Source organism: Meles meles, chromosome 3 (genome assembly GCF_922984935.1).
Source record: "Meles meles chromosome 3, mMelMel3.1 paternal haplotype, whole genome shotgun sequence".
NCBI classification, from domain to species: Eukaryota; Metazoa; Chordata; class Mammalia; order Carnivora; family Mustelidae; genus Meles; species Meles meles.
In genome coordinates this window covers 109292576-109435530 of record NC_060068.1, presented here as the reverse complement: position 1 = coordinate 109435530, position 142955 = coordinate 109292576, and the positions used below count along the sequence as shown (strand labels likewise).

Here is a 142955-nt window from a genome sequence, read left to right as displayed (position 1 = left end):
CTGAATCAGTCACAAGCACGTCAGACTTCCCCTCTCCTGGCAAACCTGCAACTCCATCCCTGTCCCTTAGTGTGAAAACGGCGTCCCCACCCACGGAGATGTGCGTGCATCATCTGGAGCACCTTAGGTGTCTAAGGTGTCCAAGAGCACCTTAGATATCCTGCCTGCTCTCCCTCCCCTCCTTACGTACAGCCTCCAGGTTCTGCTGGGTCTGTTACCTCCTCCACACCCCTCGAGTTGGCCCACCTCTCTGCATACCCATCTCCGCCACGGAAGGTCCTGCTCTCATGTGCCCCCCTCCCAGTCACCTGACGTTCGTGCCTCCAGTGTGGCCCTGCTTTACCTGAGCATCTCTTAGCCTGTTCCTGACACTGATCATGTCACTTGCCTACTTTTCCATCAGGAGCACTTAGCTTGGATCTGGGCCTGCAGCACAATCTTCCAGCTTCCTCTCTCCTTGACTCTACCTCCCCGTTCTTCAGTCAACAGGACAACTTGAGTTCCCTGAACACATGCTTCCTTTTGCTGACCAGCTCCTTCTCACCCTCAGGTCTAAGAGCAGATGTCACTTCCACTGGGCCAGGTGCTTCCTTGGGGCTTCGAAGGCTCCAGCTGCCATTCTCCATGGCACATTGTTGGCTCATGGATCTCCCAACTGTGAGCTTTTTCAGAAAGAGCCCAGATGTCATTCACCAGGCTCTCATTGTCTCCCCAGTGCCAACAGCGCTGGCGGGGTGTGTGTGTGTGTGTGTGTGTGTGTGTGTAACTAATGGGTGATTGATTAATAGGTGCTTGGGTGAATACTGAGGCCCCTCCCATGCGACTATTTGCAGAGGTGCTCTGAGCTCCTCCAAGGCGGAAATCTAGCCCCTTCCATCTCTTTGCAGAGTCCGATAGGTCCAGAGTACTGAAGAGAGGTTTAAGGAAAGCGAATGAGTGTGCACCAAGATGAGGGACCCCTCAACACCCGTTTCTGGGGGTTCTGAGGGTAGCTTAGCGCCCAGCAAAACCTGCCGCGCATGTTTTTTGGCTTCTGTCAATCCAAGTGTTACTCCTTACCTGTCTTTCTGTTAGTGAGCTAGGGTGAGGGCTGTTCCGGAAACACAGAGACAAGTGTGAATGGAGTGCGGAGGGCATCACCAGTGAGTGCCCTGCTCCCCTGGAGTTTTGCAGCCAGAGGTCTGGGAGGGATCTCTGGGCTAGGGCGTTGCAGGCCTGGAAAGAGAGAGGTGTGAGGAGCCGGCCCGCCGCCCCTGCTGCCAGCACCACCCAACCCCGCCCGCTGGAGGGGCCTTGGCCCCTGGGGTGGGCGCCGCGCGGGGAGCGCGGGCGGGCGGGAGCTGCGGGAGCCGCTCGTGGGTGCCGCGCAGCCGGGGGCGGCGGGCGGGAGGCGGGGGCTGCGGGCGCCCGGCTTCCCCGCCCCTCGCGGCCGCTCCCTCCGGCTCGCCGCCTACTTAACCTGGCCCGCGGCAGCGGCGCTCTCACTTCTCGAGGTCCGCGTCCTCTCGCTCGCTCCATGGCGCTCCTCGTGCGGCTGCTGCCCCTCGTCCTGGCGCTGGCCCTGGGCCCCGCCGCCACCCTGGCGGGCCCGGCCAAGTCACCGTACCAGCTGGTGCTGCAGCACAGCCGGCTCCGGGGCCGCCAGCACGGGTAAGCCGGCCGCAGCGCTCGGGGTGGCCGCGGGACGGGCAGGGGGCGCGCGGGACAAAGCGCAAAGGCAAAGCAGGCGGCGCGCCGGCACCCCGAGGGACCGGCCCCGCATGGGGTGTACAGAGCAGGGTGGGGGACCTGGAGGGCATGCCCGCAGGAGAGGCTACTTGTAGAGGAGGGGACGGGCGAGCTGACCAGCAACACTTCCTATCGGGCCAGCCGAGAGGGCTGGAGAGGGCCAGGGCTTTCAGCCTCCTCTTCCCGGGAGGGGGGAGGCCGGGAGTGGGGGGGAGTTGGCAGCTCTGCCCAGAATAAGTGTGGAAAGGTAGCCACAGGGCAGAGAGGAAGCCCACCCAGCCAGGCGCAGATTCCAGTGGGGCCAGGTCCTTGTCCAGAGAGCGTCTCCACACGTGGCACAGGGCCATGCAAGCTGGCAGTGTCCAAAGCCCCGAGGCTCCTGCTCACCTGACCGGGCTCTGCGCCCACCACCAGGCACAGCAGTGGCAGTGTGGCATCTCCTCCCCTCACACACGTGGTACAGACTGGGAAACTGAGTCCGGAGAGGATGCTTCACTTTCCTACAGTCCTGCACTAGACCCTGGAGCCAAGACTGGAATCTGCCTTGAAATAATAGCTGGGATTATAAATGTGGGACATTATCATTGTGGATAGTTCTTTGAGACACCGAGGATGTGTTGGCTTTAGGAGGCAAACCCAGGCAGTGAGTGGGTCTAACCTGGTAAAAGATCCCGGCCCAGACCCAGACAGGGATGGCTAGTATTTCTACATCCCAAACTAAACCATCGTGCCTCACACTTAACCAGGCTTGGCTATAGCTTCTAGGCGACCTGGTTGCATCAACTCTTTTTTCACAATGAGGTAAAACTCTACATGGGTAAAGGACATGGTAGCCCACATGTCCCTGGGCCCCAGTAGGAGCTCAGATGCCATTGGGTCTGGATTTGAACTCAGTAGGGCCCAGACTGCCACGTGACTGGGCAGATAAGTACTCAAGTCAAAACTCACTGTGAAGGGTGACTAGAGTTGACTTCAGAGACCTTACAAAGCTGTGGCTCCCCACCCTGAGGAGGACCCCAGGGTGTGTGCAGGCTGCCCCCTTCAGGGGTAGTCATCCTTGTACCCGGTGCCTGTGAACTTATATATGGGCTTACTTGGCTCATCAGGTCCACAGGGCTGTGGGGAGGGGGATTCCTGCCAAGCGGAATGAAGGCAGGGTGAGCCACAGCCTCGGTGCCCTCCTGGAAAGAGCAGAGCACCAGGGAGTGTCCAGGGGTCTTTAGGGCAAGGGGAGAATCACCTTGGGCTTAGGCTGTGTGTGCAGAAGGGTGAAGGTCAGTTCAGAAAGTTAAGGGGTCTCTGAGGCTTAAAAGTCCAAATGGGTGCCCCTGGCATTCTCACTGTCTATGCCCAGCTCACCTTTGTCCTCCTGCCCTTCTTGCTAAAGTGTTCTGCTTGGGTGCCACAGTGTGCCTGGGAAGTTTCTGTTCCCTCTGTATCTTAGCCACTAAGTTAGGAGAAGGATCCAGATAGCAGATCTTACAGCACTGCCCCCCAGAATGGTGTCTGTGCACACCAGTGTGAAGCTTCCCCAAAGGCACTGGCACCCTTCCACCAAGAATCACTTCTGCAGAAATCCTCCTTCCCTTGGGAACCCAGAAGAGACACTCACCACCTGGAAAATACCGCATTATTTTATTTATTTATTTTTGCAAAACAAGTGCTCCTTCTTATGAATTTTGGATATTAGACCAACTTCCTCTGCACCCCTCCTCCCCATGCCTCTGCAGGCTGATCCTGTTGTTTTGGTTCTTGGGGTGTCACAGGAAAGGCCTGCAGAGATCTGTGATTAGCAGGATGGTTTGAGAAATCACACCTGTACCCCCTCCCCTGTAAAGTGTGGGCCCGTGGGCAGATGAACTGTGACAAAATGGTTGTAAACACGGTTGCATTTACTGTGACCACCATGCCCCCAGAAGTACCATAGGACTGCGCAGCCTTGCACATGGGTGTGGTGCCCTGTGCAAAATGCATGACCTTGTTCAAGCCCCAACCCTCCATTTGCAGTGAGAAGTGGTGAAAAGGGAAGAAAAATCTCTGCTGTTTTAAGGTCGTGCGGTGCTCTCCAAGACCTGGCGCACAGCCAGCAAGTGTGCCTCACCCATGCACGGCGCTCTGTCCCCCCCACCCAGCTCGCTTGCATCTTCACCACTGCATGGGAGACCTGTAGTTTGTGTTCCCATTTTACAGATGGAGAAACTGCAGCTTAGTGGGAGGGAGGGACTTAGTTCCAGTGCAGAGAGCTGTTGGGAGCATAGAGACTGTGACGTGGTCTCCTGACTCCCGGCTGCACCCATGTTGCTATAGAGAGGGACAAAAATACTGACAGAGAAATAAAAATGCGTTCGTACTTCTACCGGCCTCCCAGACTGGGCTGGATTTCCTGGAGCACTTGATTCTCAAATCCAAGTGGAACCGCAGAGCTGTGGTGCTGAAGGCAGAAGGCCCAGAAATGGCGAGGTCACTTCGATGAGACTTCAGCCTTGATTTCCTGTGTACACAGCCCACCCCTCCCACCCTGCTGTGAGAGCGCGACCCCCTTGCCCCCAGCCTCCGCTCCTGTCTCAAAGGGCCGCAGCGGTGGAAACTCACTCCGCAGAGGAATGTTGGAACCACATCCACAAGAGACTCACTGAAGATTCGCCAACCGCCTACGGAAAGTTGCAGGGAATTCATCGACAGTAATTGTTTCCTGCTCGGTCACATAGAAGAGCTTCTGAGATTGTACAGCAATAAACAGTACCTAGGGCTGGAGTGTGGCCAGTGGGGACTCTCCCGGGGTTATGTGGGGACGGCTGTAACCTGTGAATCTCAGGCAGCAGACAGATGAGCAAAGGGGCTTTGGGTAGAATCCTCAGGAGAGACCCAGCTAGGGCTAAGGGGACGTGGGCTTACCTCCCTGCCAGCCTGGGGTTTGCTCTCCACCCTTAACTTCTCCTGTCCTGCCCCCCCCCACACCGACTCACTGCTACGTAGTGGGCCTCCTTGGGCCACTCACCTGTGCCCCTGAGTCACAAACTGGACAAGAGGTGACATCCACATGGGAGAAGAGAGACAGCAGAGAAGCAAAGTGTCAGGGCGCTCTCCTACCCAATAACCCAACTCTGAGTATTTGAGAACTGCCCACGTTCCCGCAGCCAGCAGGCCAGGGATGGCAGGTGCAGCTCTCACTGAAGGAGCCGTGTCTTTCTGGCAGCAAGTGATGGTTACGGAGTGCATTTTTAAAGTAACAGAGGAACCGAGATATAAAAGTCACACCTGAATTTCTCAGGATGCAGAGGTTTTCTGGAAGCCTCTGGCTCTTTGCTTTGCTTTCCTCTGACTTGTGCTTTGGCCAATGAGCCTGACCCGAGGCAGGAAGACAACCCCACCCCCCCACAGATGTCACTACATAGCCACAGCTGACTCCTTTCGCCACGGGCTCCTAATGACGATCCTGCCACCACATGGCCTGAGCATGGTCCAGATCATGACTTGGTCCATAGATTAAAAAACATGAAAACAAACCCTCATGGCTCTGGAAAGGAAGACTTCTCAGCAGAACTGTGGACATTGCCATCGGCTTCTCCAGAGTTCCCATGGACTCCTCTGAGTAGGTGGTCCCAGGAGCAGTATTTTCAACAAGGTCCTTCCAAAGTCTCTCTTCACCCTGACCCAGGGCTAAGCCCCATCTGGGACATAGAAGGAAGAACAAGGCAGGGAACCCTGTTCTTTGGAGGGCAGGGAGCTACATCCTCTCGGATCAGTGGATTCTGTTTGGTACCAAGCATCAAACAAGGGCCATATTCCAGGTCAGATGTGCACAGAAGAGTGTCGCCTGGGGCCCTGGAGGAAGGCTTTCTAGGGACAGCGGACTCGGGATGGGGCCCGAGTATGAATGACGGAGAATCAAGTGGGAGAGCATCTCCTAATGAGGTCCTGACCACAGTCAGCCTGGTTGTGTTCAGAGCCAAGCCTCTGGCCTAGGGACGAAGAGTACGTCTGTGTGGCGCTGCCTGGGAGGTGCCGGGTCCAGACCTTGGCCTCCCCTCATGACAGTGGGGCTGGCCATGTCCCGGGAGGCCAGGTTAGAGCCTGTGGACATTTTGGCTCGGGGTTTGAGGGTACAGCAAAGGCAGGGAGCTTTCTCTCAAAGCTGCTTTGCTTAGCAGACATGCACCTTAGCTTGTTTTCTCCATCTGTAGCATGTGACCTAAACATTTTGAGATGTTTTTATCCATGCATACCAAATACCTGTGTAGAAGAAGGATCCTTATGTGAAACCATGTCAGCGTGTGAGATGCACTTAGACAGTATTTAATATGGTAGGAAACTTGCAGGGGGCTAGAAATTGCTAGAGACGGTGTCTACCCCTGAGCTACCCCCCCAAAACCCTAAAATGACTGTATACCTTCTTCATGTCTAGAACATTCTGATGGCCAGGGAGGGCCCACATTGGGGGCGGGAGGAGGACATGGTGGCGGGGGGGCATGCTGCCCAGTTTGCTAACACTGCTGCTTCCATCTCAGCCCCAACGTGTGTGCTGTGCAGAAGCTCATCGGCACCAACAAGAAGTACTTCACCAACTGCAAGCAGTGGTACCAGAGGAAAATCTGTGGCAAATCCACGTGAGTGTCTGTGGCCGCTCGAGACTATGTGGCCGCGCTGCGAGGAGGGCAGCCAGGGTGGCTCTGGGTCTGCGCTGGCCTTCTGGAAGGTTAGGCCACAGCAGGAGTCATGAGGGTGCCTGTGCAGACGTGTCAGGGAGCTGTGTGCTTGGGAGTGGCCTTTTCAGTAAGCTGGCCGGGGGGGTTGTATTTTTAAGGTTCCTGACAAGACTTGGATACAGTTTTCAGGACCGATGTGGGATTATAAGAAGCGTGAAATATGGGGGGTTGCATGTGTATGAGTGCGTGTGCTTCTCCTTCCTCACTAAGTGGTACCAAGTGAGCAGAGGTGCCCCAGCCTGTATCTCTAGGAAGGGAAGCCCTTTGGCGAACTTACACACCGCTCCCGCCCTGCAGTCATAAGGTAAACACGCCCAAAAGATGGCATACCTAGAAATAGGCATGTTAGGAGATGGCAAAGCCTCGACTCGGCCTCCTGGGTTCCAGGGCTGACTCTGCCCCTTAGCTGGGCAGGTTGCTTCACAGCTGTAGCCTCATGTGCCAGATGGGGATGAGAAAGGACTTCCTTACGGGATCCAAGATCGCCAACGAATCCTGAATGTAATGATGCAGCCATGAGGCTGAAGGAGAGGCCTTGCATGTAGTAAGTGCTTACTTAGTAAGGGCTTCCTGCTGCTCTCGTCGATCTGGGTCCTGCGGACCCAAGGGACAGTGCCTGTGGCATGGGGGCCAGCGTGCCTCCCGCAGGCCTTGCTGGTGCCAGCATCTGGGGAGGTGGCATTCGCCCCAGGGGACCTGCAGCCCAGTAGAAACAGAGTGACGTGCATGTTCAAACAGAATTCCTGGGCGACCTAGTTCTGTTTGGGCACCAAGAACCAACTGATCTCAAAGCTGGCTCTCTGCTGCAGACAGGAAGAGTGCTCTGAGAAACCTCCCGAGCCACTTGGGAGGGCCTGACCTTCCTCCTGTCTGCAGAACAGGAGGGTTAAGAGCCTCCAAGCCACTGTCTTGAACTCCTTCCCATGTTAGGGATTTGAAAATGTATTTGCCTGGGACATGTGTTTTGAGGAGACGTCTCTTCCCACTCCATAACCTGCTGAGGGAAGGGAAAATGCTCTTTCCTTAAAACGGACGTAGAAAATAAATAGTCTGACCCTGATTGTCTTCGGGAATTATGGATCTGGGTACAAATCAAGAGGAACTGGGGATCATGGCAGAGCTGGGGAGAGACCAGCAGCCCCCTGGGAGCTCGTGTAGGGTGGACCGTGACTGCTGGCTCCCACTTGACCATGCCCAACCTCAAAGGTGAGGGCTGAGTGAGCTAAGAGGACACACCTTCTGGGTTCTGGGAATCAACACCCAGCAGTAATTCTTGCTGCCGTGGACAAAAAGAGATTATGCGAATTCTACACCATACATTCTTCTTTGGTGCCCCCAGCTAAACAAACATAAAAAGACTTTAGTGCTGCTTGATTTTTCCCCGTGTGTGTATATCATCTACTCAAACAGTTAACTAATTACTTAATTAAACATAGAGCGAGCCCGCATGTAATTGCTTCTCAGAAAGTGACCAAAGATGTGTACCAAGCAAACAGCTCTTCTCCATCTCAGAGTCCTGGGTTTCAAGAATTGCACATTTTTGGGGTCCTGATTTCCCTGGAAGTGAGACCTGCTTCTGACATCAAGCTGGCCCTGGGGTGGCATTGGCTATGGCATTTTGGGTGGCCTTGTGTGGAAGCATTTGCCTGCCCTGTTAACAGTAGCTTGCTAACGTTCCTCGGCACTTCTCTGGCTGACACCGCTGTTGGTGACGAGCCATTTTGGCTTCTTGGCTCTTGGCACCTACACCCTTCTCCACCTGTGTGCCAGGAGGGGGCACATCCTATATATACATGCCCAGCTGTATTGACCCATTCTTCCCTCTGGGCAGGCTTGGCTTTGAGGGAGTGCTGCTGTCTCACCAGTGAGCGCAGGGGGAGTCTGGGAGAGAAAGTGAAGAGGCGGGTGGGCAGTGGGTGGGAAAGAGTGGTAGAGTGGGGTCAGGTAGCTCCCAGAGCCCAGGCAAGGCCTCTGAGCTGGTCTGACAAAGCCACAAGGGCTTGGTGTGCACCTTCAACTCGTCCATGTGGCCATTGCTTTGGGCGACTTCCAAAAGAGGAAATGAGGCTAGGAAAGCATGAGTTGATAGAAAACTTCATGATCCAGGACAAGAGGGTCCCTTCCTGGAACATCACATGCAATGTCGGGAAGGTGGAGCTCACTTGGAAGGGGGCCAGAGGACTCAGGGAGGGAAAGGGGAACTCATCCTCATTGTTGGAGAGCTGGGATGGAACAGCCTTGCACTTCACTTATGGACGGGGCCTGAGGCCCGTGAGCAAGCTGCCATCTGTCCCCCAGAGATTCAGTGCCACAGGTGGTCAGGAAGGGAGTCGGGGGAGGGCTGGAGTTGACATCACCCTCGTGAGAATGGGTCCCAAGGTGCATTTATTGGGGTGAAGGGGTAAAAACCAGACTGGGAAGCGGGGAGCATAGTTGTGGTTGGAGCAAATAGGATCGTCTCTGCATGGGGTCCACTGGGCAGTGAGAATTTTCTCAGGAGGACTCTAGGGAAGAGGCTGGAGCAGAGGTGTGTGTTGGGGTACAAAGAAGCAAAGTGTCCCAGGGCGGGAGGCAGCACAGATTGCCTAAGGGCCCAGGTCTGGAAGAAGAATTTAAATTTGAAAGCAGACAAGTGGCACCAAGCCCACAGCCATGGGGGGAAGACTTTGCAGTGTCCAGTCCCACAGAAAATCCGGGGGCCTGGAGCTATTTCTCTGCTTTGGTGAGGCCCTGGATTCCCAACTCCATGGAGGAAGGGAGGGGACTGGCCACAGGACACTAGGTTGTCCTCTGACAGTGGCTTTTCTACATTTCCAAAGCAAGAAGAACCTGAGTCTTTGGTGCTCCTTGTCAAGCCTGCCATATGGATTTTATTACAGGAAGCGGTTACCAGCGGGCCCCTATTTAGCGACTCGAGTGAATTTTATTAGTTGGAAATTCACATCGGCTTTTCTTCCAGATCCCAAAGAGCTCCAGAGTGATACAATGGCTAATCAAGCAAAGAGGGCCTGGCCGGAGCCAGCGTCCCACTCTGTGATTCCAGGCCCCAGTCTGATCCATAACCATAAAAACTTTCTGTGCAGCAGCTTGAGCTGAGGTGCAGGAAACTGTGGTCAGGAAGCCTTGCTGCCTCCCGACAGGCCTCCTTTGTGTGAGCCCCACGAGAGGGAGGCCTGCTTCACAGCCAAGTTGGGTTGGAGTTGACATCACAGGGAGGTAATAGTCATAGCTGGGGCTCAGACATCATACACGTGGCAGAGGCACAGCCAGCAGCGGAGCGAGCAGGTAGGGGCGGTAGCTGTCCATTCCAGAAGTCTCGAAGTGATTTCATGAGCAGCAACACATTCATGAGCTCAGTAGCCATTCTGCGAAGCCAAGATGAGCTGGCAGGAGGACACACCCCTTCCTCGAGGAACCAGCCTTGCTCTGCCCAAGGGCTGCGATATTCATACTTCTCCAGCTCCATGTTAAAGCTTAGAGATTCAGCTTCTGGCAGAGGCCACTGGGGTATGGCTGAGCTTGTCCCTCAACTAGCCAAGCCCTTACCAGAGGGTCTCATGCTGGCAGGGCACCCAGGGACATCTGTTCTGAAGCAGAAGAAGAGCCCTCCTTTTCCTCCCTGTCCTGTCCCCCACAGCCTTGGTCCCACGAGCATGGTGAGAAGCCAGCCGGGGATGCCAGGCTCTCCCCACACCTGGAGCAGCACTTCCTTCCTTGTTTCCTATTCCTTATGCAGCTATCTGGGACCCCATGGATAATGTGCTTCAGAATAACAGATTCGACACCCACCTAACACCACCTTAGTGGCACAGGATTGCCTGAAGGTTCTGTCCCACTCTGTAACTTCCAAGGTGCCATCTTAGCTTACATTCCTTCTGGTGTTTCCGTGCATCCATGCAGCATCTGGGGTCCTGCCCTGGGGTAGGCAGAATGACAACTCCCTGAGATGACCACATCTCATCCCTGAACCTGGAACTAGGAAAATGAGCCTTTGCTGATATGATTAGGTTAAAGGTCTTGGAGGGGAAGATTATCCTGGGTTATCTGGTATGTGGTCCTAAGGGTCCTATAAGAGGGAGGCGGGTAGGTCAGAGTCAGAGAAGGAGATAAAGTTAGAGTAATATGACTGCAGGCCAGGAGGTGCATGCAGCCTCCAGAAACTGGAAAAGACCAGGAACACATTCTCCCCTAGAGCCTCTAAAAGGAATACAGCCTTTCATTTCAACCTCATTAAAGCTGCTTTGTAAGGTGATTTGTAATCTGGAATTGTAAGATGATAAATTTGTGTTGTTTTAAGCCACTAAATCTGGGATTATTTGTTACTGCAGCAGTGGGAAACCAATGTAGGCCCTGTCTGTTGCGTTCTGTAGGTTGCATTTTATGGGGAATTCGTTTATCACACTGTGACCTTGATCAGTGGTTTCATGCAAGATGTTGCTTTCAGTGAAGTTATTAATCTAAATACAGTTTTCAAATTTATACCTGCAGTGGTTTTTTTTCAAAGCTCAAGAACTGAGCCCATAGTAAATATCAAGAATCTGTGAAGTACTTTTCATATGTGAACCCACTGAATTCCCATAGTCACCCTATGAGAGCGGTATTATTATTAGCCCATTTTACAGATGGGGAGACTGAGGCTCAAAAAGCCTAAGGAGTGTGCTCAAAGTCATCTGCTGGGAAGTGGGGCAGGCCTGGCTACTCTGCCAGGCCTACTCTCCCTAATGTCTCCAGGGAAAGTAAACCCAGCAGCTGTTGTTAGTCTCATGGGAAGATCCACAAGCAAGCAGCCCTGTAGGGCCTGAGTGACCTGCCCCACATCGCTCTCTACAGCCCTAAAATCTCTGCCTGAAGGTCCCAGAGACAAGGTCTCCTGAGGGGCAACAGAGGTCCTTTAGCTCAGACTCACCAGCCACCTTCTGGTTGCTCACCCCCAGTCTGGTGATCGCTGTGCTCCCCGCTACAAGGGGACTCCTGGTCAGGTAAAAGGGCATGGGAACTCAAGAGACACAGTCAGTGTCCAGGAGGCCCCACAATGCGTGCACCCACTCCATACACACAGATTGTCACCAAACATGTAAGTACATTTTTTAAAGTCTCTGTCTTCTCGTGAACCAGGCTGGACCCTGGTTAATGATGGGACCTTTGGTGCTGGCCATGAGGTCAAAACGAGCACCCCCCCTTTTTAAAAAAAGATTTTATTCATTTATTTGAAAGAGAGAGAGTGAGAGAGATAGAGCACAAGAGGGGGTAGTCAGAGGGAGAAGCAGACTCCTGGCTGAACAGGGAGCCTGATGTGGGGCTTGATCCTGGGACTTTGGGATCATGACCTAAGCAGAAGGCAGACGCTTAACCAACTGAACCATCCAGGTACCCAACTGAGCCCTTTCTCATCAGAGAGGTCAAGATTTTGGATTTTCTGCTAGAGGCTCAAAAAAGCTCAGCTTAGTTTCCAAGGCCAAGAGAGCAGAAAAGGAACCAGTCCAGGCCGGCAGTCCATGGGGGATGGCTTCGTGTCTAGACGATATGGGGCTGTGTTTGCTCTGCGATTCTGCTTGGAAATCATGACACGCTGAGTGGTTTACCTTCTGTCGCGGGAAACTGGCGCTCAGACTGCATTCCTCGCTCCACCTACTTCCAGAGTCTGGTTCGTCCCTAGACATTTACAGCCATGACAACCGGCTGGAACTGTGAAGTGCGGTTGGAGAGAGTGATTGTTTTAATTTATTATATTAACTTCTTGGAAAATCATTTTGAGGAAAGAACTAGCAATGCTTCTGTCTGTATCTGATCATGAGTAACACTCTGGAGGCCATTGGCAGAGAGCCTCCCAGCCACCCCTATCTTTAGACTCTGGATCGACACTGTCTCTCCTTCCTCATTTCAAGGCCCTTCTAGATTGGTCACCTTCCCTCACCTTCTTCCTCAAATGGTTCTTCTGATCAGGGAAACCAGAACAAGAATAGTCATGTCTCATTGTCCTAGAGATAGTCTTTTTCTGAGGTTTTTTTACTTCCTGGACTGTGTTAGGTCAAGGAGAAGCCCAGAGGCTCTCATGAGAGCAGCTTTCTCTGATGGGATGCGATTCAGAGAGCAATAGATCGGTCCTCTCTGCACGGGGAGGCCAAGGAACTGGGGAAACAGAGATGGAGGCTCCTGTGGTTTCCATCCTTCCTGCCTTCATCCTAGAGAGGAGGTATGAGACCCATCACGCTGTGATGGCCCCCAGCCCCACCTCTTCACAGCACCCATGTCTTCCTCGGGGCCAAAGCTCAAGGGGAATGGCACACTGGGCTGTGAGCAGGCACGGCTCATCCAGAAAGGTTTGGTCAAGCTCTTCTCAATGGACTTGTCTTCTCAGTCTGTAATTTCCAGTTGCCTCCGCCTCTCTGCCAAGCAGACCGGTTCTGAGCAGGCCTGGTTTTATGGGGACAGTAAGGAAACCGCTGGCCAAGGAAGCATCTCAGCCCAGAAGGCTACCAGGCTGGGGGTGAGAGGCATGGCTGATGTCCTCGCACCTGGGGAGTGCCAAGGATGCCAGACTGTGGCAGGAGGAGGGCAGAAGAGAGAGAGAGGCAAGTGGGGTGGGAAGATGAGGAGAAAGCTTCCTGGCAGAGCCACACTTGGTTAACCAGGGAAAAGCCCTTGGCTGGCGGACTGACCTCTGTGCGCAGCCCTGTGCCACCCACCTCTAGCTGCTGTGGGACAGGGGTGCAAAGCCCACATGGAAAGGGGGCTGACGAGGTGGGGGGCTCTGTCCACAACGAAGAGAGCACCTGTGTCCTCTCTGTGTCAGATTACTCTGCTTGCCCCCAGTCTGTATGCTGCCAAGAGCCATGGAAAAGGGATGAGACCTGACAAAATTGGGGGGGGGGCGCTCCTAAGTCTGCCCATACTCAGCTGTGATCTTAAGAAACCCTTCTGGCCCTGAGAGCCCTTGCAGTTTTCTAACTCCATCCTAAGCATCTTTCTTCACACTGAGACTTGTCTGCTTGTATCTGTTCCTCCTCCCAGCCCTTCAACCCCTCTTCTCCCCGCCACGACCCGTTACCCCCACCCCACGCACAGACACATGCAGCCACAGGAACTACGAAGTTCACGCTCGGTGAGTTGGCTTTCTCGGTCCTCAGTGAAGTTCTGGTGAGGCCGCCTGAGCTGTGGAGCTCTCTTCAGGTTGTTTTGTTTTGTTTTGTTTTGATTTGAGATGGAACTCAAAAGCTGACACCCTGGAAGAAGAAATGTTGGCGAGCCCAGCTGGGAGTTCCAAGGCATAGAGTATGCAGCACCCCTGTGCAGGGGGGACCCCTGAGATGAGGAGAGCTTTGAGGAGAAGACCCATCCTCCACCTGTGCTTCTCCAGTTCCGTGAAGTGTCACCCAGGCACTTTTAGAAAGATGCTAAGCTTTGGCAGCCTTGACCTTAATCCCACCTCTGCAACCCCAGCCCCAGAGCCCTGGTAGTTATCAGAGAAGCCCTGGGATCCCACGCATCAGTGTCCACTGGATCTATGGGCCTGAGGCTTGGAGCTCTCCCTAGGATTAGCTGGGAGAAGCCAGCAGACACTGAACTTTGAAAGACAGCTTCTCTGCCCCCTAGAAACAAGCCCAGTAACTAGAATCATGAGCGTGAGTTTGGAACGAACCTTGGAGATGACCTAGTTTAACCTCACCCCATTTCATAGATAAGGCAACTGAGACCCTGAGAGAAAAGTGGACCTTTGAGGTCACTCTACTAGTTACCAATGGTCACAAGTCGAGTTCCCTCATTCTCATTCTGTTTCCATGACACTATGCTGCCTTTGAAGGTTGCCTGTCGGTCAAACCTGACTTTCATGGCAGAAGATGACTTTAGTCTCCAAAAATAAAATTGTGGGTCAGTCAAGGCAAGTCCTGAGTCTATTTAGCCCTTATAAGTCGAGGCCTTATGGGTATGGAGATGAAAAGCTAGAAAGGACCAGGATGGGGGAAGGCTGGAGAAAAGGAGGATGAGGTGGGCGGAGGGAAGGAAGGAGCAGGGCAAAGAGGGAGGCGCATGACTTGTCACTCCGCAGCCGTTTCCTGGGGGACCCATTTCTGGCAAAATGCTTCCTATAGCTCCCCAGCAGCCTGAGAATCCTCGCCAGTCAGTGTCTGAAACCCCCCTGGATAACAGATGAAGTCGGTTTTGTCTTCTCATGACTCACCAGGGCTCCCCTGAGATGATTCCAAGTCATTTAATAAGAGCAGAATGTCCTGGGTGCGTTGAGAGCACCCTGCCGGGTCCCAAAGCCCTGTTTCTTCCCCCTCTGCCTGCCTGTCTTCCGGTGAGGTCATTAAACATCCTGGGAGAGCCCTGTGGTGGGCAGTTCTGTGGGCAAACCTGCTGCAGTTCAAGCCCGAGTTGTCTCCTGTCCCAAAGGGTGAATCCCTGTACAGGAAGGGAAGGGACAGGACGTGGCCACTTGCTCCTGGTTCCCAGGCTGTCAAAGAAGGCTCTGTTCACCCTGCCTGGGCGGGGCTAGCCTTACTCAGAACCCGGGGAGTTGATAAGAAGCAAGTCTTTCTTAGCTGTAAGCTTTTCCAACACTTAACTTCCTTGCCATACAATTTGAAATTCAGGCTTTTGGGCTTCCAGAATAGTGGGTTCACTGAAGCTGTGTGTTTCAGACCTCCAGAGGATGGCAGATGTTCCCTAATGAGCTGGCCTGAGTTGGGAGAAGAGAACGTTTTAAGTTTTTCCACCAAATGATTTCAAAGTTTAACACTGTAGAGTGCCAGTCTCATTTTCATCCAGATACCAAAGAATTAAGCAAACGGGTAGTCGCGGTTGCTTCCTGGGAGGATGATGGATGGGATGGTTGAGGGACGCGAGGTTTAATGGGGCACACTTTGCTATGTCATCCTTTGTACATTTTCAATTTGAAGCCGTGTCATTGTCGTTACTAAGATTCTGTTTTCAATTTAAAGAGTGAAAGAAAAAAAAAAACACCCCAAAGGAGCTTTGGCTTAATTTTAGTATCTGTGCTGCCGAAGCGAGCATGCTCTGTCTTAATTTTAAAAGTTTTAAGGTTTGGTTGTGAAGACAGGAAAACTTGATGATGATCTCTATGCTGTCCTTCTTCGTTATTAAATCAGAAGGCTAGATGAGCACGAGAGATTTAGTCCAATGACCGTGGCGGGATACACACATAGGTTTTACAGAGGGGGCACACAGGGACGACACAGGGCTGGCAGCAGAGGCCCCAGTTGGTTAGTGGAAGCGTCAGCCAGAGCAGGCCCAGGGAACCACCCCCCTTTCTCCCTGCTGTCTCTCAAGAACACCAACCATGGGGGTCACCATGAGTGATGCTGGAGACAAATTCCTGGTGGGTGTGTTTTCTAATCCCCCTATGGAACGTGCTGCCGCAGTCCCAGCGGGATTGCTATACGGGTGGCAACCTTGGGAACATTCTGCAAAGCTGAGGAGGAGTGACAAGCTCCTTGCTCCTAAACACCACGATGCACTAATACAGCTGATTGAATGGTCTCCTCCGAGAGCAGGGTGTTTTACCATCCTTTCCCTTCCTCTGTCTATGGAGGCACCTCTTCCCCAGGACAGCGAGGAGGAGGGAAGCCCTGTGTCGCCCTCACGTGTGTTGTCTGTCTCACTGCAGAGTCATCAGCTATGAGTGCTGTCCCGGATACGAGAAGGTGCCAGGAGAGAAGGGCTGTCCCGCAGGTGAGTAAACCAGGCCTGCAGCATTGGTGCTGGGAGGGGGAGGAGGCAGGGAGGAAGGAGCCCCCACGTAGCAGGCAGCAGAGTCCATCCACAGTGGGGTACAGGGTGACAGGGCTGCAGGGACACCCTCCCCGCATGCTCTCTCTCCAGGCGTCACACCAGAGCCAGAGGATGGAAGCTGGGAGCGGGAGCTTCCTGCACTGCTCCTTTCCGTGCAAGCTGACCTTCTTACGTGGCTGGTGCAGCAGACTCCAATTTCAACCTGCCCGTGCTTGCCTCCCAGGCCTGGGCTGCTGGCCTTGCTGTCTTGGGCTGGGAGGGCTTCTAACCACACCCAGCATTTCTGATCCGTGGCTGGAGTGCTGGGCTGGGGCACCGAGGCACCCCCTCCTCCCTCCGTTGGAACTTGAGCCTTTGGAGTCCATTGGGAGGAGGGTGGCCAACCAGGCAGGCTTTCCCAGAACCAGCACAGGGAACCACGCCGGGCCAGAGGAGCCGAAGACTGCAGCACCTAAGAATTTTATCAGAGGGTTTCCTTCAAGCGTACCCCCCCAGGGACTATGCGGAGGGGGAGTTTAAACTTTGAAATTTGGTAATTATGCCTTGAGAATGTGGGACGGACTTGAAAGGACAGTTTGGTTGGTGCCAATGTCATAAGGGGGTGGGGGGCTTAGGTGGAAGGGAATTATGTGGGAATTATGCGGCTGGGAGAGGAGAATGGCCTGTGGGAGGGGAAGGCCTTCTATGCTTAGGGCCACTTTTGGGTTTTTAGGAAATAACATTTTATTGCTTGGAACTAGACAAAGAACCTGGAAGATTTGTAATGTTCTTTCATTCCAGTAGAGGCCATTAGGAAACCAGTTTCAACTAGATAAATCGGAAAGCCCAGTTTGTAACTAGAATATCTATTTTGGGTGTATATTCCTGCTGTTATTATGTAAACGTCTACGAACGGGGCGCCTGGGTGGCTCAGTTGGTTAAGCAGCTGACTCTTGATTTCAGCTCAGGTCATGATCTCTGGGTCCTTGAGAGCAAGCATGGGGCTCTGAGCTCAGTGGGGAGTCTGACTGGGATCCTCTGTCCCTCTGCCCCTCCCCCGACTTGTGCTCTCTCTTTCAAATCTTTATATGTCTGTGAACAGAAGCTTCATTTTCCTGAGGCTAAAATGATGAAAAATGACCAATTAGTAGAGTCTCAGCAGGGAGGCATTTGACCCCCGAAGTTGCTTTAAGGAGTATGTGACAAGGGTGCCTGGGTGGCTCAGTTGGTTGGGCGTCTGCCTTTGGCTCAGGTCATGGACTCGGGGTCCTGGGATCAAGCCCCACATCCGGCTCCCTGCTTGGCGAGGAGCCTCTTTCTCCCCCTCCCTCTGCTGCTCCTCCTGTTTATGTTTCCCTGTCAAATAAATAAATAAAATCTTAAAAAAAAAACAAAAGCAGCTTGTCACTCATAAAGTGACAGGCTTTCAGCTGGCTTTCAGAAAGCCATCCTTGGGCTTTCCCACACACCTGTCCTGCAGGTCCCGTGTGCTCTGCACACCAGGGAAGGTGTGGTCTGGTTGGGGCGGGCTCCACAGGTCCGTCCCACCTCTGTCCTCTGCCCCTGCAGCCCTACCTCTCTCAAACCTTTACGAGACCCTGGGCGTCGTTGGATCCACCACGACTCAGCTGTACACGGACCGCACGGAGAAGTTGAGGCCCGAGATGGAAGGGCCCGGCAGCTTCACCATCTTTGCCCCCAGCAACGAGGCCTGGGCTTCCTTGCCAGCTGTGAGATGACCACCTTACTTCCCAGAGGGGTGGCTGGTGGGCGGAAGCGAGACACTCTACAGCGATTTCCCACTGTTGCACAAAGCTTCTTCCTTGAGCCCTCAGATGAAGTCAGGGAACTTGAGTTAAACTATATCTCACTAGATGACTTTCTGTGCCCACCCATCCTACTGTCTAGATGTTGTGTTCACTGAGGAGGGGCCCTTGGTTTCCACAGCACCTTTCCCAGGGTAGCAGGAAGCCACCTGTGCCCCTGTGGTCGGCCGCCCCCTAACTGCCGCTCTGGCTTCCTTCCAGGAAGTGCTGGACTCCCTGGTGAGCAACGTCAACATCGAGCTGCTCAATGCCCTTCGCTACCACATGGTCAACAGACGGGTCCTGACGGATGAGCTGAAACACGGCATGGCCCTCACCTCCATGTACCAGAATTCGGGCATCCAGATCCACCATTATCCCAACGGGGTAGGGAGTCCCCAGGGACCCAGCCTTGCCCTGTATCCACCCTGAGCCCAGGCCCGGTCTGCACATGGGGCTGGCTCTGGGGTTTCATTCTGGGGGTGAGGTAGGCTGGAGGTCATCCCCGCCTCCTGCACCTGCTTCTTCCCGGGCCCTCCGGTTCCACAGCTGTGGAACCCACATGCTGCCCTGTTTTCCCCTGCTGAGGCTTCGGGCCCACACCTCTGGTCAGTGAACTGCTCATCCTCATTTCTTCTCTGCACAGATCGTGACCGTGAACTGTGCTCGGCTGCTGAAAGCCGACCACCACGCCACCAACGGTGTGGTGCACCTCATCGACAAGGTCATCTCCACTGTCACCAACAACATCCAGCAGATCATCGAGATCGAAGACACCTTTGAGACCCTTCGGGTGAGGGACTGCCGTGGGAGAGGACCCGGCCTGGGGACATAGGACCTCTCAAAAGGGCCTTCTTCTGCAGGAGAAGCAGAGTGTGTCTCTTCATGGGCATTTAGGAGAAGTACAGCCTGTTCTTCTAAGAGCCCATGAACACAGAGGGTCCACTCATTACTGAGCTTGACCACGAGGAAGCATCTTAATCCACTGCTGGGAAACTCCCTCTGCCCGTCCTCTCCTCTGTAAGGCTGTCCTTTCCTGACTCCCCTGAAAAGTCCCGTAGTCTGTAGCACCGCAGGTCCCTTTGGGCCCTCGGCTGCCTGGGCCTGTACCTCTGGGCTCCAGCGGTGAGAGGGCCCTCCCCCACTCCCCAGGGGCACTTTCCATATATGCAGGACAAGAATAGTGCCAGGCTTCATGACCTTCTGGACCGCGTGTCTCCAGGGGACCAGGGGACCCCTGCCCCAGCCACCCCCAGGTTTCCTTGGATCCCAGACCAGCAGAGAGGTCACGGGAGTCTGAGTTTGACCTCTGGCCTGGCTTCTGCCTGCTCTGCAGCCACAGAACACCGTTCCTTTGGCCTTGCCCAGCAGGCGTTTCTCTGCGGGCTGGAGCGGCAAGCCGGCATTTCTCTTGGCAGTGGCTGCTCAGAGGAAGTGAACACAGGCTGCCCCGTCAGGGTTTTTGCCCTGATTCAGGGAGAACTTCCTGACCACAAAGGATACCAAAGGGGGGTTGCGGAGGCTCCTCCCCTGGAGATCTCCAACACACAGAGACAAACACCCTGGGGCTGGCCCAGCAGGGATGTGGCCTCAGGAAGTGGCTCTGCAGGGAACCCTGCTCTCTCAGCTCTCCCCTGCTTTCCTTCTGGGTCACTACAAGGTCAAGGGTCTGCGAGGAAATGATACGTCCCCACAAAGTTGGTGGCACCTCTCGATTAACCGTGCATAACCCCCACTGAGTAACGTCCTCTTACTTTAAGTTTGACAAGTGTTCCCTCCTTTCTCCCTCCCCTTGGGACCTCCCTACACCCATCTTTCCTTCTGCTAACACATACTTTAATACCTGCTCCTGGCCTGCTGGTGGTCTACCTGCCAGGGGTATACAGGTGAATGAGACAAATTTCTGTCCTCAGTGGCACTTTCGTTCTTCCTGAGGACAGACCAGATGCACACGAGGTAGCCATGGATGGGGCTAGGTATCGGGGAGTCAGGGAGTGGTGAGCCGAGGGGCCCAGTTGGCACTGGGTGGTCAGGGAAGGTTTCTCTGGAAGAGGTGAATTCAGGTCTGAGGACTGGAGGATGAGAATGGCCGGTTACATGAAAGGCAGGGGTTGGAGCACAGAGGGCAGAGCAGAAGGCAAGCGCAAAGGCTCTGGGGGCAGGAATAGTAAGAAGGAGGCGGGCAGGTCCAGAACGAAGAAACGTACACAGCTAGAGTGTGACGTGGAAGCAGCAGGGAGGCAGGGGCCAGAACTTGCAGGGCTGCAGGCCAGGCCAAGGGGTGTATCCTCAATCCCGGGGCAGCAGGAGGCCCCTTCGGCTTTTAGAAGATCCTAGGACTCCTCTGTAGAAACGGGTGATGTGATCCTTCCACTCCTGGAGCTCACAGAAGGAGCATTGCCCAGAGCTATTTAAGTATTACGCAAGGAGGACGCGAGCCGTGAAAATTTGTACAACAGACACTTTTTTGTCTGAGGGCAGTGGCGGGGGGTGGGGTGGTGATGGGGGCAACGCCAAGTTGGCTACCTAGAAAAGCGATACTATAATCAAGTCCCAGGGAAGGGATAGGAGTCAGAGAAGCCAAGAGAGGAGGAAGGGCAGAGGGAATGGCCAGGCCAAAGCCTGGGGTGGGAAGGCCAAAGACAGAGGAAGTCATTGAGAAATGGCCAGAGTGGTGGGAGCTCAGTCCTGACAAGGTCCCCGGAGGCCACCATGAGAGGTGAGCTTTGGCGTCTTGTCATTTCTTCTATGAGTCTGAAGCGCTTCAAAGGAGGCCTGGTGAGGCGATGTCTGCCTCTTGTCTGCAGAGCCTCCCAGAGCCTTCAGGCAACTCTCCTTCCTCTCCCTGCCCCACAGGCTGCCGTGGCCGCATCTGGGCTCAACACCGTGCTGGAAGGGGATGGCCAGTTCACACTCTTGGCCCCTACCAACGAGGCCTTCGAGAAGATCCCTGCTGAAACCTTGAACAGGATCCTGGGTGACCCAGAAGCCCTGAGAGGTGAGCACCCCTGAGCACCACTGGAACGGCCAGACGGAGCCCGAGGCCTGCTCTTGCACAAGATGAGCATTCCGCGCACCATCCTGTCCCATTGCTCCCGTCGGGCCCTGTCTCTGCAGAGGCCAGAGCAGAGCCCTGGTCAGAGGGACAAGGAGAGAACCCAGCAGCCTTTGTCCAGCAGCAGTTGTGCTGAGGAGCGAGGCAGGGCTGGAGGTCCAAAGCAGGCCCTGGCTAGACTCAGAAAGAGCTAAAGATGCTCAAAACTAGAGCAAGTCTGTGAAGTGGGCAGTGGCTTGGAGGTGTGGGGAGGAGATGGCCGGTCCTGGCGTCCTTGGAATGGGGCCATCGTGCTGACCCTTGAACTCTTCCTGTCTGGCCAGGGACCTCGTGGATAATCCAAAATGAAATTAATAGCCAGTTAGAGTTGACTCTTGACTCTTTAGAGCTGGGTCCTTCATGCCACCTCAGTGAGCTGCTCAGTTAGGGGTGTGTTGATTATTGCTGGAGGAGAAGGAAGGACCCAGCACATGTGAGAGGGGAGGGGAGGGAAGGCCGGGCTTGGCCACTGACCCCTGCATCTCCTGCAGAGAGGAGTAGCACCCTGGTCCTCTGTGTACCCCAACACACTTATTCCTCCCAAATACAATCTAGGGATGACTTCATTTCTTTGGAGTCTATTCAACCCACCTTCACACTGTACGCTCTAAAACACTTACTGTATTTCAGAGGCCCGATAAGTGTAAAATGTTCTCCTTGCAGCCACGCAGGGCTGGCAAGGGCACTTTTCTGAAAGCGCAGATGGAGATCTGTTGTGTCCAGATGTCACGGCACCTCCGTGCCTGGCCTGTGGCATGAACCCAGGCCCCCAAAGGAAACGTGGTACAGGGTTGTCTGCAAGGAAGTTTAAGCCTTCGGATCCCACAGGTTGTGGGATCTGAAGTGGTGAGCACTATGACACAGACACCCCCGTGGTGGTGGGCATGAGGGCGGGGGTGGGGCACGTCCCGCCAGGGGGGTCCTGAGGCTTCCCGAGGGAGCTGGGACGTGGGCGCATCTCTGCATACCGAACTTTCTATTTGGAGCCGTGTTCTCCCTAAAACCGCTTTTGTACAGAACACGTTTTCATTTTTGAAGATATCAGAACTCTTGCTGTAAGAAAAAGGCAGCCCTAATTTATTCCTTTTGCACACGGGCCTTTTCCTGCTCAGTAACCCACTTGCTGTGAGACCAGGCCCTCTGTACGGGGGTGTCACTGGCTGGCTCAAAGACAGAGGGAAAGGAGTCCAGCCTCACAGGCTCGGCTGTTTCTGGTGGCTTGGCACATAGGCAAGAAGCAGCCTTGGGCTGGTGTGCCTTGTTTGAAGACTGGCTGCCAGCCCTGGCCCTGCTCTCCCTCCCCATGGCCCTAGCAGGTGACCCTTACCCCACCCAGCCTTTACCTTCCTTCCCTTAGAAGCTAAATCCACAAGACCTCGTTCCCATGGCAGCCTGGCTGTCCTTTCCCTTCCCGCCAGCCGAATGGCTTTCAAGGCCCCTGACGCTCCTGTGGGAGCCCCATGCCTCTGTAGGGGTTTCCTCCGGTCCATGATGGTATGGTTTTGGTTCTCACGCTCAGCACAGATTGAAACTTGCCTCTGTGGTGAGACTTTAAGGGAAAGGGCCCTAGTGACCTGAGGGAATGGCCGTCCAGGAATCTGCCCTGCCAGGTGGGGGTCACGTCCCCCCACTGCTCCTTGCAGCTTCCTCAGGACCCCCAGCCTCTGCCCTGTCCCCGAGGGCCACTTGGACAAGGAAATAAATTCTACTTATGAGTTATGGGTGGGGTGAGGGGAGTACCAAAGACCGTGTCTGATGGATCACCATCCCCAAACCCGAAGACAGATCCTGGCAGCTAGTGGGCCCTTGGATAAAATGAACAAAAATGGGTAAAATGCGCAGATAATCTAGAACTCTCATTTGCTACAGTTTCCATCTTTCCCTATCAAATTTCACATTTTTCTAAAGGTCAGTAGATAAAAAGTCTGAGGGTAAACTCATTTTGAGGGTCAGACACTAATAGAATTCAGTCTCAAGTTCAGGTGCTCAGGGAGTCACGAATGTTTGTTGGGTGTTGACTGTGTTGTCGGGCACTGTGCTGGGTGCTTTACATTCCGGGCTTCATGTCCCCCTTACAGCATCCCCAGGAGATGAATGCTAGGCTCATCTTGACCTAAGGAGGAAGTTGAGGCTCCCAGGGGCTCAGTGACTTGCCCAGGGCCCCACAGTGGCTAAGTGGCCAATCTGGGATTCAGACTCAGGCAGTCTGTCTGCTGACTCTGCAGGAGGAGAGGAGGCCATGGGGCGGCGCAGTCCCCAGCCTTATCTCTAGGTCAGTGTCAGAGAGAACAGAATCCTCACAGCCACGGGGGCTGTGAGCTGGCCTCTGAGATCAGCCTGGAGCCAACACGGCCTTGATCTGTGTCTGTTTTGGTCCCCAGACCTGCTGAACAACCACATCCTAAAGTCGGCCATGTGTGCAGAAGCCATCGTTGCAGGGATGTCCATGGAGACCTTGGAGGGCACCACCCTGGAGGTGGGCTGCAGCGGGGACATGCTCACCATCAATGGGAAGGCCATCATCTCCAATAAAGACACCCTGGCCACCAATGGTGTGATCCACTACATCGATGAGCTGCTCATCCCGGACTCAGGTGAGCCAGGCCTCCGAGGGCATGATCCTGCCAGGCCTGCTGGCCCCTCTGCCATCTGCAGTGGGAGCCCTTGGGGAATTTAGGGATCGTGGGGGCCATTTCCTTGCAGGCACCCAGCTCACAGCCTCTCGGGGGAGAGGGCCTGGGCAGCTGGCAGGTCGTGGCCAGACTGTGAAGACTCTTGAGCCGCAGGCCTGGGAGTCCAGGCGTCACTTTGGAGGCATCTGAGAGCTGTTGAGGGGAGCCGGGGAGGGATTGACTCAATCCCAGAAGCCGTTCAGGAGATCAGCCTGCTCTGGTTGGGCGCAGAGGGCCATTTGTTGGCCTCTGAGCACCCACCATCTCGCTGAGCCTGGGAGAAATGACTGAGTGGACTTTGGCTTGGGCTTTGTGCAGCAGGCTAGCCCCCTTCTGGAATTCCAGGGAGGTCGGTTGCCCAGAAGTGAAGCAATTTCACAGAAGAAAACCGAACCAGAAGTTAGCTTTCTGTGGGTGTGGTCACTGGCATCATGGGACCCTCAGAAGTCGCCACGCAGACCGCGCTGCCTTGCCGCAGGCTTTAGATGGCACCCTGGCTGAAGGCAAGGATAGAGACTGGCCTCTGCCTCCTGCTCCTCACCTCCCTCCCCTGCCCAGGGAGACCTGGGGGACCAGGGGCCTGATGACACGAGCCCGCTGTGCGGCTGCGGGGCTGAGAGGGCTGTTGACTCACGAGATGACATTCCTGCTGGTGTGCGTCATGCTGTGGGGTGGACGGAGGATAAATGAAAACAGCACTTGTAACTTTTGAACCTGCGTTCTCTTTCCTTGCAGCCAAGACGCTGTTTGAGTTGGCTGCGGAGTCTGATGTTTCCACAGCCGTTGACCTTTTCAGACAGGCTGGCCTCGGCACTCATCTCTCTGGAAAGGAGCGATTGACCCTCCTGGCCCCCATGAATTCTGTATTCAAAGGTAACGTGGTGAGGGCAGCCCTAGGAGAGGGTCACCTCCATAGCACCCTCCCAGAGGGACAGCACCCCGCCAGCATTAGTGCTTCCACCGGCTTGCCCGAAACCTCAGGGGCTCTGCTGTGTGATCTGGCAGAGCAGAGAATGAATTTGGGGGTCTGGTCCTCAGAATCCAAGAGTTTGCATCTGGCCAGAGAGTGCCTTTTTATTCGCAGAATCAACCGCTCATGTGATCGGCAGGTCAGAGTGAGGATACAGCTGAGCCTTGGCAGAGGTGAAGGCGGAGGAGGGGGCCAAGTGGTGTCCGTGCCTTCCCCTCCCTCCACGGGCAAAACTCCAGACACCCTCAATTATCTAGACCCTCTTGTGTTTGGTTGATTTGCAGAAGATGCCAGATGTTAAGGAATATTGGCAGCCTCCCTGGATTTCTCAATCTCCCATTTTCAAGCGCAAGGAGGGTTGGGCTTCCCACTGCATTTGTCTCTCGTTCTCTTCCTTTCTGGAGCGTGCCTCTGGACCGAACCCACCTTCTCTTGCAGATGGAACCCCTAACATTGATGCACACACAAGGAATTTGCTTCTGAATCACATGATTAAAGACCAGCTAGCTTCCAAGTATCTGTATCATGGACAGACCCTGGACACTCTGGGTGGCAAAAAACTGAGAGTTTTTGTTTATCGCAATGTAAGTTCTGGCTCCTAAATCATGCTCTTTCTTTGCCTCAGCTCTAAGAAATGGAAACTGTATTAAAGCAAACAAATTTATATATGTGGGTATGTAGCATATAGCTGACTAGGTAGGCAGTGGTCCACATCGAGCTCAGTGTGATCAACGGGGCGGAGGGATGGAGACTTTGAATCCTTAGCTTATGCAAAGAGAAGCCTTCTGAACGAAACACAGCTCTCCCTGGTCCAGAAGGTTCTCTTTTCCCTTCTCCTGTCTGTTTTCTATCTTCAAACTCAACAGTTACTGTGGACAGTCAGCCAGAAAGCACGGTACAACACAGGTGTATTCCCTGGGACCTGCCAGTACCAGTGACTAAAGACGGTTGTCATCCGTTAAACAATTCAGTAGAGTTGATCTATTGATTTCATCATCGTCGATGGACCTCATGTGTACTGGAACAGTCTCATCGTGGGGGACCTCTCTGTAACATTAGTGGGGCCCAGTGGCCCTTTCTCCTTACGGAACACTATTTTTATTTTTCCTTTCCTGGAGAAAACACGACATTTTATTCTTGTCGTAATGACCCGCTGTAGCGTACATTCACTGCTCTGTGCGGATGAAGACCCCAGCGTGTGCTTAGAGCACATCAGGAGGCCTCATTAGGGTGGATGACCTGTGTCTGCCCCTCTTTGGTACAGAGCCTGTGTATCGAGAACAGCTGCATTGCTGCCCACGACAAGAGGGGGAGATATGGGACGCTCTTCACCATGGACCGAATGCTCACCCCCCCAATGGGGACCGTCATGGACGTCCTGAAGGGGGACAATCGCTTCAGGTAACCAGCCTCATGCCATGGGAGACTTCTGCCAAGTGGTCGTGCCGGGTCAGGACGCTGGGTCTCAGCTATCTGTCAAGCTCCCCACTGCCTCGGGAGGCTCAGTGAACACTGGCGGTGTCCTGGTGGCCTTCCAGCCTGGGGATCTGGGAAGGACGAGGCTCACGCTGGAAGCTTGAGTTGAGAAGAAGGATTATTTCTGGGACTGTAATCCCCACATCCTTGGAAACAGGGAGGGGGCTGCATTTTCGTATGAAGGGCAAGAAAGATACCACACTCTCATCTTGAGGTCCCAAGTAAGCTGACAGCACCCGGTTTTGAGTGTGGGATGAGTCTCAGTCGCCACAATATCTCCTTGGAGTCCCTGAAGACTCCTTGCCGCTCCTTCTCAAGCTCCCTGTGTCACTTTGTTCTCTTGCCGCCTCTCTCCATTTCTGACCTGCTTGCTTACCCCTGGGTGCTGTGACACCAGAGCCTGGAGACCCCCAACCCTGCACTCCCCTGAGTCACATCCCCAGGGCCCGGTGGCTTGGCCTCTTCCTTCCTGCTCCCCCCCTGCCTCTGGCCTCTGGCTGGTTGATGGAGCTGAACATTTATGGAGAAAATATGCAGAATGGAGTCTTCCCTCCTTGTGCATGATGAGCAAAGGGTGAAAACCAGCAAGAGGGGTGTAAATTCCAGTTCTGGGGTCCACCTCCCAGCAGTGGGGAGATATTTGGGAAAGTGGGCATCCCCTCCCCGTCACCGGCAGGTGACATTTTCTCTTGTGTGTCTCCCTAGCATGCTAGTGGCCGCCATCCAGTCTGCCGGGCTGACGGAGGTGCTCAACAGGGAAGGGGTCTACACGGTCTTTGCTCCTACAAACGAGGCCTTCCAAGCCATGCCACCAGAAGAGCTGAACAAACTCTTGGGTAAAGACCAAGCGAAGTATATTTTACACGGTTTCTAACGTGACTGAAACAGTCAGGGGACCAGCAGGAAACAGGGGGCTCATTACCAAGGGTTTGACTGAAAGGAACTTAATGGGGAGACTGCAGAAGTGTGGGCAGGAGTAAGGGACCAGCAAAGGATGAGGACACCCAGGGAAAAGTGTTTCCCACCACAGGCCAGGGGCTGGGGAGGCCAAGGGGAGAAGGGGACAGGGAGAACGGGAGCTCAGGGGAGGGGCACAGGACAGCAACCAGAGCCCACATGCAGCTGTGGGCAGAGCCAAGGCAAGGGGGCCAGGACTCCTTCAGCCTCCCTCTCCTCCCACAGGCCCATTGCGTGGGCCTCCTGTCAGCCATGAGAAGGGGGCAAGGGACCCTGGATGGTGTGCATCACAGCGGTCAGTCTCCCTGGGTACCACGCAAGGCAGAGAAGAGAAGAGAGACACTAAGTGGGTAACAATGAGCCCCGTCACTGAGACATGTCTTCCCCATGAGAACCTGGAGGACAGCCGTAATGAAGCCACTTACCTGTGTGAAATGTCCCTCAGGGCCAAAGCTTTACCAGAGAAGCTATTCCTGGCCCTGAGAAATTTAGCTGAGGATGTTTGAGAGATAAGCCCAGTGGTTAAGGGCTTGGATTCCTGGTTCACCTAAAAGCAGTTTTAATTCCTGGCTCGCATTCACCAGGTGAGGGATGTCTAGCAAGTCCTTTAACCTCTCGGAGCTTCCTTTTTCCCATTAGAAAAGTGAGAGTGCCTTGCCATGTGTAGTGTGGAGTAAATGCGGTGTTGCCGGCAGTGCTGGGCACACGTCCTCTCCCCCGTGATAGCTGCGATGATGGGGTTCGGGGTGGGGGTGTAGTGTGGAGCTCTGGTGCTCGCCTGTGGGCACACTTTGGCCCTCCCACAAAGGTGAGCCTGAGGAGAAAGAGGAGGGAAGCTAGAGAAGAGGAGGAGGAGGAGGAAGGACCTTGGCCACCCTCTGGGCATGCCTCATCTTCACCTTCCTTCCTGCCCTGGGGCTGGAAGGAACTTTCTAATCAGAAAGTTCAGGTTGCAGGCAGCTGTGGGCTGAATTTGTGTCCTGTTTAATAGTCTTTATTGCAAACGAATGCCTGTGTCTTTGATGCTGATGTATGTTCCTGAGAAAAGGAGAGAAGTTCATTCTGAACATAAACTTTCCAGCCTCTCTTGGTCCAGCAGGAGTGGAATGTTCCCCAGATGGCCTTGAGCCTGCTCGCTTCCCTCTCATTTTCAGTTGTGCAGGAGGAGGCTTGGATGAAACTTCCCAAATGTGCCCTTTGCCAGGCCTGCAGGCAGGAAAAGCCCCCAGTGCTCCTGGGGGATAGAGGGCCAGCCAGGCGCAAGAGGTCAATCCAGGTATTAGATGTCTTGGAAGAAGGAGACCCCCTGCCCTGGGGGCTGGCATGGCTCATCGCTTCCAGGCGGGATTTCTATAGAATGGGAATTCCCATCTGCCAAGTTGTGGGATGTTTGGAAACTACATGGTACCCGGTGGCTCCATTCCACGGCACTAATGCAGATTTGTCTGTACCTAAGCAAACTCTCCAAAATGCTTTCAATCTTCCTCCGCTCTTAGTTTCAAGATGCTGGAAATAGGCATCCAGAAGCCCTGGGGGAAGTCTAGCCACTTGGCTGGGAATGTGAGTATCAGGGCAGCCGTGATGGAGATGAGAGGACAGCTGGCGGCTTTAAGAATTGCCTCCCACACTTAATTTGGAAAATGCCTGTGCACCTTTATGAGCAATCGGATGGTCTCCCCAGTTGGTGGAGAAGCTGATGTGGGCTGGAAGGAATGCCGAGACGTGAAGGGAGGGATGCTGCGGAGGGAATGCCCCCCTTAGCCCTGACCTCATCGGCTCCACGGCCCCCCCAGACAGCAGCTGTTGAGTCTTTTAAGTTCTCCCTGCAGGAAACGGCTGCCCCAGAATATGCATTTGAGGGCAGAATGTGTAAATATTTCACTACTGTGTTATAACCGTCGGGAGCCACGCTGATGATGAAATGTCCCAGATGCCGGTGCTGGAAAGGTTCCTGACTTTCCAAGCAAATATTTAGCTCATGGAAAAATGAGTCATACTCACAGAGGAGTATGGATTAACTCCTTCTCGGCAGCACAGAGAGCTCTTGCTTAACCCAGCCGTTCCCGCCCTCCCCACTACAGAGGCAGATTCATGGCCGCAGATGTGTGCCTCAATCCCCAGAGCCTCTGGCAGGCAGCCCGTCAGAGGGCTGAGCACACCCAGTGTGCTCTGGTGACAGAGTTCAACGTCTCGGCCATCACCACTTGCCTCCCCTCTCGGCCCTTCTAGACGATGCCGGTTATCAGGCTTACAATGAACTCTGCTCTCCCTTCTTTCCCACAAACCCGCAGGCAATGCCAAGGAGCTGGCCAACATCCTGAAATACCACATTGGCGACGAGATCCTGGTCAGCGGGGGCATCGGGGCCCTGGTGCGGCTGAAGTCTCTCCAGGGGGACAAGCTGGAAGTCAGCTCGGTGAGTGTGCCCGAGAACTAAGCAGCCAGCCGTGCTCTGCCGCTGGGAAGCCAGGGCACCTCCCAACCCCTGGGCCAGGGTTACACATAAACACACACACACACAGTCTTGAAAGTGCACCTTGGATCTCTGAGGGCATTCTGCCCAAAAACAGAAAAGAGGAAAGGGTCTCCAGGGAAATCAGGCGAGATGGTGCTTAGACACGAATAGAAACATCTAGATTTGCCTGGGAATCAAGCGTCTGACTGGCATAGGGGAGAGGCCCGTAGGTCTTCCTTCCCTTAAGAAGATGATAGGCGATTACTCATGCATCTTCTCACCCCATCCCTTCAAATCTGGGGCTCACCAAGCCCCACCATGAGCCAGACTATCCCTAGCGGCTTTTTCTTCAGATGCACGGTCTGCAAGCCGCCTCTGGCTCTGCACCTTGATGACACGTGTTCCACTTTGAAGCTGCCTGAGGGGACTTCCTCACTGGAGAGAGAGAACAGATGCGCAGCCAAGCTCAGTGAAGCTGCCTGTGGCCTGGCTGGCGGTACCAGCCAAGGTCACTGGGCTTCCCTGTGGAGCCACCCATCTTCCAGAATATGGCTGGCCCAGCCTCGGTGCCCGACCCCTCTCTCCTGACTTTCAGCCATCCCTTTGCTTACCACTTTCCCTCTGGAGCCTGAGGAAGCACGGAGGGAGGCAGAACATGAGGACTTGTTGACTCCTAGTTTGGGGGGTTGGGGTCCCATCAAAGCCTTCCGTTCCACCTTCCCCTTTGGGTCTGACCCATGAGTTGTTCAGGAAGGACTGAGGTAGACACCTGGGTGCATTTCCTGTAAGAAAGTCAGGCCACTGAGGACAAGTGGAAGGAGCCCTACAACCGGGGCCGGAGGCCTGGCTTCTGTTCCCCGCCGTCCCACCTACTTAGTCTAAAGGAGACCCCAGGCCCGTCCTGGGTCTCGGTTTCTTCTTCTGCTAAGTGGGGTGGTAAGAACCCCCTCTTCAGCCCACAGTGCTGAAAGGACAACGTGACAGCGTGGGGGGCTCTTCTGTAGATGACACTGCGCTGAGCCACACGCCGATGTGAGAACGCGACCACCGAACTAAAGGCGTGTGATTAGCAGAGACCCTTCCATTCCCCAGCGTATCCCTCACGTCTAACACACGTTCTGGCATCCGGGAGCGCTCAGTAAATTCTCGCCGAGTGAGCAAGATCCATGTGGTCCGTGTCGTCTCTTTTTCTCCCAGAAAAACAACATCGTGAATGTCAATAAGGAGCCGGTTGCGGAAGCTGACATCATGGCCACCAACGGTGTGGTCTACGCCATCTCCAGTGTCCTGCAGCCTCCAGGTAAGGCCCTAACCTAGCCCATCCCCCCTCAGCCTGCAGCTGACCCTTCTGTACACATGGCAGCTGGTGCTCGACAGGAAAACTAAAGAGAAGAAGAGCGCGGGACATGCCACCCGGGCCTCCGTGGATGGCATCGCTGGGGCTGATTGAAAAGTGAATTAGGGAGTGTGGGTTTCCACTGTGCTGCACTAGAAACCAGAGGACACGTTTCTTTTTGCTGAATTGCCTGTCTTAGCCCCACTCGGACACAGCCGACTTATTTGTCACCCATGGATGTGGTGAACCTGACTCCCAGCCCACGTGTCTTACACCATCGTGCCTGATGGGAATTCTCTTTACCTCCAGCAAGATTGAACTTGGGTCCAGCCTCTGTCTGCACTGTACACTCACCTTTCTTTGCGTTCTTTCCCCATGGGCCACATTCCACTGTGAGCTAGAGAAAGTTATGAAGGAAAAAACCCCATGGGAGAGCGTGAACCAGCAGGCCCAACAGTGCCCCTCAGTCCTGCTTGCTGTCAGTGCTGTGCTCAGACGTTCGCTCTCACCAGTGTTGCACCTTCTTTTGTCTCCAGCCATCAGACCTCAGGAGCGAGGGGATGAACTTGCAGACTCTGCACTTGAAATCTTCAAACAGGCATCAGCATATGCCAGGGTGAGATGCCTCTAGGTTTGCCTGTGGTCTGAGCCGCCGTGGGTCCTCTGCTTGGGCCCATTCAGGGGGCTCTCCGGGTTCCTGTCTTCCTTGTGCTTTCCCAGGACTCCGTGAAACTTCTCCCCACTTCCATACAGGCATCCTTAGCACTGGCCTGAGTGGAGTTCTGAGGAAAGAGCCCAGGCAGCCCCTATTTCCTTTGTGAGCAAAAGCCCGGGCCTTTAAACTGAGGTCTCTGACCCTCATTCCATGGGTAAGCCACTGCTGGCGAGGACAGATAAAGCTCTGGAATCCATCTGTCCAGGGAAGGCCACCCATCCCGAATTCACCCCGTGGCCTTGCCTGGCCTGAGCCTGGGCCTCTAAGTCCCCTTCTGTTTTTCATGGCATGGCCTGTCTTGGGGAATGCTGGGGCTCTCTGAGGCAGTGGTGTGGGATCTGGATACAGGGCAGGTGTTGGGGGGACCTCCCTTCCTTGCCTCAGCTCTGCTTCCTCCTTAGAACCTCTCCAATTTTTCCTGCGCTTCTCTTTCTGCTCCCCAGCTTGCCCGGGGCCTAGAAGCCCCACTCAGTCTCCTTTGCTGCTTTGCATGAGGTGGAGCCCCTCAGAAACCTGGGCACCTTATAGAAAGTTTGCGTTTTAAGAGAAGAGGCTGCTGGAAGTGTTGTTACCCAGAGTCCTGGAGCTGGAATGTGTCCTTTACTTTTGGACAGAGGGGTTTCCTTCGTGCCCCTTGAGAAGGGTACTTGGCCTTGAGCTCCTACTCTTGAGGGCCACCCACTATGCTGTCCCAGCTCCCCAAACTCTAAGCTGCCGTCTCGGTGGAAGCCTGGCTTTGGGGTCTCCCAGAAATATCCATCCCAGACTCTACTTGATTGGGGCTTACACTGTGCTTGGGGCCGCCAAGACCACCTGAGGGCTCTCTAGGAGCCAGCAGCTACACACTCCCCTTCCTCTTCCTCACCCCCAGCATTTTTTCTGAGTAGGGCTAGCCGTGGGGCCACAAGCAGGGGCAGGTACAACTTTCACTAGAAACCTGACACTTGGTGTTTTCTTTCAGGCCGCCCAGACCTCTGTGAAACTAGGTAAGTCTGGCCTGGGTTTAAAGTCCTTTGTATAGGTGCTTGGGCCTCCCCCGCTCCGGCCCCCCGAGCAGGCACAAACCTGCCATCAGCGGCATATAGATGAGAACGTCATGGTGCAATAAAACAAGTGTGGCCTTTGGGGTCAGACGCAGAACACCCAGTTCCCTTCTTCTGTGAGATGGAGATACTAAGAGCACCAGCCTTTACAGGTTGCTGTGAGTTTTTGGCTTTGGGAACCTGGGAATATTGCATGTGCCATTGGCAGGAGCACATGGTGGTTTAGGTCGAGGCTGGTGGCAGAAGTCCCAGTTCCCATTACATCATGGGCAGAGACATCACGATCTTTGTTACATTGTGGAGGAAGACAGGAAATCTCCCACACCAAAAAGCAGGGGGCAGGGGAGAGTAGCAGGAAGAGGGCCTGCCGGCCCTGTGCGTGGTTCTGACGGTGTCCTAGACAGATAACGCATCCTTTCCACTTAGGAAACTTCTCTCTTCCAGCCCCCGTGTATCAGCGGTTATTAGAGAGGATGAAACATTAGCGCGGAGGACGTGGGAAGAACGCACATCGGCAGCTCACCGCCACTTTCTCTGAGTTTACCAAAGAGACTGAATGTTTCTGAAACCAAATATCACACTTCAGTGTACCTGGGCTGCACCAGAATGAGACCTGAGCCCTGGGTGGGTGGAGGGAGGAGGGAAAGAGATGTCTTGTTTTGTTTTGTTTTGTTTTCCCCAAACATGGCTTGTTAACCCACTGCTTGTGGAGACCTGGATGTCCCTGCCCGATAGTCGCTTCTAAAAAGGACCTGTCCTGAACGTGGACTTTCCCGCCCGTGCCAAGTGCTCTGGAAAAGGGGGCTGAAGTTTTGTGGTGCTCACAGACCACAGATCAGGCAGTCCAGCATCGTGGGGATGGGGGGAGGGGAGTCCTGGCACAGTTTTTGTAAAGCTCTTTTACAACTGGAGAAATGGCATCGTTATAAGCTATGAGTTGAATTGCTCTGTCAGACATGTCTTGTGCCTGCACGCGGCTTGGACGCTTCTTGGTGGCCCTGTCCAGGGAGGAAAGGGAGGGTAGAGAGAGCATGCAGAGCCCAGGATTTCCCAGGTGTGGCAGAGCCATCGTGTGTTTGTAATAATAAAACTAAAGAAACGTATTCCTGTGTGGACGGGAAGCGCGGGCCGGCCTGGGTATTCGCAAGGGTGGGGGCTGTCTGTTTCTTGGGGTTGTGTTGGTCCTTCCTGTGGAGATTGCAACCAGGAGCAGCGTGACAAGGAGCCCCGAGGGGATGGTCTGTGGGACATGCTCCGTCGTTGTCGAACTCAATTTCCTTCCAGCTTCTATGGGCCCTGGGGGCTCGAGTCCTCTGTGTTCCCTTGCCTCTTCTTGTTGGGCAGAAGTCCCCATTTCCTGTCCAGCCTTGTGACCCCTGCCTTGGTGTTGGACCTTTGAATGCTGGGCACTACCCTGTGGAGAGGTTCCTGCAGGGTCCCATTATACAGATGAGGAGGCCGAGGCTCAGGAAAAGGACAGGCCCTGGGAGCACAGCAGATAGCTGAGCTGGGACCAGCACCCAAGCGTTCTGCCTCCCGGGGACCACCATTTGGCATGGGAGTCTGTCTAGGTTTTCGAGGCCCATACCCCCTGTGCCAACCCCCACACAAATCCTTTCCCCGGATCCTTTGGTCTTCTCCATTTTGAAATATCCTCAGCACTGACAGCCTGAACAGGCAACACTGTTCCCCACCTGCATGGCCTTAAACTGTCAGGGCCTGTTCCCAGAATGGTCCCAGGGGGCTGACCTAAGCATCTCCATCTGAGGTCCGTCCTGCAGAAGAAACGAGATGATTCCCACAAGATGCCTAGCACAGCATTAGGTATCCTGATTTCTATCCCGCTATCCGGGATTGCTCAGGATCCGTGCAGCTGAGAGCCCCTTTTGGTGCCTGCCAAAGACAGGCCCCTTGTCTGGGGACAGGTCATTTTACCTCCAGGACCTGGAGACCCACACAGAACTCAGCACCATGGTTGGGAACAGCGGTGGGGGCCCAGATGGAGCCCCTCCCGTCGAGTCTGGGGCAGACAGACATTACCTGTCATACCTACAGTCCCTCATCCACCACTCTGTGGCCCTCCTTGGTCCATCCACAAATATCTGTGTGAGGCCTCAGTCCCGTGAAGCATCCGTGCTCACGGGGAAGGGAGCTGTGCGTTGGCTAATGGCACTGTGGCCCGCGCTTCCGTTGCAGATGAGGAACAATCTGCGGAAGTAGGGATGGAGGAAGGGATGCTGGGAGCTCTTGGAAGTGGGAGGGGATGAGAGCAGGTGTAGGAGCTCTCCTGGAGGTGAAGGGCGGGGGGAGAGGTGTCCTGAGAGGTGACAGTTAGCCTTCTGCGGCTCCCAGTCCTGCTCCACAGTTCTTCCCTGCTCACCCAGCCCCAGGGGCCGTGCTGGCTGGGCTGCCAGGGACGGCTAGTTCTTGCTGGATATGCTGCCTCCATACTTCATTTAAGTACCCGAAATGCACAGCCCGGACTGGCCAAGAAAACATCAGAATCCTAAGAAGCGGTTAGGATCACTTTTAAAGATCCCTTCATTTAAAATAAAAACCAACACAAGTTCCTTAAAAATGCCCAAACCCCTCCCTCTGTGCCCGTGATCGCTGCCCGGCCTCCATCCCAGCCTCCCTGACAAGGACACTCCACTTTTTCAACTGGAATGTCCTTCCTACAGACTGAGCACCACACACAGCCTGCCTGGTCCTGCCTTCCCTTCCCAGCCAAAAAAGATTGAGCTCTCATTTTTGGGTCCTGATACCCCTCACCCCCACCTCTGTTGTTCTTGGAGACCCCAGGCTAAGGATTAGGGGCTTCTATCTGGGAATGGATGCCCAGGGCTAAGGGGTCGGCGCTGGATGTTTGGGGGGACTGCTGGAGGGAGGTGTGCACCTGCCCCGTGTTCCCCTCTGACAGAAGGCCAGAGGACAGCCCAACCAGGAGGTTGCTTAGTGCTGGGCTGACCCCTGCCCATTGGGCCCCAGTGAGGAAAAGGAAGGAGTGGGAGGAACGCCAAGCATTTTGCTAGTTGCCTTCTCTCTCTGCTGTCACTAGGCAGCTGACAGGCCTTCGGGATAGAGAGCACTGCAAAGACCCTGAGCATAGGGGCCCTGGCAGGCGAAATTTCCCTCTGTGCTTGAAGCCATAATTCAGTGTCACAGTCTGAGAGGAGCTGCCCGGAATACTGTCCTCGGAAAACTTTCCAAAGCCAGGAGAGAAGGCCATGGAATGAGGGATGGGCCCAGTGCCTTCTCCCGAGAAGTCAAATGAGGCCACTTCTGGCCATGCCTGCCTGGCAAAGAAAGAAACATCTCCTCTGTGGGATCCTGTGACCAAACCCAGGACCAAGGTGGTTCAGGGAAGTACACACACTCCCAAGTGCTTACACACTCACATGTACACACTTTCACACGGTCACACATTCACACTCACACCCTTCCCCCCACACACACCCGTCTGTAGGCCTGAAGGGGCTAAAGGGCCCAAGACAGAGCCTCAGGCACAGCTAACCTCTGGTGGGGAGAGGACTCTGGGACCTGGGGGAGGGGCCCTGGTTGCTCCCCAGGAAACTTCAGGCTGTGGTTTCAGGCCTATGGGAGACAGCCACATGGATCATCCAGAGCAGGAGGCTGTCCCATCCGGAAGCTCTTATCGGTGAGAGAGACGGTGGAGAGAGCACCCTGAAGAACGTGGGGGGCCGGGGAGGGGACTCTGGGTGGAAAGAACAGTGTGCTCTGATCAGATTTTCATTGTGGTAAAATATACACAGCAGGGAATTTACCTTTTTAATCATTTTTTAAAAAACTATTTATTTGAGAGAGAGAGAGAGCAAGTGCACATGAGTGGGGGGAGGGGCAGAGGGGAGACTCTCAAGCAGACTCCGCGCTGACTGGGGAGCCCGATGGAGGGCTGGATCCCACGACCCACGAGATCACAACCTGAGCGGAAACCAAGAGCCGGACGTGCAACTGACTGAGCCACCCAGGCTCTCCTTTCCAACCATTTTTAAAAGTGTGTAGTTCTGTGGCATCAGGTACATTCCCATTGCTGTGCGATCATCTCCAGGATTCTTTTCATCTCATTAGGTAAAACTGAAACCCACTAAACACGAGCTCTGCATTTTCATTCCCCTTGCTCCCCCCGGGCCTCAGTCACCTCTGTTTGACCTTCTGTCCCTATGAATTTGACCACTCTAGGTACCTCATATAAATGGAATCGTATAGTACTTGTTCTTGGGTGACTGGTGTTTTGCCTCAGGACGCTTTCTGGATTAATCCACGTGATGACATGTGTCTAATGTCCTCCTTTTTCAGGACTGAGGAATCTTCCATTGCTCATATGACACATTCATCCATTGATGGAGGATGGGTGGCTCCCACTTGCAGGCTATTGTGAATAACACCACTATGAACATGGGTGTACAAATATTTGAGTCCATTTTCAATTATTTGGGGTATATACCCCAAAAAAAGAATTGCTGGATCATATGATAATCCCACCTTTAATTTTTAGAGGAAATGGGGCTCCTGGGTGTCTCAGTCAGTTGAGCACCTGACTCTGGATTTGAGCTCAGGTCGTGATCTCAGGGTCCTGGGATGGAGCCCTGGTGTTGGTGTCTGTGCTCAGCAGGGAGAAGCCTCCTTGTCCTTCTCCTCCTGCCCCTCCTCCCATCCTTGGGCACATGCACGCACATGCCCTCTCTTTCTTTCTCAAATAAATAAAATCTTTAAAGTTTTGAGGAACTGCTACACCGCTTCCACAGTGGTTGTGCTGTTTTATTTCCCACAAACAGTGCACAGGGGTTCAGTTTCTCCATGGCATTCTTGCCTTGCTGTTTTCTGCTTTTATAACACCCATTGTAACAAATGTGGTTTAGATTTCATTTCATTCCCTAATTATGAGCAACTTTGAGCATCTTTTCATACGGTTATCAGCCCTTTGTATTTCTTTGGAGAAATATCTATTCAAGTCTTTGCCCAATTTTGAATTAGGTTATTGGCTTCTTGAATGTTACCGAAATTCTTTATATACTCTGGATAATAATCTTTCATGAAATATATGATTTGAAAATATTTTCTCCCATTCTGTGGGTTGCCTTTTAACTTTGTTGGTAGTGCCCATTGATGAGCAAAAATGTTTAATTTTTATTAAGTCCAATTTGTCTGTTTTTCTTTTGTTCCCTATACTTTTGGTGCCATATGCTAGAGATCATTGCTGAATCCATTGTTGTAAAGCTTTTCCCCTATGTTTTCTCCTAAAAGTGTTTATGTTTAGATCCTTGACCCATTTTGAGTTAGTTTCTGTGTATGGTATAAGGGTCTGCATTCATTTCATGCAAACATCCAGTTTTCGCAGTCACATTTGTTGGAAAGAGTGTCGCCTTCCTGTTGAATGGTCTTGCCACTATTATTGCAAATCATTTGGCCACATATGTGAGGCTTTACGTCTGTGCTCTGTTTCCATTGGTCTATAGGTCAGTTTTCATGAATCAAACCACACCGTTTTGATTGTTGTAGCTTTGTCGTGAGTTTTGAAATGAAGAATGTGAGTTGTCTGGTTTTTTTCAAGATTATTATTATTTTTTTTTTTGGATATACAGAGTCCCTTGAGATTTCATATGAGTTTTGGGATGATTTTTATATTTCTGCAAAAAGACCTCATTGGGATTTCACTGAAACTGTAGATCACTTTGTAGTACAGTATAGACATCTTTGCGATATTGTCTTTGAAACCATGAACACAGGATGTCTTTGGTTTATTTTTGTCTTCTTTAATTTCTTTCAATAGTATTTTACTCTTTTCTACATATAAGTCCTTTGTAGAACCTTGGTTAAATTAATTCCTGAGTGTTTAATTTGTTGATGATACTGTAAATGACATTGTTTTCTTGATTTCCCAATTTAGAAGATTGCTTTGGCTTCAGGGTGGAGGGAAGGAGTGGGAGCTGGGAAACCAGTCAGGAGGCTGTCAGAGCTATGCAGGCAAGAGATGACAGAGGACCGGGGTGGTCTCACTAGAGGTGGAAGGGCATGGAGGGATGAGGTCTATCCTGGAGGTAGGACAGACCGGATTTGGGATTAGGTTGGAGGACTGGTGTGGAAGAAAAGGAGAATTCAAAGATGCTGATGTTTCTACCTCAAACAGCCGGCTAAAAGTTGGTGTCCATTTTTCTTATGCAGAAGAGTGAAGGAGAGGCTATCAGGAGGAGAAAACTAATGGCTCTACTTTGCAGTTGGGGAAGCCTTTTAAACGTCGGAGTGGGATGTCAAAGAGGCTTCTCGATATCCAAGCCCGGAGCTCAGGGAAGAGGTCAGGACTGAGTTGAGGTGTTTGGAGTCATTGCATATAAGAATTACTCACACACAGTGCCTAGGTGAGATCACCTAGCAAGAGTGCACAGATAAAGAAGAGAGCCTTGGGATTCTCTGGCATCCAGAGGCCTGGCAGAAGAAGAGAAAGCTGCAGAAAGACCCAAGAACTTGTGTGTGGAGCTGTGGATGCCAAGGGAGGAGAGCCTTCCAAGAGGGATGACGTGTCAGCCGTGTTAAGTTACTGGTATGCCCACTGGATTGGGCCATGTGCGTGTCATCAGTGGTCTCAGCAAGCACATCAGTGCAGATAAGAGGACTGCATCTGGAGTGAGAGGGAACAAAGACAAAATGGATACATTTTGTGGTTTGAGGTGAATAGAGGCAATTTTCAGGGAATGAGAACCCTGTAGGTAAAAGAAAATCTGGAAATCGTTTATCCTTTTAGTTTCATCTTTCATGCCTCATTCAGAAAGGAGTTACCCCAGAGCCTGGTTTCCAGACAGGCAATAACCCCTTGATTGAACAAGGTGGCCTTGGGCCCCTGTTGCCCATTGAAAAGGAAGAGGGAACTTTCCAGACACTTGGGGCATCCTTCCAGAAGGCTGTTAGGCATGTGGACTGGAGGAAGCCTGGCTCCAGTGCTCTCCTCAGAGCTCTCCCAGAAAAGCAGAGGGTGGTCTGCTCTGGTCTGCTTCAGTCCACTCTGGCTAAGACCCCCCCCCCTTGTCAGAGAGGGGGCACCTGTGGGCCAGCAGGCCCCAGGAGAAGGAAAACATCTGCTCCAGAGAACAGACAAATGGCTGGTTAATCACACCAATGGCAAGTGACTTATCTGAGCAGGTGACCTGGCCCTCTAACTCCCCCTGGGGAGGAAATATCATGCTTAGGTAGCTCCCCCATTTCTAGTCTCCTCCTCCTCCAGTTGTATTGAAGGAAGACTGTCTGAGGTTTGGGAACAGCCGAGACAGAGGGAAAGACTTTTGATTAAATATCCTCATTTGGGCGGAAATGAGTTTTTGAGTGAGCAGATGGAAAAACCACTCTCTCCCCTGTCAGTGGGGCCTGTAAGTCCCTATGGCTTCCTGGCAACAGCCCATAAGTAATTCGAACTCAAGGAAGCCATCTGCACGCAGGGACCTTTCCCCGGTGACAGCTTTCAGTCTGGCTCCAAGAAGTAGAGGGTGAGGGAGATAGCCCTGGTGGTGGCTGGTCACACCGTGGTCGGGGAGGGGAAGAACACGGGGCTAGGGTGTACGCTCACACACGTGTGCACACGTGTGCGGGCACACACACACCTGTATCCTCAGTTCTTCCAACATACAAGCACAGCTCCTCAGAACGTGCCAGAGAACAAAGCAAGAACAGTCTCTGAACTGCCAAGATGCAGCCTCAACTCCCAGCCCTCTGACAGGAAACACCACCATTCAGATCCTATTAACTTCCGGCCTAGAGCAGGGGCTCCTGATCTTCCCTGAGCCAGGAGCTCCCGGTACAAGCTGGGACCCTGTCCTCTGGACCAAGTCTCTACAGTGCAGGGTTTTGAGGACCACTCCTCCTGGAGCCCCGCTCTATGTACCTTTCATACAGACCGAATTCTCTAACACTACAAGCTTCCAGGGCGCAGCAAGACCTCTGTCTTTTAAACATCCCACTTGGACACACAGTCAATTAATACACGTTCATAAACATAAAGCGAGTGGGCAGTTCACAGCCACCCGGTTTCTGAGCCTCTAACTGTGCACAGAGGCAGCTGCTCATGGCACAGTGACACCCCGCTCGTGACACCAAGAGAGGCAAGAGAGAACGCCGCCACCAGGTCGAGAGGCCCTCTGACGGGCTCACAGGTGAGAAGCCCTGCGAACGTCAGGAGGGTGGGAAGACCTTCACCCCGAACTCAAAACCTTTTCAACATGACAGAATCCACACTGATGTGAGCCCCTGGGCCCCTGAGTGACATGGAAACACCTTTATCTCTAGTCTGTTGTGACAGTTCCACCAGGAGGAATAACCCACATGGAAAGTAAGTCTTTGAAGGGATTTCTCAATAGCCTCTGTCTTTTTGGAAATCATGGAATTTACACCAGTAAATCATGAAAAATAAAAGCCCTTTGGCCATCTTTCTAACTCCATTTTTAGCTTTAGAAAACTCTTATTTGTGAATCTTTATTTCCTGATGCACCCATCATTTTCTTGTTAATGTTTAAATTCAATTTGACTTTGAGTCGCTCTAAGGCGAGAATTCAGGGTCTTTGTGAATAATGTCATCTCCCGATTTTTATCCCAGCACCAGGGATTCAACACTTACTTCCTCTCCTGTTATATTGTTTTGCCTTCTCAGAGATACATTTGATTTTTATTCGTATCAGCTTGTGTCTCAGAGCCATATTTTCTCATTTTCTGTTCCTTTGATTTGCATATCTGTGCTCACACCCGTACCACACCCCTTAAATTGGTGTTAATTTAATGTCTTTTAATGTCTCTGATTTCTTTGCTTTTGAAGATAACTTTTTTCTTTTTGCAAAATTAACACTTTTTCCTTGTAAAGGTTTTAGAAAATAGAAGCAGAAAGAAAAAGTAAAGATCGCCTATAACTCTACCAACCAGGGACAACCTTTGTCAAATGATCAGAGCACATTCTTTCTGATTTGGATTTGGAGGTAAATGGGAGCATACGTGATGTATCATAACTTCTCTTTATTCTGCTGACATAAATTATTAATAAGCTTCAAAACAAAAACAGAACAGGTGCTGTGGTAGACAGAATTTTGGAGGGGGGGGGCCTCTGTGACCTTGGCTCTCTAGTGTTATTCCCTCCTTGGCAAAAGATGATCCAGGTGGATCCAATCCAATCACACAGCTTTTTTTTTTTTTAAGATTTTATTTATTTATTTGGCAGAGAGAGATCACAAGTTGGCAGAGAGGCAGGCAGAGAGAGAGAGAGAGAGGGAAGCAGGCTCCCTGCTGAGCAGAGAGCCCGATGCGGGACTCGATCCCAGGACCCTGAGATCATGATCTGAGCTAAAGGCAGCAGCTTAACCCACTGAGCCACCCAGGCGCCCTAATCACACACTTTTTAAAAGCAGAATTTTCTCCAGCTGGTGGCAGAAGCAGAAGTCAGGCAGACAGTTGGTGTTTGAGAGGGGCTGGACACAGGGTTGTTCTTTGAAGTTCTAGCCAGTCCAGTGGGAAGCAAAGCAGGTAATTTTTAGGAGTGAACCCATCCCCGGCTGAGAGCCAGCAAGGAAATGGGGGCCTTGAACCTACAACCCCCAAAAGCTAGGCTCTACCACCCACCAAAAAGCTTGGAAATGGATTCTTCCCAGAGATTCCAGGTAAGAGCCCACTGACAGCATGTCAGCCTAGGAGACCCTGAGCAGGGAATCCAGTCAAGCCCACCCAGAATATTCATGAAACTGGGAAGCAATTGGTGTTGTTTTAAGTCAGTAGGTTTGTGGTAACTTCTTACATGGCCCTAGACATTAATAGAGGCCTTTAAACTAACAAACAACTAAAAAGAAAAACACATTTATCATCTTTCTAACTCTATTTTCAATATTACCAGAGTCACTTTGTGGACTGAGCCTGTGAATTTAGTTATATTTTTTCCACTCAGCATCTGCAATGGTCTCTCGATTGCCCTGGTTTCAAGGAACGCCTGCGTCAAGATGGGGTCTCCGGGGCGGGGATTCAGGGCCAGGCTTCGAGACTCCTCTGTGCACCTGCTCCAGGAAGCAGGAGGATTCCTGGCCCTCAAAGCTCTCCCAGACTCACCAAACACCTGCCTTGAGCAGGAGGTGTTCCCAGGCACACAGCCCTGGTGGTCTACCTCAGCCCATGGCTGTCCACACCCACAGTGCCTCTGTATTTCACTGACAAATTACGATGCGTATCAACTGAGCCCCTGATCATTCACAGGGCCTTCTGGAAACATGCCCAGCTTTGCATTCTCACACACTTAAAAGCCTGCAGGTTTCTGTCCTATAGCACCTAAGGGTGGCATAGGGTTGCCTGGTGGAAGAGGAATTGAATCACCAAGACCCCGGAACTCCACCAACCCACCCTCCGGCGCCAGTCATAATAATCAGAGACTTCTCTTACTGAAGGCCTAGCTGTACAAAGCCTTACGCTGTGTAGGTTATACTCACATTCCCTTTTATTACCTTGTGTCTTAGTTTACAGAAGAAGAAACTGAGGGTCAGACAGGTTGTATGATTTACTCAAGAAAGTGTCGTTAATGATTAAGTCCGGGGGGAGGGGCCTCGGCTCAGTTGATTAAGCCTCTTCCTTACGCTTGGTTTAGGATCCCAGGGTCATGAGTTGGAGTCCTGCGTTGGGCTCTCTGCTCAACTGAGAGTTGGCTTCTGCCTCTTCCTCTACTTCTCTCCCTGCTTGTGAGCCTTCTCTTGCTCTCTTTTGCTCTCCCTCCCTCTCAAAATCTTAAGAAAACAAGCAAACAGATGAAGTCAATGTTCTGACTCTGACTCTAGACTCTGGTAGCTACTACCTACCTTGGGTAGCCAAGGGGGAGGTACGCACTTAGCAACAACCCACAGAGCAGTGGCTGTTTGTTTGTCTTAAGATTTTGTTTATATATTTATTTAGAGAGTGTGTGTGAGTGGAGAGGGGGGCAGAGGGAGAGAATCTCCAGCAGACTGTGGGCTGATCCTAACACAGGGCTCTGTGATCACACCCTGAGTTAGAACCAAGAGCAGAGCCTCAACAGACTGAAACACCCAGGCACCCCAGGAGCAGTGGTTCTCAATCCTGCTGCAAGGTAGGAGCTGGAGCAACTTTCTAAAATCCGTAGGCCTGGACCTCAACAGCCATTCAGACATTAATTGGTTTTAAGGGAATCGGTACTTCCAAACCCTCCTGGGGATTTTAAGGTGAGGAACAGAGGTTCTCCAGCACTGTCAGGCAAAAGACTCCCGTGGCCTTGTTATATATGCAGGTCCCAGAGCACACCCTCCCATGGTTTCAGTTGGGGCAGGGTAAAGAGCAGGACTTAGCATGTGTAACACACAGCTCAGTCCGTGCTATTTAAACCTGGTAAAATGAAGATTCCAATTCAATAAGCCTGAGCAGGAACCTCGACTTCTGCATTTCACACAAGGTTCCAGCTGGCTTGAATGGTCCTGGTGCAGGAGCTACCTTTTAAGTGGCAAATGTCCCAGCAGACTTGGAAGAGCTGCCCTAGACCAGTGTTTCCCTGAATGTAGTGCGGGGACCTGTAGCATCATGTGGGAACTCAGCAGAAATGAAAGTAGGGGAGCCTCACCTCAACCTTACTGGGTGAGAAATGATGGAGCTGGAGTCAGGGTTTTGAGTAAGCCTTCCAGGTGATTCTGATACAAGGTAGAGTTGGAACACGCCTGTTTGAGAAGTTGGCCGCATCTGGGAGAGCAGCTCCAGGCTTGCTGGGAAGGGGTGTCAGCTGTCGCTGTTGTCTCCACATTGGGTTCCAAAGGCAAAGCTTTGCTTCCCCAGGAGGCCGGGTCAGGGGCAGCAGGAAGCCGACTAGGCTTCTGGAAGCCACATGAACCCAGTAAGAATTCCCTAGATCCTGACAAGATCTGGGAGCACGAGGTAGGTAATCATGATGCAGATCGGCAAAAATACACCTTCTTGTAGGAAAGCCATTGTCTTGATGATTTCAGCGAGATCTGACTCCACTCTCTCTCTCCAGATGTTTATTGGTTTGCCAACAGCTGCCAGGGGGATGCAATGCAGGTTGTTGAGGTTTTTTTCTCCATGCATCAGTTTCTGGAGCCTAATAACCCTTATCTGGAAAGCAATGGGATTTCCCTAGCCTAAGGATATAGCGAAAGTTGTCACTGCCATGAAAGGAGGGGGTGGGACTATCATTCTCAGTGTTCACGAAGTCCTCCTTGGGTCCGGTTTGTACTGAGTGCCTGTGGGATACCAAGCACTTGGCTAGGAAGTGGGGGAGAAATGGCAGTCCCACTTCCTGTGAGGAGTAGAGCTCATCCCCCCAGCCCCATGCCTACCCCAGAGGCAGGTGCCAGGATCCCCTTCCCTACGGGACACCAGGTAACCATTACAAGGGTGCAGTCATGCATCCCAGGAGTTTCTGGCTCCCAGACAGGGTCTTTGGGGGCATTCTCTTTGGTCTCCTTTTTCTAAAAGGAGGGTCTAGTTTAGGTATGCTTCTCTGAGCTGGAGCCCTGGGCCCTGAAGAGAGGAGGGCTCAGGTACAGCTGTAGGCAGAAGGAGCAGGAGAGAACCAGGGTGTCAGGTCCCTGGCGGCCAAGTGGCCCCTTCTGTCCAGCAGAACAAGCTCAGCCTCCCGCTGCCTACTCCCTGAGCTGGGCCAGTCACGTGAGACTTCAGAGCCCTTCAAAGCCCACCTATTCTGCCTGACCCTTCATGGAAGTTTTTAAAAACCAGGACACCAACAAGATGAGCCAAACAACAGAGCAGAGCGCGGCCCCATCTGTAGGTCTCTGGAGAGCTGACGGATGAGAGCTCTTCACAAAGAAAAGCCATGTGGCTGTGATACTCTTTCAGGTCTGAAACAAAGCAGCAAGAGCCACCGGGACACACACATAGGGCAGAGCAGAGGAGCACGCGTTGTCTGCACTTGACCCACTGCCAAATGCATGGATTTTTCACCCTCCTGTGTAATCCCCTACTCCAGCTGTTGCGTTAAGGATGAGAGAGAGTCTCCAGCCATCCTCCCAGATAGAGGTTTAGGGATTCCAAGGGGCTCATGTCACATCTCTTTGCCCCTCTGGAGCAGCTCGCTTCTGTATCCTTCTACGAGGACCCCAGCAGCTTGGGGCACTACCTCCCTTTTTTCATAATATATTGATGGGGGACTCTTCCATGTGGAGGATGAAGTGGAGGGTGCTAACACAAAGCAGGGAGCCCAGCTCTCTGCTGTCAAGGAGTGGAGGTGGAAAGTGATGGAACCAGGGACTCTGGAGGTCGCCATGATGAGAAGTGAGACAATTAAGGATTTCTTCTAGAAGTAAAATCACAAGAACTTGTTAATGGATTGAATTGGGGGGAATGAGGAAAAGTCAAAGATAGCATCAAAATTTCTGATGGAAGCCACCAATTGGATAGTGCTGCCATTTCCTGACAGGAAGGAGGAAGGAAACTGTTTGGGTGGGTTTCGGGGAGGGGCTCCAGAGTTTGGGCTAATCAAGTTGGCAATGTCAGATATACCTCAGGGAAGTAACTGGATATTAAAATTTGAAGGTCAAAAAAGACCTGGGCTTGATGAGCTGTCTGCATTGGGAAATCATCACAGACTGGCAATTGAATGCCTGGGGACTGAATCTGGTGACAGGGAGAGGAGAGGGACAGGATAGTCACAGCAAAGATGGTACAGCCATGGGGCCTCTAACTTTTGGGGTTCACAGAGTAGGAGCCTGCGAAGAAGATCGGGAAAGACAGGCCTATTAGACAAGGGGGCACAGAGGAGCCTGGTGTCAGGGGCTTGGAGGAGGGTGAGTCTGTGAATTCGCTGGGCTGGAAGACGGTAGAAAAAGACAATCAGTGGTTGAATTTGGCCAGAGGACACCTCGATAAAAGCCAGGAACTGGTGGAGAGAAAAGCCCTAAGAAAATGGAGACAAAGGCGCTTTGCCAAGAAGGGACAAAGAAATGAGCTGTTGTTAGGAGAGGACCTGGGTTAGGGGGATCCTTTTTGTTGGTGTGACTTTACTTCTGTTTTTGGAGGGGGTGGGCCATGGTCAGGCCAGTATGTAGGCCCACGGGAGAACTGGGCAGCTGGGGAGGGGCTGGGAGCCCGGGGCCACCCTGCTCTTCCTTCTGCGCCGGGGCTGTTCCACGCCGAGGGAGGAGCTTGCTCGCGGGCTGTTCGCTGCACCCAGTTCCCTCTCAGGATCCCGCGCGGGTCCGCGGGGAGCGGAGGGCCCGCGTCGGATGCCGAGCGGTGGCCGGGTCCCGAGGCCCCTGCCCGGGGCGGAGGCGGAAGGGGCGGCGCCCCCGGGGGAGGCGGGTGCAGAGGCCTGGGAGCCCGAGCGGCGGAGAGGCTGAACAGCGCCCCCGCGAAGCCTCGGAAGCGTGCGTCACCGTGGTGTGATCTGTGGCGCGCGCGGCGGTCATAGCCGCGGTAGGTGGGCGGCAAGCAGGGCCGCGTGTGGGCGGTCCCCGAAGGGCTGTGAGCCGGGCTCGGAACTGTATCCCGAGACCCCATCAGGGTCCCCGCGCCGCTCACCGTCTTGGCCTCCCCGAGCCCGCAGGGATTTGTGTCCCCGGACCACCAAGGCCAGCCCCTCGTCCCAGGGACCTTTCCCGACGTAACTTGGGCGACACGTCTGTCAAGCCCTCCGGTGTGCATTCGCTTGATCTAACCTAGAAAGGGCTACATGCCCTGGGTACAGCGGGGGCCCGAGTCCCTGCCCTCGTGCGGTTTGCATTCCCGAGAGCGCCCCGCGTTAAACAAACTCCCATAAAATGACTAGGAATTGTGCCCGCGCTGTGAGGGAAACCGGTAAGGGGTGAGGGGAAGATAAAAGGAGAGATTGCCTTTTGGTAGGGAGGGAGGCTTGGGTAGGAGAGGTCCACGTGGTAAGATAGCACAGCCACAGGCTGTGAGGGAGAGCCCTTGGGGGGTGTTCTACGACTTGAAAGGAAAATTGGGAGCAAGCAAGGAGGAGGAGGTCTCACTAGCTGTGGCTGATCCAGCAGGCCCTCATGAAGCTTAACATACGCAAACAAAATAGCCTGTAATGGTAAAATAACAATAAATGACACCTATTGTTATTAAAGTTTGGGAGACTCCCTTGGATTTGAAATCCATAATGCAGGCAGGGCTCTGATCTTGACCGTGACAGTGATTCTCTCGTGGGGGATTCCCCCTCACACTCCTTGCCCCGGGTATTGGACAAGGCGGCAGGTGCTGAGGCTGGTCTGTCATACAGGGTAAATCTGACTTTGTGCTAATGAGTGACCCTCTTCATATTCTCCCACAGGCCACTAAATGTACCTCAGTATATATTACCAGCAGACAAATAATGAGGAAAAATGAAGAGGGACAGAGGACAAAACCAAACACTCTTAGAGAGCAGGAATTCTATTAACGAGGGGACAAAAAGGGTCAGAAAGCACCCGCGGGTCTCGAACCCCCGTGAAGGGATTGTAAGTCTGAAGACTTCGCGAAGTAACCGCTTGAGCTAAAGCCGACCCGAGGAGTTGGTGGCAATTTCTGCCTCTCCAACTGCAGTGGACTGACGTAGAGGGGCGGGGCTGCGCCTTTTCCACGCCCCCAGAACGGCGAGCCTCATTTTCGGTCCTGCTGCTCTTTGTGTTAGGGAGCTGGTCCACGGTCTCTCCACCGCCCCCTCCTCGCAGAGCCCACCCGAGGAAAGGGAAAAGACTCGCTGGCGGGAGGGAAGGAACAAGGGGGTGTGTGAGCCGATCGCGGGCTGTAAGGAGCCGCCAGGTTTCCAGAAGTCCTTGCCTAGATATTTTTCAAGGAGTCCCTGAGCACACCCGGGCAGCCCAAGTCTCCACAAAATCTCCCACTACAGCCTGTAATCTTACCTAGGGCTGAGACCAGCTCAATTCGTCTCTGTGCCAGGGCCCGAGCTGGCCCCTGGTGACAGAGCTTGTGATGTGCACAGTCTTTTTGGACGGGTCCTGGCTGAATTAATGATGCGTTCTCCCGGTAACTGGGCCTCAAGATAAAGCCCAGGTTTGATCTTGGGAGCTCAAAACTTTAAAGCCTCACAGCTCCTAAGAAAATCGTTCTCAAGGATAGAGATGGATGATGAATTAGCCTTCCCTTTCCCCACCCCATCCCTTGTTCACAATTCTTCCCTCTTGGATGATTCTAGAGCTGGATAGAGATGGATGAATTAGCCTTCCCTTTCCCCACCCCATCCCTTGTTGACAATTCTTCCCTCTTGGATGATTCTAGAGCTGGATAGAGACCTGACCTATACAACCGTTAACAACGGGACTGGAACCTCAAGGGTAATCATGTCCCTGTGACCAAGCATATACCACTGTGCCAAGCCCTCGGTTAAGCTTCTGTCTCCTATATAACCCTATTGGTAATGTTGGCCCATTTTGTAGATGAGTATACAGAGACTCCGAGCTTAAGTAACTGAAATGGTAAGAATTTTAAAAGTGGCCTAAGTATTCAGTGGCCCAACCAAAGTTTGAACTCGGGGGGACGGAGGGGGGGGGGAGTTATCTGCAGGGGGTGTGTGCCTGTCTTGCTTTAAAATAGTTCAAACAGGGATTTCAAACAGGGATTTGCTGGATGGCTCTGTCTGCTAAGCCTCTGCCTTTGACTCAGCTCACGATCCCAGGGTCCTGGGATCCAACCCTGGTTTGGGCTCCTTGCTCAGCAGGGAACTTGCTTCTCCCTCTGCCTGCTGCTCCCGCTGCTTGTGCACACCCGCTCTTGCTCTCTCTCTCTCTCTGACAAATAAATAAGAAAATACCTTTAAAGGTATTTCAAACAACTAGTAAGGTCTACTAGACAAAGATCTTCAGTTTTGTTCTTTGCGGTCTCCCTGTGCCTAGCACAGTGTCTGGTCTTCAGAAGATACTCCATGAACCTGAGTCAGGGGGTGACTAGGAAGAGTAGGAGTGCTTTGTGTCTGAGCGTTGCTGCCCCTCCACCTGGGTTCAATCCCAGCTCCCCTACTTCCTAGCTCTGTAACTTCAAGCTCAAATGTTTGATTGTTTTCTTTTAATTTTGTATGGAACCCCCCCAAAAAAGAGAGAGAAATTAAAGCCAGTACAAGTAATGAAAGCCACCCTTGACCTAATTTGAGCTACTCATCCCAACCCTGCCCCAGAGAAAAGAGCTATTTTTAAAAAGGTTGCTCTGCCTCCTCCTTGGTCTTCTTTCTATAAATTTACATATGAAGGTAAATAAAAATAGCTTTATTTTGCTTATGTCTGTGTTCTGTTTGCTAGGATGAGACTGCAGTGCATCAGCTTTGTGGGAAACTTCTTCGTGTCTGGGAAATGATCCCAAAACACTGTCTGGAGATCTCTCATTATTTATAATAGCTCCCCAAGAGTACATGGACCATGATTTATTTTGCCATTGCCCTGGCAGGATGGGACATTGAAGTTGTTTCTGGGTTGTTCTGGGGTTTTTTGTTGTTGTTTTGTGTGTGTGTGTGTTTTTAAACCAATTTACAAATAGCGCTCTAGTGAAGATCTTTGCACAAGCCTCTTCGTGAAAAAAGACAGTATTTCTTGGGGCACCTGGGTGGCTCAGTGGGTTGGGCCTCTGCCTTCGGCTCAGGTCATGGTCCCAGGGTCCTGGGCTCTCTGCTCAGTGGGGAGCCTGCTTCCTCTCTCTGCCTGTCTCTCTGCCTACTTGTGATCTCTGTCTGTCAAATAAATTAAAAAAAAAAAAAAAAAAAGATAGTATTTCTTGAGGATGAATTCCCAGCTGTGGAACTGCTCGGCAGTATAATACACGTTTAAAATTGTAATCGCCGAATTGCCATCCAAAAATGGGGCCATTAATAGTATTGTGTGTGCTAGAGGCCGGGGACTATGTGTGTAACAGTGTGCCTCATTCAGGCCAGGTGCGTAGGACTCCGTAAGCAATGAACTCCGTTTACTGCCAACAGTCTCTTCTCTTCTATCCGTTCCCAGCTCCGGGTCTGAGGAAGCAGGTACTTTGGGGCTTGGGGTCTGGGTGTAGGAGTAAGAACTGACCAACAGAAAGGGGAGGGCTCGGGCGGGGCGTACCAGGTGCTCCCCCTGGTGGGCAGATGGCCCTTGACAGTAAGGAAATCCCCCACCTGCAAACCTTAAAGCAAATCCTATTCATTCCTGCTCAGAACCTTGAGAGAAGGCCTCTTGTTCTTAGCATCCAGCCCTGATTCTGTGTCCTGGGTGATCTGGTGCTTCCCTCCCTTTCCAATGGTACCCAAGGCCCTTCCCTTTTCCCCTTGTCTCATGGCTACCACATTGCCTACCACATGGCTACCACTGCTCAAGCCTGCCCCTTCCAGCTGCTCCACCATTTCTCAGAAATCTCCCCGCCCTCCAACCGCATTCTCTAACATTTACCTCTTTAGAGAGCCCTTCCTTGAATACTCTGTCTAAAGGGCCACCTCTCTACTTCCCACCCTGCTACTGCTTTGTCCCAGAAGCCAGTGTTTTTCCTCCACTGCAAGTATATACCTAGATCCACTCCCGACACTTCCCAAGTGTGTCAAAGTGCAGTGCCTGAGGGCAGGGACTGTATTGGGTCACCTAGGGTCCTGGTCTCCGGTGCTGGCCACAACATGTGGCAGCAACAAGCACGAGCCTTTGTCATCTGAATGGACAGATGACTAGATCGAGGGCACTGTTACACACAGAAGTGGAACAGACCTTGAGAGCTAGCGGCGGTCGGGCAGGTTTGGACTCCTTTTGGGATAAGAAATTTTTCCCTGCGGTATCCTTTGCTCAGAGGTATTGTCCTGAGTGCCCTAGGGAGCAAGGCGGGGGACCGAAGGCAGGGGACATTTCCACACCTTTGCCTCCACAATCCTCCTCACAGTCTGTAAGGTAGACTATATTATTTGCTGAATCAGCAAACTCAGAGTCTGAGAGGCAGAGCTAGCATCTAGCATCAGGCTCCATCCATTCCTCTGGTTCAGAAGAACACACAGTCCAAAAGAAGGACAACCCCACCCTTGGGACGTGGTGGCCTTTCTCGGTGGAGAAATCCACCTGGCTATGAGTGGGGGTTGGACTTGGAAGATAGCACCCTCTTCAAGATCATCTCTGTGTACCGTGTCTATCGAAGATGATTAAGGGATGAATTGAGTCTTTAAAGCCTTTACAGCCTAGAGACCATTGCTGCGGAGGGTGTCAAGTGGTGTGCCTGGAATGTATAGACGTAGAGCAGTCACATAGGGCCAGGTTGTGCATAACTCAAATCTGGCTCCGCCCCACGGAATGAGCACAGTGGGGACAAGGCTGTCTGTAGTCAGCCTATGCACAGTCTGAGCGCACCTGTGTGGCTGCTGGTGAGGAAGGGGTGGGAACTGGAGGATCAGTCTAAGGAGTAAGAATAGGAGAAAGATATCATGGGAGCACCGGTGTGTTTGGTGTGTGTGAGAGACACAAAGGCCAGTGAGAGAGGAGGAGGAGGACCAGCTGTTACAGAAGTCAACAGGAGGTGCACCAAGGCAGAGACGCAGCCGGCAGTGCCCGAGGGTATGACTCGTGAAGCGGAGAAGGGCCCCCAAGTGACTGGCAACAAGGAGTTCGTTGGTGAGCTTGGCAGGAGTGGTGAGGGTGAGAGGCAGATTGCTGTTTGTGGGATGGGATGCGGGGACAGGGTGAGGGAGTTCAGATCTTCCTGTGGAAGCGAGGGGGCAAGGGTGGTGAAGGTCCTGAAGACCCTGCTTCAGGAGCTTTGGTTTTCATGGATTTTAAAGATGAGAGCCTGGAGCTTGTCTGAGTGGGAAGGTGGTGGTAGCCAAGGCAGGTTGAAAACACACTAGAGAGTGTTTTTGCCAGGGTAATTCACACAGCACTTCTAAAAGGGAAAGAGGTTAGCTTCATACTGAGCAAGGACTCCAGATGATGGCTAGTCAGGATTCCAGAAGGCTCTGTGGTGGCGGTTCGTCTTGGTCCTGGGCTTCAGGAGCCCCACCCTATGTCCGGAGTTTTAAAGAGCCTCGCCTGCAGTGCTCTGCCCAGGACTGTAAGGAAGTGGCAGAGGACCCATATGCAGAACTCTTCTAGATCATACTGCACGTAACTGGAACGCTCAAGTCACCTGCCAGAATCACCCTGAGGGTCTTCTGGAATCTATGTGAGCTTTTCCTCAGGGTATCCTCCCAAGAATAGACCATGCCCAAGGGGACCAGCTCCTGTGATGAGGTTAGCATCACTCTAATTCCACACCAGAAAAACTCATCACAAAAAAACAACGGACCAATATAGCCTTCATAAACTTAGATGGAAAAATTTGAAACAAAATTTTAGCATAGAGAAATCCAACAACCTATAAAAAGGCAATATATCATACCCAAGTAGAGTTTATCACAGAAATGGAAGGTGAGTTTAACATATGAAAATCCACGTACTTCACTATATTAATAAGCGAAAAAAAAAGAAAGAAAGAAAAACACATAATAGATGCAGAGAAAACATTTAAAAATCCAGCATCTCTTCCTGATGAAAAACAAACAAAAACTCTCAGCAACCCAGGAATGATGGAGAACTTCCTCAACCTGATAGCAGGCCTATACAGTGGGTCTGCACCTATCGCCATACTTCAGTATAAAAGACGAACAGCCTTTACCCTGTAAGATCAAGTAGTAAAGTGATGTCTGCTCTTAGTGCTTTGATTTAAAATTATGCTGAAGGTTGTAGTCAGTGCAATAAGTCAAGAAAAATTATCCAAATCAGAAGTAAAATTGTTCTTACTGACCATTGACATAATCATTTAGGCAGGAAATCTGATGGGATCTATGAAAAGTTACCAGAGCTAATAAACAAGTTTAGCAAGGTTGCAGGACACACGATCAGCGTACAAAAAATCTATTGTATTTCCACTGACAGCAATAAACAACCAAAAATGAAATTTTAAAAACACGGTTTACAATAGCACCAGAAATGATAAAACACTTAGGGATAAGCATGACAAACAACATGCAAGCTCCGTAGACTGGAAACTGTACTTTGCTGAGACAAATTTTCAAAACCTAAATAAATGGAAAAGACAGTGGGTCAGAAGACTCGGTATTTTTGTCAGTTCTCAGCAAATTGCTCTGTAGATTTATTGTATTCCCAATCAAAATCCCATCTGGCTTTCTTTTAAATTAAATATCAGTGAGCCCATGCCAAAATTCATATAGGAAGTAATAAACCTGTATTAGCCCAACAACTTCGAAAAAGAAGAAGAAAACAAGAAAGCTAATACTACCTTATTGGAAGACTACACTCATCAAGACGATGATATTGGCCTAGAGATAGACAAATAGATCAATGGAACAGAGCAGAGATTCCAGAAATAGACACTGATTCTTGACAAATTTGCAAAGGCAATTTGGTGAAGAAGGTGTATTCTTTTACATAAATAGGACTGAAATAGTTGGAACTCCATATGCAAAGAGAAGACCAGACTTTCCACCATATATAAAATGGAGTCTTAAAAAAAATTTTAGGCCTAAATGTGAGACCCAAAACCCATAAAGCTTCCAGGAGAAAATCCTTATGACCTTGAGCTAGGCAAAGAGTTCTTAGATATGAGAACAAAAAGCATGATTCATAAATGAAAAAAAAAAATGATTTGAATTTCATTGGAATTTAAAACTCTTCTCTTTGAAAGATGCTGTTAAGAGAATAAATAGACAAGCCATGGACTGAGAGGAAAATCTTTGCAAATGACACAACTGATTAAGAGTACAGAATATACACAGTAGAAAACCTCTCAAAACTCCGAATCAAGAAAACAACGAGCTCATTTTTCAGTAAAGGGTCAAAGGTTTGAACAGACTCTTCAGCAAAGCAGATACATGGATGACAAACAGGCACATGATAAAAAGTTCTCTGCGTCATTATTCTTGAGGGAAATGCAAATTAAAATCACAATAAGATTCCACTACACATTTGTCAGAATGGCTAGAATGGAAAAGACCATTCCAAGCGTTAGTCACACCCAAGAGTGGGAAGGAACTGGAAGCTTCTCCTGTACTGCTGGTGGGTGGGAGTGGAAAAGGGTACAGCCACATGTAAGGAAAAGTTGGACAGTTTCTTAAAAAGTAAATATGCACATAACCTATCCAGCTACTCCAGTACTGGGTGTTTCCTCCAGAGAAAAGAAAGCGTATGTAGAAACCAAATCTGGTGCATGAATATTCCTAACACCTTTTTTCTTAATAGCCCCAAATAAGAAACAAGTAGTCAAAAACCAGTCAATGGGTTAGCAGTGTGTGTTACGTCTATGCGGCGGGCCAGTGGACCGCTACCCAGCAATAAAGGAGAGTGAAACAATGGTACTGACTTCAGCACGATGGGTCTCAAAGGAAGGATGCTGAGATGCAGAAACCAAAGGAAAGGAGTACGTAGTATATGGATCCATTTCCATAAAACTCTAAACACACAGGTTGATCCCTTTCCACAGAAAGCAAAACAGTGGTTGCCTGGGGATGGCAGAGGTGGGGTGGAGGTATGGCAGGGTGGAATCGTGCAGGGGGAGGGGTCTTTGGGGAGCATTACACGTGTTCACTCTCTGCCTGCAGAGATGGCCGCATGGGTGTGTACGTGTGTTACATCTATGGTGCAAAGTTTGATTGTCAATTACACCCTGATAAAGCTGTTCGGAGTATAGGCTCATAGAATGTCTGCCTCCTCGTTGTCCTGTCTTTTGTCCCACAAATGTTAGGAACAAGCTTTGTGATGGGACATTAGGAAGAGTTAAACATTAAGAAGAAGTATTAAGACCTTTCTGAGTGTCCACGTGAGTGTGCTGTCCTTGAGACACAAAAAGAGAAGAACCTTCTTCTCAACTGCCCAGATACCTGGAGCTTTCCAAAAGTCACCGCATAGCATAATTAACAGCAGATATTTACTTACCAACCAACTTGACCCCCTCCTGGAGTCAGATTCTTGACATAGATGTACACGCTAATCTCTTTGACCCTTCCAAGAAGTTTGCAGTATTTTCCCAGTTTCAAAAATGAGTCTCAGAGACATCAAGTCAGCTCTCCAGAAGGGCACAGGGAAGAGGAGGCAGGGCCTGGCGGGGTCAGGCCTGAGGTGGCTGCACTTGATCCCTCGCTGTACACCCCTCCCTGCACACTCTAGCTCCCAGCTGGGGGGCGGGGGGGCGGCTTTGGTGGCACGTGGGCGGGTGTTGAAACAATAGGTCAACCCTGTCCAAGTGCCCAGCCCTCCAAGGTTAGCTCTTGCGCCCAGAGCTATATATAGCTGACTGGGGGGAAGTACTGGGGAAGAAAGAGAAAATAAGATGTACTTTTTGGAGGCTCAGAGGATTGAAGCAACTTGAAAGGTCCTAAAGGCCTTTGCAGACCGGGACTGAAATGTCGTTGGCTAAGCACAGTTGGAGTGTGGTTTCTTGGCAAGGGAGGAGGTGTCCTGGCCCGGGGAGGTGTGACACGTTCCTCTGCTCAAAATAGAGACTGGCCATTTCCTGAGTGGGAGTCAGCTGGGGGTGGGAAGGCCCCCCCAGCTCTGCAGCCTCAGACCACTGGAGGGTCTGGCTGCCCTGCTGGAAAGCAGGAAACAGGGCAAAAGTTCAGGGCCCCTCAGGCTCTCATGCCAGTGTTGGGGGGGTGACAGAGGGGACAGTGAGGCAGCTGCAGCCTTGCTGGGGGAGGTGGGGGGGTGGTGGCTCCTGCCTCTCTGCCTGGTGTCAGGTGGGGAGGGAGCAGAGCATGGGCTCAGGCCGCAAAGTGCAGCCCAGGAGTTGCAGAGGCAGCAAGTCTGCGAGCATGGTGGCTGTTCATGGTTCCTGGGCAGGAAGTCACTGAAGAAGGGTCCAGAAAAGGTGACTGAGGCCTGGCAATGCCCTGGTGGCATATGTGAGCCCTGAAAGGGGATTTTCTAATTGGGTGAGAATCAGCCGCGCCCTCAGGTTCAGAGCCTCCTGAGGCTCTCCCTGAGTACCCGGTCCAGGCCAGACGTGCACTGGTTTGCCAGGGCACAGCAATGCTGGGGGTTCCCTGCAGAACGGCTTCCACTCTGGCTGGTAACGAGCCACTGCCCAGATCCCCCAGAACGAGTCTTCACCATCACAGTCGTCCCTGCACTCCCTCATCCCTGTGTCCCATGGGAGCTACTCCTTGCCAGAACTCCTGCCACCCCCACCTGGAGGCCAGTGCCTTGCTTCCCTCCGATCGGCTTGTGCCACTGGGGAAATGTTTGAATCTCACCTGTGCCGGACCAAAAAGAGTAACACGAAACCATTGATATTTGTGATGTGCCAGCCACAATTCCAGATGCTTTACTCACGTCTACAACAATAGCAACAGCAATTAGGCCACGACCGCTAACAACAGCTCACAAGGTATCAGGCGTGGTGCTAGGTGGTTTGCCTTGATTACGTTATTTAAGGCCCACCCACTCATTATAACCTTATGTGGGAAGTTCTGACATTATCCTCCAGTTTCAGAAGAAAAATATCCAAAGCCCAGAGAGGTTAAGCAACTTGCTTTGGCTCACACAGCTAATAGGTAGCACAGCCAAGTTAAAACGTAGGTCTTGCTGACTTCAAAGCCTTTGCTCTGGGGTTACTGGACACCGTGAGAAATAATGCAAAATAATACAAAAATTAAAATTAAAAATTAAAATTAAAAATTAAAAACATTCAAATAGTAAAAGGACTTTCCTCCCTTCTGATCTGAGTGTCGAATGATGCCTGCTTCAGCCAAATTCCTTCAACTTGGCTGCTTAAGTGTTTGCTTTTGATAGGTACCATTCTCATGCTGTGGAAATAAATTTGATGGTGCCGGGAGTTTCCTAGTTAACCTGACTGAACAGGGCCCCAAAATACCCTGAAAAGATGATTTGGGTGAGTCCTGACTGATATCTGCAAGAGACAAATGGAAACGAGGAGGTCCATGCCATCCATTTGCTCTCCAGACTCCAGAGCCTTCCTGGAAACTCTCCTTCCTGATTTTTTCTTTTTAATTATGCTGAAGTCAGTGCAAAGGCCATTAATCCGTGCAGTGTCCTGTGGGCAAGGCTCTTAAGAGATGCTCTGTTCCTGAAAGCTGGCCTCCGTCTGTGTTCAAGAAACTATCAGTGTATGCAAGGCTGGTCGTGAGTCTGCCTTCACCCACTCAGCAGCTACCCAGGGAGGGTCAGCCGTGGGTCAGGCACTCTTCTAGATCCTGAGCGGGGAGTCATGGATAAAATGGGCCTGGACCATGCCTTCGTGGAGCTTGTCATCTTTGGAAAGAAAGAGATATTTGACACCTGGCTGCAGAAATTATAGCCAGGTGTCAAATACAGAAATCACACAGCTAACTGGGTAATTGTGTTTGGTGATGAAGGAGAGAAAAGCAAAGACTAAAGTGAGAGCTGATATCAGATCTTAGATTCGCTTGCCGAAGACACAGGAAGAAGGAAGAAGGGCTACCCCAGCTGACTCAGGAAGAGGCAGCCAAGTGAAGGAAGGAGATGGTTTCAGCAGAAACTTGCAGGCGGGAGGGGACAGCATGGGGGAAGGGCCTGGCGTTGGGTGACAGTTTGGCATTTTTGAGGTCAGGAAAGAGAAAACATGTTGGCTGGAGTTGAGTGAACAGGGCAGGGTGGAAGGGGTGGAGGCTGGGGGGTGCAAGTGGGCCCAATTTTGTAGGAATGAGGGTCTTTGCTGAGCAAGTGTAGATGAGGAGGGAGGGCGTAGGGAGGGCGTAGGGAGGGCATAGGGCAATTCTCCAAAGCAAAACCCTTTGCCAGAACAGACAAACCACTGGATAATAGCAAGACGAGGCTCCCAAAGCCTTCTATATTCATGAGGCAGTGGCTTTCACAGAAGAATTTATTCTGGGCTACAATCACATCATACTGGCTGGGGAAAGCATTCTCGATTAAAGTAGGCCCAGACAGCCCATGTGCATAAACGTGTCCTGAACTTTTAGGGGCTGACATGTTGCCCTAGAATTATTGTGGTTATCAGTGACAGAAACCAACTCAAATTAAGTAGGTGAGGAAGAGAGATGTATTGATTTAGATAAAAAGGAGTCACCTGGCAGGGAGGAGAGGCTCAAACTTGTCATCTGTTGTATCTCTCTCCCCCATCTTTCCAGCTCTCTCTGTTCTTGCTTTCCTTTTCCTTACTGTCTTACTCTGACGTGGCTTCGTTTTGGGACAGGCAAAGATGAGGCCACACTGTTTCGGATAAAAGAGCTAGACTGTTATCAGAAGTCCGGGTCTCGCCTTGGCTCATAGAGCCCCCTCTGAGCCGATTGCCAGGAGGAAAGGCTGTTTGCTGCTGGGGATCCGTGACACCCCGCCACTCGGATTGGACAGGAGGGTGTGGATTTCAGGACGAGTCATTCCCCAGATGGTAATGCACAGACCAGAATGGACCCTTAGTCCCTAAGAGGTATGAAACTTGTCCTGCCTCCACATGCAGAATTTTACTGTTGCATTATTTTTATAAATTAAAAAAGTGACTCATAAAGCTATCAATGCAGTGTTAATCTTTCAGTGCATAACCTGTTAATGATATGCACACACATAAACATACACATATTTTATAGGCTTTTTTTTGTAGTCATTTGGTAAAAGAATTTAACTCCAATAGTATTAACTTCTAATTTTTTCCGAAGAAATGTAAGCCTCTATTCCTCTAATCAGTGATGCGCCAAGTGAAACTTTTATTCGTCCTTCTTTATTTAAACTTCCCTTTGTTCTTTCCCATCTTTCCTAACATCGAACATGGATGTCAGTATCCCTGGCACATTCTTGGATGGGTTTTAGTTTCGACCATGAAGATTAAAAAGCTCCAAGTGTATCTGGAATGAGGGGACGGGAGTGAGGGGTCCTGATCCATTTCCTCCTTTTTACTTAGAGTGGTTGGACTCAAGCTCTAGGCTAAAATTCCACCCGTGTCCCCATGCAATGTCTGTTTGATCAAATGATGGTAAACATCATTTGATGTAACAGAACACTTAGCAGCACGCACCACCACTGCTACCCGGGGCACCTGGGGGGCTCAGTCGGTTAAGCGTCTGCCTTCAGCTCAGGTCATGATCCTGGAGTCTTGGGATTCAAGCCTCCTGTCAGGGTCCCTACTCAGCAGGAAGCCTGCTTCTCCCTCTCCCCCTCCCTCTGCCTACCACTCCCCCTGCTTGTGCGCACTCTTTCTCTCTGTCAAATAAATAAGTAATAAGAAAAAAAAATACTGCTTACCCACTTCCACAGACCCACATGGACACCACCCAAGAGGTCCTGAGAGAAACGAAACCGAGTTGCAAGAGTGTTACAGTTTGATTTCATGACCTGCTGGTTCAATAAATATTTAGTGAGTGTCTACTACTTGTCGGGCTTTCGTTGTCCTGTTGTTAAGAATTTCATCCATTGTGTTTCCCAGGTGTGTTTCCCTTTGAAAAATGACTTCTATTCCGAAAATAGTCAAAGAAGATGAGAAAAGTAAGATTCAGGGTGGCTTTTGGAAACTGCTGCAGTCACTAGCTTGAGGAACTCAGAGAAGTGTTTTCTCCCCAGTTCTTTTCCTAAAAGAACTCACGGGAAGATGAACGTTATATATGAACATGTGCCCAGGTACACACACATGGTTTTCTGACAGTTATAAAATCGGGATCACTTAGTCTCTTTGGCACTGTTTGAATTTTTACCCTGAGGGGGATTTACTTTACGAACATAAAAAAGGACTAATTCGTTACAAATTTCAGACATATGCATATGCATGTGCAACACACATACATGGTGCGATGCACACCCACAGTTGCTCTCCTTGGCAAGTCTGTCTCGTGAGTGACTTTCTACTCCTGGGAAGAGCTGGCCCTTGTCACTGCCAGGGGCTTCTGTGACTCCCTCCGGACTCCCTGCCCTTTTGGGTCAGGGAGCCATATTCAACCATCCCATTGTGCGGTTTCCTTTTTTCCCAGTGAACCAACACTTGATCTCTTCTAAAGGTATTCAAAGAGGATGACGAAAAGTGCAAGGGAGCCTTTTAGGACCATGAGATTATAGCTTGGATACCTTAATAAGAGCATTAAGAAGTCATTTTTCAGAGAAGAGAAATGTGCGAAGAAAAACACAGCATGTAATATTTTCCCCGAGCCCCACCCTGTGCATGAGTGGCTTAAAACGCTGTTCATTGTAAAGCAATTGGTTATTCTGACTCTTTCCGCAAATTAATTTACCTCAGGAAGCCACGTCCCTCCATAAAGGGGAGGGGGAAACAATGGGGTCTTTTACATTCTCAGTAATATGGTGCTCATTAGCTAAATGCCGACTTTGTTGGGCTCTGGAACAGAAAGAAATATCCTAAAGCGAGGTCAGAGCTGTAGCGAACAGGAAAGAAAGGGGACGCTCACACCTGTGTCTGAGCCCTGGGTGGGGAAGGAGCCTGGTGGGGGCATCTGGGGCAGGAGGCGTGCTGCCCAGGTGGCCTCCTCCCCCACCCCTGGGGTCTGGGTCCAGAGCAAAGGATGAAGGATCACCCGAGGTTGGCATTTCAACTTCTTGGGCCAGAGGTGCCAGAATATCCACCCCCCTACCCCCCCACCCCCGTCCCTGCCCCTAGTCCTACATGTTGACTGCAAATCACAGAGTGGAGGAGGGCAGGGAGTTTGAGGTGGGCAAGAGAGAAAGATGATCCAGAGCCTTTCGTATATGTGCTGCCGAAGCGAGCACGATCCAGAGCCTTTCAAAGCACTGAGGATCCAAGGTCAATGCTCGGACCCTAAGAGAGAAGAAATTTTTTTTTTAAGATTTTATTTATTTATTTGACAGAGAGAGATCACAAGTAGGCAGAGAGGCAGACAGAGAGAGGGGGGAAGCAGGCTCCCCACTGAGCAGAAAGCCCGATGCGGGGCTCGATCCCAGGACCCTGAGATCATGACCTGAGCCAAAGGCAGAGACTTAATCCACTGCACCACCCAGGCACCTGAGAAGAAATCTTTATAATGGCACCTGGTGAGGGGTTGCCTTTCTTGTTCATTCCGTCAGTTCAATGTGTCACAAAGTCAGGAACTGTGAAGGAGGAGAAAATCCATCTGAGGACAAGAGCGGCATGTGACAGTGATATCTGGACCTCTATCCTTCATATCCTTTTATGATTTTCGAGGTGTTTATGTTGGAGTTCCAGTAAGATTTTTTCTGAAAAAAAGTTTCTGCTGAAAACCATGACAGTTACTCGTACTGGACATTGGGAATTGGTCATGAGCTGTCATGGCCACGAGACATGGAACTGGGCAACACACCCACAACTGTCCTGTAGTTAGATCTCCCTCTGTGCAGAAGCAAATCCAGAGGGAGGAACCTGGCGAGGGACAACTGAGGCCCTCATGAGCCATACCGAAGTACAAGTAACGGCTCACAGATTCACAGGAAGAATGTATAACGATGGGAGTGATGTGTGGCAAAAGCCAGATCACCAGGTTGAAAGCTGTGTGGCCTCGTTGATTAAAATAACTTCCATTAATGCAAGTAGAAAATCATGAGAAAAAAACAAGACAAGATGTAAAGGCATATCAAGAAGGCAAGGAAACTCCGGTATGAATGGTAAGATTAAAATCATCGGAATGGGAGGCTATTCAGAAGTCAATGTCCAGAACATAAAATCACTAACATGGAGATTAAATTTTGTGAGTCTTTACAGAACGCAGAGGAAATGGGAAAAGCCGTGAAGATTATGAGCAAGGGAATGATCTACATGGAGGATAAATAGTAGAGACGAACTCCAATGAGTAAGAATCAAAACAAGTGGGTGTAGGGAATTTTAAAAATCTTATGGGTGTGTAAATACAAAATAAAATCATCAAAAAGGAAGAAAATATAGGTGAGTCTCTGATATTAGGAAGGGCAAGAACTGTTAAGAGACAAAGATATAAAGTGTTAATGCATTTGCATATATACTTTGAAGAGCTTCACAAAATTGAGATGAATTACAAATTCGGAAAACTGTCTATGATAACTATGACAAAGTTAATATACTTAATATCTAAACAGCCTTTAAAAACAAACAAAAAAAATACAGTTGCCCTTCATAACAAAGTTAGGCAAAGATCATTAAAAAAAGACTCAAGGTCTTTTTTTGAGCCTAGGTGGCTCAGTGGGTTAAAGCCTCTGCCTTCGGCTCAGGTCAAGATCTCAGGGTCTTGGGATCGAGCCCCACATCTGGATCTCTGCTCCGCGGAGAGCCTGCTTCTTCCTCTCTCTGCCTGCCTCCCTGCCTACCTGTGATCTCTCTCTCTTTGTCAAATAAATAAATAAAATCTTTAAAAAAAAAAAAAGAAAGAAAAAGATCTCAGGGTCCTGGGATTGAGCCCCTGGGCTCTCTGCTCAGCTCAGCGGAAAGCCTGCTTCCTCCTCTCTCCTTGCCTGCCTCTCTGATGACTTGTAATCTCTGTCTGTCAAATAAATAAATAAAATCTTATTTTAAAAAAAGACTCAAATGACCAACAAATATTTGAAAACATTCCATCTCATTCATAATCAAAGATAAGCAAATAAAAAACAGTACTAACATAGAAATGCTTTCCACATTTGCTGTCTTTGAAAGTTACCATACACACTGTACTTGTTTTTTGAAAAGCGCAGTTGAAATAGTACTGGCTTGAAGGATTCTTCTTACCCTGTGGATTTCAGTCTACCTTCACTTCTTTGAAGTTCTCTCTGACCTCCCATGCTAGGTTACAGCCTTTCTTTATCATTTCCGTAGTGCCTGACACTTTGTGGCAACTATCTGAACCATAGTGTGACAATTGGTGTGATTTGTTGATTGGCTATTTGGCACCTCACTGAGATGCGGTAACTGAAGTCTCTATGGCGAATTTACTTTGTGCTATGAAATATTTAAGTGCTTCTACATGTTTTATTTCATTCCGTCCTCCCAATAACCTTATGAGATAGATTCGCTAATTCCGCTTGTGTGTGTGTGTTTAAGATTTTATGTATTTTGGGAGAGAAACGGGGGGGGGGGGGGGGGGAGAGAGGAAGAAGTAGGCTCCCCACTGAGCAGGGAGCATCATGAGGGGCTGGATCCCAGGACCCAAAGGCAGATGCTTAACTGACTGAGCCATCAGGCACCCCTAATTGTGCTTGTTTTATAGAGAAGCAAGCTGAGGAAGTTGAGAGAGATTTAACACTTAGTGCTGCATCATGGGGCTGGTACCTGTCTCCACTGGCTAGCTACTGTCCCTCCTCTCAGAGCCTCAGGCTTCTCTTCCTGCAGCTAGGTAATCCCTAAGCCAAGCTCCCTCCCTCCCTCCCTCTCGTCCTCCCTCTCGTCCTCCCTCTGTCCTTCTCTCCAGGGAGTCTCAGGCAGCACCAGAACACCTTCTGAAAGGACACCAGCAGATCAAGATTACATTTCAAAGCTAAAAAGCAAGTGATTTTAGTAGAAAATACTAAAGATTCACCTTCTTTTGTTTGTTTGTTTGTTTCAGTAAGCACAAACTTTACCCATGACAAACATCTCCATATTTCAAAATGTCACATTCCATCATGAAGATACAAAGCAAAACTAGGGCCCTTGAGGATTTCATGGCTTAAGTGTCCAAATCCTTTTTTGGATCCAAAGGAAAATATCTTTTCATTTTCATAGGCTCCTTTGTAAATGTCAAATAGACAGCAAGATAAACAGCACTTTTTCGGGGCTACGGGACACATAGGCATTATTAAGTCAAGTGAACATGGGGTTATTGCCCTTTGTTCCCAAGGAGCCAGTCCTGAGTTCTTGGGCAGGGTGAGCTGGTGCTAGGGGGGTTCAGGTTTGGAGGAAGGAAGGGGTGGGCAGCTGGAAGAGAGGGAGGGTTTGCTAATTAACATCTGTAAGCAGCAGGGAGCAGGGAAAGAATTGTGAAAGGCATGCTGTTTTGTAAAATGGAGACAGCTTCTCTGAACCTCTAATCTGCCACAACCCCCTTAATGGGGGCCTCCACAAAAAAACAAAGCAGCTCTGGTTTCAGAACCTGAGCTTTGGTGTTCGAAGGGTCTGCATCTGAGTTCGAGCTCCTCCTTAGCTTGCCTCCCTGCAAGGTTCTTAATCTTAAGAGCCCAACTCTCCCATAAATGCGGGGTAATAAAAGGGTTGTAATGAGAGGGACATGAGAGGAGTAAGCAAAATGCTTCGCATAGAGCCTGTCCTGTTGCAGGCTTTCCATATTTGTCATGCATTCTTATTTCACAGTGACAGCTCGGCCTGCTGGTAAACATGATCCTGTCCTTTATATCTTAATTATTTTTCTTTAGACTTAAATTATTTTTATGGAAGCATTCTACATGGAAGAGCATGTTTTCCAGGCTTATGAAATAGAATATAGTAAAGACAATTAATTCCTTTGCTTTTGTTGGGCTTTTGTTGTGCTTGACACACAAACATAAACAGTGCAGGGGTCTGTAAAGTCAAAATTGGAAACTGGCCCAGTGCGCTCCAGTTCTCCAGGTAACCACTCTTAGGGTTCATGGTGTGCCCTTCCCAACGTGGAATTGCCCCGGAAGTTCCTTTAAATGCTGTGATGCCGCGATGCTCTCATCTAGAGCTATGACAATGTGTGGCACATTTCATCCTTACGCTAAGTGGCCCCAGCCAGCCAATGTATTAGAGCTCCAGGCCTGCTCCTTGGGGTTTCTGCTTCTCCCTCAATGTCAGGATGACAGCTGGTGGCCTTCCCTCCTGCTCCTTCCCCCTTTAGCTGGAGTTCCTAATCTCCTTTGTTGAGGAAACAAAACACCAACTTGATTACCAGAGTGAGCTTTTTATGACTGTGAATTCAAGTATTTCAGACACGTGATAATGTATTTCATATATTTCTGAGCTTATAGTTATACCATAGAAAGAGGCGTAGTATTCAGAAAGAGCCCTAGATAAGAAATGCAAAGATCTGATTTCTTGTCCTGGCCTGACCACTCAACACCTCTGTGAACCTGGAAAAGTCACTGAAACTCGCTAAGCCTCAATTGCTCCACCTCTAAAATGAGAGCCATTAATTAATTCATCAAACTCCTCATTACCAAGTGCTTCCTGTGGGCCAGACATATTTCTAGATGCTCTGCACATAGCCATGAACAAGATGGGTATCCTCAAGTTCACATTCTATTGGTGGGAAAAGAGGTGGGAAACAAAAGGCATTCACAGTTAATATCCTCCAGCAGATAAGAGTGCCGCTAGAAAGTGCTACAAAGACAATTAAGTGGGGAGGTACGGGTCAACATGGTAGGTTGCCTGTCTCCCAGGGTTGCCAGGCCTTCAAATAAGTCTCATCAAATGGTTTTGTAAGCCTAAAAACGTGATATAAAATATAATTTTTGGAAAACAAGAAAGCACCTGTATATGTATAATAGCAACCACCCAAGTTTTCTGTGATTCTCAAAGATGTGGTCGGTGCCTCAAAAGAGAGAGGACATCTGGATGACCAAAGGTTAGGAAACATGGCTTTACAGTAAATAAGACAGTTGTCTGTATTTATTTCCATCTGCCCCCTAAGTTTTCAAAGTCTCCCGAACATGTGACAGGGCTAAAAGAATGGGAAGTTGTTTCCTATGTGCTCAGGCCCTCTTCATATGTTGCTTAGGCTACACCCTGCCATTAGCTCTGGAATGACCAATGGGAGGGAGAAACAGTGCTGAACCGGCACTCCTATTTTGTGGTCCTAAACTCCCAGGTGTGTCTTGACAGATCATTCCACACTCTAATGGCAGGAGAAAGCCAAAGCACAGTGCTCCCCCCGCCCCCCACCAAGGAAGACCCACAACGCATTATGATGAAGCAGATCTCATAGTATGAGAAAGACACATTTACACGTCTTGGTTTAGGATTTCCACTGTTGGGATTTTCATTGTTGTCTCAAACACCCAGTGAGGCTGGTCTCATTCTCCATACTTTACAGATGAGAAAACAGAGGTTCCCTGTGAAAATATCCTCCTCGGTGTGTTGTCAAATGTGCTTCACGGATGAGCGGCCGCCTTTGGAGCCCCCCAGGGGCTCAGGCCATACTGGGTTTCTGCTCAAGCTCCTGGGCCTTTCCTGTTGGCCTCCCTTTGCCCATTCTGCTCTCCCTTCTGGTCTCCTGCCTCCTTCCCCATTTTAAATACAGGTCCTCCTGTCTGGTTTTTTCTACCATAGCCCTTCCTTTCCTTCTAGGCATGTATGAAGAGAGATCAGATTTCCAAACGTGTGAATCTGTGTATTCACAGTCCTCCCCATCATGAAGTCAAAGTCTATGCCCATTCCGTTCACTGCTGCCTTCTCAGCCCTGGCATCTCGCTCATTAAATATCAGTGAAATAATGAAGGAGGGAAGGCAGGCAGGCCAACTCCTCATTTTTATTTGAAGGGTCAAATGGAAAATTAGAACTATTTGCCCTGATATTCTATTAGGAAAATGTTAAAACAGGTGAGAATTGTGTTGTACTGATTCAACAATTGTTCACATAAGTTAAGAGCTACCGATTGAAGTTCGTGTGAAGGAAAACTGAATTTATTTTTTTTAAAGATTTTATTTTGCTGGACGGGGAGAGAGAGGGGGTGGGGGAAGGAGCACAAGCAGGGGGTACAGCAGAGGGAGAGGGAGAAGCAGGCTCCCCACTGGTCAGGGAGCTGGACCTGGGGCTCCATCCCAGGACCCCAGTGGTCATGACCTGAGCTGAAGGCAGACGCTTCACCGACTGAGCCACCCAGGCACCCCTGGAAAACTGCATTTAAAGTTGGGTTGCTTGGTTGTGACACAGTAGGCATTGGACCAACACTCACTGCCAAATGCTCTGGGAGTTCTCAGATCTGTGTTGTGTTCTGCACAACACAGCCCAGAAGCAGCACCTTGGACAGAAAGCTGCTGGTCCCCACACACAGGGCTGAGGCCTTCCTCCCAGTTCCTGGTGACACAGGGTGTTGGGGGGAACAAGGACACGGTGGGGGGGGGGTGGTTAATCAAGGCCTCCTAAGGCTCTGTGGTGTCGGTCAAATTACTTTCCCTTTTTCATCTGATTTCTTCTTCTGTGAATTGTGAATTCATATCCCAGGCCTCAGCCCCTCCTTGCTCACCAAGGTAGGATGATGGGAATCAGACGTAGACACTGTTCTTTGTAAAAATGCAAAGTACAAAGTGCTGTCTAAATGTCAGGGCTTATTGTAGTCCGGGGCGCACACACGCAGCAGCCGGGCATCTGTTTACTTTCCTCCTGGCTCGTTTGCACTGTTAATGAAGAATTCCGGGTTCCCTGCCCGTTTCTGTTATCTGGTCGGACTTTGGATCACAGCCCTGCCGCTCCTCCTGAAAACCAGTCGTTGAGCCGAGGGCCAACCTGTAAGGGCCTCTTAGACGCCGTTCACTCCCCAGAAGCTGGATTGCTTTGAATATTTTGCCAAACCTCCTCCCCATTCTTGGAAGAAGATTGGAGCGGCAAGAATACAGAATCACTTGTTTCCCGCTCCCACCCCCCACCCCTCCACCCCTGCCCTCTTCCCCCTCCCCTGGCTATAGGATTTCTGTCTCACATCTACTCTCCTACCTCTTTTCTTTTCCTCCCACCCAGATCCAAACTTGTAGGGGACCTTTTGCCCTGATTTTCAGCAGGAAACACAACCAGCAACCAGATGTCGGACTTTTTCACCCGCTTGGCAAGGATTAGCCATCTTCCCTGTAAACTTCCGGCCTTTCCTCTCCCTTAGATCTTTCAGCTCCTTCACGCTCCAGCTCCTCTAGCTCATACACACGAACACCCTCCAGAGGAAAAACAAAAGGTAGCCTGCACACGGCCACAAACGTGCCAAGGATTTCTATGCGGCGCTGGGGCGGGTGGGTGGGGGGGGCGGTGGTGGAACGCTCGGCGGCTGGGGGGGTGCGTGGGGAAGCTGTTTGGCTCTCGGATTCATTTGCTCTATGGCTCCGCTCAGGTCCCATAAATTCAGAATAGGTGTCCTTGATCAAAGACGGAGATAAATCAGCTCACAACTTAAAATAACACCTAAAGGGGGATAAATGCAGAATCTGTCACCGTCCAAGTAACTGGGTGTGAAAAAATAATAAGGAAGGCAGCTTTGCTAGCTTCAGGAGTAATGAGCCCTGGATCCTCTCCGACACATAGCAGAGGACTTTGGAACTGGGAGCACCTCAGAAGGCCGTTCATCTGTCCTTTGCTTTCCAGGTGGAGAAACTGAGGCTCTGCCAAGGCAGGACAGACTTTCCCCAGGTCTCTTCGTGGATGGTGCCATGGGGCTTCGCAGCTCAAGGGCCTACTCTGAGGTGTACTTAGACCTCCCCTGAGACATTTCTGGAAAAGCAGTGTGGCAGTCACAGGTGTGGGCTTGGCCTTCCTACTGTCTCTGCCTCCTGTCCTTCCACTCTCGGAGTGGTCGTCTGGGTCTCCTTCTTAGGGGTTACTCTGATCTTCAGATCCCAGGCATGCTGCAACAGCAGCATGGACCAATTATCACCTTGAAGGGGAGGAAAAGCCTTTCTTTCTTTTTTTTTTTCTTTTTTAAGATTTTATTTATTTATTTGGCAGAAATCATGAATAGGCAGAGAGGCAGGAGGAGGTGGTGGGAGGGAGGCAGGCTCCCTGCTGAGCAGAGAGCCCGATGCAGGGCTCGATTCCAGGGCCCTGAGATCATGACCCAAGTCAAAGGCAGAGGCTTAACCCACTGAGCCACCCAGGCGGCCCTCTTTTTTTTTTTTTAACATAAGGGGAAACTCCCCCAAAGGACTCAAAGGACTGTGGTTTGCAAGTGAGCACTCTCGGTCCATCTATAAGGTGATAAAGAACAAGTGATTCCCAAAGAAATGCATGAAAAGCAGGTGGGTCATCACAGGAAACATTTTAAAAGGGGTTTTCAGGAATTATCACTCATTGGCACTGAGGCCTGTGCCTCTTCCATCCCCCACCCTCACTTTCCCCACATTTGTCCCTGTTTGCAAGTCTAAATCTTCCCTCCACCATTCCTAGTTGCATGGCTTTGGTCACGTTACCCTCCCTCTCTCTGCCCTAGTGTCTTTACCTACAGAAGGCGGATACTAGTTCCTAGTTGGGGGTTATTGGAAATGAGGGCGATCACACTTTGCATATACTAGGTGTTTCATAAACTTCTGTTCTCTGCCAGTTTTCTTCCTTCTGATGGAAGACTGAGAACGCCCTGGAGGAGTGGGTCCCGACAGGGTAGGAGGGTGCCTTCCTCAAGCTCCAGAGCACTTTGCCTCCTCATCCACATGCATCTTCGTCCCACAGCCTCAGCTACCTCTGAGAAGAAGGACTGATACGGGCCTTGAAGGATGTGTTCAATGTGTCTCAGTGGCCAGGGCACCTTGTGCTGGCCGTGCCACTGTGGGAAATGTGTGCCCCTCTGTCCTGGACCCACAACCAGGGCCTCTACCCATGATGTTTCTAAGTGTTCACTTCACAAAACCTGAATTTTTCTTCTAGAAAGAAAAAAAGAAAGAAAAACCTGGGCCCCAACATTAATGTAAATGAATCCCAAGGGGGCCCATTAGCTTGGACTCAGAACAATGAGTTAATTGAAAGTGGTAATGAGAAAAAGCAGCTGACACTCATAAACCCATGGGCCAATGAGCAGTTCAATTCCTGGGCAGCGGGTGAGAGCCGGGTTTGCTGGCCAACCACGATGTCGATGGCTTCTGAAAATAATTGCCCGAGGAATACCAGGCTGGGGGCAGGAACCAAGCTTGTCTGCAGATCCTGTCACCTGGCTGGGAGCCACCTGTGCTGGCTCAGTGCCCGGTGCTTTGAAGAAATACCTAGGACCCGAGGACAGACGCTCAACTGGGGTGTCAGGTGACAAATGGCAACATCAAGGGACTTGGCTCACGTTCCAGCACGGGGACAGGGTCTGACGCAGAGCACATCTCCAAGCCTCAGTGTTCCTACCTGTCAAATGAGCACATTAATACCTTTCCCCCTAGCCTCTCAGCATTGCGTTGTTTGAGCATCAGATGAAATCGGTCTGGAAGGCTCTGTAAGATAAGACATGGGTGAATAGAAAAGCTCTACCTCGAGTGGAGGAGGGGTCAGGCTGCCTCATGAACTCGGGTTAGACTCAGAAAATAATAATTCTGGCATCATAAGATCAATGAGAGAATTAAAAATATACCTTGTATATGATACTAGATAGTGTTTGGAAGGGCAGCCAGTACAAGGTAAGCACTGAAAGCATGTCAATCGTTCCTTCCAGCAAGTCATTATTTTCAGGGCTGCCATGTGTCGTAGTGACTGATCCAAGCTTGTGGCCAGAAGTCCTGTTTGGGCTTGTACTTCGCTTCTTTCTCCAGACACTTCTGGTCACATAGCCCAAACGCCCATTCTGCCCGCAGCAGCCCTGCTTCAGACAAAGAGGAGCAGACTGAGTTGACAGAGCAACGGGAAATTCGAAAGAGAGAATAATTCACAACATAGATGAGATCTAACCAGTTGAATTGCCGTCTCTTCCCAGAACCTGACAACCACACTGCCCTGGGAGCTCCTTGCACGCCCATCCACCTGCAGGGCCACGCAGGGATGGAATGGAATCTGCAGTGAGCCTTGGACCGTTTCTCTAGACAAGGGTGGAGTCCACGGGGAGGGGATGGAAATGGGGAAACGGGATTGTGTGTGTCTGTGGGTGGGGGGAGCTGCAGAACATCCTGGAAGAAACAATGATGGGCTTCTTGGATGAGAATGAGGACATGCGCTTCTCCCTGGCTATCTGTTCACCTCCATTCCATCTCTGTCTCTCAGACCTTCCTGGAAGTTTCCTTGGACCGTCTTGTTACTCATGTGCAGCTTCGAGTGGGACTTCATGGCAGGGGCTGAGTAAAGCCGCCCGTACTACGCTGAGCACAAATCCCATGGCCAGTGCACGAATCCACGTGGCTGTGCCTTAGTGCAGGGTTCGTTAGAGCCAAGGACGGCACTGAAGCACAACCAGGTGACTCACACATTGCCAGCAGGAGTGAAAATTGGCACAACCTTTTCAGAGCACAATTTGGCAGTATTTGTCAAAACTACCAAAACTACACTTTCACCTAGCTTTTACTTCGAGAAATCTGTCCTATGGAAACATGCACAGACATGCACAGAGGCAGAGACACAAACCTGTTTCCTGCAGCATGCCAGTCATAGAAGGATTGACGTTAACCCGGGTGCCCGTCCAAATGCACAAAGATGCAAAGATGCTCATTGCACCAGGCTCGTAATTCCAGGGGGGAAAAAAGAGAGAGTTTCGGTGGAAAATCCATTTATAAGAGGTGTTTAAAATATTGAGGTGACTTAGTGCATAGACTACGGTGACATGGAAAGTTTCCAAATATTTAAATAGGAAAGGTAAGTTGCAAGATAGTAAATGTAGTGAAATCCTTTTTGTTAGTCTGTGTACAGAAACAAGATCCCGATGAAGAGACAGAACTGTTGATCTAATTGTTCACTTGATGGGGCCAGCCGGAGTCAGGAGAATATAGGAGACATACTTTCTTTATTTTTTGAGACTTATACTTTTTATATTATTTATTTGAATAGTGCCAGACTTCCTGATGGAGGTGTATCAAGTTTGAATATGAAAAAAAAAAAGAAGGAATAAAGAACAGTAAAGGGACGCCTGGGTGGCTCAGTCAGTTAAGGCTTTGCTTTGGGCTCAGGTCATGATCTCAGGGTACAGGGATCGAGCCCCCCATCGGGCTCTCTGCTCAGCGGGGAGTCTGCTTCTCCCTCTCCTACTCCCCCTGCTTGTGTTCCCTCTCTTGCTGTGTCTCTCTCTGTCAAATAAATAAAATCTTTAAAAAAACAAAAATATAAATTTTTTTAAAAGCAGCAAAGATGATGGGGAAAATGTACATAAACTTAAGGGTAAATAAGCCTAAGGGGCTGAGCTCCACACTTGGCCTGCAGGTCATTTGGCCAGGTTGGAGTGTGCCCTTTAAAGGATCCAGAGAGCTGGATGGATTTGGGCTCCTTTGTGGGATCTTTGGTAGACGGTAGTCAAGTGGGGCTGGGAGCACAGGAGGCTCACGGAGATCTGTTCCCTACTGAGAATGGCAAATGCTGACCAGCTTCAGATCTGAGGAGCCGTTGGTCTGGCTGCCCAGACGGTCCCGTGGACATGGGCCACAGAGAGGCTGTGGTCAGAGCTGGCTCCTCCTTGGGAGCAGGTTTAGGTCCGGGTCAGACTGGGAAGAAGGGTTTCCTTCAGGCCCCTGTCCATCTCGCGTGCTGGGAGCTCCACCCAGCAGGACTTCATTTCTCCCCTTTCACCCAGAGCCCCGGAAGAACTTTCATGCTTCCTCTTAAGACCCTGAAATTCTTAAGATTTCGGTTCTGAGTGAGCTGGACAAGAAAAATCTGACTACATGCAGGGCACTGTCTGTTCCGGGTGCCAGAAGGCTGGGCAGCTTCTCTGTGTAGCCTCTCGGGACCTGCTCAGCTAATCGCTGAGGGGCCCTTTTCCCCAGCGAGGCACCATTGACAGCTTCCTGGGTGGGAGGAACGGAACTCGTGCCTCTACCCATTCAGTAAAATCAGCCAGATATATTGAAGAGCAGACATGGGATGGGAAGTCTTGGGTACCCTTAATTCTGCCTCATCTGAGAGCTTCCACCCTTTTAATGTTATTCCTGCAGAGAGGCCAGAACCTTCGCTGGAGCTTTTCTTGACATTGAGAAGGTTCACAGGGGAGTCATGTGAGCTACCTTTGAATATTTACAAAGTTACCTCCCCACCCCTAGAAAAAGACCTTTGACCCAATCTGTGGATTTCCAGAGAATTTATTTCCCTATCAATCATGGGTGAGAGTTCCAGGGAAAGACAAGTGGGGGATGCCCGCTGTGGCCCCGTGTGTTCTTCTAGGGGTATGCTGGTGTACATCAACAGGCAAGTCTATCTTCGCGGACATTACAGTCTGGTGAGGGAGGTGACCTTCAATCAAATAATGACCAGCCTGGCATGTAGTAGCAACGGGACACAGTGCCACGAAAAATCAAACAAGTTTTCACAGAAACCTAGAACGAAGGATCCACCGTAGACTGGGGGCTCAGGGAAGGCTGTTGTAAGGGAACGATGATGAGATCTGAGAGGTGAGACACGGACAGGGTTGGAGGGGGTGGGGAGTGATTAGCCTTTCGATAGACCCTCCACACAGAGGATGGCTGTGACCTGGCAGTGGGGGGGCAGCAGGGGAGATGGAGAGAGTGGATAGGGTTGACAAGGGGGCAGTGAAGAAGACAAAGGAAATGATGGTTGTTGTGGAGGTGGATATGACTGCAGCCACTTCTCCTTCTAAACACACACACACACACACAGCCTCGGAATATCTTACTTGGAAACAGATGGGGGCTGAACTTGCCAAGACTAAAGGATTCCTCACACTGCTGGCTCCCTGTGTCTACTACCATTCATTCCTTCACTGAGACAGACGTGAGGAAGGAAATTGACTCAAGTACCTCCTAATTAAGAAATGATGCCAATGGAGAGGATCTGGAATGAGCTTGATAAAAGCATACATTTGACTGTCTAGTTTTAATCTTTTTTTTTTTTTAACTCGACAGGAATCCAGAATGCCAGACCGTCTGGTTCAACACCACGGACTCCTCGTCCGGACTCCTGGGCCTTCTTCCTTCCTCAGGAAACCCAAGCCATTGCCCACAGGCGCCGACTCCCTGGCCGCTTCCCTCTCCAACCCAAAGAACTCCCAACCCAAAGCCTGGATACTTCTTTCCATGCCAGAGAACCCAGTCTTGCTCTCACCCTGTCAGAGCAAGCTCCTTTCCCTCGGCGGGACTCTGACACCCCCTTCCGACCTCCAGCCTCCTCTGTGCCACTCAGTCTTCCTCACACTTATCTCATGAATCCTCACCTCCTCTCCCCTCACCCTCCTTCCTGGCCTGACACTTCACTCCATTTCCTTTTCTCTGTCCCAGATCAAACTCCAAGGCCCCTCTGACTAGAATCCTGAGGTGGAAGCCAGGAGTAACTGAAGTGAAAGGGAAGGGCTCTCTCAAGACCCCAGATTCTCCCCGCCTTCCCCCCACCCCCCCTTGGCCTCTTCCTCAGCTGTCTAGCTCCCATTGGAGCCAAGATCTAAAGGGCCACCTTTGGCAAGCAACAGTGCTGTGAGGATCTGAAGATGATCGCTTGGGACCAGAATCTTGGCGCTATTTGACCTGAGGAGAAGCAGCACAACCTGGTGTATGGGGTAGAAGGCGCCTCACAGCGAGTTCTGCTTCAAAGGAGCAAACATCTCCCAGGGAGATCCACCTTCCAGGCCCACAGGAAGTTTCCTACTCTGTCACCTTCCTTCATGGATTCAGTGGGCCACTGGGTGCCACCCGTCCTTGGAGGGGTTCTGAGATGATCAGACAGGAATGAGGCCATGGTCATCTGGGTTTCTGGGAGGTGAGATAAAATGGAAAACATCTTTATCTTTATGAAGATGAGAGGTTCTTAGCTTCTTAGAGATCACAAACCCTTAGAGCGGGTAAAAGGGCCTCTCACCAGAAAAATACTCATGTACAAAAGTACAGAAAACTCTACAGACAGCACCAGGGCTCCAGACTACAGACAGCTGCAGGAGATCCTGGGCTCCCATCCAGTCAGCAAGCAGGGCAACCAAGTCCTCCTTCCCCACACCAGAGAGGGTGAGGGAAACCAAGCCTCACCCGGGGTCCGGTCCCTAGTCCTGGCGGCAGGAAAGAGCAAGTGAATGAGCACTTTTTTTTTCCCTTTCTCTCTATCTCTCTTAGGATAGCCCCCATGACATTGGGCCCCTCCTCTCTACTGTCATTTAACGTAGGGTAAGAATTCTCCAGGTCCAGAGGTAAGCAAAATGCTATTCCTAGTGCTTTCATAACGGAAAAACCTGTCAAATTCACCCCATGACCTTGACATAATCCGCTGACTCCTGGCTGGCCGGCCAGATGTAGGGCCTTCCTTCCTCAATCACTGCAGAAGAGAGGACCCCTACACCCACCCACCTACCCACACACACACACACACACACGTACACATATGCACGGAAATCCCGGGAGACCTGTCTCTAGAGTGAAAACTTGTCTGGGCTTCAACCGTTGCTGGAACACTGACCTGGGCAAAAATAAATGAAGTCTCCCCAGTTAAACAAAGTCAACATCTTGTAAGATAATGAGAACAAAGTCTGCAGGAGCCCTGGTTTAGTCTAAGAGTTCTTTACCCACCTAAAGCATTTGTAATGAGCTCACCCAACTCAGAGGACAAGAAATGGGATTGTTTTCCCTATTAATTTGGGGTGCCCCTGGTTTTTCCCTCAAGGTAATAAGGGGAAAACAAAATTCCCTTTTGTATGTTTTGCACTGGAATTCAGTGCACAAACATTTACTGTGGGCCTTCCATGGCCCACTGTGTATCAGGCACCACAGCAAAGAACTGCAGAGACGTGTCTCTACCCTTTCCCTGCATCACAGAACTAAGTCCAGGTGTCATGAGTCTTCCCACAGGCGCTCCATCCAGGATGCTGTGTCATCTAGGAGTCACGGAAACATACCTCTTCTCTCCCCCAGGAGGATGTATCTTTTCCCACCTCCTGGAAGGGTGAAAGTAGCATGTGGCTCAGTTTTCCGTGGAGCCTGTTTGCCCCAGACATGCCTTCCCAGCTCCTCCGAATTCCCAGCTCACTCCTGTCCTCCCTCCCCAGCCCCGGGTAGGCAGCTGGGTGACCTGGTCCCTGTCATCACAGGGCCACAGCACAGCAGGAAAACGGTACCAAGCCTGGAGAGTGGGATATGTCTGGAGTGGCCAAGGTGGTGGGCTGACCTTGGGTAGAAGTCACAGGTGAGACTAGTGGTAGTGCTCCTGAAATGCCAGCAGAGGGCTTGTCCTTTGAGTAACCCCATCTTCCTCTGCACCCCTTTCTCTACCCTGCTACCAGGGGCCTTCCTCCTCACCGGGAGGGCAGCTGTCCGAGGCCTGGCTCAGACATGCAATGCACAGTTCGGATAAGGCCAAACACTAGCCACAGCCTACAAAGCCCTGGGCTGTCCTGTCCCCATCCCAGGCCCAGCTGGGCTTGCTCTCTCTGCTGGGCATTGTTCTTCCCACCCTGGGGTCTTCACACTTGCTTAACACACAGTGTGGTCACATGATTACTACTTGTCTCTCGTACTAGGTTATATACTTTGGCCAAGGACTGGGTCTGGATCTACAATCCATTGCATCTGGCCTCTGTCACAGAGCCTGCGCGGAGCAGGCCATCAGAGGAAGGATGACAAATACTTGGATGGAGAAAACAAATCAGTGCGCACCCTGTGTGGGGGAAGCCACCCGGCCTGAGCAGATGCCCCGACCCTCGCTCTGTGTGCTGGGCTGACTGACAGACAACACAGGGTGTCTGTCGTGCCCACAGCAAACTTGTCGGGAAAGCAACCTGAGCCACTTCATTCCTGGAGAAGTGGTTGTGACTTGCGCATGTGGTTTGAGTGGGAGCAGCCCAATAGCTCTGGCCACAACTGCCGAGATGAGGGGAGTGGAGTTCTTGCCAGACTGCAGATGAGCTGCTGTCTGTGAGAAAAAACAGTCGTTCTTGCGGAGGCTCGGGATGAATCGACAGATAGAATTCATTTTGGGTGGTGGCGAACTTGGAAGTATCTCTTGAGAAATCTAGTGACCAGGAATTCTGGAAAAGTAAAGGAAGAGGAGAAGGGTCACTCTAGGGCTAGCTGAATCCCTCACTGCACTCAGAGTGTGGTTCTAGAAGTCTGCCGGGCAACCCACTCTTGGTAGCTCTGGGACCCACATGACTTCCTTGCCAACAAAACCACGTTTTTGGCCACATACACTCGTCTCCTCTACCATTAGGTGGGTCCTAATGGAAGGGATGACCCTCTTTCTTCCAATATGAAGAAGTAAGAATAACCCAAGCATGAGAATGAGGAATGGGTTTGTTGCTGTGTGTTTGTTCTTTTAAAAAAAAAAAAAAATTGACCTTTTTGGTTCCTTCTTAAGGCTGCTAAGAGTCTCTAAAGGTAGCTGCTAAAAACCACTCAGCACAAAAATCTGGGTCTAGTGTCTGTTTGGCCAAATAGTGGTGGGGCCTTTGCCTACTGATGAAATTTTTCTGGCACCCTAGCAGCTCCAGAACTGTTGGGTCCTTAAGGTACATTCCAGCAGCCTGGTGAAGACCTGGCCGGTCCGTGAATCAGCAGTAGTCCCCGGCATCCCAGCTCCTAACTCCCCTGGGAGGCAAAGCAGGTGTGGCTGCTTGGGTGTCCGAGGGCCCTTGGTGACTCCAGTTTTTTCCGGCTCTGTCCATGTTGCAAAAACAACCAAAGCAAGTGAGGTGTGAGTATATATATCTCTTTCTGTGATGTTGCTTATGGACCTCAAAATGAATTTCCCGCCATGTGCTAATGAGATAAGTAGAGCCAGGGAAAAAAGCCATGTAGCTTAAAAAGTTGTGCTCACCCAACACTGATCAAAAGAAGAAAGGGGGTGTTTGGGGAACGTCATATGTATGCAGATTCTAGATGGAGGATCCACGTCTGTCTTCCTGACTTGACTCTATTCCCTGTGAGCAGGGGTCCTGCCTGCTTTTGGATTCGAAGGCATTCCCTGTGTGGAGCTCAAGTCCTGATGCAGAGCAACCACTCAACAAATTTTGGCTGAGTGAATAAATGAGTCAGATTTCAGTCACAAAGCCGGAGATCAGAAGAGAGACCTGACTTCAGAAAGAGACTGGGAGAGAGATTCAAGGAGAGAGGTGGGTGCTTTTGTCCATGGACATCCGTGTCTTTGAGTAAACAGAGAAAATAGAGGAATGCAAAATAAGAATGAATAAATAAAGTTTCCTTATCATTACGGTGCCGGGCTGATAAGAGAAACTCATCCAGCAATCATAGGCAAGTAAAAGAACATGAGGTTCTTTCCTGTGGTCCTGAAAACCAGTAGCAGTCCCCAGATGGTTTTTGCTAAGACCTCTGAAACATCACAGCCAGAACACTGGAGCTCAGACCTCATATAAATTCTCATTTCTGGCAGCACCATCTGACAGGGGGCTCCTCCTTCCCCATCTGTGACACCTTCGGGGCAGGCGACTCTGTGTTGACTTCTTACTTCATTTTTGAGATGTTTGAATGCTAGGTTTTGTTGCCTTGTGTGATCGGGCTCTTGAAAAATCAGGTTTGTGGAAGTTAACAGCAATGAGAGCAGCAGGCTGGATGGTCTCCGCAATGGGAACGTTATAACACGTGACTTGGGGAGCCTGCGTTGACTTAGAGGAACTTAACAGATTTGATTCACCAGTTCAAATCACCTTTAATGTGGCGCATTAGTGATGCCATTGTATTGTAAATGATACAGCCACAGAGGCATTAGTCATTACACAAATAGAACCAATAGGTTTCACTACACTTCAAGATAAACATGTTGGAACAGTACTTCCATTCATCTCGGGCCTTTGGAGCTTGCGCAGGGTCCTTACCTGACTGTTAGAATAAATACCAAGTTTTACGGCGTGCTTGCTCTGGGTGACTTCACCATCACCGCCGAATGGTACGCATTTGCTTTAGAAATGGCGTTTGTGTGCTTTAACAGGCCTGTTCCCGCATCCCTTCTCTTGCTCAGTAATCTATTGTCTTTCCAGCTCGTTCACGGAGCTGCGGTTCCTTGACTGTTAGCAGAGGATTCGTAAGAACCGTTTGATTGGGGCATAGGAGGTTAGACAACTCAGTGAATGGTCTCAAAAGAGCGGGCAGTGTGCATAGTGGTTAGAGTGGGAATCTGGGTGTCAGACTCACTGGGTTTGAATTCTAGTTCCATCACTGACTGGCTGTATACACCCAGGAAGTGATTTCACTTCTTTTGAGCCTCCCTTCCTTATTTGCCAAATTCCCCACGAGGCCCCTCATCCCTCACCACCTGTACATGGTGTATCTCTTTTCCTTCTTAGCCCCTCCCATGATGCCATGCTCCAGGAACGATCCTCCAGGTCCAGGCTGGCTGCAGGAGGGGACACTCAGACAGAGGTTCATTGAAAGCAGAGGTGTATTGGTGGAGTGTGATGGCAGATTGGGAGGACGGGGGACAGCAAAAAGGCCAGTTCACTGACAGGGGAAAGGGGAAAAGGGGGTGGTGGGAGAAGATGGAGGAGACTAGGTTGTAGAAAGCAGAGAATGCGAGATTTCATGGAATACGTGAAATGAGGAATGAGCTTAGTGTACACAATATTTTAACCACGTTCTGTGATATCCTTCGATGACCAACAAAGCAGTGATGAACACCAGTTCTTAAAAAAAAAAAAAAGATGTCCTCCAAGGTTAGAGACATTTCTGGGTGTCATAAGCCCAAGAAGGCTGTAGAAAGACATGCTTCCATACCTTTAGTTTCTTCATTTACAAAAAAGAGCATCATCAAGTTAGCAATAGGAACTCCATTGTGAGGTTTGTGTGGCTTTTAATAAAATATATAAAGCACATTGTACTTAGCACAAAGTATATCCTTGATCACTAATAGCTGTTGTTATACATATGGAAAGATATCTATCTGGTAAGATATTAAAGGTGTGATTTCAAGTAATTTTTACTTTTTTTTTTTTTTTGCCTTTTCTCTATAATTTGAATTTTGCCAATAAACATGCATTTTTTTTAAAACTGTAAGCTATTTTTTTTTTAAATCATACTTAGGAATGAAACATCTCAGGAAATATGGTCTGAAGGGATGTAGCTCTTCCTGTAACAAGCTTTCCAATGAGAGTACAAAATCATTTAAACTTTAGTGCTAAGTACTCCTGTTCAGAATGTAATCTTTTTTTTTTTTTTTTTTTTTCAGAATGTAATCTTTGTTTGACATTGGCATAATTGGCTATTACATGTGGGAGTTGTTTTTTGTTTTTTGTTTTTAATAAAGCGAGGGGGATCCTCCAGGGTCAAAAGAGTGACCTCCCCTGAGAACACTTGGGCTTACACCTTTGAAATGACAGATCTTGATTTTCTAGTTCCTGACTCTTCTGTCTAGTGTTCAAGGACCTTGGAGACAAAAAAGAAGCAAACATCCCCCAGGAGACTGTGAGCTTCAACAGGGCAGTCATCTCTGAAGCTCAGTAGTGGGCCTACTGTCAGGCACATAGTAGGTACTATATAAATATTTAAGTTGAATGTATAAACGAATGAACAAATGTTAAATCTAAGGGCTAAGTTTCTGTTTGGGAGACAAGGGGAGTGACACTCTATTACACAATAATATTTAATTAAGAACTTCAAAAAATTAAGTGGAAACAAAGTGCTTGTATTAGAAGCATGCATAAAACCAAAATGGAAGCAGAAAATTCATTGACCTTCTGATGAGGGTCTACAGCAGTCCAGGCTCTGATGTAAGGGTTGAGGATTCTGTTGTGAAGGGGAGTGTCACTCCAGGGGGTAGATAGAATTTGATCAAATCATGATATATGAGAAGAGGGCGAGAGCTGGATGCTGGGGTGGTGTATAATGGGGGGAACCAATCTAGATGGGGTAGTGGGGTTCAGTGGAGCAGAGGTGGCCAGGGAAGGCTTTTGTAAGAAACTGACCTTCAAGCTGAGACCCAAGGTTGATGAGAAGGAGCAAGAGAGATGGGGAGCAGTAGGCAAGCATTTCAGATCTGTCCCAGGTGAAGGGTGAAAATAAGCTGCAGGACATACATGTACACAACCAGAAATTGGGCAGAATTTGTGACATGCACGGAACAGAAAGGAGGCCAGTGTGTGCTGGGCAAGTGCAAGAATGTTGGTGATGGCAGGGATTGTGTTGGTCAGGGCAGGGCCGTGGTAGAGAGTTTGAATTTTATGCTAAATGCCATGGGGACACTTTGAAGACCTTGAAGAGCTTAAGTTCCAGAGTGACCAGAACCTGATTTGCATTTTTACCGTGTAATACCTGTTGGGTGGTCAAGGAGCTGGAGCAAGTCTTGTGGAAGCAGAAGAGAGTTTGGAGCGAGATGGTAGTGACTGGACCCGACTGTCTGTAGGTATTAGACATGGAGAGAAGTGGAGAGATTTTGGAGACAGTTTGAAGGTAGAAATGGTAAGATTTTAGACTGGATTGGAAGTGGAAGTGCAGCCATATCTATTTAACCCTGAATATGCCATCAACACAGCAGTCATCGCCCCTCCTCCTCCTGGCACCCACTCCGTCCCCCATTTATGATTTTATTTTTTCTTTAACCAGGAAGTTATTACCAGGTGACATACTATATTTTACTTTTCCCATTTAAAAAAATTCCTTTAATATTGTATTAAAGCTGGGATTTTTGCCTGTTTTTTTTTTAATGTCTTTTCCTAGTGCCTGAAATATGCTTGATATGTAGTTGGCACTCCATAAATATTTGTCACATTATTGAATGAGGCAGTGAATAAATGAATAAATAAATGAGGGTGAGAGGTAGGGGTAAGTGAAGAATGTTTCAGCTGGCTATTCCTGCATAACAAACAACGCCAGGATCTCAGTGGTATAAAAGAGCAAACATTAATTTTTCACTCATGGGTCTATGAATCAGCTTGGGTGGCTATGCATCAGGCTGCAGGCCCGCTGAGCTAGGCTCGAGGCTGTGGGTTGGGATCAGCTCGGCTCTGTATGTATTTTCATCCCCCTTGGACCAACAGCTACCTGGGGTCTATTTTTTCAACGATAGATGGCAAAAGCACAGAAGAGCAAGTCACTACCAAACACGTCCTAAGATGATGTCCATGTCATATCTACTGGCCAAAGCCAACATCAAAGGGACAAAGAAGTAAGTATATCCCACCTTCTCTAGAGAATGTTAGTGCAAAGTCACGTGGCAAAGGGTGCAGATGTATAATTTCACAAAAAGGAAGGAAAAAACAATTTAGGGCAATAACCCAATCCAGCACAGATGACTGCCTGGTATGGGCAACTATGTAGATGAAGCTGCCATGTATTAATGTGGGGGAGATTAGAAGGGGACCAGTCTGGGAAGGAAGAATGACAAGTATCAGGAGTTCATATTTGCACCTGATAAATCCAGCAAGACTACCAAGGGCAGAGGTTACAAGTAATGGAAGCATAACTAGTTTAAATAAAAGCAGAATGTATAGGCTCGTGTCATTGGGACGTCTAAGGAAGATCTTTAGAGCCCTACACACAGCTCGATTGATGGATTTTTGTCATGGTTTCTCCTCTGTGTCTCAGCTCTGCTTCGCTCTCTTGGCTTCACTGCCAAGCAGACTCCCTCTACCTGGTGGCTAGATGGCATCTGGCAGCCTCAGACCCACCCCTAGCTTAGCAGCAACAGTATGGTAAAGGATTTCCCTCTCTCAACATCCATACATCAGTCTAAGGGATAATACATGTTATTTCCTTGGATTATATGACTGTCTATGAACCAATCATGGCGCCCTGGGTAGGGGGGAACTATGATAACCACCTTCCTGGGTCATGTGCCCATCTCTGGGGTCCGGTGTCTCGAACCACGCGTAATACCAAAGAGGAATGGTACCACAAAGGAAACAGGAGAAAGGGGTTTTGAGAGTATGGCAGGCAGCCCAAATCCACAATTAGTACAGTCCAGCAGAGACATTAGAGGGGAGTTAAGGACCTGGGGTTCATTAGCCAAGTGTAAGACAGAAATGGAAATTTGGGAATTGTCTGCAAAAGATGGTACCATAGGCTTGTGGGGGAATGAAATCACCTATTCAAATAAGAAGGGAAGAGGGTCTACTGTTGGATAAAATGCACGTGGATTTTATGCAACAAATGAGTTTGCTAAGAGTGTTGTAGAGGTTTCTGGTGTAGCGGTGAAAACACATGCCTTCTATTGTGCTTACTGTGTTCCAGGTTTGGTTCTTAGTGTCTATCAAGTTTCTATTCATTTAATCCTCGTAACAGTTCTATTAACTGGATCCTACTTGTATCCCCATTTTACAGATGAGGAAACTAAGGGACAGATTGGCTATGGAACTTGTGCGAGGTCACACAGGGAGTAAGGGAGACAGTCGGTGTTCAAACCAGGAAGTGTGGCTTCAGAGTTCAGGTGACCAAGATTTTAGGCACTTAAAAGGCATTCTAGAGAATGTGAACTTCTGTCTCCTTCCCCTCTCCCCAATTCTATAGCATTCCCAGATTTTTACCTGCTGCTCTGGATTTGGGGCAGGGGGCACATGTTGTCTGACTCATCTAAGACCACATCTCTGAGGATGAAAAGTGAGAATGTAGAACTGGGGAGCTCAGTTGAATTAACTCGGAGGGTGTTTGCTGTCAGGAGGAACAGATGCTGTTTAAGTCAGGAAGAAATGAGCGTTCACTCCAAGCCCTGCTTTAGAAAACCTCTTTGTTTTATGACTCTGGGTGCAAGCGACCCTTTTAATTTTGTGTTTTGGATTCCAGCCATAGGAGGCCTTCTTTAATGTAGCAGATGGCTGCAGGCAGGCAAGCCAGGTTCCTGATTTCTGCATCCAGCAGCCCTCCCTTGAGAGGAATCTCCCAATTATGTTGCTCCGAAAGAGAGAAGAGAAGAGGACTTAAAATGGACACATTAAATTTACACCACACGGAAAGTTACCACTGCTTTAACCATCTGCAAACATTTGGGGGGTCAGGCAAACCTTTGAGCAGCTGATGAAAGATTTGGATTTTTTTTTTCTGCAGAAATTGTGTACATAGATATATACACAAAAATGTGCATATTCATTCCAGGAGATGAGGGGGTCACGAGGTCTCTCATATCTGTCCCTAGAGCTTCAAGGGGTCCATGGCCTGGAGAGTCCTGAGCCTCCAGGAGAGACAGTTGTCATTCTTTTATCTTATGTTTCTTTCTTTCTTTCTTTTTGAATACATTAAGAGTCTCGACATCTGAGTTATGAAAATAAAGGGTCTGTGGACTATTAAGGGATAATTTCGTACCAGAACACTCAGATTTTATGGGGGGGGGTGTAACCTTTCAAATGTTGCATAAAATCAGTTTAGTGTACTCTCTGGTTTGCACAGAACCCCGTGGCTTATTCTGTTAAACAGTAATGTGAAGTTTCTTTGGAGAATTTTAACATAATGATTTTTTTCTCTCAGATTTTTTTTTTTTTTTAAGATTTATTTATTTGAGAGAGAGAAGGAGCATGAGCAGAGGAGGGGCAGGAGGAAAGGGATAAGGACACTCCATGCTGGGTGAGGAGCCTGACGCAGGGTTCAATCCCACAACCCATGAGATCATGACCTGAGCTGAAATAAAAAATGGACGCTTAGTGGACTGAGCCACCCAGGTGTCCCTCTCTCGGATTTTTTTGTATACCATTTCTTTGGAAGCTCACTCTTCTCACACTTTTCTGCATTTAGCTCTGCCTCCTGCACTGTTTCTAATATTAAGATTGAAGGCGGGGCTAGTCTGTCAAGTTTAAGAACATATACAGAATGTTTAGAACTTGGGAAGTTACCTATTTTGTTTCCAGGACACTGTCCAGAGGAGTCACTCCAACTCAGACATTTCTTCCTCTTATGTCCACTTGCCCTGACTGTCTCAGGAAGTGGGAGTCTTTGAGGTGGCTACTAGGTAGGACCCTTTATAGATCTCTGTGGTCACCAATCCATCTATACTGGGTGACTTCTCCAGATATCATTGCATTCTTCCAATTTTACTGGGTGTGCACTGGTTGTTAAGGGAGAATCTTCAGAGCTAGAGCAAAGGATGGAATTGTCATATTTATTAAGGATACTGACACCAAAACCAATTTGCCTCAATTACCCTAAATCTTAAATTAAAAGTTAAGAATATGGAAAGACTGAGTTAACTATTCCAATTCTTTGTGTTCCATAGATGGTTTCAAAATTACCTTCATTTTAGTTCTGGAAAATTCAAGGTGGGAGTAGGTCATAGGCTAAACATTAAGGCTCATTTTTTCCACCCAATGAACAGCTAAAACAATTATTTTTATTTATTTTTAGAAATAAAAAGAAAAGTCTCATTTTTCCCCCCAAACATCAATTCAATTAAAGAAAACCTACTTGGGACTTCAAACAGGGTTTCTCAACCTCAGCATGATTGACATTTTCGGTAGGTAACTCTTGGTAGAATGGGGCTGTCCTGTATATTGCGCAGGACTTAGCAGCTTCTCGGACCTCTACCTGATATAGGCTATTAGCACCGCCCTCCTAGATGTGACAGTCATGACTGTTTTCAAACATTGCCAAATATTCCCCTGGGGAGGAGGGCACAGTCACCCCTGGTTGAGAAGCACTGGCCCATGTTATCCAGAAATGGATTTCTTTACAAATAAAGTAAGATTGAGGATTGAAGCTCCTTTTAGCTGATCCTCATGGGAGAATGCGAAACTGAAAAATCAGTTTATCTATTTCCATGTCCCACAGAGACTATATCTACTTGCTCAGATTAGCCCATTCTACATTTGTTTTTAGAATCCATTCGATTGTTAAAAACAGGAACTTCCTTACTCCATTCCTAGGGCTTCAGCAGGCCATCTCATTGACTGATAATCTTTTTGACTGTCTAGACCTTTAGTGATCTGTCTGATTTTCTATATCTTATGAGTCTGGGTAATTTCTTCATTCTTGGGGAGGCATCTTTTGGGCTCTTAAAGTTTCTATTTCTCCTTCTATGTTATCATCTCTTCCAACTTCAGACCTAAGTTGAGCCCACATAGCCACTTGGAGAGGTTGGAGTCTCTTCTTGCTGTGATGAGTAAGTGAACACATAGTACAGGAAACAAAACTGTTGGCTTTGAGATTACCGATGTGAGCGTTCATAGGAATCCTGCAATCACAAATTGTTCCTTGCATAATATGCGGTGACTGCGAGACAGCAAATGGTTTTGGGGAGGATTTTACTGGCTGTTTGAAGTGTGGAATGGCTCTAGTACACAAAATATTTAAACCAAACTGTTATGTCTTACAATCTTCAACAAAACACTCTGCAAACATTAGTTCTGGAAGAAAAAAAATAAAAGGCACCCTCCAAGGCAGGGTTATGGGCACTTCTGGGAGCTGTAAACTCATGCAGGCTCCAGAAATATGTGCTTTCCAAGGACTGGAAACTTCTGAATTACCAACAAATAATCAGTGAGCCTGACAAAGAGTTAAAGTACACAGACTTTACTTTCACCAAATTTATAATGTAGTAAAGAGGTTTAAGACGTAGACCTGAGACTGCACACCAATGGTCAGTAGGCTAAATCAGGACCATGGCCTTTTCTGGCTTGGCTTGTAGAGGATCAGCCTCCCGAATGTCTGAGAAAGGAAGAAAAAGCGAGAAAGAATGAAAGAAGTGGCTAAGCATATAAAAGTGAGATTTTTTTGCATTAACATCCAGATTTCCAGCTGTTTTTGAAAAATCAGAAGATCTGCCAACACAGACCCTTATTCCATTTCCCCATGGTGGCAGTTGGCTGGACTGGAGCAGCAGCTGCCCCTTTGATCAGAATGTGCACTCTTGGGTCCCCCACCCTGGCCCACTGCACTTCCTTACCAGGCGCCTGTCCCATTCAAGATGGCCACTTCTCTTGCAGAGACTTTTGCAACATTTACTTAGTCTTTTCACCATGGGAACAAATCGCGCGGAAGCCCTGGACAAAATAGCAGCTGCCCATTTGTGCAAGAGGGCACTGGCTCAGGCCATGGAGGTGATAATAGAAAGCAGTGAGAAATCAGATTTGGCATATATTTTGAAGGTAGAATTAATAAGATTTCATGATGGATAGAATTAGGCTATGAGGGAGAAGATTTGGAAATGACTCCAATTTTGATTTTTACTTAGATTAATTGACTGAAAAAGGAAACCTACGGCGGAGTACTGGAAAACCCGGGTTGAACTTTCAAAATGAGAACAAAATTATTTAAAAGTTTTCCTTCACTAGTACTCTTCAAACTGGACACCCTAGGTGGTGCCATTATCATATTCTGGGAAAGGCTGACGCTTTGGGGGAATTTTGAGGAAAAGAGCAAGGAGAAGAGCCCAATTACTAAGGGAGAGCCTTAGGTTCTTGCCCCAGGAGGTGGAGTGGAGGGATGCCCCCCCTACAGGTGACCTTTGGACACCTCAGTGGCCTCACCTGTCCAGAAGAGTGTGTGTATCTTGAACTATTGGGGTTGATCTCCCAATACGTGGACAGTCCTAATTTGGAGAACTCCAAGTTCAGGCCCTACTAGAGGGGTTGGGGGACAGCAGAGGCTCCAGGATTTCTCTGTGGGAGGGGGTTCTAGGGCTGCTGCTCAGAAGTTTATTTTGAAGCTAGTTTTCATAGAAAGAGGATTCTCTTCACTTAGATTTATATAATTACTTAAAAAAATCAATGAAAGCAGCAAACTTGTGTCTTAAGATTTTTCTACAGTTTTTATATGACTGAGAAAATCTGCAATTGTCCCTATTCAGGGCAATAGTTTTATTTTCTTACAGTGTGGGTTGCTTTGGTTAGTGGAGACTACTAGCGGCCATTGGGGCGGTGGGAGCTCACCGACTCCCACGCCTGGGCCTGGCCATAGCCACATGAGCCTCGGGCGGATCTGAAGCCAGGCTTGGCCGCACCAAGCCAAGCAGAAAGGCTTCCTTCCCTCTGGCCTCGCAGCGGTCACTCGGGCGCTCGCGCGCATGCGCGGACACCAGCGGCGTCCTCCCCGGCTCCTTCCCTCCCTCATCCGGGTCCTGGGCGAGCGGGCGCCGTGCGCGTGTCCCGCGGCCGAGCTGCTAATAAAGTTGCACTGAGGGGAAGCGCGGCGACGGCGTCGGGGGAGTGCGTCCAGCCTGCGGGTGAGTGAGTGCGGGGCCCCGGGGCGGGCGAGCGGGGCTGGGGGCTGCAGCTTCTTCCGGACCGCGGCTCGCCCTCAGGGCTGGAGTCAGGCCGAGGCGGGGGCGTTGGGCCGCTGGCGGAACGGAAGCCGCCCGGGCTTGCGGGGCGGGAGGTAGGCCGAGTCCCGGCCTGCAGAGGTTCGAGCGGCCGAGGATGGGGCGGCCCGTCCGGCTGCGGAGGCCTTGCTGCGGCCGGGGGCGTCCCTAGGCTGGTAGGCTGGCCTTTGTCCCTGCGTCGCCGTTGCCGCCGGGACTGTGGAGCGAGGCGCTCCGGACGCCCCCAGGGGGGTCCCAGGCCCCGCTTGGGTCCCGAGGAGCGGTTTGTTGTACCTCTTCTAAGCACCACCCTCAGTCACACCCCTGGTACGATCAGCGAGCTCGGTCGAGCCGTCTGATCTGCTACCCTGCAAAGCTGTCCAGTGGCTTGATGAATCTGTGCCGCCGTCGCTTTGTGTTTCAGAGATAAGGATCCACGCTTATCGGTGGGAATTACACTCTGGGCACTTGTGACCTGCTACTGCACTCAGCTGGTAGTTAGACCTGATTTCTGCCACTTGCCGTGCCCGTTTTCAGCACTGCAAAGACTTCTTGTCCTTTCTTGTAAACTTCTGCATTGGTGCAAGGAGTGCTGCCTCTTTGCCGTCATCATATTCGGTCTCTGCCGGATCTTTCACTTTAGTTATCAGTAGTCAAATTCATACTCTGGCCTCTCCCCCTCCCCCTTCTTTTCCCCTCTCTTCCCCTTTCAGCTGCTGTTATTACGTGGAGTTTGGAGCCTAAGCTTTGAAAACTCCCATGTGGCGCCTGTCTTAAGTCCGAGCATGCTCAGTAGCCCAAAACAGATTTTGGTTGCTAAAAGAACTGGGGCGAGGATAGCCCGGGTATTTGGACGTGTGCCCGATTCCTAACAAAATGTTCCAATTCTGTTTTTTTGATGGCATTGGAGAATGGAGCTGTAGGCCATCCTGGAGGTGAGGAATGCCTGAACACCCTGGGCCAGATCACTATCTTGATTGCAGAGACATTGTTTCCTGACCAGCTGGAGGTCTAGAAGGGGGGTTGGGGGAAACATTCCTGGCTGCTTGTGCGTTTAAATGGGTGTGGTGCTAAGTATATCTTGTTTACCTTATCTTTCTGTGGAAAAAGTTTTGAAGTCTGGTTGGGTTTGTCACATCAGGCGTGTTGCCTAGCACTCCCAAAAGTGTTCTATTCTAGCAACAAAGGCTGGATAGGTGGAGGTTGTGGCTTGGCTTCACAGAAGTTGAGAGGAAAGTGTTCTTGAGTTGCTGTTTAAAAAAAAAAAGAAAAGAAAAAAGGATTTAAGTTATCAAAAACTAGAGTACTTGAATTTCCATAGAGTACCCAAGTTGCCCAGAGTGAGTTTTCAGATTTAATTTGAAATCTGAAAGGCTCAAAACCCCTAGTGCCAGTAGATTTAGTGACATTGCATGCACGTAGGGTAAAATTTCTGCTAGATGTCAGTGCCATAGTGGGTGTTGTAAGGAAAACAGTACTCAGACATAATGTGACAGTTTCACATGTATTGATCAGAATACTGTTAGGAAATTAGTGTGTTCCAAATTTAGTAAGTAATGGATTATTTACACATTTGTACAAATTCCTTTTTTTTTTTTTTTTTCCATTTTAACTCCTTCTTTGGTAGCTATTTCTTTCCCTCTGTGGTGAACCCTGAGATTACAAGAATACAGAACAACTCAGACAGTTGAACGAAAGTTACCTTCACAAAGGTGGTACATAACACGTTTTAGATTTTTAAAATTTAATTTTTGTTTTGATTGTTTGCATGATTACATCCTCCTTTCTTTCCCTCTATATTGCGGATCCCTCAGTCAGTGTGCCTTTCTTTTTCACATAGCTGTTTTTATTGCGTAAATGTTTTCTCTGTCTCTTTGTTACAAAGATTTACTCATTTATCTTTCCATTTTTGAGATCTGAAAGAGCTCAAATAGGCAGGAAAAGTTAGGTGAACCTCCTCAGCTCACTTCCTCTTAGATTTTATATGCATCCATATGATACAGTCTGATAAAAAGGAGGAAGGCCAGCGGTGAACTGTGGGAAAAGAGAAGAATAAAATATTTTTGTAGATTCTGTGCAGATTTGGTGGTATTATCTGCTTGTCTGGTTCACATAGGTAGGCGCCACAGAAATGGGTAGATTGATATGTGTTGCATTTCTTTCCCCTCTGGCAAAGTCAGCTATTAATTTCAGTGGGAGACAGTGGCAGAATGTTGTTACTAATGAGGTTTGAATCAGATTGTTGTTTACTGTTGATTATGTAACATGTTGCTGGAAGTATTATTAAAAGTTTCCTTCTGCAGCAAGGTAGAGGCAAGTAAATTCTGCTTACTCTTCACTGGGTTTTAATTCTTGGCTGAACCTGAAGGCACATTACACTATAACCATAATTATACCTGGGCAGCCTGTCTGTTTCCTGTTTTCATCATGAACCCAAACATTATGATTTGCAGTGATGATCTTTTTTGTCCTTTGCATTAAACAGAGGCAGTATGTTTTCTCTCTTTACTGAAAACAGATTTGTAACTTGGTCAAATCAAAGATACTGGCTTCTTAGTGTTTTGAAGACTAGGCAGTAAAATACCAGTTTTTCATCTTAGTAATTTAAATTGAAATACTAATACTGTCTTAAAAAATCGATTTCACACATACTGTTTGATAGTACTTTATGTGAATTTTAATATTACCAGTAGCTTCTAGAGTTTTTGAATTAAGAAAGCCCTTTTTGTTTATGACTTATCAGTGTTTATTATTACCAGATGTATATGTTGGTTTAGGCACTGAGCCACGCATTTGGGTGAATTTAACAGCCTCCTTGAGTATATTTTAAGATATAGCCACCTTTATTCCTTTGGTTTATTATTCTTCAGTGTTTTCTTCTGTACCATCCGTGTTCCCTGTCCTGTGTGTGTATGTGTGTGTGTTTCATACTAACCACAAAGAAGAAGCCAAATAGTTTATTTCTTTAGATGTTACCACTGCCTTCCATCCAGTAGGTTTGCCTGTCTACCCGTAAGGTCAAAGATGTTGAAGAAAATTTCTTCTTAGAAAGGACAATCACAGCCTGAGAGATGATTTTTGTCTCTATCAGTCTGAATATTCTGGACAAGAGAGTCATCTGGAAGAATAGGACCCAAGAAGGCTGCACAGAGGTAGGGTGCTTTCCCACCAAAAAAGGTGATGCACAACCCCAGGAAGGCTGTCCATGTCTTCTCACACCTTGTTTGTGTACTTCCAAAGCTAACAGAATAATAGAATTGGAATTTTTAGTGCTATATTATCCAGTTTATTGCATTATCTAGAACTGTGAATCTCAGAGGTTTGTTTACTAGTTGGAAGTTGAAGATATACAGTTCTTTTGGAAAAATTGTTAAAATTTAGATTGTTGTTAGGACAACATCTCCCATTTTCATATGTCACTTTCATATTCTAAAATTTTATTGTTTTAAAAGTTTGAAAAGACGGGATAATTACATAGTAGGTTTTTCAGAAATAGTCATCTAGTTCCTAGCTTTTTAGTTTTGGTGTTTTTTTGTTGTTGTTTTTTGCTTTTGTTTTGCTTTGGGCAGCTAGGTGGAGAAAATTTTAGCCCTATCATAGTAGAGAGGTGGTTTCAGTGAGTTTTCTTCCTGCTTTTATTGTAGTATTCCCAAACTTGGTTGTGACAGTATTTTAGAAGAAAGAATTCTTTATTAGACCATTCTGTATGGATAGTACTATAATTATAATTGACTTTGGAAGCTGGTGTTAAAGTACATTTTGTAAACAGGTTTTGCTGTTGAGTTCTGTGGTGTATCAGTCTCTGTCTATAAGATATATCTAATTTACAGACTAGTATACTCTGAAAATTTGGCAATGGTTTGATGTGTTTTGAGAGTCTAACTAGATTTTTCCTTTTGACTTCTGTGTATGTTTTGTTATTGCTGAAAATAACAGTAAGAAAGAAAGTGGTGTCACCATCCCTCCTTTCTCTGAGCATAGCACCTGGAGTTCTGAGAAGTATCTTACACCTTTCAAATTTAACTGTGATCTCAGTACAGCTGGTGCTTTCAAGGCAAGTTTTGTTTTGTTCAGTTCTGTTTTCATGATGTGTTAGGATCTGTCTTGCATCCTATCTGGTAGGCTGTATAACTTGAGATCTCGTTATTCTGGTTTATATGTTCCTAGGAAAGGGGGTACCGGAGAGATACTTCAAAGGTAGTCTTCTGTTTTTCTTTCCCTTTATTTACATCTCTGTGCCCACTTAAGCAAGTGCCTGCTTAACTCACTGACCATTTCTACTCTTTGGAGGTGGAAGTGTAAATTAAATGAATGATGACAGGAGCCAAAAAGGTACCCAGAGCCATATTTGCTCCCTTTTCTTCTATGTGACTTGAACTCTGGAGTGCACATGAGGTATCTGGAGAACATCTTCCTAAAGCATTGTGTGCACACGTTCGTGCTTTGTGCTCCCGAGACACATTTTAGAGTGTAATGATTTGGTGTCTGCCTTTGACGATTTTATAATTTAAAGGAAAGCACTATAATGATTGACCAGCTCTGTGTCTACAAGCCTGTACAAGTATACTCCAACACATCTGGTAGTAATATAGGAAATCTTGCAGGCTCTGTGGGGCTGAGTATACATCTAGATCAGGCTCTGCTTAATTAGAGGACTTAGAGGAGCAGGTGAAGTTTAAAGAGTGATTAAAAACTGGGAAACAAAAGTCTGGATGTGGGAGATAAAAAAAAAAAGAGAGAGACTTGTGTGGGCACAAAGAGAGACTACATAAGATTATTCTGTGAGAAGTGTCAGGGAATATGAGTTCAGCTCCTGAATGGCCTTGAAATCCACTCTGAGAACTTTGGTATCTTGGAAATTGAGAACCATGATTGGGAAAAGTGGAGATTGAAGTGTTTCTCTACCAAAAGTTATTTTAGTGCCCATGTGATTATAGCCCCACTTTCTTACAGATGTTCCCATACAGAATGGGGTTTCTGAATCTAGGAAAGCTTGTAGGCAAGCTTGCTCTTGGTTTCTCTTCTCTGCCTGCTGCCATGGATGTGGCTTACATGTTTTAGTAATTGTGTGACTGGATCTGGGCATGGTTTGTTGCTAGTGGTGCTGATACTTGGTGACTGCTATTGGTATTAGAACCATAGGGAAGGATATTTTTTAAACTTTACCTCCACCAGCCACAAAAAAGTTACCTTTGGAAGAAAGTGACTTTCTTCTGTCGCAGATGATCCTGAGGGCCTTGGTTCTCAAACCTCCTGCAGATCTGGGACTCTTATTAAAATAGTGGGAGGTAGGCCCCTAATCTCAGACCTCATGAAACTGAATTTTGTGGAATGGTTATGAGAAATTTCTTTCTTTAGAATCCCCATCTGTAATTCTTTTCTACAGGTTTGGCTGAGGTTATGGTGGGTTGTGACCCACATGGGCATTTATTTGTGTGGGTTGATGTGCTCAGCAGGTTCTGTTTTGGCTAACAGTGTTGGGTGAAATTTTTGGATTGGTTGCTTGCCTTTTGTTTTGGATTGAAGCAGTTAGGTGTTGGAGCAGAAAGTGAGGGAGCTGTTTCTGTGTTTTGTCAAGTCTGAACATGAGCCCTGTGTGTGCATGTGTGTGAGTGTGGAAGGTGGTTGGTATATATCTTTATGGGATTTGGTTAAGAGGTGCCACTCAAGTAGCTTGAGGTAAGAACAGGATCTTTGGGTTTGATGTTAGTATGATTTCATTGGAAATGGAAGCCTGGTAAAGCTTAATAACATTTCATTCATACATTTAATGTATGTAAAATGTAACTCCTGATCTTCCTTTAGCTCTGCTATCAGCCTTCCCCCAGATCAGTTGATGGCAAATCCTGTTCTTCCAGTAGTCAGTACTGACACCTTGGAATCATCGTTGACTCTTCTGTTCTCACATTCCCAGTATCTCTTCCATCAGGAAACTTACTATTCCCTAAAATGTATGTGAAGTTACCTACTTCTCACCACCCAACTGCCATCACTCCGGTCTCAGCCATTATCATCTCTCACATAGCTGACTGCAACTCTGAGCTGGTCTCCAGCTTTTATCCCTGCTATTTATTTTCAACACATCAGCCAGAGTAACTCTTTTTAATAATGTTGGTCAGAAACTGTCATGTCTCCATGAGGGTGCTCGCAAATGTGTTCTCATTTGACTTAAAACCAGTGCCCTTAAATGCAAGTCTCTTACCTATTTAACCCCATTTCTTATTTTCCCCTCCTTGTTCACTTTATCCTTAGGATGCACTGGTCTTGTAGTTCCCAGAGCCTGCCAGACATGCTTCCGCCTTGGAACTTTTACATTGCCTGCTGCCTTTGCCTGAAGTGATTTTCCACAAATACCTGCCTGGCTTATTCTATTTCCTTCAAGTTTTGACTCCGTTGGTGCCCACTCAAGTGAGGCCCAGCTCAGTCATCCTACTTAAAATCACACCTCTCCCATACACCATTGCCCATTTACCTTCCTCTGCTTTATTTTTCTCCATGGCATTTTTCACCTAACAAACTATAATAATCACTTGTTTATTGTCTTTTGTGTGTCTCCCTCCACTAGAGTGTAACACTACATGAGCACAGAGGTTTTGGTCCCCTTTATTCACATATATATTCCCAGCTCCTAGAATGCTACCTCAAAAGATACACTTTTCTTTTTTAAAGATTTTATTTATTTATTTGACAGAGGGAGAGAGATCACAAGTAGGCAGAGAGGCAGGCGGAGAAAGAGGAGGAAGCAGGCTCCCTGCCGAGCAGAGAGCCCGACTTGGGGGCTCGATCCCAGGACCCTGAGACCATGACCTGAGCCGAAAGCAGAGGCTTTAACCCACTGAGCTACCCAGGCACCTCTGTAAATCCCCTCTTCAGTAGAACTTTAATATGGCTGAACTACAGCTGGACTTTGGTTTGAAATTCATTTTTTCCCCCTGACTGCACAAGAAGTACATTTACTTTAAGAAGTACAGAATTGGGACACCTGCGTGCCTCAGTGGGTTAAAGCCTCTGCCTTCAGTTCAGGTCATGATCTCAGAGTCCTGGGATCGAGCCCCGCATGGGCTCTCTGCTTGGCAGGGAGCCTGCTTCCCGCCTCTCTCTCTGCCTGCCTCTCTGCCTACTTATGATCTCTGTCTGTCAAATAAATAAAATCTTAAAAAAAAAAAAAAAAAAGGAGTACAGAATTGTATGAAGCAGAAAATGAGAAATACCCCAACCCTTCAGCTAAGGTCCTTTCAAAAGCTTTTTAGCTCATTCTCTTTCATTCAGTAAAATAAGTATTTCTTGAGCATATGTATCACAGGACTTAGGGTGGTAAGTGAAAATAGGTATGGCTCCTCTCATTTATAGTCTTGCAGAATTTGTACTCTTTCAGAATTGGACAGTTAAATGTAAAAATACAGGTGTGTTAAGTGCTACAAAGTAGAGTTGTGTGGTGCATGCATTAAGCAATAGGGGGATTTTATCTACACAGCAGTGTCTAGGAAGACTTCCCTGAAGAAGGGACACTTGAGCTGAAATAGAATTAATGTGTGTGTGTGTGTATTTTGTAATGCATGATGTTTCTTAGTTTTACACTGTTTTAATTTATAGCTAGATACTGCTGCTTTTCTTTGTATTTATAAGGTACTCTGCATTATCGTCTAATTGATAGTTTGCAGTCTCTTGGAAGAATTTCAGGGAATTTAACACACAAGGATTTCTTGGTCTTATTGTTATCCTGGTTTTCTTTCTAGCTCTGAGGTCATTTCCCTAAGAAATGACAAAATACTTTGAGAGGGTTATATACTCATGTCTTCATAAACCAGAGGTAGACTATAAAAGGCCAAGGGGAGGGGCGCCTGGATGGCTCAGTGGGTTAAGCCTCTGTCTTCATGATCTCAGGGTTCTGGGATCGAGCCCCGCATCGGGCTCTCTGCTCGGCGGGGAGCCTGCTTCCTCCTCTCTCTCTGCCTGCCTCTCTGCCTACTTGTGACCTCTGTCTGTCAAATAAATAAATAAAATCTTAAAAAAAAAAAAAGGCCAAGGGGATAGCAGATAATAGGTTCGTAGTTATATTCTTAAGTACCTCCAGGTTCTGACATAAGAAGTAGCCCACATTTCTGCCTGCTCAATTACTGGCCTTCCGTGCTTGCTGTATATATATTTTACTCTATTTAAATTAATTATTTTATTTTTTATTTTGGGAGAGAGCATGCATGAGCTAGTGGAGGGTGGGGCGCAAAGGGAGAGAGAATCTGAAGCAGGTTCCAGCATGGCGCCCAACACGGGGTTCAATCTCCTGACTCTGAGATCATGACCTGAGCCAAAAATCAAGAGTCGGACATTTAACCGACTGAGCCACCCAGGCACCCCCTTTTTCCCCCACTCTATTTTAATGCCCCATCTTTGTTGGTTATCATATGGAAATAGATCTAAATTAAGTGGTATGCTAACTAGCATATGACGTTCTTTGTAGCACCTTCTCTTTTCCCATTATTCTTTAAGATCTTTGAGATTACAGATAGTGTTTTTTCAGCCCGAGTTCCTGGTGTGAAAAGACCCAGTAAATTGTGAATAAATGAAACATCTACTGTCAAGACTCACTTCACTTCTATTCATATGATCCTCCAAATCTACATATTCTGTCTCTCTTGAGCTTTAATTTCACATCTCCTTGGCAGTGTGTCAGTGCTTTTACTCCCTTAAAGCCAGCCCTTCACCAGCCCTTTCTTGCCTTGTCTTGGCTATACCTAGAATTGCCCTTTTTAGGTAAGTGATGTCTTTACTTTTTAGCTTTTAAACTTTGACCTTTCTTGGTTGCCCTTGTTTCTCCTGTAGGTGGTCACCAAGTCCTGTTGATTATTTGTAATGCCCATCACAGCACTTCACTTTTTGTCTCTCCTGCCATTGCTGTCAAGGTCTTCATACCCCTTAGCTGGTGTGTCTTCCCATCATAGTTGGATTTCTACTGTGTTTTCCCTCTACCTTCTCTGCCCCCCGAGTTAAGTCTCCTTCTTGGTTATTTCTGACTTTTTGAAATTCTTCTTGGAACATGTCTTTCTGCTTAGAAGTCTGCACTGCACATAGCGTTTCTTCTAGCAGCCTGACTGTAGCCTCATGTTCATTCTTCCCTGTTCGGCATCCATTCTGTGGTAGCGCCTTTCCCTTTTGTTTCACAAACTGGCTAAGTGTCTTCTTGCCTCATTTGGCTTAATGATCCTTGCTTTTCCTTATTCTTGCCCTATATTACAACTGTATTGCGAATTATAAATTGTCAAATTCCTATTTTGAACTTGTGATAATTGTTCCCAAAGTTTGTGCTAAAATGATGAGCAGTTATCTACACCTTATCCTTAAGGCTTTTCTTTACCTTAGTGTAATGCCTGTGGTTGCGGGCGAGGAACTGTGAGCTAGGCCAAGCTCTGTTTTTTTGTACATTGGCTAAGCGTTCCACTTTGTCTGTCTCTAGCCTTTTACAGCCCAGCTATTTTTTTCTTCAGCAGTTTTATTCACAAGTATGTAATTTTTTCACCTTTCCCCTTTTACTCCCTATTTTCCAGTTACTTTGGGATAATTCCTCTTCTTTTCTATTTATGATCCCCTAAATCTCAGTTTGAAAGTGTTTGATCACTAGATCTAATTATATTCACTCAAACTGTAATATTGATGAGAATTAACTGGCTCACCTTGCACAGGTTACAGGTTGTCTTGTATATTTCCTAATGGGATTTTAGATTTTGGGGGATTCTCTGGTTTTCAAGCTAGAAATAGAAATTCCCTGGAAGTTATCTTGGGCCTGTTCAGTTTAGTTTGTATTTTTTGTTTTATTAACTTGGTTAGGGGCGCCTGGGTGGCTCAGTGGGTTAAAGCCTCTGCCTTCCGCTCCAGTCATGATCCCAGAGTCCTGGGATCAGCCCCACATCAGGCTCTCTGCTTAGCAGGGAGCCTGCTTCCTCCTCTCTCTCTCTCTGCCTGCCTCTCTGCCTACTTGTGATCTCTGTCTGTCAAATAAATAAAATCTTAAAAAAACAAAACAAAACTTGGTTAGCCCACTCTGTGTTACTTTAACAAAGCATGGCTTTTAAGGAAAAGGCTCACTTTGATACTTAGAATTGTAAAAGATTGGTTTAGTATGGCCTCAGTAAGAGCAAAAAAAAGAGAAAACAGACTTTGTCTTCTGTCCCTGATTATGCTATTGAAATAAGACTTCACTATTTATAAGTAAATATTAAAATGTTAAACATGTTAAATAAATGTTACATTTTACAAATTTGAAATAGCTTTTTACGATGTTTATTGCAAAAGAAAAAAATTTCTTCTTAAGTTCCTTGAAGTGCCCTTGTTTTCTTAGGAATTAAATATATCACCTTTAAAAAATAACAAATATGTATTATTCCCAGTGCTGTACTTTAGTGTGTTAGATGGCCCAGGATGAAGATGGCAGATGCACAGATGGAATCTGATCAGAAGCCAGGTTTTCATGTAGAACACTGTCTCACATACATGGACTATCAAATACATTGTCCTTTCTACTTAGAGGAGAGCACGGTGGTGGTGGGGGGGGAAGCAGTGAAGAATGTGGGAGAAGCTATGAGGAATGAAGAAAGAGGAGGCAGGAAAGAAGAGTCAAAGGAATGAGAACAAAAGAGAAAGGGCAACAGAAGTGATGGGGAATGTGAGAAGGTACTTTGGGAGAGGACAAAAGAAAAAGCTGCATTATTTCCTTATTTCTTCTAAAGTGTAGTTACATTTTTTTCACCTTGTAGCATCTCTGAAATTGGGATGTGTCTTACATTTGATGGTATTTGATTGTTGGTTTTGGCTAGGTGATAGTTGTGACGTAGCTGTCATTGCTCGGGCATGAACTCTGCCTTTCTCTTTATGTTGTTGTCATTTCTTCCGTTTACAACCTTTGGGAAGGTGAAGCAAACACCAGTATCAGAACTTGCAGGATGGGTGTCTTCCTTGAGTGACAGTCCGGGAGTAATATTGGAGCACTCTTCAGACCTACAGTCTTGAGGCCAGAAGGATGATAACGTGAAGAAAAATTTTAAGTGATAAGAAAGTACTGTGTGATAGTATAATTTGCAGCTTGTTCTTCCTTCAAGGTTAATAGAATAGAATACCATTTAAATAGATGGCTTTGTGTATTTGTTGAAATAAAGTAGCTCAGCTATATTTTTAAAATCCTTGGCCTAACAGCAAGATGTTCATGATTATTACAACAATAGTAACCACACCATGCCAGACACTGAGTTAAGTGTTTATCTCATTTAATTTTCAGAACTGGTATAATAGAAAAAAATAGAGGTTTAGGTGTAAATGTTAGATGCAAAATGTGATTAGACTTCAAATCTGGTGTTTTTATGTGTTACAATGCATATATTATTATCCCTGTATAGATTAGCCTTATTGTATGTTTCTAGACAGTTCTTTAATTCTACTGCCTATGTTTTAGCAAACTGAATTTAGTATTTTCTCATTCTGGTAGATTAAAAACTCAGATTTTGTGTCTTTATCCACCATAGCTTTTATGCCTGTGATAAAGCTACTTCATCCATCTTGTCTTCCCCCTCCTCCCTTCCCCAAAGAGCCATCCCCTGAATTTCTTTTAGCACATATACACCCTTAGGGCATCTGCCATTCTCCACTGTGTATTGCAGAGGCAAATGGCATGTTTTAATTATCAATTTGTAATCTTTTAAGTTCGGGTCTGGACCTGATTGTTGTTTTTTTTTTAAACCTTTTAGCTTCTGGCTTAGTGGTTTACCCTTTTTTGGGTGCACCCAGTAAATGTGTGTTGTATGACTCTGAGTCCAAGATGAAGTTTAACACTGGTTATATATGTGCCTCAATAGACTCTGAAAGCATTGTTAGAAAGGGAGCACAGAGGAGGACCGCATTTAACTGCCCAGCGATATGTAACCTCTAAAGACTGAAGTTACTAAATACAGCCTTTTGGGACTTTTCTTTATTACGAGGATAAGTTCACAAATACTATGGAAAGAATCATATGAATGGTTATGTACACAGCTGACTGAACTGAGAATGGATATTCATTTTATATAGCGAAAGGCAAAAGGGTTATGAGAAATTGAACCAACTTTCGATAAGAGATTCAAAATGAAATCTTCGGTCACTAGAAAACCTGTTTTCACAGGTATTGCATGTTTTCTCTGAATTCACAGAACATACACTAATATATGCTAACGGGAAAAAGTATAGTGTCTTACTCTTTTTTTGTGTATGTGATGAGAAATTCTTTCATACAAGGACTAAAGTGAAGATAGTGAAATGAATCTATTCATTCACTATTGAATGTATCCCAAGCACTCTGATGCTTTCATTTCAGTGTGGATCACGGTGTGATTTTGAATGTGATACATTTTATAGCAAAGTTTACAGGAGAAAATTGATCTGTCATATGGGTACAATAGAACAGTTTTAATCCCAACATAATAATTTTATTTAGAAATCTAAATGTTAAATATTAAGGAAGTGGATGTGTGAAATAGAGTTGGGCTGGTTAAAATCGTGTGTAATGGTGTATACATACATGTACACACACACACAGATATATACACACACACATACTGTGTTCTAGTGTTTAGTGTGGCAAAAATGTCCTAATGAAAATTTAAAAAGCTTTGAAGCTGAGTAAGGCTGCCATAATAAATGTAAATTTTTTTTACAGTAGTAGTAAATCCTTAGTCTTTCATAACCTGTTGACTTGACTTAGCTCAATTGAGAGAAGAGAGGGTTAAAAATAGATGAAGTTAATAAGATATGTTAAGTGGCAGAAAAAATCAGTTTGAAAATGAGCATATTGAACAGGATTATCCCTGGTCTCTGAAACTGTATAATCTTGTGATAATATAATGATTGGAATATTTTGGAGAAGTCAGAGATATGGAGAATAATGGAAAAGATCTTTAAGGGAAGAATATTCCTTGGTGGGAGGCTTTCTTTTTAGGAGGAAGTATGTACAGTGTTTAGGAGTGTGGGTGGAGCTAGACTGCCCCGGTTCAGTTCCTGGCTCTGTTTCTTATCTATTGAAATAAGCAAGTCACATTTAATTTCCCTTTGCCTGTTCTCTCATCTGTAAAATGAGAATAATGTAATTTACTACATGTGTCTGTCTTGAGATTTTAATCTTTTTTGGTCTCTCAGTGTAAGGTCCTTAACTGTGCTTGATGTAGTGTTCAGTAAATGTTAGTAGTTTATTACTATTACCATCATTATCGTCATCATCATTGAAGGAACTGATTTTCTGGAAAGGAAGCTGTTGGATTCGTTGGAATAGCTACATTCTTTTAAGAAAACTGGATGTCCAAAAGTCTGTAAGTAACTTTTCAAGATCATTGATGTGGTTTTGTCTTTTTAAGTGGTAACAATGCAGACCATGTCCCCTGCTTTGTGCAGAGAATTTCCAGCATACCACAGTGGAGGAGAGGTTCATAAGGGTAACTTAATTCATCAAGTGCATCTCATGCCACATGTAGGTTTTCCTGAATAATTGGTCCTTAAAAAGCCTATTTAAAATGAAACCATTTAGGGGCATCTGAGTGGCTTGGGTAAGCAGATGCCTTTTGCTAAGGTCATAATCACAGGATCCTGGGATCAAGTCCCTTGTTGGGCTCTCTGTTCAGTAGAGCCTGCTTCTCCCTCTCCCTCTGCCTCTCCTCCCACTGGTTTTCTCTGTCTCTCTCTCATGTGCTCACTCTCCTCTCTCAAATAAATAAATAAAATCTTTTGAAAAATCTTTTAAAAAAGGAAACCATTTAAAATTTGATCTGTATTTTAAACTAAATTGTAAATTACAGGTCTGATTGGGACTTTATTTTCAAAAATTAAAATTTTAGAAAAACATTAGGTTATATTGTAAACATGTATTCTTAAAATGAACAAAGAATGAATCAAGTTTGATGGATAGGCTTATTTTTAAATTTTTTTTTTAAGAGAGTGCATGAGCTGGAGGTGGAGGCAGTAGGGGGGCGGTAGACAGAGGGAGAGAGTCAGTCCTAAGCAGGCAAGCTTCATGTACCCTGCGGATGCTGACATGGGGCTTGATCTCAGGACCCTGAGATCTTGACCTGAGTCGAACTCACTGAACCACCCAGGCGCCCCTAATAGGTGTAATTTTTCTCACAATAATTTAATAGCATGATAGGGCATCCTTTGTGTTTGTCATTTGTGCTACTAACATAAAGAGCATTTTTATTTTTTTACAAATATATCCATAAAAAATAAACCTTGATTTTACTAAGGACCAAGGTTAATCCTTTGAGAGTGAAGGTACTCTCCTTCCACAAAGAGAGGCTTGCTTAATGTAAATGTAAAAGGGTTGAATTCCCCAAGTTCATTGTTCCTCATCAGTGCAAACTCACTGTAGGAGTACCTTCCATCTTGGCGGTATTTCATCACTCCCATGCCTGTGGGTCTCTTGGAGGCAAAGGGAACTGCAAATCTGAGGCTTATGCTGCTTGCTGTGCCATGAGTGATTAAGTCCTTTGTCTCTGGCTTAGGAGTCTTGTGGCCTTTGTCAGCATCCATGAAACAGTTAACAAATTAACTTACTTGCTTGGGGGGCTGGTATTTGAATAAACTTTGTGAAATCTTACTGTATTTTGCAAACTTTGCACTTTCAGTGGTGGTTTTTTTAAGTTATTATGGTGAAGAAGATGGTAGTGAATGGGAACCAGTTTTTTGTTTTTTTTTTTTTTTTAAGATTTTATTTATTTGTCAGAGAGAGAGAGAGAACACAGGCAGACAGAGTGGCAGGCAGAGGAAGAGGGAGAAGCAGGCTCCCTGCCCAGCAAGGAACCCGCTGCGGGACTCGATCCCAGGACACCGGGATCATGACCTGAGCTGAAGGCAGCCACTTAACCAACTGAGCCACCCAGGCGTCCCTGGGAACCAGTTTTTAAGTGATCAGTTCACTAACAAGTTTTTTGAAGACTTTTTTATAAATCTTAAGGTGTATAGCTCAGTGAACTTTTACTTAGGTGTACATCTGTGTCATCATCACCCAAATCAAGTTGTAGAATATTTCTTTCTCCCCACAAGGCTCTCTTGTGCCCACTTAGTAACCTTCTTGTCTTTGATGACATAGATTAGTTTTGCCTGTTTTTGAGAAGAAATGATATACTGTGTGATCTTTTATATCTGATTTCTGTATAATTATATCTCTGTATAACTTGTCTGTGCCATTCATCCGTGTTTCTCATATGTTAGTTTGTTCTTTGACATTGCTGCAAAGTAGATTATTCCTTGAAGTTATTACTATGATTTATTGTCCCACTCTACTGTTGATGGATATTTGAGTTATTTCCAATTTGGGGCAAATAAAAGTAAAAATAAAGTTGCTTTGAACATGTACTTGTCTTTTGATGACAATAGCACCTGTTTTTGTTGGATATATACCTAGGGATGGAATTGCTGGGTCAGAGAGATTTATGTGTAACATAGAGTGATATTTCACTGTTTTCTTTATAATTTTTTTCTTTAAAAATTTTTTTTCTGATAACTAATAATGTTGAGCCTATTTTACCATCTAATGGCCACTGTAATATTTTCTTATGTGAAATGCCTGATCAGTTCTTTTGCTTATTCATCAGTAAATTTTTATGATGAATTTTGTTCCTCTTTTTTTTTTTTTTTTAAGATTTTATTATTTGACAGACAGAGATCACAAGTAGGTGGAGAGGCAGGCAGAGAGGGGAGGAAGCAGGCTCCCCGCTGAGCAGAGAGCCCAGTGCAGGGCTCAATCCCAGGACCCTGGAGCCTGGGATCATGACCTGAGCAGAAGGCAGAGGCTTTAACCCACTGAGCCACCCAGTTGCCCCCTCTTTTTAACTTTGTGAGACTTAGATAATGAGTACTTGGATTACTTGCTCATACCACTCACACAGTTTGCAAAGTTACAAAATCTTTTTGGAAAGAACACCATGTGAGATGTTTCTAAAATTTTTAATCATCTAATATTTAAAGATTTGAGTACCTGGTTTGCGCCTACTCCTTTCCCAGTGCTAGTTTTACGAAAACACTAATATTGAGTCTTAGGTTTTTGGAATCTGACACCCATTCGTTTTTCTGAAATCGGTCTTGAAGTTGAGCTAATGACATCCTCATTTACCAGTCATTATCTCTCTTGCCCTTCCCCCATTCCATGCCTCTCCCCAAAGGTAACTGCAATGATGAATTAGTATGTAGCCTTCTAGTCCTTGTTCTGTGTGTACATGCAGAAGTAACTTTTCCTTTTTTTTTTTTTTTTTTTTGGTTAATACATAATATGGTTAGTATTTGATGATGATGATGATGATAGTAAGATTAGTAGTTAAAATTTATTAAGCACCTTCTAGTGGTTAACTACAATATGTTATCAGGTCTTCAAGCTTTTCTCCTCTTGTTCTCATTTTTTTTTTTTTAAACTCTGCCTTGTGTATGATATTCTGTAATACCATTGTATCTAATTCTAAGCTCCTCCTTTTAATGCTACTTCATTGGTAACTTTTTTCTCTTCCCTACCAGTCAGTGTTCTCTAATATGCAGGTGTTAACATGCCACCCTTTTCTTTCTGTTAAAAACCCGTTTTTTATTATTGTTTCAGATGTTTGTGCAAAATCTTAAATCTCTTTCTCATCTTTTCCTTGCCAAACCTGTATGTCTACTCATGACCCTTTTCCAGTAGAGTTAACCATTTTCTCCACTGACTAAACTACTTTCTGAGTGTCCTTAATTCTGCTAATGGGGTTATCATTATCTTAGTCACCTGGGTTAAAATTTGAAGTTTTCGTTAATTTCAAGGTACAGTTGATAGAAAAATCAATGACCATTCGTTAAATATTCCTCTAATATGTGGTATGATGCATGGAATAGTGCCAGGTGCTGAAGACTTCCTCCTGGAAGGATTTTATATTCCATCTGGAAAGTTAAGATCTGTTTTTATCACTGTCCTATTAATTTTTATGATATTCAATAGCCTCTTTAGAATCTGGTGGTAAAGGGATTTTTCACCAAAGGGGGTGGCCCTGGGCTCATTATTGAGGAGGACTGAGATTTCTCTTGGAAAACCCAGATGGGCAAAAGTATAGGAATTTGGGCTGGTATATAAAGTGGTGGGTGTGTTAGGTTGGTACTAGATCCAGCCTTTTTTTTTTTTTTTTTTTTTTAAAGAGAGGGAGTGGGGAGGGCCAGGGAGTGGGAGAGAAAGAGAGAATGTTAAACCGGCTCCATGCCCAGTATGGAGCCCAACACGGAGCCCAACACAGGGCTTGATTTCATAATCCTGAGATGAGGACTTGAGCCAAAAATAAGAGTTGGATGCTTAACCCACCCAGGTGCCCCAGATCCATATGTGCACACATATTTAATTATTTTTTTTAAATATTTTATTTAGAGAGGATGTGCATGTGTGCAATGTTGGTGGGGCAGAGGGAGAGAGAATCTTAAGTAGGCTCCATGCTCAGCGTGGAGCCCGACATGGGTCTCCATCCCATGACCCCATCCCATGACCCTGAGATCATGACCTGAGCTGTGAAAGCAGAAGTTGAGTGTTGACTGAGCCACCCAGGCGACCCTACATATTTTATTACTTGAACATTTCAGTCACTTAGGAGCCATCATCCCTTTTTACAAAAGAATTGTAGAATTAGAAAGAGTGATACCCGGTCATGGTCTTATATCTTGTCAGGGACAGAATCTGATAATTTTCCGTTTTTTATCACTCTATTTTATACAAATTTAAAAATTGTGAATATTTTGAGTTATGGAATATTTTAACATAGAAAAGAAGAGAGAATATAACATCTCATGACTTGCCAAACTTTTAAAATCTGGCTTTAAAACAGCTGAAGCTTTTCCATTCTTTGTCCTTTTTTCCTTTTAGCAGTGGCAACCAGTACTCATTGTCCTGAGACTGGTGTGTATCATTTTTATCCATGCTTTTTTTCTCTTACCATATCTGTCCATATCCATAAATACCGTGTTTTGTTTTAACCTTCACACGGTTGCTCTGGTAAAGAAATGTGTATTTTTCCAAGTTGCTTTTCTTTAGCTTACTCACTCAACTACTTGCTTGCTCATTCATTTAATAAATAGGCACTATTCTCAGTCTAGGGGAATTTGATGCTGGATAAGGAAGATGAAGCTACCTGCCTACTAACATTTCAGTGAGAAAGACATATAATAAGTAAATAAAATTAATATGTTGATTAGGTTAGGATAAATACCATGAAAAGTGAGCACGGTCAGGAAGTAGAGAATGATGTAGGAGTGTGATATATGCTATTTTAGAAAAAGTGGCCAGGGAAGTCCTTTTTCAAGAAGTGACATTTGAACAGCTGAATTAATCGAAAGAGTAAGCATGTTAAATAAGATGAGGGAGAATTCCAAGGAAGGAAACATCAAGAGCAAAGGCCTTAAGGTAGAAATAACTTTGTAGCACTTGAGAAATGGAAAGGAGTGGTTAAGTGCAAAGTTAGGTAGGAGAATGTACAGAATGACTTTGGAGGAAAGGCTAAAGGCCAGATCATGTAGGCCCTATAAAGTGATGTTAAGGAGTTTGGATACCAAGTGTAATGGCAAGCCACTGAATAATCTTTGAGCAGAGGAATGACATAGTTTGACATACTTATAAGATTACTTTTATACTAGAATTCTGCGTAGTAGAAAAGAATGTGGAAGCACTTTCTATATTGGAATGGGAAGATCTTGAACATATATTGTTCATATGTTTCTCTGTACCTGTTTCTTTTTTAGACTACCGCTATGTAAAAAAAGATTTTCTGTATATATTTGTATTTGTTTGTATTTGTGTTAAATTTCTCTGTAAGGGCCTGAAAGACAGATACAAAAGGATTACCTGTGAGAAGGGGAATTGATTGATGATGGGGAGAAAAATGAGAAAGAAACTGAGCACTCTGTACTTTTTTGTATGTCCAGAAAATTTTTAAAAATCATAGAGAAGTGTATACACATCTTAAGTATCCCACTGGCTGGATTCTCACAAACTGAGCTCCCCAAATAATCACCCATAGGAGAACCAGAACTTCACCAGGATGGCCGAAACTCAGATTTTCTTCTAGTTAATACCCTTCCTTTAAGGGAAACCACCTGCCTGACCTCTAATAAAGCGTGCATTAGTTTTACCTCCTCATTGTACTGACACTTGTAACTCTGTTTTCTTCACACCAATTTTAGATTATTTACTATTTTTATTTTAGTATTATGCAAGTAATGTGTTAATAGATTCCCTTTGTGTAAAGCTTTAAACAATACAGAAATACATAAAACAAATCACGAGGACCCCTTTCTCTCTCTTGCCCTTCCCCCATTCCATGCCTCTCCCCAAAGGTAACTGCAATGATGAATTAGTATGTAGCCTTCTAGTCCTTGTTCTATTTGTACACACAGAAGTAACTTTTCCATTTTTTTTTTTTTTTGGTTAATACATAATATGGTTAGTATTTGATGATGATGATGACAATGATAGTAAGATTAGCAGTTAAAATTTATTAAGCACCTTCTAGTGGTTAACTACAATATGTTACCTGGTCTTCGAACTTATCTCCTCTTGTCCCTTTCATCAACTTAATCTCTTCATTGCTAATATATTCTCTCCCCACACACATGCACTACCCCATCTGGTCCCTATTATGTTCCGGTGTTACTGGGTAAGATCTCATTTAGCCAGACCTATCTATTGTCTACTTTAGGAAATGCTCTATTCATGTTTGCCAACAGATATTTTTGTTGTTGTTGTTTGTGTCCCTATGTCTTTGAAGTTTCTCTTGTCTTAGACAAGCCAATGATACTTTGGCTTACTCTGTTACCTTTACTCTCTGGTCCAGATGGCTTTTATCCTGTATTCTTGATGTAGCTACAGCTGAGCTCAGCTCTTTTAGCACATAACACTTCACAGTCTGTGACCTGTTACTGACACTTTTAGTCTTTCCTTGTATTTCTTTAGTTTAATATGGTCAGTTTTGCCTACCTGGCAAAAATTACCCCATTGTAGGGTTGGGAAGTCTATCCACACAGAAGGAGTATTTACTTTACCTTTGTGCACCTTTGCACCCATTGTTCTAGGTTCTAACCATGGTTCATGGCAGTCTGGGTAGCCAGTGCTGGTTGATCATCTTGGCACTTACTACATCTCAGTAAGTGTATGTTGAATGAATGAATCAGTTGGCTCTTAAGATGAAACATAATTTGGTGTGTCTTTTTTTCTTTTTAAGCACCATCATGGCAGTGTACAGTGTATGGCTCATAGCAAGCAATTAGATGTTATTTGTTGAATTCAACTCAGTTTTATTTTAATTTATGTTTGCCTGGGTTTTAACTGAACACATGTATTCTTTTCTGGGAAGATTTGTCCCAATCCAGAATGGTCTTGATGCCAGATTTTGGTAGATATTGTCAAAGACAGAGCTGCAGCATTATTTCCAATTTTAGGCACAAGAAAAGGAGCCTCTTGGCTTCCAATTTGTTACTGACATCCTTTTTCCAAACATTACTCCTGCTGTTTCACTAGCTACTCATTGTCTGTAGTTGGCTGTGCAGTGACCACAGGGAATTGTACCCATTCTTATCGGTGCAGTGCCGCTGCACATCACTTCCTCTTGTCATCATCTCCAAGAACTTGGTAAAGGTACAGCGGGGCAGTCTGCCTAGAGCAGGTTCTTTAACTTAGCGTGCCCAAAATATCACAGAAGGCAATAGGAATCACATAATTATAAACTGCCCTCTTCTGGGTTAAACTTTGAATTTATTCTCTTTACATCTATTCAGTGTTTTTAGTTTTAAAAATAGACACTAAGCATTTTTCTGGCAGTTATGTGTGTTACGATTTATATGAGGATTTGTTATCTTATGAAAAAACTAATATAAAATTTGACAAAATTTCCATCTAATAATGTGATTTAAATAGGACTATAGCTTTTGCCCAAACCTTATATAAGTCTATGAAACACTTTACGAACAATAATGACCATAGGAAAAAGATTTCTCTGAAGACTTGTAGACATTAGGACATAATGTGTTCAAAATTGACATGGCATGACATGGGTTTCAGTGACGGGAAATACTTCAGAATCAGACTTTAGAAGGGTATTGTGGGCTTATTGGCCTGAGGAAGGGAAATGAAAGTCTAGAGTTTACTTGTTTGGAAAATATATAGGAGAGAAGGTAGAGCAATCTGTTTTGCTTTCGGTTGTTATTTGGCATTGCCAGTGAGTTATTTGTTCATGTTGTGAAGAAAGGAAATGAGTGATCACAGGACTTAAGGGAAAATTTCTTTTTCTAGACTTGGGTTTTTTGTAATAATGCTTTTCTGCTCATATTTAAAAATAACATACTTTCTAATTATATTGATTTAAGTGTACATTAATTACCTGCATTTAAGTTAGGGGTCTTATCCTTTTCCCTCTTTCTCTTTCAGGACTTGAATCAATGAAAGAATCTTATGGCACTTATGAAGATAAATGTCACTCCTCCCTTTTTAATTGGAACTTCTGCTTAGAACCTCTATGTGATTTTCCATCTGTGAGCTGTTCTTTGAGTAGCCACTGACTTTGAGTTGCAGGAAGGTCTCTGAAGATTTATATCAAATGACGTCAATGGCCAGCTTGTTTTCCTTTACTAGTCCAGCAGTAAAGCGATTGTTGGGCTGGAAGCAAGGTGATGAAGAGGAGAAATGGGCAGAAAAGGCAGTCGATGCTTTGGTGAAAAAGCTAAAAAAGAAAAAGGGTGCCATGGAAGAATTGGAGAAAGCCTTGAGCAGTCCAGGACAGCCAAGCAAATGTGTCACTATTCCCAGATCTTTAGATGGACGCCTGCAGGTTTCCCACAGAAAAGGTTTACCCCATGTTATATACTGTCGTGTTTGGCGCTGGCCCGATTTGCAGAGTCATCATGAGCTAAAACCGTTGGATATTTGTGAGTTTCCTTTTGGATCTAAGCAGAAAGAAGTTTGTATCAACCCATACCACTATAAGAGAGTGGAGAGTCCAGGTAGGTTTTATCTTGAGAACATTTACGAAAACTTGTCTCTTTCCAATTTATAGTTCAGTGGATTTAGTAATTAAAAGGCCATATTACATATTAGCCTTATGTTTCCTTCCTAAAGATTTTAATCTTGGAAGAAATGGTGGATTTTGAATTTAGCTTTTTGTGTATAGATAAAATAGCTCCCAAGTAGCTAATTCTAATTCATGTTCACTATAAGCAGTCAGTCATATGTACATGAATCAGTTGGAGTCAGTCATTTGTATGCCTTGCCTTTCCTGTGGATGACATGTCTCTCTTTTTTTTTTTTTTTTTTAAAGATTTTATTTATTTATTTGACAGACAGAGATCACAAGTAGGTAGAGAGGCAGGCAGAGAGAGAAAGGGGGAAGCAGGCTCCCCGCCAAGCAGAGAGCCCGATGCAGGGCTCAATCCTAGGACCCTGAGATCATGACCTAAGCTGAAGGCAGAGGCTTAACCCACTGAGCCACCCAGGCACCCCAACATGTCTCTATTTTATCTAAAACCCAAGTCCGTATGTGTACTACATCCCATTCCTTTTTGTCTACTCGAGAACTTTGTTCGTACAGTTATCACCCCTCTCCCCAGGATTACATTTTCCCTCTCTGTAGACTATTTCTGTCAGCACATAAGCATGTCATGCTACTGCCCATCCTAGACAGAAGTTAAAAAAGAATTTTGGTCCCAACTCCATTCACATCCCCTCACCCCTAGTCTCCTGTACTGTTTCTTTGAGTCTTTTTATAGGAGTCTCCTTTTTTTTTTTTTTTTTTTTAAATCTCTACGTTACTTTCTTCCCATTCTTTCTGGGCACTCCCTCTGCTTAGTCTGTCTTCCTTACCATTTGACTTGTCAAGATCGCTGGTGACTGCCTTCTGGCTGGAGGGGTCTTTCTCAGACCTCATCTCATTTGCATTTTCAGCATCATTTGAGATGTGCCTCAACAGAGGCACTTGCTTTCCTTCTCTCCCACTCACAACTTTTTCTTCATTGGCTTCTGAAACATGACACTCTTTTAGTTCTACTTCACTGGCTCTTTTTGCTTAGTCGCGTTATTGGCTTATTTTCCCATTTTCACATGACTCAGTCCCTAGACCTTTTCTACATCTGTATTTTTCCTCTGTGGGCTCTCATGTGGTCACGTGTCATAAAACCATAAGCTCATTCTCATGTTTTGAACTCCAGAGAACTTCTCCTTTTGAGTTTTAGACTTCTGTATTCAGTTGCCCACTTGACATCTCCACTTGAATGTCTCTAAACATGTCAGATTTAATATGTCTAAATAGGACTTTTGATTTTTTTCCCCCACCGAGTCTTTTTTACCTCTAGTTTTCCTGGTCGAAGTAAATGGTACCAGCATTCATGTAATTGCTACCTAAAAGTCATTTTTTTTTCCTCTTCTCTGAAGCCCTCATTTAAGTTATGAACAAATGCTATTTGCTGTACCTTCAGAATATATCTTAATAATGTCCTTTTATACCATCTCTCAACACCACTACTCTAGGACAGACCATCATCATCTTCTACCTTAAGCAGTGTCCTAATTGGTCTCTGCCTGTATTCTTTCCCCCCATCCTGTTCTATTTTTTGCACAGCAGCCAAAGTGATCTTTAAAAAATAGCAAATCATGGGACACCTGGGTGCTCAGTCAGTTGTGTCCAACTTTTGGTTTCGGCTCAGGTCATGATCTCAGAGTCGTGAAACTGAGCCCCATGTTGGGCCCCATGCTCAGTAGGGAGTCTGCTTGAGATTCCCTCTCTCTCTATATATATATCTAAAGTCAGTTTTTTAAAAAAAAATACCAAATTACATCTGTACATGCTTAAAACACTTAAGACTTTTATCACACTTAGAGCAGATTTCTACAAGACCCTATGTAACCTCTCTTCAGACTTCCCCTGTTCCATGGACTTGGCCTATTCCTGCATCTAGACTTTTTTTCCCTTTTCTCTTTCTCCTACTTAACTCTCAGAGAACATGATCTTTTCATGATACATTTTCTCCCTCCATTCAGTCCTTACTCATGTACCACCATCACTACTTGATGCTGTGTTAGATATTTATTTTATTTACTGACTGATAAAAGCAGGAATTTTCTCTGTCTCACTCTGTACTGCATCACCAGTGCCTAGAATGGTCGTAGTACCTGGCACTTAGTAGGCGGTGCACAATAAATATATTTTTTAATGAATGAATTATATAAGCTGAGATACTAGTTGGGTGCATTAATTATCTTTTGCTACACAACAGATTAAGTGGCTTAATACACGTTTATTACCTCACAGTTTCTGTAGGACAGAAGTCCAGACATGGTTTACCTTGAGTCCTTTGCTAGGCTCTGTTTAAGGTATTGGGTCTCAATGTATGGCTCAGCTAGGGAAAGGTCTGCTTCCCAGCTCACGTGATTGTTGATGGGGTTCAGTTCCTAGTGGGCTCTTGGACTCTTCTTGCTGGTTGTTGACTAGAGGCTGCCTTCATTTGTTTGCCACCTTTTTCATAGGTAACTCGCATTCATGGCAGCTTACTTCTTCAAAGACAGAAGAGAGAGGGTTTTCTTGATAGAAGGGCATTATATTCTTATATTGTGTCACACATAACATCCTATCACCTTTGCCATGTTCTATTGGTAAACAGCAATTCAGAGAGAATACCTTGAGAGGGAGAGGATTTTGCAAGGGTGAATACCTGCCAAGAGGCAGGAATCATGGTGGCCATCTTAGAGTCTGTCTTCCATGCTGGATTTCACATGGAGATAATAAAAGCCTGGTATGGAAATAACACTGGGAATGGAGACTAGCTAAAAGAATGGCAGTGATAGTGCTGTTAGGGTTAAAGACCCACATATGAAATTTTAGTATGTCATGGTGAAAAAAGAAGATTCTGAAAACTCCCAGAGAGAAAAGATGGGACATATAGAAAGGACTCGAAGTGAGAATGTTGGGTTTCTTAGAGCAGTTCTGGATTCCAGAAGATAGTAAAGCAGTGCCCCTAAAATTCAGAGAGAAAAAGTTGTTTATTCTAGAATCTGTAGACAAACAAAAGACAAGACATTTTCATACATGCAAGGACTAAAAATTTATCTTCTTTTTACCTTTTTAAAAAATTCTTAATTATTTGAGGGAGAGAGAAAGAGAATGAGCAGGGGGAGAGGCAGATGGAAAGGGAGAAGCAGACTCTCCATTGAGCAGAGAGCCGATGGGGGTGCATCCCAGGACCTCAGGATCATGACCAGAGCCGAAGGCAGATGCTTAAAGATCTGAGCCACCCAGGTGCCCCCTTCCTTTTACCTTTCTTAGGAAACTAATAGAGCATGAGGTCCAGGAAATGGGTTTCAACAAAAGAGAAGGGAAGTCTAAGGACTTGAGATCTCCAGCAGACTTAAGGATTTAGCAGTCTAGATTGTAGAAGGATGAAGAGTCCAGGGGAAAAATGAGTTAATAGATTACATATTTGTGGCATCTGGAAAATAGTGTTGATAGGAATTTAACAAATCTGCTAGACTTCTGGAAATATTAGTGGTGTGTAATTAAGATTAAGCAAATGAAGTAACAAGTCAATAATCAGCTTTACTTAAAGCACTGTTCAAGAACAAATATAATCATTGTACATACTTGGCTCAGGAATGAATAATATTTGTACAGATAATAAACAGCAAGTGTTGATTTAACCAGCATTTTTAATGTAACTTTATTGAGGGGAATGGGAGTGGGGTAGAATAATGTAAGAAGCTACTTCATTTGCCATAATAGCAAACCGGCAGATGATGTTTTGGCAAATTAATAATGCACAAAATAAATGTTAGAAGAGGTAGCTAAGAGTTTAAATTTGTTGTCTCTGGAAGCTGTATGGGAGGAGACTTAGAAATTGCTGTGTTTGTTATCTCTTGTAGAATCTGCCTTTTTAAACTATGTATTTTGGAGGAAAATAGTCTTTAAAAAGTGATGTGTACAAATAATAGACAAGAGAGAAGTCCATGATTTTAGCTCTGTCTTGAAAAAAAAAAGTAGAAGAATTCTTACTGGGTTGAATTCCTCATTAGTTATTTCACTTAGTCTTTCAGCTTGCTGGCCAGCTAAACATAGAAATTCTTATTGTCTAATGCCCTACTCTCCAGTGGCAGCTGTCCCATCATTCTGTAAAGGGAACAGCAGTTGGTAATACACAGTAGAACGAAACAGTTGTAATCAGATGTTAACCACACAATTACAACACTGATTCAGTACAAAGAAAAGAGATGAAAAACAGTATGAATACTGAGTTACAGAGCCTCTCATTCCTCAGGTACATCCCTACTTCAGGCAGGGAAGTATGATCTAGTTAACTTAAAGACAGATTGATTTTGTTGCTGCTGAATGATGTCAGAGTCAAAGTGAGATTTTTGGAAGTAAAATTACTTTGACAGATATGGGAAAGTTGTATAAGAGATGAACTCATACCATAGAGTTTAAAGAAGTCATGTTTGTTTAGATTTCCTACGGGTGGGGAGGTAGTCAGACATTTCTTTGTGATTGGTCATTTGGGTCTTCAGAGATAGTGTTTGAATAAAGTTAAGCTTTTAAAAAATAGGTCTCTTAAAGTATTTAGGCTTTGTTGGATATGTTTTCATTATGATCATGTGTATAAAACTGATTTTGAATGGAAGACTTCTACTTAGGAAATGTTACTATTTTCACTAGGGAAGATTTGACTGAAGAACTTAAAATGTGAAATCTCTCCAACTAAGAAAGTTGAGGTGTTCAAAATTGGAAACACAGAGGCTTTTGGGGCATCATAATAGCTGACCTCGGCATCACACTCTAATCTCAACTCCTAGTTCAATGCTTAGGCCAACTGTTAATATGCTTTCTTATCCCCCTGCTGAAGTCTCCCCATCTCCTTCTCTGCTGTCCTGCACCTGGCACCCCCTGTTCTTCAATGTCCAATCAGATGTAATCTTTTCCAAAACATTTTGTTTGATTATTGCTAGATGGAAGTGCTCACCTCTATTGAACTCTCATTACATTAAATTCTTTGTGTTAGGATTGTTTTTAAATATGCCTTCTCTCCTCTAACAGGAGTGGTATCTTTCCTGGATTTTCCGTTTTCCAGAGCTCTTTATGCAGGCCTAAATCCTTAGAGTGCTTTTGGTTAGTTATTATGTAAATATACATTAAGGTTCTACAAAGCAGCCATTCCTGAAAGTAAATTGTTTTAATAGGTTTACAATTCTACCGAATCCTTTCTATCTGTCCTTTAATATGTTTGGGATATTTGCTTTAGTCTTTGCTGACAGATGACTTTTGATTTTTTGTCTTTCAGTCTTACCTCCAGTATTAGTGCCTCGTCACAATGAATTCAATCCACAACACAGCCTTTTGGTTCAGTTTAGAAACCTGAGCCACAATGAGCCGCACATGCCACAAAATGCAACGTTTCCAGATTCTTTCCACCAGCCCAACAACACTCCTTTCCCCTTATCTCCAAATAGCCCTTATCCCCCTTCCCCTGCTAGCAGTACATATCCCAATTCCCCAGCAAGTTCTGGACCAGGAAGTCCATTTCAGCTCCCAGGTAAGAATTTATTTTATTGATTAAAACGATGACCCTTGAGAATCAGTGGTTGTTCTTATACTGCCGGCCCTCTGGTGAATTGTTACATGCTAAGAAATGGCTATTTTTGACTCTGTGTTCTTTGGTAATTATGTGATTTCAGAAGAGTTTTGGATTTTGTTTTGCTGTGTACCATATGTTTTTTAAAAACGGAAATGGCCATATTTTTCACAGCAATAGAAAAAAACAATCTTAAAATTTATGTACAGCCATAAAAGACTCAAGAATAGCCAACGCAGTCTTAAGAAAGAAGAATCAAGCTGGAGGCATCGCATTGCCTGATTTCAAACTATATTACAAAGTTATAGTAATTTTTCAAACAAATTTTTAAAAAATTGAAGTATAATTAACTTACTGTTTTAAAGGTACTATAATTAAAACAGTGTGGGATTAGCATTAAAACAGACCTGTAGGTCAGTGGAGCAGAAGAGAGAGCACAGAAATAAACCCACACTTAGATGGACACTTAATTTATGACAAGGGAGCCCAGAATATGCAGCGGGGAAAGAAGAGTCTTCAGTAAATGATGTTGGGAAAATACAGCCACGTGCAAAAGAATGAAGCTGGACTACTGACACTATACACAAAATTAAGTCAAAAGAGATTAAAGAACTTGAACATAAGACCTAAAATCATAAAACTCCTAGAACAAAACAGGCAGGCAGCTCCTTGACATTGGTCTTGGTGCTGATTTTTTGAATTGACCTCAAAAGAAGCAAAAAATAAACAAATAGGACTACATCAAACAAAAAAATTTCTGCACTGCAAAGGAAACCATTAATAAAATGAAAAGGCAACCTACTGAATGGGAGAAAATACTTGAAAATCATATATCTGATGAGGGGATAATATGGGAAATTCGTAATTCCTACAGCTCACTAGCACAAAAACAAACATTCCAACTGAAAAATGGGCAGAGGACCTGAATAGGCCTTCTTCCCAAGAAGACATACACATGATCAACAGGTACAGGAAAAGGTGCTTTGCATCACGAATCATCAGGGAATTACAACTTGAAACCACAATGAGTATATATCTATCACCTTATACCTATTAGAGTAGCTATTATCAGAAATACTAGAGATAACAAGCCTTGTCAAGGATGTGGAGAAGAGGAAAACCTCATGCAGTTGGTGGGAATGCAGATTGGTACAGCCACTGTGAAAAGCAGTATGGAATCTCCCAAACTGCGGGTTGCTGGTGGGGAGGGGGTTGGTGGAATGGGGTAACTGGGTGATGACATTAAGGAAGACACATACTGCAATAAGCACTGGATATTATATAGTACTGATGAATCACTGACGTCTTCCTCTGGAACCAGTAATATATGTTGATTAATTGAATTTAAATTAAAAAGAAGAAAAACAGTATGGCATTTCCTCAGAAAATTAGAAATAGAAATGCCATGTAATCCAGTAATTCCATTTTTTGTTACTTATCTGAAGGAAACAAAAACGCTGACTTGAGAACATATGCAGTCCCAGGTTCATTGCAGCATGATTTATAATAGGACACAGAAGCAACATAAGTGTCCATCGATGGATGAATGGATAAAGAAAATTGTGGTATATTCAGCCATAAAGAAGAATGAAATCTTGTCATTAGTGACAACATGGCTGGACCTTGAGGGTATTAAGCTAATGAAGTAAGTCAGGAAAAGACAAATATCATATAATTTTACTTTTATGTTGAATCTAAAAAAAAAACAAAAACAAGAAACCCAGACATTGACATTGAGAACAGGTTGGTAGTTGTCAGAGGCAAGAGGTAGGAGAAATGGATGAACTGCTTTTGTTTTTTGTTTTTTTTTTTTAGTTGAAATAAATTGAACATTGTTAAAAAAGCAAACAGAGTTTTGGAGAGATGATCCTTTAAGAACAGTAAAAAAATCCACTTTCTCCTTTCATCCTGTCTTCTTTCTCTCACTGTTTGATTTTTCTTGATAGCCTATATTACAGCCCAACAGACTGTCTGTATTTATATTCTGTCCTTTCCTCCTCTCCCTTTCTTGACTATAAACTCCATGAGAAAGGGAATTTTAGCCTTTTTTTTAAATTGCTACATCCCCAGTCCCTATATCAGAGTCTGGTAGATAGCAGACCTTCAATAAATATTTGTGAAATGAATAGGTAAACTTACAGAAATATGTATATATTTATAACTAGCTATGCAAAGTGGCTACCCCTGCAACCTGAGAGTGAAGCCAAATGATGCTAACTTGAAAGGCTTCATAGGGAGTCCATATACATGAAAGCAGTGTTCTAACAGATTATCAAAAACCTGAAGACAGAAAAAGACTATGTGTTTGATGACTATGATGTGGAGTGGGTATTCTGGAAAACTGGAAGTGTATTTAGGTATCATTGGATCATTTATTGGCCCAAACACCCAAATTATGTATTTCTAGGCATTAAAAATGAAAGTTTACCCCCCTCAAAAGAAGTAACCTTGTTTGACTTAAATATTTTCATGTAATTTGTAATATGAAGTACCATTTATTGAGTGCCTTTTGTATAACTGGTGCTGTGATGAAGATACTGCATTAAATATAATCTTCAGAGCAACCATGTGAGATAGTAGTCCGATTATACAGGTGGAGAAAGAAATTGATACTCCCTTCAGGAGTTTAAGTACCTTGCCTGAGCTTTGCGGCCTAGGTTTCTCTGCTCTCAAGTCTGTGCTTTTTGCTTTTTTTTTTTGGTAAACATACAGTGTATTACTTGCTTCAGGGGTACAGGTCTGTGAATAAAACTGTGCTTTTTTAACTTTACTGGTTGTCATATGATTATAGACTTTGGAAAGTTAAAAAGGCACCCCAGTTATCTTTAATTAGGTAATGGATAAACTGGTTTGCCTGGGGAAAGTTCATAAGTAGATTTTATAAAGTGCCCAGATTTTGTTAATGGCCTGTCATATATGGATGCATCATTATGTCACTTTGTCAAGAAATATTTGAATGCCTCCTGTCACAGGTGGAGTCATGGGTAAGTATGTTGTTTCTTGTTTCTTTGTTGCATTGGTTGATGTGGTTTTTTATTTTTTTAAGAAGAATTAAGTATCAACTGTTTAATGTGCTATTAGGTTTTTGTGCCAGAACTAATTTTCATACTTTGCCCTAGATTCAGTTTGATTACAGTTCTGTGTCAAAATATATTTTGTACAAACCTTGGAGTGAAAGAGAAATAGAGCTGTAGCTTCTGCAGCGATTTTAACTACGAGGGATGGAATTCAGATTGTCTAGTTCACATTCAGATGTCCTAAGAATTACCTAATCATTTAGTAAGGCATGACAACCATTTCAGGATATTGAAAAGAATTAAATGTCTACCTGCTGTTCATGTTGGTAGTCCGATCATACAGGTGGAGAGTGTAGTTTTAGTTTTTGGTATTAATTAACAATATACAGTATGTGATCTTGGTAATTTCAAAGTGTTTCTGTAGAGGTACACTCAAACTAGGTTAATCTGCGTCCTTCAGATTGTTCCGTAGTTGTTGCTGTTCCTCCTAGCATGGGTCTGAGCACATAAAGACAAAATTCTTGACCTTGAATTCTATTTTAGTGAATTTCAGCCCTGATCTACTATCCGGGATTGAACCAAATACATGTGGTCCTTTAGCAGGTTTTCAGTAACTAATGGGTGTGCTGTCTTTTCTCCTTTTCTCTTGCCTCAGGTAGCATCCTACATTTTTGTTTGTCTATAATGTTCAGTGACAAACCCTGTTATTAATCTTAGGAACTTTTTAATGCTTTTAGAATACATTTAAGCAGTATGAAGGTACTAACAATTCTTTTGGGACTTTAACTTTTCTCATATTCTTCTTCTTAGCTGATACTCCTCCTCCTGCCTATATGCCACCAGATGATCAAATGGGTCAAGATAATTCCCAGCCAATGGATACAAGTAATAATATGATTCCTCAGATTATGCCCAGTATATCCAGCAGAGGTAAGAGAAATTTTCATCATAATTTGTTGTTACTGCTATTTTGTTTTTAACTTCTTGCCACTTTTTAAAAACTTTATTGAAGTATTGTTTATAAACCATAACATTTATCCATGGGTATGATTCAGTGACTTGTAGTAAATGTATAACGTTTTGTACCATCACCACAATCTAGTTTTAGAACATTTTCATAATCCTTTAAAAAAATAACCTTGTACGCATTTTCAGTCTATCCTTGCTCCTGTCCTCAGCTCCAGACAGCCTCTAAGCTGTTGTCTGTGTATATAGATTTACCTTTTTTAAATATTTCATGGAAGTGGAATCGCATAATGTGTAGTTGTTTGCATCTGGCTTCTTAGCGTAATGTTTTCAAGGTTCTTTGATGTTGAAACATGTATCGATAGTTTTTTCCTTTTTATTGCTGAGCTGTTTTCCATTGTGTAGGTGTACCATATTTTTTTAGCCGTTCACCAGTTGGACATTTGAATTATTTCTAGTTTTTGGCTTGTATGACTACTACTTTAAGGACCATTTGCATATAAGTTTTTTTGTGAGTTTTGTTTTTATTTTTCTTGGGTAAATACCTAAGATTGGAATTTCTGAGTCAATACGGTGAATTTAACTATTTAAGAAAAACTGCCAAATTTCTCCAAAATAGCAGTGCTGTTTTATATTCTTACCACTAACATATGAGGGTTCCAGTTTCTCCACATGCTCTCAATTATTTTTTAAAGATTAATTTATTTATTTGAGAAAGAGAAAGCACAAGCAGGGGGAGCAGCAGAGGGAGAAGGAGTCCAATGAAGTGCTCCATCCCGGGACCCTGGAGTCCTGACCTGAGCTGTATCCCAGGACCCTGGAGTCATGACCTGAGCTGAAGGCAGATGCTTAACCAACTTAGCCCCCCAGACACCCCATCTCCACATGCTCTTGATTCTTGTTACTGTCAGTATTTTGGAAGTACCCATTTTAGTGGGTATAAGGTAGTGTTTCATTGTGGTTTTAATGTGCGCTTCTGTTTAATTTGCATTTAATTTTCTATCATTTCTGTAATCAGTGATGATGATGAGCATTTTTTATTTACTTATTAGCCATTCATGTATCTTTTTTTCATGACATATTTAAATCTCTTGCCCAGTTTCAATTGGGTTGTTTGTTTTACTTTTGAGATGTGAGAGTTCTTTATATATTCTGGTTAGAAGTCCTTCATTAGATATATGATTTGCAGATATTTTTGTTTACTCTGGATTGTTGTTGCATTTTCTTAATGTCTTTTGAAACAGAAAAGTTTTCAACCTTTTTTTTTGTACAACTTTATTTTCTCTTCAGTAAGTTGAAATCCTTGAGGGGTACAATATCACATGGATTCTGTGGCAAATGACTTTAACAGGAAGGTTGCTTGGGAATTTGGCACAAACCAGGCTACTGTTTCCATGAGCACGGGTTACTTTTCCCCAGATTACTCTGGTTTTACACAGATTGCCACCAGGAGTCACTGTGTTGTTCTTTGATTTGTACACAGAAGCACATCTCTTGCCTCCTTAAGAGTTCAATTTCATTTTGAGCATAAACACCTTCAATTTTAAGAAGAGCTGTGCACTCCTTCTAGTTCAGAAGACCTCACTTAACAGCTAGCAAAAATGTCTTTGGACCACAGCCTTCCAGACATATTTGTCAGTTTAGGAGTTCTGTTCCCAGCAGGCCTCTATAGACTGCAAGATGGCAGAAGGAGCTGAAAGTTTTAAATTTTGACAGAGTCTAGTTTATCACTTTTTCTTCCCTTGTTCATGTTTTTTGGTGTGCATCTGGGAAATCTTTGTCTATCCCAAAGCCATGAAAATTTTGTTTTGTCTTATGGAAGTTCGGTAGCCTTAGCTTTTACATTTAGGTCTGTGATTTATTTTGAGTTAAGCTTTCTGTATGGTAGAGATCTAAATTCATCTTTGTGCATGTAGGCATCCATTTGGTTCTAGCACTGTTTTGTTGAAAAGAGTATCTACCATTTCTCCACTGAATTGCCTTGGCATGTTTTTCTGAAATCAGTGGAATAAATGTAAGAGTTTATTATAGGACTCAATTTATTCATTGATTTTTATGTCTGTACTTCATAGTCTTAAAATGCATACTAAAGCTTCATAGTAAGTTTTGAAAATAAAAAGTGTTAATCCTCCAACTTTGTTCTTTTTCAAAATTGTTTAGAAGTTCTGCATTCTTTGCATTTGCCTATTATTTTAGTACCAGTTTGTTAATTTCTGCCTCCCCCCAAATCCCCTCCTTGGATTGTGATAGAGATCACGTTGAATCTAAATCAGTGGGGGAGGTTTTCCATCATCTTCCAGTGCATCGATTTGGTATGTCTTGTCATTTATTTAGATCTTCCAGTGTTCAAGATAAATTTTTTTTACTTTAGCGTCTCTTTATAGATATATTCCGAAGTAAATGGAATTTGGTTTCTTCTTAATTAAATATATTGAAATACAATTGGTTTTTCATATATTAATCTTGTAACCTGCAACCTTGCTGAATTCATTTATAAATTCTGGTAGGGATTTTTATGTGTGTGTGTGTGCTTATCTATCTGGATTCCGTAGGATCTTCTAAATATAAGAATGTGTCAGTGACAAACAGCATATTTTTCTCCCCGCTATCCAATCTGGATGCCTTTAATTTTTTTTTTCTCTCTCTCTCATTATTAGAGGGCATGTATGAAAAACCTATAGCTATCATCACCCTTAATGGTAAAAGCCTAAATTACTATTCCCTGATAATTGGAAACAAGAGAAGGATGTCTGTTCTCACTACTTCTGTTTACCATCGTTCTGGAGGGGCTAGCCATAAACTATTAGTTCTATTCCTAGTTTGCTGAGAATTTTTACCATGAGTGGATGTTGGATTTTGTCAGAAGCTTTTTCTGCATCTGTTGAGATGATCAGATGAGGTTTTTTTCTTTTTTCTATTTAATGTATATTACATGAACTTATTTTCTGATATGAAACCAGGCTTTTATTCCTGGGAATAAAGAATTCCGGGATATTCTCATGTGGTCTTGGTGTATAATTCTTTTTAATACATTTCTAGATTAGATTTACTGATATTTTGTTGAATATTTTTGCGTGTATATTCGTGAGGCAGGGATTGTGATGTCTTTATTTAGCATTGGGGTCAGGGTAATAATGATCTCATGGAATGAGTTGGGAAGTGTTCCCTCGTGTTTTTGGAAGGGCTTATTTGTATTATTTATTTTTAAAATATTTGGTAGAATTTACCAGTAAAGCTATTTGGGCTTAGACTTTTCTTTATGGGGAAATTTTAAATTACTGATTCAGTTTCCTTAGTCAGATCAGTCTATTCAGAGTCTCTTTTTTTTCTTGAGTCAGCTTTGATAATTTGTGTCTTGCTAGGAGTTTTTCCATTTTGTCTAAATTGTCTAATTTGTTGGCATAAAGTTTTTCATAGTATATTTTATAATAGTTATAATTTCCTTAGGGGTTAGTGGTGATGTCTTCATTCCTGGTTTTGGTATTTTGTGTCTTGGTTGGTTTAACTAAGGGATTGTTAATTTTGTTGATCTTTTGAAAGAACCGGGTTTCTTTTTTTCATTGATTTCCAAATTCATTTGCTATTATTTTCTTTATTCTGCTTACTCTACTTTTAGTTTGCTTTTTTTTTTTTTTAGTATAGTTTCTTAAGATGAAATCTTTGGTTATTGGTTTCAGTGTTTCTACATTTTTAGCATAGGAGTTCAAGACCACTCCTTTAGTTGCATCCCATAATTTTGGTATGTTTTGTTTTCATGCTTACTTAGTTCAGAATTTTTTTTCAAATTCCCTTGTGATGTTTTACCTTGACCCTTGCATTATTTAGTAACACATTAATCAGTTTCCATATATTTTGAGATTTCCCCATTTTTTCTGTTGATTCCTAATCTGATTCCATGTGGGATTACAAAGCATTGAACATACTTTGTATGATTCCAGTTCTTTTTAAAATTTATTGAGAATTGTTTTATGTATGTTTTGTATAGCCTGTGATCTAAGATTGGTTTTTAGATTATTAAAGAGTCGTTAAAGAAGAAGAATATGTGACAAAGATAGTATGTGACTTATGAAACCTAAAATATTTGCATCCTACTTGGTCATGTATTTAATCCTTTTTATATGTTCCTGGATTTGGTGGACAAGAAAGATTTGCCAACCCCGGGTACAGCAGTGGTCTATTTTAGAGACTATTCCATGTGCATTTGAAAAAACAAAACAAAACAAAAAACCCTATACATTTTGATACTGTAGGGTGTCCTAAATTCTGTGCATTTTATTTAGATCAGGTTGGTTGATAGTGTTGTTGTCAAGTCCTCTGTATCCTTGCATATTTTCTTTCTAATTGTTGTATTAGTTGTCGAGAGTGTGAGATTGCAGGTTGGGATATCCCCAGCTGTTATTATTGGATCATTTATTTCTGCTTTCATTCATGCTGGTTTTTGCTTCATTGCTTTGAGGGCTCTGTTGGTAAAGTAAACAACTCAGTATCATTACGTATATTCACAGTGTCATGCAAAGCATCACCACTGTCCATTTCCAGAACTTCTCATCATCTCAGACAGGACTCTATACCCATTAAAGAGTAACCCCTCTTCCCTTAGCCCTTTGGTAATCAAGGGCTCACTTTCTGTCTCAATGAATTTGCTTAAGTGGAATCATATAATATTTGTTCTTTTGTGACTAGCTTTTTTCAGTTAGCTTAATCTTTTCAAGGTTTATTCATGTTATAGCATGTATCAGAATTTCATTTCTTTCCAAGATTGAATGTGTTTTCTTGGATGCGTATCCCACATTTTGTTAACCCATTTATCAGTGGGTGGACATTTGAGTTGTTTTGCCTTTTGGTAGAATAGTGAATAATGCCATCATGACTATTATTGTACAGGTATTTGCTGGACTGTGCTTTTTAAGTCATTTGGTATCCTATGCCTGGGAGTAGAATTGCTGGATTTTATGGTAATTCTGTTTAACTTTTTGAGGAACTGCCAAACAGTTTTCCACAGCAGCTATACCATTTACACATTAACACTACCCGTGCTTTAGAGTGCTCATTTCTCTACATTCTTGCCAATACTGTTAATTTCCATCTTTTTTTAATACAGTAGCCATCCTAATGGATGTGAATTGGTATCTCATTGTTGTTCTAAAGTCACCTTTTTAAAAAAATTTTACTCATTTGAGAGAGAGAGCACCATGAGAGCATGCGGGGATGGGGGGGCGGGGAGAGAAGGAGAGGCAGAAGCAGACTCCCCACTGAGAAGGGAACCGGATTTGGGGCCAGTCCCAGGACCCCGAGATCATGGAAGGCAGATGCTAACTGAGCCACCCAGGTGCCCCTGAAGTCACTTTGTTTTGAGACTTTAATCTTCTTAGTTTCTAACAAGTTTGGGAGAAGTTCGGTACTGCCATTTTATACATTTCTTAAAAGAATGATGTTTTCATGTGCTTTGTATGTGTGTGTGATGATACTGAAGGAGTGAGTGTATGTCACACTTCGTTTTTCCGGGAGCCCCACATTTCTAAGACGAGTTAAATTTCAGCCCTCCCTAGTAGTCTTGTTAATGTGTGAATACTGTCTTTGCTTTTTCAAGGTGTAGAATTTATCTAGGACTTATATCATACTGATTTTCTTGTAATTTATACAGTCTGCCTTCATGTAGAGCAGAATGTCTCTGGAGGTGAATTGCTGTACCGCTCCTTACTCGCTTTTTAGCCTCAGGTAGCATTTAAAGTCTCTCCACTTCTCTTTCTCATTTGTACATTAAACAGAATATTTACACAGGAATTATTAGTTGTTGATTGGGTTAGACTCTATGTATAATGGCTATAACATAGTGCATCAGGGGATGACCAGTAAATAGTGTTCTCATTCTTCTTTTGAGACTTCGGACTGGATTTACCTCCGTTGTCATCTTCCTTCCCTTCTTTGTCCTAGCTGTCCAGAGATCAGCGTGCAGCTCCATGGTGTTTTCTTTTTTTTTTTTTTTTTTTTAAAGATTTTATTTATTTATTTGACAGAGAGAGAGATCACAAGTAGGCAGAGAGGCAGGCAGAGAGAGAGGAGGAAGCAGGCTCCCCGCGGAGCAGAGAGCCCGATGCGGGGCTCGATCCCAGGATCCTGAGATCATGACCCGAGCCGAAGGCAGCGGCTTAATCCACTGAGCCACCCAGGCGCCCCTCCATGGTGTTTTCTGTTGGATAATCCTTGCACTATCATTTGTCGCAGCCAAACAGCTGAGTCCCCTTAGGGGGACTTGGCACTCAAGTCATCTTGCCCTCGTTGATGTCTTTTTTCACCAAAGTTTCCTGTCATTTCAGTCCTATTTCATGTTTTTTCTCTCTGTTTTATTTTGACAGGGGTGGCAGAAGGGACATCAGAGTTAAACTGCAGTGCCTTGAATTGCCAGTTGACAATATGTCCTTTGCCTTGAGCAGAGCTCTTCTTTTTCTTTTCTCTGAACCAAAATTGTCTTTTTAGTTTTGCTTAGCAATTTTTTCTTTGCAAGCTTCTGTTCATTTTTGGCTCTAGCTTTCCTGACACTATTCTTGTAACTGCTTACAACTCATTTGTATGTGTTTTTGGTTGTGGGCCCCTCCCTATTCTTTTATATAAACTTCTTCATATTCTGAGCCCTTAGGACTTCTCTTTATGGGTCCACATTGTTTTATTTTTTTCTCTTCCTCCTCATCTGAATTCTTTGCAATTCAGTAATCAAAACTGAGTCTTAAAAGTTAACCAGTTATTTTGTATTGCCTACCTAGGCCACATAGCCACTCTTAAGAGTTATTTGGATATTTTTAATTTGTGCCTTTTTTGAAAGGGAATTTGAGAGTTCCTGACTTCTCTTTCTGATTTCAGCCCCAAGAAAGATAATCCACCAGCACTGGGTGAAAAATTTGTATGTGTCCCTCCCATGCATTACATCCATTAAGAACTGTTGACTTCTACAGTAATAAGAGTTTGGCTGGTAATTTATTTTGTATATATATCTGTCTCCATAGGCAGTTCTGGCATTTAACATTAGATTGTATACCAGCTTTTATCCAAAGTTCATGCTCACTTAGTTGTGTTTTTTTTTTCTTTTAGGTTTTTTTCTTTAAGTTTTTTTTTTTTTTATTTCTTTATTTAACAGAGAGATCACAAGTAGGCAGGGAGGCAGGCAGAGAGAGAGGAGGAAGCAGGCTCCCTGCTGAGCAGAGAGCCCGCCCGATGTGGGACCAGATCCCAGGACCCTGAGATCATGACCTGAGCTGAAGGCAGAGGCTTAACCCAATGAGCCACTCAGGCGCCCCACTTTTAGTTTTTTTTTAAAACAGACTTCATGGGGCGCCTGGGTGGCTTGGTGGGTTAAAGCCTCTGCCTTCGGCTCAGGTCATGATCCCAACATCCTGGGATGGAGCCCTGCATGGGACTCTCTGCTCAGCAGGGAGCCTGCTTCCCCCACCCCCTGCCTGCCTCTCTGCCTACTTGTAATCTCTATCTGATAAATAAATAAAATCTTCAAAAAAAAAAATAAAACAGACTTTATTTTTCATATGAGTTTTAGGTTCATAGCAAATAAGAGTGGAAAGTAGAGCGAGTTCCCACATACTCCCTGTCTCCACACATGCACAGCCTTGCCAGCCACCAAAATCCTATACTGGAGTGGTACATTTTTTTGTTTGTTTGTTTGTTTAAAGATTTTATTTATTTATTTGACAGACAGAGTTCACAGGTAGGCAGAGGCAGGCAGAGAGAGAGGAAGGGAAGCAGGCTCCCTGCTAAGCAGGGAGCCTGATGCGGGGCTCAATCCCAGGACCCTGGGATCACGATCTGAGCTGAAGGCAGAGGCTTTAACCCACTGAGCCACCCAGGCGCCCCTGGAGTGGTACGTTTTTATAGACTTAGCTATCTTCACACATCACCCGAAATCGATGGTTTACATTCGGGTTCGTTTTTGCTGTTGTATGTTTTGTGGATTGTAACAAATGAATAAGGAGAGGAATGTACTACTATCTTACTGGTAGCATACAGAAATATATCTACAGGGGCGCCTGGGTGGCTCAGTTGGTTAAGCCGCTGCCTTCGGCTCAGGTCTTGATCTCAGGGTCCTGGGATCGAGTCCCGCATCGGGCTCTCTGCTCAGCAGGAAGCCTGCTTCCCCCTCTCTCTCTGCCTGCCTCTATGCCTACTTGTGATCTCTCTGTCAAATAAATAAATAAATCTTAAAAAAAAAAAAAGAAATATATCTACAGTGTACAGAATAGTTTTACTGCTGTAACAATCCTCTGCGCTCTACAGAATAGTTTTACTGCTGTAACAATCCTCTGCGCTCTGCCTGTTCATTCCTCACTCCTTCTGACCTGCAACTGCTGATGTTTTTACTGTCTCCATAGTTTTGCCTTTTCCAGAATGTCATTTAGTTAGAATCATACAGTATGTAGCCTGTCAGATTGGTTTCTTTCACTTAGTAACATGCATTTTAAGTTCCCTCATCCTTTTTCATGCCTTGCTAGCTCATTTCGTTGTAGAGCTGAGTAATATTCCATCATCTGGAAATTACCACAGTTTATCCATTCACCTGCAAAAGGACATCTTGGTTGCTTTCAAGTTTTGGCTGTCATGGATAAAGCTGCTATAAACATCTGTTTGTAGGTTTTTATGTGGACATAAGTTTTTAGCTCCTTTGTGTAAGTACTGAGGAGCATGTTTGTGGATTGTATGGTGAGAGTATGTTTAGTTTTGTAAGAAACCACCAAACTGTTTTCCAGAGTGGCTATACCATTTTATATTCCACTAGCAGTGAATGCGAATTCCTGTTGCTCCACTTCCTCCCCAGCTTTTGATGTTGTCACTGTTTTGGATTTTGGCCATTCTTAAGGGTGTAGCATGGTATTTTATTGCTATCTTAATTTGCATTTACTGATGACACATGATGTGGAGTATGTTTTTATATGCTTATTTCTTACTCATATATCTTCTTTGATGAGGTGGCTGGTTATGTCTTTGACCCATTTTTTAAATTGGGTTACTTATTTTCTTGAATTTAAGAGTTCTTTGTATATTTTGGATAATAGTTCTTTACCAGGTATGTCTTTCATACATATTTTTTCCCAGTCTATGGCTTGTCTTCTTATTCTGTTGATAGTGCCTTTTCCAGAGCAGAAGTTTTAATTTTTAGTAAAATCTGGCCTAGCAGTTCTATCATGGTTCATGTGTTGGTGTTGTTATTACCATATTCTTGGGCCATCTAGATTTTCTGCCATGTTACCTTCTAGAACTCTTATAGTTCTGTATTGTACATTTAGGTCTGTGACCAGCCTTGAGGTAATTTTTGTGAAGGATGTGATGTCTGTGTGTAGATTAATTTTTTTGCGTGTGAATATCTGTTGTAGTATTTGTTGAAAAGATTGTCTTTTCTCCATTATTGCCTTTTGTTCCTTCATCAGAAATCAGTTAACTGTATTTATATAGGTCTTTTTCTGGGCTCTCTTTTCTGTTCCTTTGATCTGTTTGTGTATTCTTTTTGCCAGTACCATACTGTCTTGATAACTGTAGCTTTATGGTAAGTTGAATAGCATCAGGCTTCTGATTTTGTTCTTCAGTATCGTATTGGGTATTCTGGATCTTTTGCTGTCCCAAATAAACTTTAGGATTGGTTTGTTGATATCCACAAAATGATTTGCTGGGGTTTTGATTGGGATTGCATTGGTTATCTATAGATCATATTGGGAGGAACTGACTTCTTGGCAATATTAAGGCTTCTTTTCCATGAATGTGGGCTATCTGTGTATTTATTTAGTTCCTCTTTGATGTCTGCCTTTGGGGTTTTATAGTTTCTTCATCTAGATCTTGTACCTATTTTGATTTTTACCTAAGTATTTCTTCTTTTGAATGCTAATATAAGTGGTGATGAATTTTTAATTTCAAATTTCACATGTTCATTGTTGGTATATAGCAAAGTGATTCACTTTTGTGTATTAACCTTGCATCTTATGATCTTGCTATAATAGCTTAATTAGTTCCAGGAGAGTTTTTTTTGTCTTTTTTTTTTTTTTTCAGGTTTTCTAGGTAGACAGTCATATCTGTGAACAAAGATGATTTTACTTATTCCTTTCTAATTTATATACCTTTTATTACCCTTTCTCTTACTGTATTAGCTAAGACTTCTAGTGCAGTGTTGGAAAAGTAGTGGTGAGAACATCCTTGTTACTGATCTTGGCAGGAAGTCTTCTAGTTCTTCACCATTAAGTCTGAAGTTAGGTATAAGTTTCCTGTAAATGTTCTTTATCAAATTGTAGAAGTTACCCTCTATTCCTAGCTTGCTAAGAGTCTCACTTGTTTTTTTTAGTTCATATTTTTGTTTAGAGTAATTTTACAAATACTCAATATGTAAGTCTTTCAGGTTGCTGATGCAGACAGAGGCTTGTTTTATAAATATAAATCTTGATTAGATTGTGCTAAAAAAAAACTAAAATGTTAAAACACACCTGTTGAAAAACTTTGGGACTTAGCATAAGCAGTTCTAAGAGGGAAGTTTATAGTAGTGCAGGCCTACTTTAAGAAACAAGAAAAATCTGAAATAAACCATCTAAGCTTACACCTAAAAGATCTAGTAAAAGAAGAAACAAAGCTCAACGTTAGTAGAAGGAAGGAAATGATAAAGATCAGAGTGAAAATAAATGAAATAGAGACTTAAAACACAATTGAAAATATCATTGAAACCAAGAGTTGGTTCTTTGAAAAGATAAGCAACATTGACAAACCTTTGGACTCATCAAGAAAAAAAGAGAAAAGGCCCAAATAAATAAAATCAGAAACAAGAGAGAAGTAACAGCTGAAACCATAGAAATACAAAAGAATATGAGAGACTACTGTGAAAAATGGTGTGCCAACAAATTGGACAACCTAGAAGAAATAATTAAATTCCTAGAAACATGTAAATGACATGTTTCCAAAACTAAATCAGGAGGAAGTAGAAAAATATGAACAAACTGATTACTAGTAATGAAATTGAATCAGTAATCAAAAAACTCTTCTAACAAACAAAAGATCAGGGCCAGATGGCTTCAGGGGTGAATTCTGTCAAACATTTAAAGAAGAGGTAATACCTGTTTTTCTCAAAGTGTTACAAAAGTGGAGGAGGAAGGAAAGCTTCCAGATTAATTCTACAAGGCCAACCTTTCCCTTACACCAAAGCCAGACTGAGACGCCAGAAAAAAAGAGAACTATGAACCAATATCCCTGATGAACTGAGATGCACAAATGCTGAACAAAATATTAACAAACCAAATCGAGCAGTAAATTAAAAGGATCATTCACCACAATCAAGTGGAATTTATTGCACAGGTATAAGGGTGGTTTAGTATCTTTAAATCAACCAATGTGTTATAATACATTAGTAACATATGAAGGATAAAAACCATATAATCGTCTCAGTAGATGGAAAAGCATTTGACAGAAATCATTATCTGTTTATGATGGAAATGCAACAAAGTGGATTTAGAGGAAATATACCTCAATATAGTAAAGATGATATATGACAAACCCACAACTAACATCATTCTCATTGGTGAAAAGCTGGAAGTTTTAAGATGAGGAACAAGATAAGGATGTCCATTCTTGCCACTTACTTGTATTCAGCATAGTACTGGAAGACTTAACTGCTGCAGTCAGATGAGAAAAAGAAAGAAAAGCCACTCATACTGGAAAGGAAGAAGTAAAACTACCATTTGCAAATTATGTGGGGTGTGTGTGTATAAAATCCTGAAGACTTCACCAAAAAAACTACTAGATCTAAGAAATGAAATCAGTAAAGTTGCAGGGTCAACTTTAGATCATTTGAACAGGATAGCCCAGAAATAAGCTCATGCTTATATGGTCAGTTAATCTGTGACAAAAGAGGAAAGAATATACAATAGGGAAAAGACAGTCTCTTCAGTAAGTGGTGTTGGGAAAACTGGGCAGCTACATATGAAAAATGAAACTGGACTACTTTCTTAAACCATCCACCAAATAAGCTCAGACTAAGGACCTAAATGTGAGACCTGAAACCATGAAACTTCTTAAAAAAGCAGGGCAGTGATCACTTGAACATCAGCCTTAGCAACATACTTATGGGATATGTCTCCTCAGGCAAGGAAAACAAAGACAAAAGTTAACTATTAGTACTACACCAAAATAAAAAGCTTTGTAACAGTTACAGAAACCTTTAACAAAAGGAAAACGCAGTCTGCTGGATGTGAGAATATATTTATAAATGATATATCTGATAAGGGGTAATACCCAAAATAAATAAAGAACTTATACAACTCAAAAAAAAAAAAAAAAAAAACCCAAAACCAAAATCAAACAAAAATTAGATTAGAAAAATGGGCAGAGAAGCTGAATAGACATTTTTCTGAAGCAGACCTGCAGAGAGCCAACAGACACATGAAAAGATGTTCAGCATCACTAATCATCAGGGAAATGCAAATGAAATCGCAGTAAGATGCCACCTCATACCAGTCTGAATGGCTAGTATCAAAGGACTTAAGTGTTGACAAGGATATGGAGAGAAGAGAATCCTTGTGCACTGTTTGTGGGAGTATATATTGGTGCAGCCACCGTGGAAAACGGTATGCAGGTTCCTAAGAAAATTAAAAATAGAAATATCATATTATCCAGTAATTCTCCTACCAGGTATTTACCCAAAGAAAGCGAAACACTAATTTTTTTTTAAAATACTAATTTGAAAAGATAAATGTACCCCTGTTTTGTTGTAGCATTTATAATAGTCAAGATATGGGAGTAACCTGATTGTCCCTCGATAGATAAGCAAATAAAGGAGATATATACACAATGAAATATTACTCAACTGTAAAAATGAATGAGCTCTTGCCATTTTGCAGAAGATGGTTGGACCTAGAGGGTATTATGCTAAATGAAGTCAGACAAAGAAAGACACAAATACCATGTGATTTCACACATATGTAGAATCTAAAAAACCAAGCAAATGAACAAATAAAAAATCAGAAACACACTCATAAATACATAGAACAAACTGGTGGTTACTGGAGAGGGTAGAGTACAAAATAGGAGAAGAGGATTAAAAGGTACAAAATGCAAGTTAACACATGAAGTAAGTTATGGAGATGGAAAGTACAGCATAGGGAATAATAATATAATAATATTGTACAGTGTTGTTTGGTGACAGATGGCAACTATGTTTATCATGGTGAGCACTAAGATATAGGAGTATCTAGTCACTATTGTTGTACACTTGAAACCATTACGCTATTGTATGTCAACTCTACTTCAATAATAAATTAAAAAAAATAAAATAAATGTGATATTATCCATCCTTACATTTGTATTTAGAGAAGTTTTAAAATCATCGTATTCAAGACATTACTGATTTTTCTTTCTTTTCTTTTTTTTTTTTTTTTTAAAGATCCAAACTTTTTTCCTAGCACCACTTACTGAAGAGACTGTCCTCCAGAGAGGACAGCAAGACTGAAGTGAAATATGTGAAAGTATTTTTCATAGAGTGCTTGGGTTCACTTAAAGGGAAACACAAAGAATCCTGGGTTTCTTATTCACTCACTAATCATTTTTTCTGTCTGGTTTGTTTACAGATGTTCAGCCTGTTGCCTATGAGGAGCCCAAACATTGGTGTTCAATTGTCTACTATGAATTAAACAATCGTGTTGGGGAGGCTTTTCATGCATCTTCTACTAGCGTGTTAGTAGATGGATTCACAGACCCTTCGAATAACAAAAGTAGATTCTGCTTGGGGTTGTTGTCAAATGTTAATCGTAATTCAACAATTGAAAACACTAGGCGACATATTGGAAAAGGTAATTTTGTCATTTCCCTGCGTTCAGTTGAAGTCAGTCATTTGTTGTGCTCACTGTGTACGGTGAATTGTGTAAAGTCATCTATACCACGAGCCTGAGGCACGGGCTCTGCCCTCAAGTTGCAGGTGCTAGAGAGTGTATTAAGTCAAGACCTGATCAGTCCTCTTTTCCTTATCCTTATTGCCATAGTACTTAGTCTCTGAAATCATACTATTTCTGTATTTATTTTTTGAGTGTCTTCTTGACTGGAATATAAGCTTTACAGAAGTTTACTTTGTTCACAGCATTATTTTCAGCAGCTAGAACAGTGCCTGGCTCATAGTAAATACAGACAAATATTTGTGAAATATATGAATGCTGGTGAAGGATTAGAATTTTTTAATTACGGTATTTTGAGTTGAGGTGCCTTGTAACAATTCCTGTTATGTTGGAGGAGCTGGGTTATAGTTAAGAAGTCCAGTTTGAATGATAGCAAGTCTCCAGTGGCTTCATCACCACCCCTCCCACCTTTGAAATTCAGGTAACTAGGTTTTATTTCCATTTCATCCCACAAGACAGTTGCCACAACAAACAAGGAACTTTTCCCACCTCCGTGAAATGTCTGGGTCTCATGTATCAAGTGGTCAGGAAGGAAACCTTTCCCAGGTAGAGCATATTGCCTGTCTTGTAAGTTTAGTTTTTGCCACTAGCTCTGTTTTGTTTCCTGGATTTGAGAAAGTCTTAGTCCAGGTTAGATAGAACAAAAGGTACACTTACACCCTTTACCTACAAACAGTAAACTTTATTTGTACCTACAGGAGGTATAATTATAATTGTGATGTGATTTATTAGAGAAGAGATTCAGCAAAATACTATGGCCAAAAATAAGTTGAAAAGAAATTTCTGTTCTTTTTTGACTCTGTTGCTAACTTGGCATTGATTTTGTGAGTGAAATGCCTCACTTCTATGTATTGGTTTTCCCACTACAGGAGAATGATTTTAGAGAAATCTACCTGATGAATTCTTAAATTCTACAGTCTGTTTTCCCATTTTTCCTAGTATCTAGTTCTAGGATCCCTTCCTCCATGGGTCATTTTATTTGCTCAGAACAAAAAACAAAACATAGTTTTTCGTACCATAGCCTAATATAAGTCTTTGAGTCACATGTGTATGAGGTATAAGTGTACAGGAATCATCTTTTTAGCACTGTTTGTAGTGGTGAAAAGTTGGAAATAACTTCAGCTTTAGCTGTATAATTTGAAGTTTTAATATTGAAACTGTGTTCACATATTGCTTACATACATATTTTTAAAAGACCCAAACCACTCTTTTCAAGGGAAATAAAATAAATCTGCCATTTAAAGTCTCTTCCTGTGACCTGAAATTACATATATGACTTAGGGTCTTTTTTAATGCTCCTGTACTCCATTAGTAAAAAGAAAGCAGAGCATCTTGCCAGTTGACTCTTCGTGATAGTTAAATTAACTTAGCACCAAGTGCTCCTTTGAAAAGACTGATCATAGGTGCTTTTTTGTCTTTTTGCCTTTGCTTTCTCTCACAAAGATATTAAATAATTGCTGGCAAAGAGAAAATAACTTAATAACTGATAAACCTGAGGCTTAAGTCTTACTAGTTATTTAAGGACCATTGGAGAGCTCTTGATTCTCTTCGGCAGTGTAAGGCCCTCTAGTGGTAGCTTCTGCCTACAGACTGCTGGGCATTTGCTGTAGGTTAGTGGGTATTCTTGGTTGCACCTTATACTACCTCTTTGGTTTCATTATACTGCTGTATTAAGGTGAGTCTTGTAATGCTCGTCTTTTTAAGGTGTTCACCTGTACTATGTTGGTGGAGAGGTGTATGCGGAGTGCCTCAGTGACAGCAGCATATTTGTTCAGAGTAGGAACTGCAACTTTCATCACGGCTTTCATCCTACCACTGTCTGTAAGATTCCCAGCAGTTGCAGCCTCAAAATTTTTAACAACCAGGAGTTTGCTCAACTTCTGGCTCAGTCTGTCAACCATGGATTTGAGGCAGTGTATGAGCTCACCAAAATGTGTACTATTCGAATGAGTTTTGTCAAGGTGAGTGGGTTGTATCCTGTAGCTTAATTAGAGTCACTGTAAATATGTATATTTCTCTAGGTTATGATTTTAAAATGCCTTTGTGAAATGAAAGTATTTACTTTTGACCCGACTTAATAGGTTTTTAAATGATACTCTTGAATTTAAAGCTTTAAAACCACACGATAGGTCTGAGTTTTAATTTTATAATCCAGACATTATGTAATCCATGATACTGATACTGATTTTGATATTGAATAGGGGCTGAGTTTATAAAGAAGTTCGGTTAAAGACTGAATTGCTAGAAATATTAAAATTGCTTTTGAAGTTCCTTAGCTTTAGCAATTTCAATTATTATTAGATCCCACTGGGGTGACTTAAAAAATTCTTCAGAAGACTAAAATTATCTTCCTTGCATTTAACCTCTGTTATTAAGGATTTGCAAAGTTGAAAGAACTTTTCAAATTTATCATTTGGTCTTGGCCTGATTTTACTGGCCTTCTGAAGATGATGGTTTGTGAATAAAATTAGGGAAGAATTTTAGTGACACATATAAGCATCTTGTACTTTATCCATTTGGTCCTTAAGGATTTAGCCAAAGAAGAACAACTGTGAAATGCTCTGAGTGGGCTTTTTCTTTTTGGCATTCAGACCCACAGTCCAGTGTTGCCTTGCTGCTTTGCTATAGGTCTTTTTTATGCATCAGTAGCCCCAAAGACATTCCCCCTCCACAGAAGCATAACTTCTTAAAAAAAACATTTTATTTATTTATTTATTTGATTGAGAGAGAGAGAATGAGGGTTGGGGAGGAGCAGAGGAAGAATGAGAAGCAGATTCCTCACTGAGCTGGGAGCCTGACTATGCAAAGAAGTGGGGCAGGGATATGAGCCTCAATCCCAGGACTCTTACAAAGTGTGCCACTCAGGTGCCCCAGAAACATAACTTTTATATGTTTAGTCTCTACTTGCCCATTTCCCTCTTCCCAAACCTTGTTTTTCTGAGCCAGCACTACCGTAAGCTGTAAAGCAGAGAGCTTGGTGAATCCAGGCAAATAAACGTGAAAAAAATTCTGTTTAGAATTTTAAGCTAAAGTGTTCCAGTTTAATTCATCCCAGCTACTTTAATTACAGTTGCATGCATTGATCAGATCTGTAGTGTCTTACCTCATGCTTTAAAAAAAAAATAAATCCCAAACCTGAAAACCCAAAACTTTTTCATAGCGAAATCTGATGTGAACTTATATGAGGCTCTTTGTGGGTTTCATTTATCCCATTAAGTGAGAATGTATCTCACTCCAGAAATAAGTGTTTTAATTATGAGATATTGTACTTTCTGAAGTACAAAACTTTACAAACTTCAAAAAGAGGAAGAATTCTGAAACATATCTTGCTCCAAGGGTTTCTATTAAGGGAATCCTATCTTTCACTACTGTAACTCCATTGCTTTTAACTCCCTGGTGAATTCTGAGATTGGTTTTGTGGTCTCTACTGTTAAAGTATGTCTTTGTTAGTATGTTAAAATTGTTTTAGGCTGGTTGACAGTTTAAAGAGGGATTTGCTATGATATCTTTTCATTTTCTTAGGGCTGGGGCGCCGAATATCACCGGCAGGATGTTACCAGCACCCCATGCTGGATTGAGATTCATCTTCATGGGCCTCTTCAATGGCTGGATAAAGTCCTGACTCAGATGGGCTCCCCTCTGAACCCCATATCTTCTGTCTCATAGTGTAGAAGTAGTCTTTTCAATTATATTATTAGTGGACTTGTTTTAATTTTAGGGAAACTTTCAGTACAGATACTGTGAGCTTACATGGAAAACAGATATTACAGCTTATTTTTTTTTCTACATAATTGTGACCAATACATTTGTATTTGTGATGAATCTACATTTGTTTGTTAGTCATGTTCGTGTGATTAACTCCCAAAAGTGTTGTGAGAAATGCAAAGTAAGTGTTGTACCCCAGTTCACAAGTTTGGCATTGAGCTTAAACTGAGACATAATTTTGCCTTCTTGTCCCAAATGACTTGTTATTTGTTCTTTTTTTTTTTTTTGGAAAAAGTAATACATCACATGATGACAAGTTAAAATAGTGTAAGAAGGTATGCCATGAAAAGTCTTCCCGCCTCCTCTTAACCCTACGGAAGCTCTGCTTTTACCAGTTTCTTTGTCCTACCAATGTGAAGAAAGTGTAATTCATTGTTTCATAAAAGCATATGGTAAGGGCTGAAAAGAAACTATAAAAAAACAACAATACCCTTTTATTTGAAGGAACACTATGCACTGCTCTTAACAGGTAGTGTTCAGTAAAAGCAAAGTGATAGTTTTCTAGGTGATGTCATAAAATTTACATTTAATACAGCTAAATGTTTGTCAGTCTGTTGTGACTTCACTCAGTATATCTTTTGTAAAACATTTCCTTTTTTAAAAAAAAAAAATTATTGTAAACAACAGATCTCCAGTATATGTCATTTACCCAGAATCTGTCGTAAGTACTACTTTATAGCTAGTGACAGTGCACGCGCGGCCTTGTTCAGCTTTGCTGCTTTTGGCCAATGTTGCAAGAACTCTAATTTTGACATGCATTAATCTTTTATTTTGCACTTTGATGGGTGACAGTTTTTAGTGTAACCTTTTGTGAAACACGCTCAAGTGACTTGGACTTGGATGCTCACCCTTACTTCCTTGGTACCCCTTTTGTATTAACAAACACTGCAGTTTATAGATGACAGTTGTAGGAAGTTACACTTTTTCTAGCTTTTGGTGTATTTTCAACCTAGATTATAAGACTATTATTCTGTAGCTCCAACTTAAGGTGCCTTTTTAATTCCCTACTGCTTTATGGGTGTTACTCATGTTGGAAAATCACACACTTAATCCCATTGCTCTGAGTGGCGTCAGTTGCCCTGAGCAAGGAAAGGACCTGTGTACTGTAGCCAGAAGAGCCTCTTCAGTCTGGCCCTCAGTTGAGGCTGCTGGTCTGGTGCTTGAATGAATAAGCAGTGCTTGTGGAGATAGTTGACTTTAAAATAGTCACATATGAAAGACTGCAGACTGTTCTCTCTGTTAACGTGCGTGCTGGTTCTTTTCCCTTTTTTTTTGGTACTTTTGTGGATGCTAGTCTCTCAGAACAGTCCTCAAGAGAGGAAAGATAGGAACACTCTAAAATACCCATTCAGTCAGTCATGCTGGAGGGCTTTGGGTAAAGAACTTTTAACCTCATATTCTAGAGAGCAGTCAGATGGACACTTTGTTATGGTATGAGAACAGAGACATTATTTAAAAAAAAAAAAAAGACCTAATGTACCTATGGGAGAAAGCTATTTTCTGGTGCCTTTTGAAAGTATATGGAGCCATGTCAGTGTTCTATTTAAAATGTTAGTTTGGTTTGACTTTCTACTTCGCCCTTTCTGCTTTTAAGAGAAGAAAAAATGCATTTTTTTGAGGAGAAGAGAATGCGGTTCATTTTGTTTTCTGTGCCATTATTTATTGCTTTTACAAAGTGCGGCCAGTGGGTGGCTTTTAGTTCCTTTGGTTGAGGTGCCATATGTGTTTCAGTTCATGGTCCTTTGTTGGGTAAAAGGATCCTTTCTGACCCTCCCCTGTGCCTTAAACGTAAGTGCTACGTGGCATGCATTTCATCTTCCAGCTGTGTCAGCCTTAGGAAAGAGAATTACTTGCTCCGTGTTCGAACCTAGCTACCCACATTATTCTTTTACTTACCAGGCATATGGCACAATCTTTGGAACAAATTTATAAGGAAAAAAAAAACCAAAGCACGCTGGTTGAATGACAGATACATGTAGTCAACTTCAGTGGGTTTGAACTGGTAGAAACTGTTGAATTGTTTTATTGATGTTTTCAATTCAGTTAATTAAAATTTGTTTTTATTCATGCCACAGCTTTTAGAGTCGGCAAGGTTTCATGTGATTGGCCCTTTTCTGTGTTTTCCCCAAAGAATTTTGTCTCATGAAGGACAGTACTGAAGCTCTTAACTGTTGAGAGTTGTATTTCCTAAAAGTGATGAACTCCCCATGCCTGGATTATAAGTGAAAATTGTACTCAGTGTAACTGCTTCTCTAATTCCCAAGGGTGCCCAAAATCTATGGATGGGAAATAAAAATCGCCAGTGACCAATGAAAAGACGACACTTCTGAAAGAAACCTTTTTCAGAAATGCAGTTTTAAATTTTTATTTGATTTCTAGAATGGTTTATAGTCACATTTATGGAAACATCAACACCACTGGAACAATCATATTTTATAGTGTACAACATATTAACATATGTGAGCTGGAAAGACTGGAGTCTGGAAATAATAAAATGTCAACCGGTTTGGTAAATGCAGAAAGGGACATAGAATCAAAATTAATCTGAGTAATGAATTATTGCAACAGAAAGATGGTTGGGGAAAAAAAATTAAAAGTTGCATTTGATCAGCATCTCTTTAAAATAAAGTGTTATGGTCTTTTTGGCATTGCTTGACTTAAGTTATGGAATGTCAACTAGTAGGCGTGTTATTGATCTACTGAAGCTAACACTTTTTCTTTAGAGATTGAAGAAGACATCAATCAAAATGTCAAGTCATATACATCAGAATATAAATCATTTTTCACATTTTATTGTTAAATAAGGAAACCGTGGTAATAGAATTGGCTGGGTTTCTGAGTTGAAATCCACAGTAAGATTACTAAGTAGTTCAGTGAGCTGTATACCTCACAGTACAGAAAGAGAATGTAGCTACTTTATGCTGTTCATAACATTTGACAGTGAGATATCTGTTTAAGATGTAAAATGATCAATAAGTGTTCAGATTGAAATCTCTTGTCAGGGTAAGAACTGGGGCTCACATTAAAAAATCCTCAAGAGTACCTGTGGGAAACAGTTCTCCTGCAATAGTATTCTGTTGAAGGAGAAGGTTTATCCAAAAAATAAAATCCTACCAGTAGCAGAGAACCTCCAAAAAGTCTGATAGTACCTGTTTAAGTACTGTCTTTCTGTTATAGAGAGCATCTGTATGTCAGCTTAGATCCATTTCTTTATACTCTTTTTCGTTGTTTTTCAGTATTACTTTGGATTGTTATCACTTTCCCACTTAAAATATATTAATATCTTTCATGTTTAAGAAGGAAGGCTCTTCTGATCATTTTGAACTCATCTTCCAATGATGATTTCAGTTTGGATCTGTTAACTTTTCAGAGGGTCTGAGCCCTTATTTGTCTTATTAAATCCTCACTCACTCTCTCAGCTAGGAGTATAAATATGTGTCCTCATTATGCCAGTGAGCTAGAAAAACAAGGATATTTTAAAGTAGTAGATAGCAGGGTGGTTTCAGGCATGTTGGTGATTTTCATGGAAGGGACTTTTCCTGAACATTGGTTTATTGGTGGTCTCTTGGGATACTAACTAGGGCAGCTTTATGGGGGTAATCTCAAGTTTGAGGCCTGTTTCCTCTGGAGCAGCAGCCATTTTCCTCGATGGTACAGGCGGGATTTGGGGGGAGGTTTTCTGCTCATAGATGATGCATGTATGGAAAGTGACGATTCAAGGCATTTCTTCTGTATAAGCAGTGTGCCTGCCGGACAGTTCTTTGGAATCACTGGATTACAGTTTAGCATTTCCTAATTACAAGAGGTAACAGTATTTATCAAGCCTTTATTAGTTGGATTATTCATAATAGAAACTTACCTTCTAAAATACAACTGTGTTATAACTGAAGTGTTAACCTGAAATTGGATGGTGTACAAAAACCAGTAAGAGAGATTTTTACAGAGCAAAAAAGATTTTTTTTTTTTAAGGAAGAGCTTATGATACAATACTTGCTGGTTAGCATTTGCTGTAAAACAGGTGATGGGATGTTTTGGTGAAAAGATCCAAGAGCAGGATTCTTCTGTCGTTCATGGCAGAGTGAAAAAGGTCGGTGTGGTTCTTGTCCATATAATTCAATTCTGAAAATTCTTGCAATCATCGTGAACCGTTGTCCTTTAAGGATTCATTTGAAGATAGTGTTCTTAAAAAGTTCAGAATTTTGTGTACAGGTAGGTTCTTTTCCCTAATTAGTAAGTAGTGCCTTGTTGCTACGAGCTGGTATTAACTGTAATAAAACTACAGTGAGGCCAGATGGTTCCACATTCCTTACTTTTATAAGGAATTTTTTAGAATCAGATTTTCCCTTCTCATGTCATTGGAGATGATGTTGCTTTGATTTATTCATGAAATATTTTATGTGTAGGGACTCTGGAAGATAATAGTTGGGCAAGTGATTTTCTTAATCTGGTGGGTTAAAATTGCATTTTGAAAATCACTTATTTTAAAATTGGACAGGATTATAATCAAGAAAACTGGATGTTCATATGCACCTGCCCATCTTCTCTTAAAAAGATACTTCATATGCAGATGATAAAGACCAAACCAATGGCTGCACTATAGATCTGCTTATTTGTACTTGTTCTGCTTCTGTTTATGTTGTAGAAAACGAAATTCTAGCAACATGCTTCAATTCTGTTGCCTTTTTGATACTTATAAAAATGTATTAGGTTTTACTATATTGTGCTTTTCAAAGCCATAACTCTTAAGAACTTTGTTTTTGCGTATTGTTTGCTAATACTTTATTTTAATAAATCTCAAAACCTGATTAATGTGTGTGTGGGGGTTTTTATTGTTTGTTTGTTTTTTGGACTCTCTTTCGACTTAACATGTTTCACTGAGTGGAGTTATAAAAAGGATGAGCTGCCCAGTTGCTGTGACTGGCTGTGTTATCTGTGTGTGCTTGGGCAATAGAAAATGGATATACCGTGCCTTTCTACTCAGCAGATTTGCTCAGAATGATCTGTGTTTTTCCATTCTGTTTGTAAGGGAGTCCGTGTATTTTTCTTTGTTAGTTGAGTTTAATTTAGTTGTGTTTTGAAGAAGTATTTAGATCTAGTCTGGGGTAATTTTGTTTAAATACTAATTTCCCTTCTCTCTGTCTTTCTGTAAATGAGTGATGTTGACCTGATGATTAGGAAATAGAGTAGCTCTTAGCGGAAGTGGCTCTGGGTTCTGCCTTCCTCCACGGGGGTCCTGGGCTTCATAGCTCTCCCAGCTCTGTGCCCTACGGCAAGTTGCTTAACCCCTGTGTACCTCAGTT

At 45.4% G+C, this 142955-nt stretch overlaps 2 protein-coding genes and 1 pseudogene across 2 annotated transcripts; 2 read left to right on the top strand and 1 right to left on the bottom strand.

The window, feature by feature from the left end:
- The first annotated feature begins 1474 nt into the window (after positions 1-1474).
- Positions 1475-33792, top strand: TGFBI (transforming growth factor beta induced). The gene is made up of 17 exons (XM_046000678.1): positions 1475-1650; positions 6237-6335; positions 16063-16127; positions 17736-17896; positions 18194-18358; positions 18618-18764; positions 20828-20969; positions 23447-23659; positions 24473-24610; positions 25146-25291; positions 25972-26108; positions 26889-27019; positions 29432-29556; positions 30793-30895; positions 31468-31547; positions 32608-32632; positions 33134-33792. Exons 1-17 carry the CDS (start codon positions 1517-1519, stop codon positions 33172-33174), a joined length of 2052 nt encoding a protein of 683 aa, XP_045856634.1. The 5' UTR covers positions 1475-1516; the 3' UTR covers positions 33175-33792.
- A 54286-nt stretch (positions 33793-88078) lies between these two features.
- SMAD5 (SMAD family member 5) lies at positions 88079-142454 on the top strand. The gene is made up of 7 exons (XM_045999865.1): positions 88079-88319; positions 109816-110387; positions 115701-115952; positions 119819-119938; positions 133570-133791; positions 135595-135851; positions 137413-142454. The coding sequence occupies exons 2-7, from the start codon at positions 109985-109987 to the stop codon at positions 137554-137556; spliced, it is 1398 nt and encodes a 465-aa protein (XP_045855821.1). The 5' UTR covers positions 88079-88319; positions 109816-109984; the 3' UTR covers positions 137557-142454.
- Positions 121261-121604, bottom strand: LOC123938322 (annotated as a pseudogene).
- Positions 142455-142955: the final 501 nt, after the last annotated feature.

What these genes read in the sequence shown, in the direction of transcription:
- TGFBI (XM_046000678.1), top strand. Translation starts at nt 1,517, where the DNA reads ATGGCGCTCCTCGTGCGGCTGCTGCCCCTCGTCCTGGCGCTGGCCCTG. An exon ending in AAGGGGGACAATCGCTTCAG is followed by an intron (nt 26,109 to 26,888) that starts GTAACCAGCCTC and finishes GTGTCTCCCTAG; the next exon opens with CATGCTAGTGGCCGCCATCC. An exon ending in ACAAGCTGGAAGTCAGCTCG is followed by an intron (nt 29,557 to 30,792) that starts GTGAGTGTGCCC and finishes TTTTTCTCCCAG; the next exon opens with AAAAACAACATCGTGAATGT.
- SMAD5 (XM_045999865.1), top strand. Translation starts at nt 109,985, where the DNA reads ATGACGTCAATGGCCAGCTTGTTTTCCTTTACTAGTCCAGCAGTAAAG. An exon ending in TAAGAGAGTGGAGAGTCCAG is followed by an intron (nt 110,388 to 115,700) that starts GTAGGTTTTATC and finishes TTTGTCTTTCAG; the next exon opens with TCTTACCTCCAGTATTAGTG. An exon ending in AAGTCCATTTCAGCTCCCAG is followed by an intron (nt 115,953 to 119,818) that starts GTAAGAATTTAT and finishes TCTTCTTCTTAG; the next exon opens with CTGATACTCCTCCTCCTGCC.